We start from the raw sequence: 140,387 nt of genomic DNA, 5'->3' as shown, positions 1-140,387 counted from the left end.
ACAACAGCTTTTGAACCCAAATGCTGCTCCAGAAAGGAGCTCCAGGTGACCATTTGGCTCTCTAATTTTGCTGAAATAAGGGCATTGTATAAGGGAAGTTTTAGTTTCCTAGCTTAAAGCAAGCAGCGTTTCAATGACCCTGGATAAACCCAGGGCTCACACTTAAACCTTTCAGCCTTTTCATCAGCTGTTCCCGAGGATTCCGAATGATTTGGAGCAGGTAAAGAAGCGTTCCCGGAACCCCCGGTGCCCTTTGATGGACGGGTTTGCATCGCAGGAGCAGCAGCAATAAAGGACAAGTGCTCAAAGAAAAACCTTTCCAGGGAATTTCCGACACACAGATGCATCATTTCCCCCACCTCAAACCATCAGGCCAGGCAAAACCCCCCTAAAATGCTCTTTAAATCTCTTTTAGCAGAGTGGGGAAACAATGAACCATCGATTGCTGGAGCTCCAGAAGCCGCCTTCTCCCGAGGAGATTTTCAGTTTTTGCTCTGCTGTGGGTGGCAGTCCCCCCCCCCCACTTTTTTTTAGCAAATACTCATTTTTAACTAATCTTTGTTAAATCAGCCTATCTAGAAGTGTATCTCGATATAGCCAGGCTATCTAGAGGTGCAAAATGCTCTCTAACAACTCTCATCCACCCACCAAAACCACAGCTCTCTTTACTCATCCTCCACAGAACGCGACTGCAAACGGCCTCAGACAAGGACAAAACTCCCAATTTTAGCAAACCCAGCCCGGTTCCAGGGCAGGACGTGGCGCTTCGCTCCGTAATTAGGGACACCGCCCAAGTTTCCCTGATAAGACCCCAAAAAATGAGGAGCTAATGGAGATCTCCGGCACAGGCAAGGTCAGAGAGCATCGGGTGTAAAAGGGCAGGACACAGGACTCGGGGACAGTACCGGGAACGGGAGCTGGGGAAAACCTCGGGAATGCTTCTGGCTACACAGAGCGACTCAGGTGCTCATGGAAAATACCAGAACTCCTGTTTTTTACGTTTTACACCCAACAAAAGCCACCGATTTCTTCCCTGCCCTTCCCCACGACAGCCTGGCTGCTTCCCACAGCTCCCAAAAAAAGCTGCTGAGCCACGCTCTGGGACACCCTCAGTGCCCTGCAGCCGTCTGACCTTCCCGAGGAGCACAGGGACAGGCTGCAAATGCCAAATCAACAGATGGGCACTGCTGGATGGATTTTAGCAGCTCCCCTCGATGCTCCTTAGGCCTCCTGTGGCTCAGCCTGGGTAAAATTAACTCATCCACCGCTGACAAATCCAGGGAGGGCTGCACAGACTCAGAGTTTTCCCTAATTTTCTTTGTCCTTTCCTCAACACAGCCCCTAAACACACTGAAAGCATTTAAAAAAACCCCTCAATAAACAGCCCGAGAGAGAGAAAAGCGCTGTGTCGACATTTCTGGGCCGAGAGGAGGAGGCAGCAGAGCTGGAAATGAATTACGGAGCAGCTGCTGTCTCACTGACAGATATCCCTGCTCTTTAAAACACACTCATCTCCCCCAGAGAGGTTCTCCCTCCTTCCCCTGGCACTCCAGGCTGGAGGGAGGTGCACAAAAAGCAGCAACAGAAAGTTTTCCTACCTTATTCTGCAGCTCTAAGGGCGAGGAAGGCAGAGCAGATGGGAAAATCACCCGGCCCCTACAGCCCCAGCAAGAGGCAGCCACAAACTGAAAACGTACCCCAAAAAACACCACAAACAAACAAAAAAACCAACAGAAAGCTCCAGCTTAAGCAGAACATGCCAAAAGCTGAACAGGGGCTCGAGCTGCTCAATAAATCTCCTGCAGAGGTGGTGCCCCAGGTGATGGGGATTTGGGGACGTTTGGCTTTAGTGGAAACACCTGGGGAAAGAATTGCTGACACCTGGGGAAAGAACGCCCAAAACATGGTGTGGTTACAGCCAAAACCACCTGCTCCAATGCCAAGCAAGGTCTAGAGGGTTGGTAGCAGCTGCAGGTGATTTTTAATGGATTGAATGAATTTATATTGAGGATGGGAGAAAACATCTTGCCAAGGAAAAGTCTGAGGAGAAAACTTCAAACTTAATTGTCCCAGTTGATGGGATCAGCTGCATGGCCAAGGACTGCCCACATTGCTTTCACCTGGAGCTCCCTGAACCAATCCTGCTGCCTGTGATCCTCCAGAATTCCCAAATCCCTGCCCAGTTCCCTCTGACAGCACACCAGTGATGTTCTGACGGGTTTCTGTGTTTAGGGCTGGCAGAAGTTGCTGTTTCCCAGCGCATTTAGGTTTGCAAAGTGGATAAAGTTTCCTTGCTTGGATGAGCAGAGAAGATCCCTCTTTGCCAAGCTGATTCCCACACATCCCTGGGGATCGGCCACAATTATTATTGAAATTGCACTGTGATGCAAACACTCAAGCACTTGAAATTTCCCATCTGTTAATACTCATTAAAAAGACTTGAAATTCCTTGATTCCAACCAAAAATACCTGGGAAGATATGGGCTCGGGTAAAAGAAGTGAGTTGGGCTGGCTGAAATCCTGAATTACAGCTTCAAAACTGGCCCCTAGACCTGAGCCTCAGCTGAGCTTCAGCCCTTGCCCAGCTTTTGATCAGGAGAGAGGGAGAGAAGAGCCTCAAGGTCTAAAAACCAGTGGTGGGGGAATCAAGGGAAAAGCTTTATGCTGATCACATGGAAAATAACATCAAAGCCCAAACAATAAAGTGAATTTATTAAATTGGGCTCCCAAAAAAAGACGTTTATTTGAAAATCAATCGGTATTGAACCTCCATAACAAAGAAATCATAAACTGCTGGCAGAGTAATGAACTTGGGCTGACCTCAGCTGCTCCTCCAGAGAGATTGGAGCCACCAGGCAGCACAGACAGCCCCTCACCTGCTCAATTCATAACACAGGCTCTGTAATTGAGCCCAGAATCTCCCCAGCCCAGCAGCAAACTTCCCTCCAAGCCATCAAATTCAGGAATCACCATGCCAGGCCATTTTCCATCAGCAGCACATCACTGGTTGAGGACACGGTGCCTGTTTGAAAGCACTAAATGGCATAAATCTGAAATTCTCTTGCAGATAGAGGATGCCACGCTCCCAATTTGTGGAGTCCACCAGCTTTGGAGACTCTTTCCAGGCTGGAGTTTGCACATTGGGATCTACACTGGATCCAAAATAAAACACAGCCCACAATGGAGCAGTCTGGAAGAGCACTTTTCCTCTTTTTTAATTGTTATTTTAACTTCCCCTTCGCTGAATCCTCAGAATTTTCTCCAGGAACAGCAAATTTACTTCTACTGATGATGAGTTTGTTTTCCCCAAACACCCAGAAATGCTCAGTTAAGCTCCAGGGGTTTGTGGATGCTGGGAGGTGTCACCAAATTCCAGCAGAAAAAAATAAATACTGGAGACAAAAAAAGTGATTTTCTGAGACTTGTGGGAACATGAGACCTCAGGGAATTCTCTCCCTCTGTGAGGAAGGGGGACAATAAAGTGATTAGAGGAGCACAGCAGACCCACACAGAGCAGGCTGAACACACCTTGCTCCTCTCAAAAGCCAAGCTGAGCTTCTCTAAAAAATCCAACCAGCAGCAAAATTCTCCCTTTGAGCCCTGTCTTTATTTGTAATTAGGAGAACATTTTGTGTCCTGGTAGGCCCAGCACATCTGGAGACGAGCAGGGGCAGCTCAGCTCCTGTTTTTTATTATTTGTTTGCCAGGGAAGGCGCTGGGGAGAGAGGGAGGCCATGGCACAGCTCAGGCCGCGGCGCTGGCATCTCTGTGGGCTGTGGAAGGACGGAGGGCAGCAGCGGGCACAAGAAAAACCCTCATTCCATTTACACTTCCACCACCAGGCTTCAAAATCCTGCTGGAGCACGAGGGCTCCTCTGCAGCACACAAAGAGCAGGATGATTAAAGCTCGCAGGAGCAGCGATTGAGAGGCAGCAGCCAGGCCGCTCTCCCCTCCTGATGGAGCCGTGTTTATCCTGCCAAGCTTTACACCTGCTCCTCGAATAAAGAGATTTTGGGGCTCGCTGCGTTTGTATGGAAACCACGTCGTGTGTGGCAGGGCCTCCGAGGCCGAGCAGGGAAGGTGCAGCCTCATGTCCGGGTTAATAAATGACCCCGCGGCGGGAGACGGATGCTGGATTTGGGAAGGGAAAGTTCCCGTGGGTGTTCACAGGGGAACACTGAGCTGAGGGGGAAAGGCCAAAGGACCGTGGTGGTGAGACCCAGCACTGCCCAGAGGTGCTGCAAGGACTCGTTCCAGCTGGAGATGGAATCCTCTGGCTGGTGGGCACCAGGGAAACCCGCAGGGCTCTGCCAGCGCTGGTCAGCAGGGCAGAGCGCCCAGTGCTGCTGTGCCCTCGGAGCCCCCAGCTGTACTGAATCAGGGGGATGGGGAGCAGGAGAATTAGTTTGTCAGGAACAATGCATCCAGCTTGGCCAGCATACCAGGGCAGGAAGAAAAGATAAGAGACCTCTGATAAAATCAGGGGGAGTCTCAGACAGATATCCTGCGAACTAGCTCAAACCAGTCTCGAAGGCCAGGGGTACAAAAGAGCATGCCCAGGGGAGAAAGGTGAAAAGTTCAGGATGAGGAAGACTTCCCGACTTCATCAAAAAGACCCTCGGAAGACCCCTACCAAAACCCACCAAACAACACTGCGCAAGCGCAACGCGGATGTAAATGACTTTTGGGTTCATTATAATATGAAGCGAGGCTGGGCGGGGCTAGGTGATGAATATGTATAGGCGTATTATGAATATGGAACTTGTAACCCCATAAATACCGAGCTGAATGCAGCTGTCGGCACGCACGGTTTTGGAGGAGCGATCCCCCGTGCGTCCCAGCTGGAATTAAACGTACCTACTTTACTACTTATTTAGTAGTGGAGTCCTTTCCGCTCTGCAGCAGTACCAGGCATGGAAGGACATTCCTGCTGCTCCTCCCTCACCTGCCCGCCCCTCTGAGCACCCCGCGCACCCCTGGGTGCCTGCGCAGCGCCTGAACGCGCGGCACACGGGTTCGAATGTAGATAAACCCCCCCAATATTATCTGTACAAAGCAGCCGCGCTCTGAGCTACCCCCACCACACTGCTACAGCCACCAAAACATCCCCAGAGTGTCCAAAACCCCACAGAGGACACCTGAATGTCAGCTGAAGAGGGTGTCACCCAAAGGCACAGACTCTCTCTGGCTCCTTCAGCACCCAGAGGAAGCAGCGCCTCACTAAAACTTAATCAGTCTTATCAGAGAAATGGATCAGAACTTGGATAATGGCTCTCCCCAGACTCAGGAGCGAGATATTTTACAGAACTGATTTGGAAATGGCCCTAATGATATAATTAAGGGATCAAGAACAAGTTAAGCTGGACTTAAATAGCTCTGGAGCACTATCAGATGCATTAAGGCACAAAATAATTCTGCATTGCGGCATCGTTGGGAGGTTCTGGCACACAGGGCTGGGTTCTGCCTTGTCTGTGTTTTAAAACAGGGTTGAAATTCCCCCAGCCAGGGAGTTCCCTGTTGTTTTACACCCTGCCAGGACCTCCACAAGTCACTGCCACCGTGGTTTTAGTGCCTACAAAGCTTTCACCTCCATTTGCAGGCCCCACAAATCCACCAGCACAAGCGTGGAGCCAGTGTGGTAAATTAAAGCCTGATATTAGTGATCGTTGCTTTTCTTAATCCCTCTCCAAGACCCTTTAAAAGGACCTCAGGCACGAAATTCTGGGTTTAAACCCATCCTGGAATTTTTCATCCTGCACCAAGCAGAACAAGAGTTAAATCACCTCATAAGGATAAAATATTTCGTGTGGGGAACTTGGCAAAACTGTTCAAAACAGATGAGCAGTATCAGCTGCCTTCACCTGTGGGGTGCTGGAATTTAAGAAAACTGGGATTAAACCTCCACATTTGAGGCATTCCAAATTCTTCATCCCACTTTGCTCATCCCCAAAGCTGCTCCCTCCAACAGCAGTTGAAGACCCAGCATTTGAAGACCTGAGTGATTTAGACATCGCCCCAATTTTTTATCTTTCTGATTCCTGAGCATAACTCACATCCTGATTGAGGAGCGGATCAGATCTCACATTATTTGTATTTTTTTCCCTGATTGAGGGCACGTTTGTGGTGAAAGGAGCACTGTGTATTTTATTTACAATGCCATGCCTGGCTTTAAGATTGCCCAAACCCGGTGATAAATTCCTGCTTTGTTCTCCTCACAGCATTTTCCTGCCTCTTTAGTGGGAGCTTTATGACTTTTTTTGCTGCAATATGAATTCACCAGCCTATATATATGTATTCTTTTAATAATAAATACAATGTTTACAAGAATAAAACCTCTATTCCAGACAGAAATATGTGCCTGCATGCGCATGGCAGTGCCAGAGGCTCTGAGCTCTTCCCAGGAGTGAGAACCAGCAGCTCCAGGAGGGCTGCAGGAATAAAAGCTGCCCTTTGGAGCTCACCTGGGAGCAGGTTTTGCTCTTAAAACACTGCCCAGGAGGAGCAGCGGGGCACAGACAGGTCTCAAACACAAGGCTGGATGCATTAAAGCTTTCCTTGAGCTCTGAACTAAGAGTTTCCTTCCCAGTTTTGGTGCAGTTGAGAGGAGGTTTTTTCCCAATTTTGGTGTCAGATAAAATTCCAGTGGAAAGGGGGTTTAAGGTGCTGTGTTTTCACCATAAAGGACACAACCTGCTCAGGAATTTTGGTGCTCAGGTGACCCAGAAGCAGAAAACTGTGGGGTTTAATACCCTTGTGACTGCTAAGCTCAGTTCTAACCCAGCTACCAGGAGTTTAATCACCAACCCCACACTGCAGATGGACAATTTTGCTGCACATCTCCTTAAAGAAATGTGGATTTTGTCTTTGGAACAGCAGAGACAAATCTGTGACACTCTGGGAAATGACACCAGAGAGGCTCTGGAGGGGCTGTAGCCAACGCTCAGAACGAATGGATCACTGTTTAATGATAACACTCAGCTCTTGGAGAGGTCTGAGGCTTCAGAGAGCTGTGCAAGCAGCAGCTCATTAATCCAGCCCAAATCCCAGGCTGGTATTACGGAGTTGTCCCCCTCCTTACCCCTGCTCAGGAGAGTACAGCCACTAATTGTCCCCACGGTCACAGTGAGGGGGTGCAGAGGGTGCTGAAAGAGGAAGAAGCACATTCACACCGATGTGAGAGCCACGATGCACTAAAAGAGAAGTTTAGACCTCTGGGATCATTATTGGAGCTAATGATTCATCCCCTTCCAGCGATCCAAGGGGTTAGTATGATTATTTCCCTGATTTTCACAGGAAAAGGAAGACGAAGAGCCTGGGGAGGGGTTTTGTAGAGGAGCAAACAGACCCCAGGGGTCATTCCTGTGCTGGTGAGCAGCAGGACAGCACTGGGAGGGCAGCTGGAGTTGTTCCCTGAGGTTTGGATGGGGACAGGACTGTGCAGGATTCCCTGCCCTTGCAAATATTTAACCAGGCTGGGTGTGGAACCGCAGCTGTCCAGGTGATAACGGAGCTAAATCCTCCTCAAACACCCCTCTGGAAAGGCCTCTTGTCTGATCCGGGCATGCAGGTTAACCCGGAGCAGCGGACACAGAGCCAGGCGAGGCTGCCGGGTGCTCAGGAGCTGGGATCCACCTGGGAACAGCATCCCCGGCACTGCTGAGCCCTGTCTGGAGCAGTGAAGCAGAGCAGGAGCACAAACCCCCATCCCCAGGGGCCGGGAGAGGCACAGCCCCCGCGGCTGCTGGCACTGGGGCACAGCTGCCGTCCCTGCAGGGCACACACCTGGCCCAGGGCCAGGGCAGGAATGGGGTCCCTGCTCCAGCCTGGCCGTGGCAGAGCCACTGGAAGCACCAGGGAGGAAGAAACAAAAGTGTTTTCACTCGCTTGGTGTGGCTGGCTTGTGGGCCAGTGGCCAGGCAGTTTGTGTCCGTTCTGCCACTGGCACCATTTTCACCATTTTTCCACCATTTTCCACTGTTCTCCTCTGGTTGGTGGTTTTGTATAAGCTCTGGAAGGTCACAGGTGTCCCCTGGAGGGCTGTGGGAGGCACCTGCACCGGGGTTTGTCACTGGTGGGCTCACGTGGCTCCCTTCTGCTGGCACAGGTGGTTTGGGGTCACCCTGGGGGACAGAGGGACCTGTGCCTGCCAGGTACAGAGCTCAGGGGGCTGTTCCCTGTGCTGAAACCCAGCCAGGCTGCAGCTGCGACCTCCAGAGCACACAAAACCTCAAATACTTCTGTCACAGAGGGATTTCCAGCTCGTCCCTTCCCTGGACCAGCCCAAAGCATTTCCATCCTCAGCCAGGAAATGCCAGGCTGGGCACATCTGAGCTCTCCTGAGTCATCATGGATTTCTGAAGATCCCTCACCATGCAGTTCTACAGATCAAAAACCCCAAAGCCTCTTCTTTTTACCATGTGGTTTGTGATTATTCCATTGGGGGTCACAGTAAATCTAATTAATCCTCCGCTCCCAGGGCATTTTGCCATCAGGAACTCAGCACAGGGGAGGGGAGAAAAATTATTCCTTTTCTTTGTACCTGGTCCTGCCAGAAATATCACAGCACTGAACGGGATCAATGGGAATGTGCTGCTACACTTCCTTAATGCTTTATTACAGGCACCAGGGTCCTGCTAAACAGCATAATAAAATATCAATAAAGACTGTTTGCTGTAAAGGCTCCTTCTGCTGCTGCAGCTTCCCCACCTCAAGCAGGATTTCTGCAGCTTGGGATGGCTCGGCGTAGCCAGGGGCTGCTCTGGGACGCAGGGAAGGATGGGAATGGGGAGATGAGTGAATGGACGGATGAATGGATGGACTCACAGGCACAGGGGTGTGGATTTTCAGAGGCTGGAGAGAAAAAATCTCATCACCAGAGGAACACTGATGGCCACAAAAATTGCTCTGCTTTCAGCCTCCAGCAGAAAGCGAAACCCCAAAGGGTTCATTGAAAGCAAGACGGATCCCCTCACTCAACAACATCCCAGAGAAAGAGAAACACAGCAACACTTTCAATCTAAGTCTGAAGCTCGGGTTTTGGGGACTGTAGGTACAAAGGGAAGGGTGGTGAATACATGTTCAGGAGTAGGAAAAAATATTAAAAGGCCCACATGAATCATTGTGATTAAGCCTGGATAAAAATGGGTTTTGATGATTGATGAAAAGCCACAGGATTTTCATTTTGGGGAAAAAAAGGGCTCTTCCCTCAAGAGCAGGAAACCCTCTCTCCATGCTGCTCTCCTACCCGCTCCAGTTCTGATACCATCTTTTCTTTAGTGCCTCTGATGAGAATACCTGAGCAAGGCTGCTCAGCTGAGAGCCAGCTGGGCGTGTGATGCTGCAGGTACAACACAGACCTCCTTGCTCATGAGCAGCCAGCGCTCTGCCCCAGCCGTTGGCTGAGCCAGGGCTCCCTGCAGCCGGAATCTCAGCCAGCCTGTGCCTGAAAAATCTCTGCTGACCACGCTCTGCCCTCCAGCTTCCCCTGGGGCTTTGGCAGAGCACCTGATAGAGATGTCTCGGCGTGTCTGACACGGAGCTATTATGCTGTTTACAAGAGATCTGTCACAGACAAGTGCCTTCTGCACAGGAGCCATTTCCTCCCCAGGCAGGGAGCAGAGGACGTCCCAAATTAGCTCCTGAGGATGGAGTCATTCCAACAGCCCCAGCCACAAACTCAGCCATGGAGCTGCGTCCTGTAGCGAGTTTGGCTTGTGACCTGTAAAGTGCCTCTCCTTTCTGCTCCCCTTCCTCCTTTGTTTGGCTTCTGTGTCTTGCAGTTTATCCAATAATCCAGCTGGAGAGAGGGCGAAATTTGGAGGGGAGGGGCAGGGGATGGCGAGGCTGAGAAATACCTGCTGGGAATGCTTTGGAAATCTCCCAGAAGTGGGAATACATCATTATGGAGAGGACTGTTAACATGGAACGAGCAGACAGGAGCCTGATGGAGCGGCTGCAGTGCCAGCTTGTGGGTCTGTGGGCAGAGCCCGGTAACTTTGGATGCCCAGATCCCCACAGAACCCTTTCCCTGATCCCTTCATTCCAGAGGAGCAGCTATCCTCTGGGAATGAGGGTCTTCCATGGGGACTCTCTGCCAGAGTGCTGCAGAGCAGAGCGAGGTGCACACAGAAGGGGCTGGGGGAGGCACGAAGCGGCGAAGGGTTCATTTCTCTAATCATAAATCCAGCCTCCCGTAAATTCAATTCGGTGATGCTGCGCCTGTGACGTCAGTAAATCACAGCCATAAAGAAGGGGAGGCAGGAGCAGCGTGCGCAGGGAATGTCAATGCCTCGGGGAGGCAGGGCCATCGCTCACCCCGGGTGCCTGCTGCGCTCAGCAGGACGGGCAGCGCCGGGGGCTGCGGGGATGCTCCTGCATCCCACCAGCTTCACCCAAGGAAGCATCTCCTTGGAACTCAGCTGAACAGGTTTGCTGGAGGACACCTTGCATCTCCAGCAGGTCTCTCTCTCTTTCTCTCCATAGAAGCTGATGTTCCTCTTGTCTTCCTGGCCAGGTTTTCCCCTGAGGAAGAGCACTGGACACTGCTGTGCCTGGGGGTGTAGCTGTACAGATGCTGCTGGGCTGTCCCTGTTCCTAACAGGGCATTTCCTGACACTCCCACTGAAGGTGCTCCTGCTCCATACGTTCCAAAGTCCCTCCAGATCCCTCCAGGTGGGAAAGGACTGCAGGGTCATTGAGGCCTGACATCTGTGAGATTCCCACAGACAGCGGGAGCTCTGCCTCTCAGGGCACGGAACACTCCCTGCTCTGTTCCCAGGGCTGAGCTCACCCTGCCCGGCTCTGCCCACACCATTGCTCCTCCAAAAGCAGATCCCAGCCAGCTTCCCCACCCAGGTGACCTTCTCCAGGGCCACCTCCCCGTGGCCAGGGCGCTGCCTGGCCATCACATGTGTGGCTCTTGGCAGCACAACGTGACGCTGACCTGAGCTCGCCTCCCGCGCCGGCTGCTCTGCGGGGCTGAGGCCAAGCCAGCAGCGCCTTGTGACAGCCCTGCAGGGAATCCTGACAGCAGGGAGAGCCTGCCCTGCCCTCTGTGCCCACAGCACCCCCTCTCTGAGTGCCCACTTTGGGGAGTGGCCCTTGTGTGTGGCCGTGCTGCTCCCCTGTGCCCTCCTTTGCGGTCCCCTGCGCTGTCACGGCGCCTGGGCCCCGCAGAAAGTGAAGCTAATGCTGTGTGACATCGCACTCCCAGCACATCACACACCCCAGACAGCACCAGCTGAGGCTGCTCCCTGCTTCCCAGCCTGGAAACTTCCAGCACCAGACACCTTTGTCTCCCTGCAAAGAGCTTTCCCAGCGGTGCAGGGGTTTCATGAGGCAGCTGAAATCAGCCTGTCACAGCTATTGCCGCCTGCTCTTTCCCCCCAGAGCAGGGTGACTAACACAGCTGCAGGTCGGGTCACAGGCTGATGCCTGCTCTGATCCAACCAAACCAGGAGTGGCAATGTTAGAGGAGATTCAGGACTGCCAGGAGCACACGGTCTCCACTGCTTCCCCCTTGGCTGTGCGTGACAAAAGCCATCAATGAGGTCTATGAGCAAGGGAGCCAGGTAAAAGATTCTGCCCTGCCCTCCTGCTTCCATAGAAAAACTCATTTCGGCCCTGCAGGCTTCCTGTAGCTGTCTCCATCCCTCCTCTGTGCACAGAAATACGGAGTCACAGCCAGGCGGGGGCCGTTTCTATTTGCAGCCAGCCCTGCGCTCCAGCCACTCGCTGATAAAATGCCCCTCACCCAGAAACAATAGAGCAGCTCCTAAAAAAAACCCTGCCCGCCCTCCACCTCCAAACCAGGCTTCCTGGCTGATTGACAGCTTGGGAAAGTTCCTAATTATGTCCCCTGGACACTTCGGAGCTGACCCACCCCAGAGCGTGATTTGATGGCTCAGCGGCTGGATGGCCTCGTTTGTACTGATTTATATTACACAGCCAGCTCCAGCCTCATCAGCCTGGCCTGACCTAGATTTTCTTCTTGCATAGGTCAATAAAAACACAGCAAACAGAGCTAATCAGACACTGAGGATGCACAGTTAATCCAGGCTGGCCTGAACTTAACAGGAGCACTGCAAACTCTGCTGTCAGAGAAAGGAGAGGACGAATCTTTCCCTAAACAGTCAAAGGGAATGGTAAAAAGAACACACTGTTTCCAGGACAGATAATGCATGAGGGGTTTTTTTCTCTCTCTCAGCTTGCTTCCCTCTTGGTCCATCTGCCTCTGGTGGATGCTGCATGAGCCTCCTTCCCCTGGAAGCAGCGAGCGTTGGTCCCTTCTCCGCGCCGAGTTTATAAGCAATCACCAAAAGGGCATGAAGTCAGACAAAAAGCAAATGAAAAAAATGTGTGCAGCTGGCTCGGGAGTGTCCAAATAAACCCTGGGTAAATGCCAGGCTGCCTTAGTCACTGCGTGGAGCGGGACGGGGCTCCTTTCAACTGTGCAGTGAGCGGAGCTGCGGCCACATCCACAGGCTGGACGTGCCATGACCGTGGGCAGGGCCCAGGCAGGGCTGGGCTGGCACAGGGACACCCAGTGCCTCCGAGGGCACACACGTGTCCCCCACTGTCACCCCCACATTGGGGCCGTTGGGGCCAGCGCTGAGTTTTGAGTGAGTCAGGCGTGCCGTGTCCGGGCTCTGCGGTGACACACGGCTGCGAGGGTGACACAGAGCTGGCAGTGACACAGCCACTCCTCCTCAGAGGTGACGTCTGTGCTCAGACAGCCCCGTCACCACACTTGTCACCCGCATTGTGGGGTGTGCAAGGGGCCAGCAGGGACCCCAGGCTGTGCTTGAACGTTGTGTCCCTCTCTGATCCCTCTGGGCAATGTTCTCTGTGCGGATGGGTTTCCCTGGATTGTCACAGTCCGGCAACCCTCACAGCTGGCCTGGGCACTCCTCTTCTGGAAATAACAGGGATGTGTTATCCAGACCATGCAGACCATGGGAATAACAGGGATGTGTTATCAGACCACGTAACACAACTAAAATGCGCCCGGCACACCCCTGTACAATAACACGCAGTCTACAACCTCCTGAAAGGCTCTCCCTGAACATTTCCAGCACCTTTCCCCCCCCAAAGCAGCCAAAATCTACCACTACCAACAGACCACACCTGTCAGAGTGCTCCAGCCTTTCCCCTCCGGGGTTTAAATGCCAGCCTTGCTCTTATCCCTCTTTTTTCCCCGGCTCTTTTTCATGCCGGGAGTGAAGGAGCCCAGCCTTGAGTGACAACCTAACGAGGTCATCTCACATCAATGTGCTGATGTCACCTCTGCCTGCTGATGATCACCACTGACAGTGGAACCTCACAGAGCTCAGGGCTGGCTCTGCTTAGGGCTGAGGTCAAGTGCACATTTCCCTGGGAAAATTAGTATTTGCTTTCTCCTTGCAAAGTGGGCAGGAGCTGGTGCCTTTCCCAGGGAACGTCCCCTCCCAGGGAGAGCCCAGCTTCCCTCCTGCAGCCACGGCTGCCATCCCCACCCAGGCGCTGCGGCTGCAGTGCTGCAGGCACTTGGAAGCAGCCTCAGAAGGGCAGGCAACGGGGCCAAGGTCACCCCGACCCACGCTGGCACTCGAGTGAGAGCAGTCAGTGGCACTCGCAGGAGAATCAAAGCTGGCACCGACATGCCAGCGGTGATGAGGTCTCCACTTCTGGACAGGGCTGTGATGCTCAAACTGACCTCAAACCACCCTGGGAGAGAACATTGATCCCTGCAGGCAGCTGAGCCCCGAAAAGGGAACTGCATGAGGGAAGAAACGGGGGGAAGAGCAGGGCTGGTGTGGGGTGGGCAGAGGCTGAGCTGGCCCATGAGGGGCTGTGGGGCAGCATGGCTGGCTTTGAGTGAGTCACAGGGCAGAGCAGAGAGGGGTGGAAGGGCTCAGCTGCACGTTCCCCTGAGCCTGGACTCGTGGGGACAGAACCATTCGCCGTGGGGACAGCCCTCACCTGCCACCAGACCTTCACGGGACGAGCAGCAGCTCTGCCTGCCCGTGCAGCGGCTGCTCCCTCCGGAGATGCTCCCGTGTTGGAGGAGGGGGAACGGCAGCTGCCCAAAGCTGTTCCAGGGCAATCAGCCCCGAGAGAAGGCCGGGATGGCTGCGCTGCATCCCCGCCTCACGGTGCCCTTGCCAGGCCAGGGGAAGGAGCAGGAGATGAATGCACAGAAATGCAGTGTGTGTGTGCAGGAGCTCCCACCACGCAGGATCCAGGGAAACTGCAGCTCTGAGGCCTGCCCTTGGCTTCTTTGGGAAGAGCTGGGCACTCTCAGAGTCCCTGACCCCAGGGAGGGAGTTGTGCAATCCCAGCTGCGTGCAGGGACACAGCTTTCTCCAAAGAACCGTTTATTCAAAAGATTACAGCGTTTAATCTCGGCTTGGTAAAGCGAGGTTTATCAGCCAGGCTGTGCTCCTAAGGCAGGTGATGCACAGGTGGGATATGCCTATGCAGAAAAGCCACAGTGGAGCAGAGTTTAAGGTCACCGGCGATACCTGCAGTTCATTTTCCCCCATGGGAAAGCAGAGCAGGGCCAGGCACGGTGGCTCCCAGCGCCGAGTGACACCGCCAGGCCATGCCAGCACTCAGAGAGACCTGCCCTCCTCTCCTGCCCCGGGAAAACCCTGCTCGGGGCGGGCTCCAGCGAGGAATCAGCGTTTGCAGAGCCAACTCCTCCTGCTGCCTGCTGGCCCTCCCCGCATCCCCGCTCCGCAGCGCCGTCCCCGCGTCTCGGGTGCCGGAGCATCAGCGTAATGTGATGTGACACCTTCCCCCACACTTTGTTATAAATATCGTGTTTCACTGTAACTGTGTCTGACACCCCCTTGGAGGCATTTTCTCATGCTCCCAGCCGCGGTGCGGGCACGTGCGGAGCGGCCCCGCGGCGGGGATGCGGCGCCCACCATCCCCTGCCCAGGCCCACCATCCCCTGCCCAGGCCCACCATCCTCTGCCCAGGCCCACCATCCTCTGCCCTTGCCCACCATCCCCTGCCCAGGCCCACCATCACCTGCCCGTGCCCACCATCCCCTGCCCTTGCCCACCATCCCCTGCCCTTGCCCACCATCCTCTGCCCAGGCCCACCATCCCCTGCCTGCGCCCACCATCCCCTCCCCGTGCTCACCATCCCCTGCCCAGGCCCACCATCCCCTGCCCGTGCCCACCATCCCCTCCCCGCGCCCACCATCCCATCCCCTCCCCTTGCCCACCATCCCCTGCCCAGGCCCACCATCCCCTGCCTGCGCCCACCATCCCCTCCCCTTGCCCACCATCCCCTCCCCTTGCCCACCATCCCCTGCCCTTGCCCACCATCCCCTCCCCTTGCCCACCATCCCCTGCCCTTGCCCACCATCCTCTGCCCAGGCCCACCATCCCCTGCCTGTGCCCACCATCCCCTCCCCTTGCCCACCATCCCCTCCCCTTGCCCACCATCCCCTCTCCTTGCCCACCATCCCCTCCCCTTGCCCACCATCCCCTGCCCGTGCCCACCATCCCCTCTCCTTGCCCACCATCCCCTCTCCTTGCCCACCATCCCCTGCCCGCGCCCGGCACCAGCCGCCGGTATCGGTGGCACCGGGACGGGGTGTTCCGGGTTCGCCTGCAGCGATCCAGCCCGGCTCTCCAAGAAGCAATGCTGCTGGAGCACGGATCTCTCCCTTTCCTCCTGCCAGAGCAGAGGATGAGGGTTTAGGGCTCCCCAGGCCGGGGGCTGATGTTTGCTGCTGTGTTACCCCGGTGCCCCCCAGTTCCCGGGCACCCGTGCCAGCCACGCGCGCCTGTAGTTATCGGAAATGCCACTAGATGTCTGTCAGGGGCCTGAGCATCGGCTGCTGGGGACGGCCTGGCCAGCGGGGGGACAGGCATGGGCTACGAGCTGTGCCCGTGTCGCTGTCAGTGTCCCCGTCAGGATTTCTGACATCTTTTGGACCCGTGGGACAAACCTTGATTTGCCATTTCATCGACTCAAGGAACGGGTTGGGTGGGGTTGGGTTGGAAGAGAGCTTCAAGATGGTTTTGTTCCACCCCCTGCCATGGGCAGCGACACCTTCCACTATCCCAGGTTGCTCCAAGCTCTGTCCAGCCTGGATTTGAGCACCTCCGGGGCATTCAGAACTTCTCTGGGCATTCATAAGAGGACAGCACGCAAACACGAACCTATTCATTCCCTGGCTGGGTTCTCTTTCCTGCAAGGCACAGCAATCCCATTGGGATCCCGTGGCTCTGCTCCTGGAATTGCCCACGGCTCTGGGAGCAGAGGCCAAGCCTTGGATCTGCTGCCCAAAACCCATCACTGAGGCTCCTTCCAGGCAAAGGGCAGCTGCAGCTTTACAGCTTCACCCCTTGGGTATCTCTCTGCAGCAGATGCAGGGAAATCACCGGCGCTGCTGCAAGGCAATTACTGCTCGAGCTGCTTGAGAAATGCCAGTTCTTTTTTCAGAGGAAATTTGGGATGGAAATCATCTCTTTTTGTGTTTTGGGGAATTTGAGTTTCTTTGGTGCTCAAAAGAAAAGGATGGCAAACGTGCTTTTCTTAATACTGTTGATGTAAAAACACATTAAATAAGCACAAGGATAAAAAGAGGAGAATATATTTTTGAGCATAAAAGAGAGTATTTTACATATTTTACAATATTTGTTAAAATCTACGACCAATTTTTTTTTTATTTCTTCTATTATAAAGGTATTTATCTTGCTCTGCAATAGAGTTTGAAAAAAATAACACTAACCAGCTTTAGGTCCAGGTCTCTCCTGCAGAGGTCAGGATAGCACAGGAGCCTCTGCCTTCAGGGCTGTCCCTCCCCATGGCTGCACAGCGCAACTCCAGACCAAAGGAATCGTGACAGTAATGGAGCAGAAAAGCAAATTTCTTTCCCTTTTGCTTCACAGCTGACGGCCCAGCATGGGACCAAAGAGGAAATCCTGCTAAAACCTCCCAGAGAGGAGCTGGCTGAGGGCTGGCTGGGAGAAAAAGGCAAAAGGCAGTCAAAAAGTAATGGAGAGGACAGAAGGGAGAGACAGAGAGAGATTGGGGATGTGGGGATGTGAGGAGCACAAAGCGTTTGGAAAGGCTCAGAAGTTGTGTCTGAAAAGCTCCCCTGGCTGATGTGTCGAGGAGCTTCCAATCGCCTTTCAAAAGCTCCCCTTCCCCGCGCCGCCTTTGTAATGTGTGGCTGTTTCTAATTATCTGTAAATGTTAAATGTTCTCTAATTCAATCAGAACAACTTGTTCACAGATGGCAAACCCTTCATCTGCTTTCGGCGGAGTCTCTGCCTCAAGAGCCATTGATCTCTCTTCCTTCCCGGAGAGGCTGGCTGGAGAGGGAAGGAGAGGGAAGGAGAGTTCAGGGTACAGGGATGACTCCGGGTCTCTCCCTTCTCCCTGGCAGCTCTCGCACCATCCTCTGCTCCCGTGTGACCCCTTCTCTCTTCTGGGCAGGGCACTGCAACCACGAGGCTGGCAGAGGAATGGCATGAGGGATGAGGGATGAGGGATGAGGGATGAGGGATGAGGGATGGAGGATGGAGGATGAGGGATTCCTCCTCTCCCCGCTGCCGTGATGCTCCCGGTCTCATTCCCATCCTGCCACAGGTGCCCGGGGTGTTATCCTGGATCCCGACGCAGTTCTGTCACAGGCTGGCACCTCACCTTCCCCTGCCTGCCCACCGCTGTCACCACCACGCCAGCTCCTGTCACACCCGTGCCCCGCTGACGCTGATCCCCCCGGGCTCCGCGTTTCTCCCCTCGTTGTCTGCCGGTGAGTGGCACATGCCAACACTCTGTCCCTCCTCATTCCCTGCTCCTGGCACGTCCATCCCCCTCAGCCACAGTGCCTGTCCCCTTGCTGCTGTCCAGGTTTGATGGCTGGGGCAGCAAAGTCCTGCCCAGCGCCCAGGAGTGGCTGTGACAGCGATCCTAAATCAGGTGTCCCCACTCATGACGCTAAATTCTGTGATTTACGCCAGGGGCACGGGGACAAAGGAGGGGGTGGCGAGGTTTTCTCCTCAGACCCAAGGGAAGCTCTTTGCTGCTGATTCCTAATGATTTATTGAAGCATCCACTCTTCCTCCCAGACCCAGAAAAGGGTCTCGCCTTTGATCAACCAGTGACTCACCATCTGCAGCCGAGGTGATTTACGACAAGCGAGAGCTATTTCTGTGCATGGAAGGGGAGAAAAATAGGCCTCCTCATCACCGGGAGGGTGGGAAGGGTGGAAAACAAGCCACCCACGGGATGTGAGGCTGGCTGGGCTGCTCTGCTCCCCACGGCAAAGGCGCTGCTGGAAGGGGCGGTGAGGGGGAGACGCTGACGTCTCACACAGATGGCTCCACGCCAGGATGGGAATAGAACAGCTCCTGTGATGCTCTGCATGTCGGATCCAGGGCTGGGAGAGGGGCTCTGTCACCCGTGGGGAGAGAGAGGGGTGCAGGCCCAGCATCGACAGATCCTGAGCATCATTCCAGGCCTGAACCTGCTCTTTTCCATGCCCATCTTTCCCTCCCTCACGGCAAAGCCACAGTCTAATCGTTTCCAGATCAGGGAAAAACTGCATTTTTTGGATGAGTTTTGCTTTTGAAGACACAAAATTGAAATCCTTTAAGATCCTTGTACTTTTTCCGTGACATGCCTAAAAGCTGAAGCATCACCTCAGGTTGTTCCCAACTCCCTGACTCAAATTTCCTTTTTTTTTTAGCTGAAAGACCACCCCTTTCCAGGGAAGGAAGATGTCTGGTTGCTCAGGATGTCAGCAGATTCACAGCTAACATTCAGCCACTGTGCAGAGCTGCTGCTCCATGTCCTCCAACAACTGGCTGAGGAGAAGCAGAGTCATTAAAGTGTGTGTTATATTGGCTGGAAAAATCCTCGGGAAGGAGCTCCACGCAGAGCCCCAGTGGGCAGAGTGCTCGGCTGCTCAGGAGCAGTGATTAGGGAGAGTTTGTTAATGAAGCAGATTTCAGTGACTGAAGGCAAGTGGAGAGAGAGGAGAGAGAGCAGAATGTTCATCAAATGCTCCCCTGTGGGCCTGCTGCAGCTGATCTTCCGTGCCCATAAATCAGCTCTGTTCTCACAGCTTTTATCAGCTGAGGATGTGGCCCAGGGGATGTGGGAATCCCTGGAGGCCACAGCACCGTCCCATCCCCATAAAACGCTCAGCTCTGCCCACTGCAGCTCCCAAAGCCCTTTGCAGACCTCCAAAGCTGCTTCAGAGCCAGAAAGGCTTTGCTGACTTTTCCAAATCTGCCTTTTCTTCCTACAATCCCTTTAAATGAGGGGGATCCCCTGAGGCAGAGCAGAGGGACCCTGAGCAAAGCCCAGCCAACCCTGCTGTTCTGATCTCGCTGGGCCCTGCTGCTCTGTAATGAAAATCAGCATCATCCCGTGGAAAGTGGTGCAACACGACCAATTTACTCTGTCTGGGGCTCTGTTCCCAGCTCCCTGGGCCGTGTTTTGCCCTGTGGGAGAGATGAAAGGCTGGATCAGTGCTCTTAAAAGACCCAACACGGATTTTGCCAGTGTTTATAGGAGGATTGCACCCAATACGCACCAAAATATCTTTTCTGTTCCCTTTTCCCTTTTCTAACCTGTCATCCTCCCCCCCACCTCATTCCTTTCCCTTTGTGCAGTGGGTTTGCACAGCCACACGGGGAATTCCCATTTCCTGCAGCAGATTCCCAAATTTCCAGGTGTGATTTTCTCCCCTGTTTCCCTCAGTGATGGGCAACAGGAAGAAGAGTTATGGGGAGTTTATTAGCCCAAAAGCAAGACCAGGACAAGCCCTTCCCCCAAAATAACTCCCGTCAGGTGATGAGAGACATTCCAGAGCGCTTCAGAGCACTCCCCAGGGGATCCAGGCCCCCAGAGCACAGCTTTCCATGGCTTTCTGGAACTGCCAGCCTTTGTCTCCTGCCTTATCCATATCTAATCTCCGTGCCCGTGCTGAATCAGCTGAAGGACAAGAGGAAATCGGATTTGCTGGGTGTTGCTGTGACCCAGGTTTGGGAGAGGCATCTCTCCTTCACAGAGGGGAAACTGGGACATCCAGTTTCTGGCAAAGCTGGGAGAGGAGACCCCCGGTGCCAGGCGGTGCACAGGCACAGCAGAGAGATTGCAATCACATCCTAACCAGCCCTTCCTTCCTCGTGTCCTTCAGGCACCAGTTCCTCAGTCTGGCAGGTCCTCCTAAATCCTTGCAGTGAGCAGGGAAAATGAGGCGTTTTCCCAGCCCTTCATCAATCACTGCCCACCCATCCCTGCTCATCCCCAGGATAAAGCCCATTTAGCCAAGCCCCTTCCCATCCAGCCCTTCATCACCAGGGATCGATATCCTATATTGACTAAGCGGGGCCTGGCCATTAACGAGTTCATTTTCCATCACTTAGATGCAGATGGATTCCCTCAGGAGCCCCAGGGTCACCAAAGTTTCATTAACAGAGGCTGTAAAAGTATTTAAATACATTTGAAAGAATCACTTGACAAATGGAGTGAGCCCACAGCCCTGCTCCTCTCAGGTTATCTGGAAAGAGAAAAGAGACTTTTGCTGCCCACAGAAGGACAAAAAGCCCTTAACAGCTTGTCTCTGCCATTATCCATCTCCCACACTTCACCTCCACACAGGTCCAATTTCCCCATAATGCTCCAGATGGAAACCAGTTACTCATTTATCCCAGCTCTGGGTTAAATGACTGAAGGGGTTTTGGCCGCCAAACTTCCCATGTTTGGTGGTAAACTGAGGCAGGAGATGGTGAAGGCTCAGCCCCAAATCTGGAGAGCTAGAAGAGATGTCACAGAGGCATTGGGAGATCTGAATTCTTGTCCCAGTTGTTCGTATCAGGGTAAAATAAAATGTAACCGAGCCCAACCTGGCCTTGAACGCAGAAAATTCCATGGGAAAAAAGGTGTCAAAAAAATACAGGCTGAACTCAGGGGTCTCTTCCTGCTGCTAAAAGTTTCCTCTTTGCCACAAACCTGTAGAAAACATTGAATTTTACCACCACCAAACTCTGTGTAGATGCTGGCTTACCTGACCCCCATGAAAAAGGGGTTTGGGACCCAGAAACGTCACCAAATCCCCCCAAAACCTCATGGAAAGCGTAGCCCTGCAGTTTCCACTGTGAGCTCAGTTTGTGTCAGAGAGCCAGAGCCACACATTTGAAAAATTTGCAAGCAGAAATTTAATGTGACATTTTTTGTCCCCACTCACCAAGAGATGACTCATTAAAGTCACTTTACAGCTCTTCGTGGGTGCCTGGGGTGGCAGGGGCTCGTGGCACATGGAAACAGAGTCACACTTAGGAGGGAGGGCAAATAAAATTGGCTCCCCAAAATCCAAAGCCTGCATGAATTCCTTCTGCTCACGGGAAGGCTCTAAAGTCCCATTGATCCACTGGTTTTTTTCCAGTATTTTTTCCCATCACAAACCAACCCAAACAGCAAAGAGGAATTAGGAGCAGAGCCTGTTTCTTTGGCTGGCTGAAAGTATGGGGAGTCTTGCCATGAGGACGAGTGCTCATCCTCACTGCCACGCCAGCAGCTCTCCCAGGGAGACGGGCAAAGCCTTTGGAAAGGTCTCCTGAGTTCCTAGGTGACCTCCTCCCTCCAGCATCTGCAGAAGAAGGCAGAAACTCATGGATGGAGGAGAACAATTGTCCCACAATGAGCCAGGAGGAGGGAACCGGCCCATGAGGAGAGAGTTTGTCCTCTGGGACAGAGCAGTCACCTCCTCCCGCTGCCCCTCTGCAGCCACTCCAGGCTGACAGAAACATTCCCCTTGGAGCCCCTCCAAATTCCCATTGCTAGCTCCTCAGACTGCAGCAAAATCCCTCTGAATAGACATCAGGCAGGCCCAGTTGGCATTTACAAAACAGGCTGGGAGGGGGATTACTCTGGGCTCGCCCTGCATTGTTCGGAGTAAAACCCCTTCCCGTCCTGGGCTGGTGGAGGAACGTGCACAGCAAACCTCCACAGGAAATGCAGGGATGCAGACAAGGTAAACTCAGCCTTTAGCATTCACGTCTCTGTTTATCAAGCATTAAAGCTGACAGCCTTGGGGATGATCAATCAGCATCTCTGGGAGGTGCTGATTCCTGTGTCCCGCTCGGATGCTGCCCACCTGGCCTGGCAGATGGGGGCAGAGGGTCCTGGTTTTTACGGGACAGCCAGAAATTATTGACATGGCTGGAAGCAGGAGAGATAAGAGATAGTCTTTGCTGAGGCAGGAACAATGGCAAATTCCTGTGCCTGGGGCTGCTCCGTGTTCACAGCAGTGAGTGTGCTCAAGCCCTTCCAGGACTACACCAAAAATTCCTGGCTCTGGCATTGGAGTTGCTGCAGAATTACACTTTGACATGGATCTGGTCCAGCTTCAAGGACTCCAGAGGGTGACAGTGGCTTCACCCTGCTGATGGCAACGTGCCCCTCACATTTGGGATGGCTGCAGGAGCACAGCTCCCAGTTCACAGCAGCTCTGCTGCCACAGCAACAAATTCACCCTCTCGTGCCACCACCGTGACAGCCTGCAAATGAGACAGGCCCTCAAACCTCCCCTGTGACCCAGAGATCAGGCCCCAAAGAGCTTATGCAGGAAGAGAAGCCTGTTTGTCCAACCACTAAAAGCAAAGGGCTTATTTCCACTTGTAAACTTGCAGCAAGCCCTGATCCCAATTCAAATCCGAAGCAGAGCGTGTCAGTGAATTTCCAGGGCAGGAGAAATCCTCTCTGCGACTTCTCCCTCATGGATGGCTACACAGCAGCTCCTAACGCCCTCCGTCAGGAGGCTGCTCCGAGAGCTGGTTTGGGACTCTGTGTCCTGCCTTCCTTGCCACGCATGGGCACTGCCAAAGCCCTGGGGATGGCAGGGCACAGTGCTGTTCAATAATAAATGCCATTTTCTAATACAGGAACTGCTGGCTCTGAACGAGCTGTGCCCATGCCTCGGTTCAGATCTCGGAGCTGAGAGAGAATTCCCCTTGCCGGACCTCATCAGCAATGCCCTTTGAAGTGTTTCTGCTGATTTCATTCTTTATTTCTCCTCTGTTTTCCCTTTCCCTGTGCCACAGGGTCCCTGTGGATGCTGTGCCTCATCTCCTGCCTGGCTCTGGCCCTCTGTGGACACGCACACACCGTCCCCAGTCCCCAGTGCTCTGTGTGCATGTAAGAGAGGCCATTTAATCCCTTCTTCCATATCAGCTCCTTCAGGGAAGACAACAGCTCCTTCTCTGAGGCATTTCACGGCTTTGATGAAGGAATTATCCTCTGCTGATGGGAACAGGCTGACACAGAGCCCACACAAAGCAGTGGAGTGCCCAGCACTGCTGGCCAAACCTCGGGGCAGTGTTCTGAGCAGGACATAGTTGCTGTTTGCATCACTCTTATCCGTACAAGACCCCAAATTCCAGCCCAAATTCCTCCCCCAGCATGTGGCTGGCTGGATTGAAAGCCGCTCACTCCAGCCCTTGTAGGGCATTTCCAAACCCTGGGTCCTCCCAAGCCCACCAGCCTTGCCATTCCAGCCGCTTTCCACTGGAAATCCGTAGCAAACTCATCCTGCTTCCTGCGAGGCTGGGATTCCTAATCTCCCCGGGCTTCTTTTCTCCATGTATAACGAGGATTACGGTTTAATTCCTGCCTCACAAGGGGGTGCTGTGGGGATTGCCAGGGTTAAGGCACTCAGACAGCACCGCAGCGAGGCTCTTACAAACCCTTCCGCAGAGGGGCTCAGAAAACCCCCACTGCTGCTCGCAGCTCGCATCAGCTCCCATTAACTGGGAGGCAATTTTCTCCTCTAGCTTAAAACTTAAATTCCTCCTCCAGCTGCTGGCGCTATCCAGAGAACAGCAGGGCAGGAGCGGCTCTCAGTGCTGAATTGCCTTTTAAAATAGGGTGGTGCACGGAGGTCTGAGGGAGCGTGAGCTGTCTGCGCAGTGCATATGTGGTGTGTATGTGTGGCTTCATGTGGGAGGCTGGACCAGGAGGGCTCAGAAGTGAAGCCAAGCACGGAATCAGCTCAGGAAGCCCTTTGCACCCCTGATCCCCCATTGTTGGCCGCGCCGCAGACGCATCGTGTGTGTTTACAGATGAAAAAGCAAAAATAAAACTGATGCCGGCTTTAAAATTCCGTTGAGCACAGCCTTCTGCACTGATTCCAAATGTTTATAAACACAGGAGTTAATGTAATCAGCACTGCAGCAAATACACACCAGGTACACAGCGGAGACGGGAGTGTCAAACGCGCTCCATGCTCGGAGTGACAGCTCTCTGCTGTGGGCTCTGCAGCAAACAAAAGCAGCTGAAAAACCCCACCGAGGAATGCTTTCAAGAGCAATCCCTTCCCCCCTCCTCCTCCCCTCCTTCCAAGACTTTCTGGTAGTCATAACTGTAAAAAACTCCTAAAGGTGTCCATTCCCACTGAGCCTTTCAAGTGGCAGGGAGCCACTGGGAAGAGGCCACTGCTTGGGAGGACACTGGGGGAATTCCTGGCTCCCCTGAGGGCCATCCATCAGCCCAGCCCTGTTCTTGTGCTCATTCCACAGCAGACAGGAGCTGCTTTAGAAAGATTTGGACAAGCCTGACTCCAGGAACTGTTCCACCCTGGGGAAGGATGTGCATCAGCTCGCCGGGAAAGATCCCATCCAGAGGAGTTGTGCCAGTGCAGAACCCTCAGCAACCCCATCCCAACTCCTGCCCGCTGCCAAAAGACCACGTTTTCCAGTGGGAAGGGTTTGGGGAGGTCCCACTCCAGCAGGTTGCTGAGGAGACGTTACCTCACACAGCAGCATCAGCAGAAAACCCCGGAGCCGGCGGAACAGCCGAAATGCTGGGCGGACAAAACACTGCAAGCCTGTTGGTTTTTCTTTTTTCTTTTTTTTTTTCCCCAGCCAAATGTTGTTTCATGCTCTAATGGCAATTTTCAGGAACGATATTGGCGTGACAACTTATGTAAGTGTCAGCCAAGTTCCTGCACCGCTTCCAGTGTCTGTGCCTAAACCAGATTTCACAGGGGTGCATAGGAAGGGCTTTGGATCTCTGTTTTGGTGGCTATTTGCCACCTAAAATGAGACTTTTACCAGCCCTAAAACCCAAGAGAGGGTAGATATTGCAGTATTACAAATTATTTTCGTGGGAGAGTGGAACCTTGAAATCCCCTGCCCCAATACTGCAGGCACCACAGTCAGGGCTCCTCCTCCACATCCCTGGCTGGGATGAGCTTCAGGAACACATTGCTGCGAGGGGTGGAACAGGGAAGTAAAAAATGGGCTAAACCAGCCGATCTAGCAAAGCAGAAGGCAGCTCCTGCCGCCCCTCAGAGGACATGCACACAGCGACCTCCCCAAATTTACAAAAAAAAAAAAAAAAAAAAAAGTATGATGCAATTAAATATGTTACATATTATGCTCGTCCTCCCCTAGAAATAACAAAAAACTGCCAAACCAAAGCATTCTGCTCCTGCCTCTCCTGCTCATGCACAAGCTCCCTTGGGCTTCACGGAAATTTTGGACTCACAAAACGCTGCAGAACAGGGGCCCCATGGCACCGTGTAATAAATCTTAGAAGTTAACAGCCAGAACTGTGCCAAATGTGATGGGTTTTGCTTTGTGCAGGATCATGAAAATAATACATTCTGGCTCACTAAGTCAGGCCTGATGCACCAGGGCTAATGGTCCACTGCTGCTGCTGCTGCTGCTGCTGCTAAATGGATTTACATTTTTGTCTCACATGGTTGAGGTCTGTGATTTGGGAGGCCAAGGCCCCGAGGCTCTATCAAATCTCCCCAGGTTCTTGAAGGGAAATGCGAATTTCCCCCCAGGCTGAAATGTCACCTGAAATGCAGGAAGCTTGAAGGAGGAGTGTTGAGGTGTGGCTGCCCCACAGATCTCAGGGACATCAAGAAACAGGAGAAGGGGGAATGTAACACTGGCAATAACGTAAGCTGAAACTTGTTCATGTGGGGAACTCCATGGTAACTCCGAGACACCTGCCCAGGGGAGCAGTGTCTCATCGGACGTATCTCTTTAATGGAGTTGGGAAAGGAAATAATGAGATTTTATGGATTAAAACTGAAATTAGACAGATAAACATTCCACGGGCAGGAAAACCAACCAGCAACAAGGATGCTGGGAACTCCCCATAGCCTGCCTGTCCACAAAGACAGGGGTTGCACTCCTAAGATCAGGTCTGCAGCTTCACAGAGGAGGCAGGAGGCAGAAATCATCAGTTCAGCAGCCTCAGCTCCACAGGCAGGATGTCCAAAGGAGTCCCAGCGGCCTCACAATCTGCGAATCTATTAACAAAACCTCATTACTACGCAATAACTTTTGTTATTTCGGAACAAACCTTGTATCTGGCTAATCCGCTTTGTTACAGAGCTGCCCATCCTTCCCTTGAACAGGAATTAACTTCTAAAGGAATTAAAAGGAGGAGGAGACTGCTATAGGGGTCCTTAGGGGTATCTTTTTATAGCTGCCTGCTGCCCCCCCCTTTCCCTTTCCCACTATGTGTGGTATCCTTCCCCACTGATTCCGTCCTTTTCTGCCTGCCAGGCATTGATTTGTTCCTGTGTTGTTCTAATGGAGCTTGAATTCAACATGACTTTGTTGTTGGTTGTTGTCACTGTTGTTCACATCTTTGTTCGGGGTTCAGCATCCTTGCCGAGGCCAGGGCAGCTCAGGAGCCGGCATTAGCAGGCTGAACACCTCCTTGGCGAGAGATCCACAAAGACTGTGTCTGTGTCCACATAAGAAAGGCTGCCACAAAGCGCAGCGAAGCCGCTGCCCCCTCCTCCAGCACATCAGCTCTTGTGCCGGTTCTGAATCCCCTCGCTTATCAGCGCGCACAGAGGGTGGCCAGGACAAGCTCCTTCTTTCAGCAGGCCCCAGGAAAACGCTGCGCTATCCACGTCCCAGGCGTTTAGGATTGTCAGTTTAGATTCCACGTATTTCACATCGTACAGGGTAAAAAATATGTTCTGTCTGGGAGGTGAGTGTCGGGCAGCGCCAGAGCCGCGGCCCGGGCGCTCCGGCGTCCGAAAGGAATTCGGGAACAACCTCAAGTCCACAAGCCCCGGGTGCCGAGGCAGGAGCACCTCCGCCAACCCACAGCGAGGCGCCCTGGGCCGCGCGGCGAGCCGGACACCGCGAACAAAGCCCAGCTGCCGCCAGCTGCCAACATCCGGAGGGGCGGGCGGCGAGCCCGGCCACCCGTCCCGCCCTCGGCGCGCATCCCCGCCGAGCCGCCGGGCGAAGGGTTAACGCTGCGCCCTCCTTCCGGCCGAGCGCTGACATCACGGGGCAGGCCCCGCCCGCGAGTGTGTGCGTGAGTGCGAGCGCGGCCGCCGAGCCCCGCACCGGGCACCCGCACCCGGGCACCGCACCCGGGCACCCCCGCCCCGCGCCGGCCCGGCCCCGCGCCCCCCGCCCGGCCATGGAGCGCCGCGCCCGGCCCCGCACCGGCACCGCCTGAGCGCCGCCGGGGCCCCAGCGCAGGGCGGGCAGCGGGCGGGGGCTGCCGAGCCCCGCCGCCGGAGCCACGGCACCGCCGCAGCCCGCGGAGGGCTCTGCCTCGCTGCTCTTTATTTGTTTTGCCTACCCTCTGTCTTTTTTGTCTGGGGTTTCTTTTGGTTGATTTTTTCAATTTTTTTTTTTTTTTTTTTAAATCGCATTTTCCCCCCCCCCCCCTTCCCTCGCCACTCGCCCGGGCTCTGCGGAAGGAAGCGCCCGCGCTGCCCCGCGGCCGGAGCGCCCCGCGCCCGCCCAGAGGGGCCCCGCGCCCCGCGGATGTGCGGAGCTCCCCCCGGATCCCTCCCGTCCTCCCGCCGGCTCTTTGTCCTCACGCACCTACGACCTTTTTTTTTTTTTTTTTTTTTTTTTGAATATTTTTTTTTTCAAGCAGACTTGATCATCACCGGGGGCTGGGAGGGTGGGGGGCCCGCGGCGCTGCCAGACCGACCCCTGCCCATCGCTCCTAAGGAACTCTCATGGCTTCACGGCTGCAGACAAGTTGCCGTGCATCGTGCTGGACTATCGGAGTTTGCATCCTGGCAGCCGCGCTCCTACCAGGTGAGCCGGTCCCCGGAGGGCGCTGGGCTCCGCCGGGGCGCTGCGGGGCTGGAGCCGACCCCCGAGGGGGTTTGCGGGGTGCCCGTGGGGGAAAAGGGGTGCGCGGAGTGCTGCGGAGCGGCGGGGAAGGGTGGGATCGGCGTTTTGGGGTGCGCGCCCGGGTCTGGAGCAGGTGTGGGAGCATCTGTGCGAGGGTGGGAGAGATTCGGGGCCGGTTTCAGCTTCAGCTCGGCTCGGAACAACACGCTCGTTTGTTTTGGAAGCAGCTGCAGGCAGCGGGCTCCGGAGCCCTGCGAGCTGAGGCCGTTTGTTTGCTTTTTGGATCGAGCAGCGTCTAGCGAGGCGCAGCAGCCAGGCTTCCCCGGAAAGGCAGCAGCCACGAGGCTGGGCACGGAGCGCAGATGTTTCGGGAGGAGAGATCGAGGGTTTAGGCTCTCCAGCATCCCCAAAATCCCCGCTCCCCTCCACACACACTTCCCACGGGCTCTTTTGCGGAGGGGCTGGACCGCTCCCAGGTTTCAGAGCTTCCTTTCACTGCCTGTGAGCTTGGCTGCCTGATGGCATCTTATTCATCCCTTTGGTTCCGATCCATCCCTTGGGTTCTGATCCATCCCTGGAAAGGAGGACATGGGCAAAGATGCGGATCGACTGCTCCCCAGCTCGGTGGAGCCAGCCGGGCGGTGGCAGAGCAGTCCGTGTGTCCCTTCCCGGGGCTCCGTCCTGCCCCGGGCTCCAGCACAGCGCTGGGAAGCGGGAGAGTGACCCACTTTGGCGAGTGCCCTGCGGGGACTCATTTGTTCTGCTCCAGTGCAGAACGGGTTAATGCCATCCTGGAGGGCTTTCCGGGAGTCGGAGCCATGGAAAGGGGATCGGCAGTCTGCGTTTACAGCTTGTGAATGAACTGAGAGATGCAAACAGAGCCGATGTTTTTTGCCTTTTTGGGGCTCGGCTGCTGGTGGCTGGGGCTGGAGGGCTGGCAGCGGGCACATGTGTGGATCCAGCCTTGAGCAGGGCTGGGAGGCAGCCTGTGCCCGCAGCAGCACCGGGATCTGCAGCTGGACACAAGTTGCGGTGGAGGCAGCGTGGAATTGCTCCACTCCTCCGATATTGGGGCTGGGGCAGCGTCCCAGAGGAGCAGCCAGGCTGGCTGGGCTGTGACTCTGAGATGTGACCGCAGTGAGCGAGCTCTGGGCCATCGGAGCAATGCCAGGGCCCAGAGTTCCCTGGCGCTGGGAGGTGATAACATCAGGACATGGGAGATCAACAGATCACAGCGACAGGATGGTCTGGTTAAAATGGATGAGGGCAGAGATGAAATGGGAGGGGGTGGTGATCCAGAAACCGGGGAGGCTGTGAGAGGGGAAAGGTTAACAGGGCGATGAGAAAGCAGGGCTGGGTGTACCTCGGTATTCCCAGGACAAAGGGATCTGCTGTGCATTGCAAAAAGAGGTGACGGAAGGGACAGCCTCGGGCTCCCTGCGCTCCTCTGTGCTTGCAGGCAGGTGCCTGGCGGAGCTCCGGCTCCTTGCAAGGACTCTCAGAACTTTCCATGCCGTTCTTCAGCCGGCCTTCCCTCTTTCTCGTCCTTCCACCCAGCAGCCCCGTGCTTCCTCCCCACAGCTCCAGGAAAGGCACTGGAGGTGCAGTAATGCTGTGGTGACTGTGCTGGGGAAACCAAAAGGACTTTATGCTCCCCTGGGAATTGCTTTCACCAAGGAGACACGCAGTGATCCTGACACAGCCTGGCATCTCACCTTGTCCTGCCAAGACTTTTCGTCCCGCACGTCTCCTATTTTTGGCTGGTCTCAGGGCTGTGCTGCCAGCAGTGAGGCAGGCTCGTCTGTGCCACTGCAGTAGCGTGGCAGTTTGTCTTGCACTGTCCCACTGACAGCTCTGCCAGGGTAAGCCAGTGGTGCATCTCGTGGTGCCTTGCCAAGGCCGGGGTACAGCCAGCTCCGCAGTGTTCCAGGAGGATAATCCTTCCCAAACCCGGGCCCTGAGCACCGGTGCCCTGCAGCCTGCGTGGGCGAGACTCTCGACCCGACCAGTTTAGTGGTGGATGCACCACAGCTGCAGGAGTGTCTGATCCTGTATATTATTTATTCATTCCTTTATTTCATTTGTTTGGGTGCTTGTGTGGGCTGTGGATGGACCCAGAGCTGCAGGGAAGGACCAGCACGGTGCTGCACAAAGCAGAGTCTTTACCAGACCCCAGCTCTGGATGCCTTCCTGAGGCACGCAGTTCCTCAAGTTCACACTGCGTCGTGCCAAAATCGTGTCTATACACATACATAAAGCTGTGTTTAAGCTTTGAATACAGACAAGCTTAACAGGGAGAGGAAACTCAGGATCCTCTAAGTGAATTAGTAGCTGTGGACTTGTTGAAAAATGTGCTTTCATACCCAACACTCCAGAAAGATCAGAGCACTGCCTGCTCTTTGGAAAACCTTTCATGTCCAGCTGATCAATGCCATTTCATTCTGTTCCCCTTCAGATAATGTTAGCTTTTTTTTTTTTTCTGATAAGGAAATAAAAGTTCCACCGCTGTAAAAGCTGTAAGGAGTCTCGTATAAAAATCTGCTTTACAAATTATCTTTAATGTGAGCAGTTCAATCGTCCAGAACGGATTCAATTCATGGTTCCTGCAGCCTTCCATGCCCATCCATTTGGAACCAGGTATCAACTCACGCTCCATTCACGATACTGATATCAACAGGGGTTACTGGAAAGCCGTGGGGGAAGGGGAGGAGAGATCCCAGGCAGCTGATCTGCAGAGGTTAAGAACACTTGCAGTTAAATTTATGCCTTACAAGTCTTAACAATCTGTCTGTTTATCCCCGCCGTGGCGTTCCTGCAGCTTGAGACGCAGCCACAGAGAGCAGAGGCATCATCTGTGCCTGGTCCTGCCTGTGCACATCTGGGCCTATGTTCCCAAATGCTGTCTGCAGACAAATTCCTCTCTGCTATTGCTGGGCTACCTCCTGATCTCCCAGAGGGGCCTGGGAACACTTTGCAAAGTGCTTTGAGATGCTCCACAGGGGAGAGCTGCAGAGGTGGCTGGAGCTGCTTTGACATGGGGCTTTTCCATCACGGCGCTTGAAAGGAGCATTGACTGAGCCGTGGTGACCTGCAGGGCTGAGGTCAAACTTGGCTGCAGCTGGAGGGAGGGTTCATTTTGGGGAGGTACAACAGCTCTCTGGAGTGCTGGGAATAGCCAAAGCGTGTCACTGCAGGATCTGCTCCATCTTGTACTTTCTAGAGCTGCTTTAATATCCCAAAGTAGCTTCCAAAATGCAAAAAAAGTTGCCAGACTCTTGTTCAGCCTTTGGGTTGAGCTCTTGGTTGTTATTTTTTCTTCCCCCGCCACCTGCTTCCTCCAAAATCTCTGAAACAGCAGCATCAGGCTATTTCAGGAAGCAAAAGCATGTCTTTGGCTGGTTTTTTTCTCATTAAACCTCACTTAAACCGACCGGTCGGGTTTTACCCTGGCGTGAATTGAGGAGCTCCATAGTGTGTCAGCGTGGGTGAGGCGCCAGGCTGGGGGAGAGGCAGCTCAGCCCACGAGCAGGAGGGTGTCTGCCCCATGGCACAGCCAGGGAGGGCCCTGGTTGATGTTTGCTCCCTGAACCCGCAGCGTTAATCAAGCAGGAGCTCCCAGCCCAGCGCACACGGAGCCATCAGCAGGGAGATTCCAGGGGCAGGGGCACTTCCAGCAGCACATCCAGTGCTTGGGATGAGCTGGTGGCTGAGGAGATGCTGGCAGAGCCTGGCATATCTCTCCTTGCATCACCCCTCCTCTGGGCCGCAGCTGGACCAGCCACAAAGCCAAGTTTAAAGGGAGGCACACAGGGCTCCTTTGAGCAGCTCTCACACCTCGGCTGAATCACGGAGGGAACCAGCAGAGCCGGTTGGTGTGACCTGCTTCCCAGGCCTGGCTGCCACTGGCATCTCGTGCCCTCTGCTAGTGCCACTCAGGCTGGGGACAGCCTGGGGGGACAGCAGCAAGTGGCCACCCCGAGGCTCTGTCCCACCTCCAGCGCCCTGGGGAGTTACACAGCACTGCCAGCAGACAGGGATGGGGGCAAGCACTGCAGGAAAAAGGGGTTTTAATCACAGAATCCAGAATGGTTTGGGTTGGAAGACACCTTAAAGATCATCTCGTTCCAACCCCCTGCCTTGGGCAGGGCCACCTTCCACCAGACCGGTTTGCTCCAAGCCAGACATTTTTGGAAGCAGCAGGAGTCAGGCTGCATGTGAGAGCTGCAGGGGTGAGTTGGCCAGTGCTCCCGGAGGATGGCCACAGTCCTCAGGGCTGCTGAGAAAGGGTTTGAGTCTTGCAACATCCTTGCCCGAGGTGCTGATGGCTCTTGCTCAGTCCCTTTCACAGGCCAGCCAGGCTTATCAGTGCAAAAAAGCAGAAACAAATGAGGGAGGGACAAAGAAAGGTACTCAATCTCACAGCCCCTGGAGATCTTGCTTTTTCAAATAACGTCAGATTAAATCAGGGCAGCTCTGCTGAAGGGTGAGCTGGTGCTGCCAGCCACTGGAGCAGGGACCCAGTTTGCACTGGAGACACCTCTTTGTGTTAATTACCGGAGCTCAGCCATCCCAGCACGGAGAATTCCGAGCTCTGCAGCGAGGGCTCCCGAACCCACAGCAGCGTTCCAGGTGAAGATTTATTTAACTAAGGAACGAGATGTCTCATGACACGTTTCCTCCTGGCTGCTGTTAAGCCATGGATGTTCTCCCAGGTGCAGTTTCCTTGGCTTCTTCCAGGGAAGGATTAGTCTGGGCTGGATCGAGGCGCATCCCGGCACACGCACAGGGTTTTCAAGGGGAACCTTTCGGCTCTGTAGCAGAAGAAAAACCCTCACCAAGCTGCTCAAATGCTGAAGCACCACTCATGGGAGGAAGGAGAGTTTCTCCTCTGCCACCACACTGGGTTTAAAGTCCCTTCTCTGTCACATGGAGAAACGGGAAGGGAAATTTGCTGCCCTTTGCAGCACTGTGTTCCTTTCTGTGCTGCGTCCCGGCCTCCACGGGCACCTGGGGACACGTGGGGAGCTCAGCTCCTGCTGCCCATTGAGTGTTTGTCCCGTCTGGGGCTGATTGCTGCAGTCCCAGGGCAGGCAAACTGCAGCTCCTGGCCATGAGAAGAGGAGGCAGCTTCAGTCCCCAGCCTGGGGGGACAGGAAGGCCCAGGATAGGGAGGCACAGAGGGCCTGGCCAGCGGTCTCGACACGTCAGCAGCTCTGTGGGGTGCTGGGGATGGGTGGGAGGAACTGACCCAACCTGATGAACCATCTCTTCTCCATTCCCCCACCTCAAAGCAGTCCCTGCAGGAGGTTTATAATCCTCCCTTGACATTATTGGGTGTGATGCAAGAGGGAAGCATTTCTCAGCATTATCCACCCAACTCTGCCTTGCTCTCTGCTGCAGGCCTGCCCTCCCTGGCTCTGAGCCAGACCAGCTGGGACTGGTGGACATCACTTCAGCCTCCAGGTGTGCAGGGAGAGGAGCTTAGGATCAGTGTGATTCTCCTTCCTGGGAGTTAAGACAAAATGAAGGGGTTTTCTGTCCTCCATCCCAGCCTATTTGCCTTTCTAGCTGCGGGAAACAGCAAAGTGCTTCCATCTGCTCCCGACCACGCAGGGATGCTCCAGATGCGGTCCAGGACCTGCAAATCACATCCCTGCCTTGGAGCAGCGGCAGGCACCAGATGGACCACCTGGCTGAGAGACAGCAGGTACTCCCAAGCCTGGTTAGGCAAGAGGGCTCAGCCTCCATCTCTCTTTGCAGCAGTTCTCTTCCTCCCTGGGAAACCCTGTAATCAGGCTGATTTTGAGGCTATTTTGCTTCTCTCCTGGAAGAGCCATGCCTCCCTCTCCCTGTGCTGGAGAGAGGCATCCAGAGGCATGGCCAGGAGTGACAGAGGGTCCGTGCAGCTCGCAGCCAGGGCTGACATCCAGCCTTTCCAGAGCCATTCCCAGCACCAAGGCCTGTCTGTGAGGGACAGGAGGGGGCTGGAATGAGGTGCTGTGTGGCCACCTGAGAGCAGAACCAGCCTTGTGCTCTGTGAGGCTCCAGGCAGCGAGGCTGCTGCAGTGCAGGCTCTGTAGCTGTGTCTGTGGCTGGATTTCACCTCGTGTCTGCTCCTTGCACTGAGGTTCTCACATGTGGCAAAACCAGGTTTCATTTCTTATCCCCTGGCAGGACACCCTCTGGATCGAGGGAGATGCTGCTTGAGCAGCTTTCCACTGACCATTTTCACAGCCCAAGGGCAGAGTCTGGGGGCAGAGTTCTGGCTGGGGACTCAGGGTCTGGTGCTGATGTGTACAAGAGGCTGGTGTGATTCAAGAGCAGAGGGCTATAATTAGAGGTTGTTATGTGCTGAGTGTCCTGGCAAAACCAAGGGTTACAAATGGTCCGTGATGGGCAGAAGTCACAGACCCAGGGGAAGAGTTTAATAGGAGAAGTAGGGGAGGAAAAAGGTGAGGGTTTCTGCCACTGTTCCTGATTCCTGTGCAGAGCAGCTTGACACGGGATGGTTTCGCTGTCCTGTGTGAGGAACTGTGGCACTCAGGGCAGGGAGAGCAGCCAGGGAGGGATAAATCCTGCCCTGTCCTTGAGCAGCCCAACGTGAGCCAGCTCAGCTCGAGCCTGGTGCCAGATGAGTTATCAGTGATGACTTATCAGTTCTGTGGAGTCATAACTCACCCTTCACCCAAAGCCATGGCCCTGATGGAGGTTCTCCTTGCCTTGAAACGTCTCCTAGAATTAACACCACACAAAGCCTGCAGCCAGGAGGACACTTTTCACTGGAGAATTAGCTGCATCAAGCTCTGGCTACCTTTTTCTTAGGAAGAGGCATCCAATGGGCTTTACTCTGACTTTTCTTGGGCTACACAGTTAGCAGAGACCCCTTGAAGGCAAACCCAGAGTCATGTTCCCACCAGCGCTGATGGCTATCCTAACCTGGGGGTGCCAAAACTAGAGGAAATGTTAAGGATGGATAACCCAGGTCAGAACACACAAGGAGATGATCTCCCCCACTCTGGAGGGGTTGTATTTCCTTGCTCTTGCCTGTCCCCTCACTTAGCCAAGGCAGTGTGAGCAGCAGTGTTGTTTTAAGGGCTGGAACAGGAGGCAGCAGCAGATTTGGTGGTGCACAGCTGCACAAGCTGCTCATTCCTCGGCCTCTTTGGGCTCTTCCCCTGGTCAGCTGCACCAACAGAGTGTCTGGGGACCATGCTGGAGGGAGGGGCATCTCTGGATACGGGCGAGAACCAAGGCTGTGCCCATTTATGGCCGCTGAGGATCAGGGATGTGTTGCATAGCAGCATCCCCACCATGCTGTAATTCATATCAGCTGCCAGTTTCCATTGGATACAGGACCCTCTTGGCTCTGCTAGGCTCGATGGAGTGCTGGATATTTTACTTGGGAATGGTGAGTTTATTTTCGTGTGCAAGGTGCTGAGGGAAAGGGCAGCCTTGGATCTCTTTACTCCAGTTCAGCCCCCCAATATCTGGGTGCTGCCGTGGGAGCAGGAGAGGCCAGGAGCTGTGTGTGTGTGAGTTTTATAGAGAAACTTTTCCCAGCGATGGGGCTGAGCTTTGCCAAATTTACCTCGTGCTCGGGTTCAGCAAGTGGGGGGGGAGGGCTCGTTGGGATCTCCTCGCACAGGGAGTGATTACAGCGTGCTCTGATCTTCGCAGGAGGCTTGTTTGGGGATTTTCTGGATGCTGTGATGCCTGATGGGTGTGCTCATGTATCCCTTTGATAGGAGGGATCCTTTGGGAGGATGGCAGCAGCCCTGGGGAGGAGTGGGAGGGAGGGAGAAAGGCTTGAACAGAGCGGAGCTTGTAAAAGAGGGAATGTTCTCCGTGCCTGAGGAGGGAACGAGGAGCAGGGCTGAGGAACAGGGAGGCTGCAGTGGGTGCAGGGAAAGGCAGTGCCCTGGCAGTTCTTAGTTGGGGTTCTCCAGGAGAGCCAGGCTGGGAGCTCTCACATCCTGTCACCTGCAGCCTCATTCAGCCCGAGATCAGTCAGCTCCTGACGATGGATGTTCACCCAAAACCCAGCCCGTGTGCAGGGCAGGCAGCACTGACCAGCCGGAGCACAGCAAAGGATCGGGAAGGAAAACTGCCCTGGTGATCCCGCCCATGCCGATCCATGGATTCCCTGCTCCAGAGCTCAGGTGGCCTCATCTTGGCTGGGACAGTCCCCTGGGACATCATCCCAGACACGGAGCCAGCAGGGACAGGGCAGGAGTCACCGGATTCCAAGGATTTGCATTTGCTGCTGATTCAGTTGGGAGCTGGAGTAGCAATTTGCCAGTGAAAGAACCTTTATCCCCTGACTCCCCCAGTCCTTCTGGGAGTTTGATTTCTCAGCTCACAACAGAATGATGGTGGTAGCAGCAAATTCTCTGGGGCTAATATTGCCAGCTAGCACACTATAGAAAGAAAATTCTTTATTTGTTGGCGTGGCAGGAACAGACTTTGGAAAATGTACCCTGATTTTTAAATACCCATTTTGCCTGTGGTGTAAATACTAAAATGTGTTTTTTCTCTCCCCCCTCTCTCTCTCTCTCTCGGAGTTTAAAAATATCGCCAGCCTGGGGAGGTGCATCTTTCACTGAGATTTATAATGGCTGCTCTCAAGTGATCTGGAAAATGAGCCTCCCTCTGCCCCATCCAGCCTGGCACCTTCCAAGAATTTATTTCCTTTATTTGTGCGAGCCTAAGAATACTTAGCGGCTGCATCTCCGCCCAAGCACTCTAATTATTTAAGTTTTGTTTATGGCCACTCTCGGGGGAGCTGGGTACGTCCAGGCTGCTGCTCCTTCCCTCTGGGTAATCCAGCCCTGCACTAGTGCTGTTTAATAATGACCAACGAATCACAGATGCTGCTCCATTTGCCCAGGTTGGATCACCCTGGGTCCGTAAATTGGCCAAGCCCTCGGAGCAGGGGGGAGCGAGACATGCCCGGGCTCCTGTGCGAGCACAGAGCTTTGCTCTGAGTGCTGCCCAGTGCCCCGTGCCCGTGCCAGGCTGCCTCATGCCTTTTCCAGTGATCCCCAGCTCACTTCTAGCTCTGGTAGAAGTGGGAGCAGGTGGGAACCTGTGCCTGAGGGGAGGCAGGAGCCTGGGATGGCAGGAGGCAGCGAGGAAGAGGAGGGAGGCTCCTTGCTGGGCTCTGCGCACCTCCACAACCAACCTGTGGCTGCCTCTGCTCTCACCCCGGTGCTGCACCCCCTGCCCACAGCACCCCACGTCCCCATCTCTCTCCCGTTATCCTGCTCATCCCAAAGCTGGAGTTTTGGCAGTGAGGGGTTCTTTTCCCAGCCCTGTGGCAAAGCTCCCCAGCCCCAGTGAGCTCTGAAGGAATCTGTAGTCTCGTGGCCGCCTCTGCTCCCGTCACGCTCGGTGATAAAGAGAGAGAGATTTTGATTACATTATGACAAGCGACAGGGAGATGGAGTGAAAGCTGCAGTCTGCCTGTTGTAATTCCAATTAGCAGGGGTAATGTGGCCAGAGCCTGACAGCTGTATTGATCCCAGCTTTGGATGGGGACAGCCTTTCCAGGGGTCCCTGGGGCATGGGGCCGAGCACAGGGACGGCTGTGGGGCAGGGGAGGGGAAGAAAAGCCTGTTTATCATGGAGCACTTGAGCAGGCAACTGCATCTCACCTTCCAAAATGCCACAGCCAGCCTGGTACTTAAGCTCCCTTCCGGATTTACCTCAAAATCTGTGCTGCAAAACACCAGTGGGATTTCTCTCCACATGCAGGATGAAGCAGGCTTCTCCTTGGTGTGCACGTGGAGTGAGTTTATCAAGACTTGGGTTCTTCCCTAGACGGAATGTACCCAAGTTGAATAAATCAACAGCCGGGGAACAAAAGCCCAGGGCTGCAAGGGAAGGGGGAGTTTCCCTCTCCCACTTGAAGGCAACTCCTCAAGGTCAGAGCTGAGGCAGGCTGGCAGGGGCTGTGGGCAGGCTGTTGGTGCAGATGCTGTCTCAGCTGTACCCTCTCTGTGGCAAAGGGGAGGACTCCAATTTGCAGTTCTGCTGGTATTGATCTGAGACCTTTCACTGCCTCTAAACTCACTTTGGAAATAAAAGGCTCAAATCATTCTCTTTAAGTACATATTTTTTTTGTATTCTTGACATTTCAAATGCTGCCGTGCCCGTGGAGTACCTTACAGTACCTCACTGGAAATGGGAATATCTGCTGCCTCACACCGACTCCTACCAGGCGTGAATCAGCTTTTACTTACAGGGAAAGAATGGCCTGGAGGTGATGGCAAAGGCAGGCTGAGCTCAGAAGGGCTGGCAGCATTTCCTGGCTTTGCCACAAGCTCCCTGGAATATCCTTGGCCAGCTCACTTCACCTCTGTGTGCCTTTCCTTGTCAGGAGCTGCCGGAGCTGTCCCTCTCTGCTCTGTGTCTGCAGGGTGCCTTGCGCACCTGATCCTCCCTGATCCAAGCAGGAGCACAGGGAAAGGTGACTCCCCTTTATTTGACCTCTTTTCAGAGGCAGGCAGATCCTTGCCCAGGGAGTTTAGAAGGCAGGGAATGCTTTTGTATGGATCTGTGTACAAATATTCTGTCAGTGCAAACACTGGGCCCAGTTTCTGCCTGCTCTGGGTGTGGGATGTTCATGGAATCGGGGGAACATGGCCCATTGGCTTCCCTGCTCGCTTGAATTCAAAGGTCTCTTGATTTCTCAGTCTGCTGGTTTTGCATTTGGGTCACCTCTGGTTTCCAGAAGAGGGGTTCCACATGGGTGAGAGGCGTGGGCTGGACATCTCTGCACAGCCCTGCTGCCTTCCCACCCACACCCAGCCTCTTTGCTGGACAATGCACCAGGGATGACTGTGACAGGGGTTCACGTCGTGTCCTGTCCTTGGGTCTGCCGTGGGTGCTGAGGCAGGAAGGATGTCCTGCCATGACAGCAGTGGGAGTCTCCCGACACCTGCAACGTGTTTTGATTTCCCAGAAGCTCCCTACATGGCTGTGAACAGGATTCCTGACACTTGAGTTGCCCCGTGGCAGGATGCAGATAACAGAAGCACCCTTTATTGCATGAGCGAGCACTTCCAAACCTCTGTGGTCCTTCCACCAGGTCGTGATGGAACCCAGGCCCTCTGAGCCACCCAACTTGTCCCAGTGTGAGCCTCACATGGCACCGATTGTGGCTGCTCAGACAGCAGATGGGTTTAAACAAGTGTCTGTGTGCTAGAAAAGCTCTCCAGTCTCTCTCCTGGGTAGATGACGATTTCAGCCATATGCAAGAGTCTATGGCATTCCAAGGCTGGGAGAAACTTCCCTGGGAAGAACCACAAAGAGCCACTTCATTCTGTGGCCAAAGGAGCTGCAGGATTCATTGGAGGAAGGAAGGGAGGTTCACATCCAAGCTCAGTGGAGAAGCAGGGAAGCGGCAGAGTCAGCAGCTGCGTCCTGCCTGCCCACGGAGTCTGTCTGCATCCTCCTCCTCCTCCTCACCCTGCAGCCCCAGTGCACCCCAGCACCCCAGGCTGGGAGTGTTCCAGACTGGGGGAGTTATTACAAAATCCTGGTCAGGACACAGAGAGAGAGATGGAGGGTTTAAAGTTCGATAATTGTTAATTATTACCCAAGCTTCCCAGGAGACTTTCTGGGAAAAAGATGTGGCTCTCTTTTGCAAAGGTGTTTCATGGAACATTAGTCTCTGTCCTGGCCACACTAAGCCCTTTCACTCTGCTTCTTTCTGCCTCCTGTGGGATTCATAAAGTGCTGCTGGAGAGCTTCTTATCTCAGAGCTGAATAATGTTTGCAATACAGGGAGGGGAGGCAGCTTTGATCCGGGAAAGGGAGCAGAGGGAAGGAAGGAGGTGGGCTCTCGGGGCAGGGGGAGGGTGTGGGGCAGGCTGGGCTGTACTGGCGCGTGGGACGCGGGCACGGCTGCTCCTGCACCCAGCCTGTTCTGCAGAGAAAAGCCCTGGGATTCCAGACACCAGCAGGAAAAAAGATCCCCCTGTGAAGGAGAGGAAGCCCCACAAAGGGGTGCTGGTGCTGCCATCCACCCCGGGAGGCTTTGCCCTCCCTGGCAGAGCTGCCCTTCCCTCTCCAGCAGCGGCGGCCGCATCCAAGCTGGCAGAGGAGCCCTCTCCGGGCGGGAGCCCGCGGGCCAAGGGCCACACCTGAGAGGCAGGACGGGCTCCCGAGCTTCCCACGGGTGTGGGCTGGGAGCCGGTTGGGCCAGGCTGGGCCCCCAGGCCAGCACCCAGCACCCCTGAGAGCGTGCCAGGGCCACGGGCAGGGAGCAGCCTGGCAGGGAAGGGAGGGGAAGGGAAGGGAAAGCGAGGCAGGAGGGGTTCGGCTCCCCACTCCCTGCAGCCTCCCAGCGCCATCATCTCCCACCCTGCTGCCTGTCCTCAGCCCCCTCTGGCTCCTGAGCCCTGAGAAACGCTGCTTCCCAGTCCCAGAATCTCCTGGGGACTCCTTGGGCAAGGAAAGCAGCTGTCTGGCCCCTGTGGGAATGGGGACAGGGCTGCAGAACTCAGCCACGATCCACAGGGATTTGTGTGGAGAGAAGGATGTTGGAATAATGGTGGTAACAGCTCCAAAACTGGCTCTGGAGAGCAAGTGTTGCTTTGGGTTTTTTAGGAGAAAATGGGCACAAGCAGCTGAGACAGCCTGTGCTGAAGTTCCTAAAGGAACAGCCATGTCTTTTTATTTTTCCTTTTCTTGCAGCAGAGTTTCTCGATGCCTTCAGCCTGTGTTTCCCCACAGAGAGCCCTTCACCTGTGCAGGCCCAGACAGCTTTGGAGGCTTTGAAGTGTAGCTTCACACTTGCTGCTTTCCCCGAAAAAGGGAACCAGTTCTGGGGCTGAGCACAACAAGCTGCATCAGGTTTGCAGCTCCCTCTGCAAACACGGTGAGGAAAGAGGAGGTGAAAGATGAGGTGAAAGAAAGATGAGGTGAAAGAACACTCTGTTCTCTCTGGGTGCCCAGGACAGGCCTGGCTGCTCCTCTCAGATATTCCAGAGGAGCTGTGGGATCTCCAGGAGGGCTCAGCTGTTGTTTGCCTGCTCCAAAGCCCCACACCACGGCCCCACGTGGATGGTTAATCCACAGGGAGATTAGTGGCTGAGTTTTATCTTCACCCACCCCGTTCCTCATCCCAGTCTGGTCGGATGAATCCATCTGGGAAAGACAGTGAGGCTGGGGCAGCTGAGCCCCATGCCCACTCACTGCAGGGATGGGAATTCTGTCCCCTGTGCCCGTCCTGTTGTGCAATGCCCTGGTTTAGGGGTGAGGTTTGCTGGAGGCGGGCAGAGAGATGCTCCAGATGTCTGAGAAAATGTGGATTTTCCCACATCCAGGCGAGCCCAGGTGGATCTCAGACGGTTCAGGCCCCTTGGGAGGGGAGCCATGTCCCTTCTTCCTGCAAGGACACCCCGAGGAGCCACCGAGGCCTCGCCACGGCGGGAGGACGAGGGAAGGGGTGCCAGGGGGGTGACCTCGCTGTCCCCAAGGCGTGTGGCCCTGAGCATTTGCCTCGAAGGGGGATTTGGCTGCCAGGCCCATCTGTTCCTTCGGCCCGTTGCCATGGCAATGGGGGTGGCTTGAGATGGGCCGGGGACGCCGGGAAAAAACATCCAGGCAGGAAAAGTGTTCCTTTTTTTTTTTATCCGCGGCGGAAATGAAGGGGAGAGGGAGGGGACCCTTCTGGCTCCTCCCTGTGTCCCCCTCAGGGCTCTGCTGTCCCCAGGCTCCTCCTGCTCTCCGCCTTTCCCAGGCTGGGTCTCTCATCCACGTGTGTGGCAGCAGCCAGGTGAGGGTTTGGGGCTGTGCAGGTGAGGTCTGAAACTGTTCAGGTGAGGTCTGGAGCTGTTCAGGTGAGGGTTTGGGCTGTGCAGGTGAGGGTTTGGGCTGTGCAGGTGAGGTCTGGAGCTGTTCAGGGCTCTCCTGCCCCTCTGGCATGGCCACAGGCAGTGAGGATGCTCTGACAGGGGGCTCTGCCTCTCCCCCAGCCCTGGAGCCATTCCCATGGAATCCCAGACTGGTTTGGGCTGCAAGGACCTTATAAAGATCATCTCTGCCCAGCCCAGATGCCCTCACCTTGCCCAGGTGTGCAGCCAAGAGGAGCCTGGCAGCTTGGTTTTAATGCAAAGAGTCACTTGTCAGAGTGAGTTACTCCCAGTCTTTCCAGTAAAAAAAGCCTGGAATAGAGTGAAAATGGTGCCCTGCTATTTGTGTGCGTATGGCTCTGCCTGCCTGGGTGTATCTCCAGTGGAAATGGCCTGGAAAAAAAATCAAACAAAAGAGGAAACAACAAATAAATATCTGCTTGTTGACAGTGAGATCTGTGGTAACGTTTGACAGACGAGAATGAAGCGAACGCGAAGTGACAGATTGACAGAGAGACAGACATGTTTTTGTGCTGGTTTAGCATCCTGGTAGGAACAGAAGATAATTCAGGTTGCAGGGGACCTTGAGGGGTCACCTACCTGCCTGTTGAGGTGGGTGGGTGTGCTAAACACCTGCTGGCGAGAGCTCAACACCCCTGGTCCCCCTTCCCCTGGCACCACAAGGCTGCTCTCAGTGGCAGGGCTGGCAGGAGCTGGTTCCAAGCTGGTGGTACTGGGGCTGGGAGCAGCGTGAGCCTGGGAGAGGCAGGGGGGCAACAGGAGCAGGCTGGGGGAAGCTCTGTGGTTTAGTGATAAGGGGGTCTTGGTGCAAAGATTGGACTCAACGATCGTGAAGGTCTCTTCCAACCCTAGTGATCCTGTGACCCTAAACCCAGGGGCCATTCTGGGTAGGACACAGGCTGCAAAGGCAGGCTAGGGATTTTTGATGATGAGGCTTTTTGTTTGTTCCTCCTAAATCTGGGGAAGCGGGATCGATGGGGTGGGTTCTCTCTGTGCATTTTTGTGGTGGAGTCTGGCTGTGCTGGCTGCAGTCCCAGCCGGAGATTTTCCCATCTCCGGTTTTCCCCCTGCCCTGGACACATCTCTGGACATGTCTGCTCCCAGGGCATGAGGCATTTCAGATTGGATAGGGCTTGGAACAACCTGGAAGTTGTCCCTGTCCATGGCAGGGGAGTGGGAAGTTGATCTCTAAGTTCCCTTCCAACCCATTCCATGATTTTAGGCTTTGGGGCCAGGAGCAGGCCTTGTTTTCCCAGCATCAGACCTGAGGCTTGTGCTGGGAGCTGAGAGGAGGAACCAGGTGCTGCCATGGCCCTTGTGAGTGCAGAGCTGGCTTAAAGTCACCTTGGTGTTCCCCTTTATCCCAGCTCTGAGTGCAGCAGGGCTGAATGTCACCTGTTCCCTTGTGACCAGCGATTTACAAGCGCTCATCCTGCTTCTTGCTTGCAGAGCGAATGCCCTTTTCCTGTTGGCTCTGCCCTCCCTGCAGTGGGGAATCAGCAGATTCTGGGCTTGAAGCTTCTCCCAGATTTATGAGCTTGCTCTTCACCTTGAGAGTAAGGCTCCCTTGCCCTGAGAAAGCTTTGAAACCCAAAACACCAATTGCTGACTTCAGCAAACACCATTGATCCTCCTGCAAATAAAATTTCTTTCTGGTTCCTTTTTAGGACATGGCTTGTGGGGATTTTGTTGTTGTCCTCTCTGTGTTTCACTTTTTCCTCTGGAGACACAAGTCCCAAATGGTTCTGAGCAAAATCAATGCGATCTGAAAAGAACTCATCGATAGCGCTTATGGGGGGTATTTCCTACCTGCCAGACACCAACAAAAACCCCACATAAACCTCTCCTCTCAGCTTCCTCTCCCCTTGAAAAGCAAGGTTCTTTAATTGGCTTTTAATCCTGGGAAGAGCAGAGCTGTTTGCATGGAATTGGTAATAGGGGATAATATCTTGCCCTGAGTGATGGGTTATTTGATCCTGTGCATCAGAAACCTGAGGCCGTGCCTGGAAATCAGGTGGGGAGGGGGATCCCAGCCTGGCTCAGTGCCCAAACACAGGCACAGCTGCTTCCTTCTTTCCAGTCATGATTAGGAGTAAGGTGGGGAACAATCCCCTTTTGTCCTGTCGCTCCAGGGGGTTGAGTGATACTGGGAAAAAGCCTTCCTGGATGCGTGGGGGGTAAAAAGGGGGGTCACACTGGGGAATTTGGGCACGGGGACGTTGTTTTGACCTTGGTTCCAGCGGTGTCCCACACTTGGACCTGCACAGGGACCAACACTGACCATTGGCTGCTGGTGGGCTCAGTGCCTCCTGCACACCCTCATCTCATCTCTGTGTCCCTAAGTGCCACTGCCAGGCCTCTGCCAGCCCCAAACTGGGCTTGGAAATGGGGATGAAAGGGTGATAAATCCAGCCAGGCACCAGTTCACCCTCCCCCAGCTCTTCAGGCATCACAGGGGTTTTGCAGTGAGATCCAAAGTGAGGACCACTGACGTCACCAGCCCGTGGAGCACTCCACAAAGGGGTGCTGGGAGGCATTGGGGCTGGGAGAGCTCTGACAGCACCAGGTCCCCGAGCTCTGAGCCCAGTGAATCGTGCTTGAAATGCTTGAAATGCCCCCTGGCTCCGAGCTGACTCAAGCATACAAGGGAAACTTGTTGATGTGGATGACACCGTTTGTTCCTGGCTGGTTTTTGTTTGTTTTGTTCTGTGTTTCTTGCTGCAGCTGCCTTTGGAGCAATAAATAGCTGTGGAGCTTGCTTGTGGTCTGTGCAAAGTTGTTAATATTTAATCAGAGGTCTGAAGCTGGATTTGTTTGGTTGGCAAAAGATAAAAATGGCTTTTTCGGGGTTTAGAGCTAGGGACAGACCTTCAAAAAAAAAAAAGCTCAGGGTCAGCTTTTAATTAATGAGTTGTTTCAAGATTGAAGCACACTGGTCAGTGACAGGTTTTCTGAGCACCTCAGCTCCCAGCAAACCTAATAAATGCCAGAGCACCTGAACTGACTGGCACTCAGCATGGCCCTGGTGTGAAATATTATTTACAGAGGAAGCCCTGCTGACATGTGCCAGCAAAGTGTTACCTGCATCCACTGCCCCTCCTCCTGCTCCTTCTTGGGGTTTGGATTCTGCCCTCCAAGGAAGACAAGGAGAGAGGGATATCCTTCCTACACCAGGATCTAGCTTCCCTCTGGCTCTGTTGGGATTATGGATCCAGGCCCTGGGTAACTGCTCCTGTAGAAACCCTGTTGCAAACTCCTCAGGGAGGGAGGCTGAGCTTTTATTCCCCCATTAGCAATTCTTGCCACGTACAGAAACCTCTCCAGCACGCACCTGCAGCTGGACTCCATGGCCAGGCTACCTGCAAAAACACTGGCACACACCCCTAGGAACTGGCTGTTCCCCCTCTTTGCAGGGAGTGAATTCTGAGTGTCCTCAGAGCCAGCCAGTCCCCGGAGCTCAATCCCCGCTGGAGGGACCCTGTCCCAGCTCCCCGGCTGCATCCCAGGTGCTCCCATGTGCAGCATTTCCATGTTGACTCTGGCTTGGTGCAGGGATTTGGCAATCCCCAGGGTTGTCCGGTGGATTCTGTGGTGCCAGGTCTCTGGATTATTATCCCTTGGGACTAAGCAGCGGGATGGCCACGGCGTGGCCAGCTGGTGTTTGCCTTGTGGAGGAGGGCACGGCTTATTTGTGAGCAGGACCAAGCCCCAGCTTGTCAGCTCTGGTGCCTGATCCCAACATCCTGCCTGCTAAATCCCAGCCTTGGGATGAGCTCCTGGAGTCCAGCTGTCCACTCCAGGGGGCAGAACCTTGCCAGGGCTTGTTTCTGAGGTGCTGGGGTTTGTGTGCTGGTCAGTTGGTCAGACCTTGGTGCTGACCCTGTTGATTAAAGCACTCCCTGCCTGGGGGACAGCTTTTCCAGCTCACCTTGCACTGCACGTTGTCACCATGCTGGTGACACTCGGGGCAGGATCCAGGGAGAGATAATAACCCAGAGACCTTGGCACTGCAGGATGGGGATGTGAACGATACAGGCTGGGGGTGCAGGTTTTGAAGGATGAGGATGGAAGGGATGCAAGATGGAGGTGCAGGAGTTGCAGGATGGGGATGCAGGGATTGAAGGGTGGGGATGTGAAGGGTGCAGGATGAGGATGTGAGGAGCAAAGGGTGGGGATGTGAGGAATGCAAGATGGGAGCACAGGGATGCAGGATGGGGTGCAGATTTTGCAAAATGGGGATATGAGAGACGCAGGATGGGGTGTGAGGGGTGCAGGATGGGGAGGTGAGGGATGGAGGATTGGGATGCAGGGGCTGCAGTTTGGGGATATAGGGGTAGCAGGATGAGGATATAATGGGGTACAGGGTGGGGATGTGAGGGTTACAGGATGAGGATGTCAGGAGTGCAGGATGGGGATATGCAGGATGAGAATGCAGGGGTTTCAGGGCGGAATGTGAGGGTTTCGGAATGGAATGTGAGGGTTTCAGGGTGGAATGTGAGGGTTTCAGTGTGGAATGTGAGAGTTGCAAGGATGGGGATTCGGAGGTTTCAGGATGGGGTTAATGCTCTGCGCCGAGGCATCCTTTGTTCTGGGCAGGCTGCTGAGGTTTGGAAATGGAGCGCTGAGGAGCGAACACCGCAAAATAGAAACGTCCGCACTTTCTGCTGCTGATTTTCAGTTTCAACAGCTGCTCCATTTGGAACGGATGAAAATGCACTCCGGCTTAGTAGGAGTCAATTAAAAATAAACCGAGGGAGAGGATTGGTGTTGGAGCCCAGCGACGCTCATCGGACATAAAAGTTGCATCCTCTCAAGCCCGGATTTTCGCTCCAATTTGCCACGGGCGGCAGGATGGAACCGGGAGCGCTCATTAGCATGGAAATGCTGTTGGTTGCGCTGAATTCCCGGCCCCGGCGCTTTGTTCCTGCTCCCGGCGGAGCGGGGATGAGCCACCCCCGGCCCCGCTGACCCCCGCTTTGTGCGGGGCGCTGGGGAGGGGACAGGGCTGTCCCCCCGCGGGGTGACCCTGCTGCCTGGCTGCCCGAGCGGATTAGGCAGCAGCCCGCGGACATCTGCAGGGAGGGGGCAGGGAGCCGCTGCTGCCTTTTGTTCTGGCTTTTTTTTTTTTTTTACCTTCTGTGCCCGGAATATGGCCGTGGGTTGCGGCCATCCTTGGGGGATTTTCCTTCTGCTTCCCCGAAATAACAAGGAAAAGCGCTGCCTTAGCCCTGCACCCGCACAGGTGAGCGTCCTGCTGTCTGGGATGCACAGGAGAGGAATGCTTTGAGCAGGAGAGGTTGGTTCTGTTGGCTTCTCTGATGTCCCTGCTCTTATTCCTGCTCTCACCACCTATTTTTTTGGCAAGAAGCCGCTCATCCTCCTACCTGCGTGCTTGCCAGCAAGAAATTGCAAGCGAGGCAGGGAATCCAGGGTCATCCAGGGATGTGTGACTGGGAAAGGAATGGAGAAGACCTGATGGCCCACAGTAGGATCCTAATTTTCCTCCCCTTCCTATCATTTCTACATGGATGCTCCGCTTGAGCTCCGCTGAGCTGGGAAACAGGGGCAGGTCCTTGCAGCGCCTCCTCCCCTGCAACAAACCCAGCTGGGCTTCCACTGCCTCTGCCTCAGACTGGTCCAGGAGGGCTGGAGGGGGTGGGACCAAGCGTCATTTTACAAAGGCTGGACTGAGCACTGGGCCAAAATGCATCATCTTTAAGTGATGAGTCCGAAATCTGATCGGCAGCCGGTGTCACTTGTCACAGAGGGGGAGTTTGCAAAGGGAGAAGGGGAAAGACAGATGCTCTGCTCCGAAATTTGGGCAAGAACCAGTGGTGGCAAGGAGGAGGAGGCAGGTTCTGCTGATGTTCCCCTTGTGGCTGGCCTGGTTAAGACCCTCTAAGGAGAGCAGCATTTCAGAAGTCATTTCTGAGGAGAAAAGGCTCTCCTGAAATGGGTTCTCCAGCTCAGCAGCTCCTTGAGAAGACAGAGGCTGAGGTCTCCTGAACATGAGATTTTAGCAGTGGTTGGGGAAGCCTCTGGATGAGCAGAGCTCTCCCTCTTGTCCAGGTCAGTGAGAAAGGCTCAGTTTCTCTGAGACAGTTCCCTGCAAGGCCCTGCTTTGACACCGAAGGGGAATACAGAGCCAATCATCCAGACTCCCTCATGTCCAAGGAAATAAATGGGCACTTCCAGGCTCGGGTTTATCCAGCCCGAAGTGGATTTCTTATGCACGGTGCCTGAATTAGGAATTTCTCTTCATTGACTCTGCAGTGAGTGCAGACAGAGAGCCAAGATGAAGATGTCTGCACCGAGCTGGGTTTTTCCATCAAGGGGGGTGCTCGTTGTGCAGACAGAGTTTCTCCTGCTCCTCTCACCTTTCTGCAACTTTAGGAGCCGTTTCAGTGGCTTGAAGATGCTAAACAGCTTCACAGTGGGGAAGGTGGGCCTTTCTTGGAGCCTTCTCCCCTTTCCTGCTCCTCTTGTGCATTCCCACATTTTTTCGTGGTGTGTTTGTGTGAGAGGAAGAGAAAACGCAAGGATTGGAAATTAAATCTGGAGAATAAATGGGAGATTTATTAATTTATTAATCTGACAGAAGTAATTACTGTCTCTCCAAGATTCATCTCCGTGCCTGGGTTCCCGCACGGTCCCACGAGCCACAGAACTGTGACGGCAAGGCTGGGAAGAGCTTCCTGAGGGGAATGAGGAGCAGAACACACAGGCAGGATGGACAGGGCTGGGGATGAGACAGGGCAGGGATGACTGGGCTGAAGCTGAACCATCATCTCCTGTGCTCACTGCGGGCGATTCCCAGCCTGGAGCTTCTTCTGGGACAGCAGCTGTGGTGTTGCAGAGGACAATCCAAGCCAAACAACCTGGCTGGGAGCTGCTGCCTGCACTGCAGGAGTTGCTCTCCACAGGTGGACTCTGAGAGCTGAATTCTGGCAGCAGCCTCTGTGGTTCTTTGAGCTGCTGTGAGTCCTTGCACTCCTCTTGCACTCCTGTTTCTGTTAAAGTGTCACCTAACACAAGCATGGGCAGAATCCTGCAGTCCTGAGAGGTGCCAAAACATGCTGATGAATCCCCTGGCTGCAGCTCCTGGCATTATCAATGAAAAAGCCATTTATCCTCAATGTGTGCATTGAAAAGCTCTCGGTTCATTATATTCTTCATCACCCTCAGCATAGGAAGGCCTGAGACTCCATTTAAAATCTATTTGAGCAGTGGTTCAGAGGTTTCTCAGTGACTTGGCAAGGTTTCATAGGCTGTGGATTCAGCCAGTGACTTCTCTGCCTCCCTCAAGGTCTTCTGCTCTGTTTCTACCTCTGTAAAAAAACAAAGGCCGTGGATCAAGAGGAGTTTTCAAACAAGCTTTGTGCATGCTTCAGCCTGATCCTTCTTCATCTGGAAGTGCCAGGCAAGGACAGTGGGGGCTTTTTGCTGTTTTGTGGCTAAAAACTCCTGTTGTGGTGCTTCCAGTTGCCGGATGTCTTTACATTCGTGTTTGTGAAGTGCAGAGCTTTCGAGGCAGGGGTGACAGGGAAGTGTTTCTGCAGTGTGACAGGGCCAAGTGAGCCCCCCCAGCCCTCCCCTTCCCACACCCCCGGCTCCCTGTACGCTGAGTTTCGCTGCTGTGGATTTGTCAGGCTGCTCCTCCTGGCACAGCAGAGCGATGCTGTTGTGTGCAGAGGTGCCAGAAAGGCAGAGCCAGAGGTGGTGTGGAGGGTGGGAGACAAGGAGAAGACATAGGAACTGTGAGTCAGGTGTCTCTGTGCTGTCTCTGAGCCTGCCACTCTGCCTGTTCCCCTTCCTCCTGGGAAGGCAGAGCTGAGACACACAAGGGGAGCCAGTGCTTTGCTGGCTGCCCTTGACACGTGAGAGGGGAATCACCCTCGGCAAGCAGCTCCAGCACAGCCTGCCTCCCTCTCACGCCAGCCCCCGGGAGCTGGCACCACAGCCAGGCTGAGCAGCTCCAGGGACAACCCCGAGCCCCCCTTGGGGCAGCCCTGGCCGGGGGGGAGCTCCCCAAAACAGCTGGAGGGGAGCTGGGGCTCTGAGCACCGAGCTGTGGCACAGGGCGAGGTTAGCAAAGAGGGGAGCCCAGCCCCTGCTCCTCCCCTGCTCCTCAGGATGGCCCAGCATCTCCTCCACCTCAGGACACGGTGGCCTGGTGACAGTGGGACAGTTTTCAGTGCCTCTGTGAGATCCCAGCTGTGGCTGCTCACCAAGTCACGCTGCACAGCAGTCATGGAGTCACAGAATATCCAGAGCTGGAAGGGATCCCCAGGAATAATGGAGTCCAGCAGCCCGCACCCCCACAGGAGGGTGTGAGCACTTGGAAGTTGCTCCCTGGTGGGATATAACACAATCTCTGCAAGCAGGCAGCAGGATTTGAGCCCCACTGCTGCAGATTTTGGCTTTGGACCTCGGGCCTGCCTTTCAGCCCAGGGAAAGTGCTTGGTAGTGGCAGCAGGGAAGAATGGACAGTAGGGAACATGCCTGGAAGGGGCAGCTCCTCCCTGATGTGGCAAGCCAGGATCAGCTGCTGCCCTGAAGCACAAGGGCTGGCTGTGTTCTCCTCCAGAGCTGTGGGTGTTTTTGGAGGGTCCTGTGGGGCGGGATGGACCCCCCAGGGGTCTCTGCCAGCCGGGCACTGGGTTGCAGATGACGTTGCTGTGCCTCCAGCCCAAGGCAGCTCCAGCACAAGTGAGGTCAGGCCAGGGAGCCTCATCCCTGCTCTGCTCCTCCTGCCTGGCCCAGCTGCGTCTCCAGGAAAGTTTCTCGTTTCTGGGCTGGGTTTCTCCTTCAGCTGCTCTGTTTACGGGGGAATAAATGACACAATCAGGCGGCCTGATCTGGTGTGCTGGGAAGGAGGAGAGGCTCGATGCAGATCTCCGGGGCTGTTGCAATCAGCTTAGCCATTCCCAGGATCAGGGGCTGTGGGGATCAGCCTTGGGAGGGAGGCTGGACCCTGCTCTGCCAGCGGGAGGGTTTTCTGGGAGCACGACCAAACCCAGCATCTGTAGCTGGGCTTTCCCAATTTCCAGCCCTTTTATTCCTCACTGCAGTGCCCCTTTTCCCCTGTGGACAGGCCTGTGACTTCCTCCCCTCCTGGTCCCTCTGTGCTGGCTCGCTCTGTGTCCCCCGATTTTGGGTGTCACTGCTTCCTCTGCAGCTCCTGGCGCTCTGCCTCTCCCAGCATCTCCCATCTCGCGTTCCCGGTTGCGCTGTGGCTGGAGGGATGAAGCCCAGGGAGCAGGGACACCACCTGAATGCCAGCACCTGGAGGCACCAGCTGCCACAGGAGCCACGGCCGGACGTGGGATGGGGAAGGTGGATGCGGAGGGAGCGTGGGAGAAAGAAGGGCCTGTGCATGAAATATTCCAAGTGGGGAAAATTGGCAGGGTTGCTAATGCTCTAAAGGAGGAGGCAGCCCTTTCTCAAGGCCTGGGGCAGATAGGGAGGCAATAAAGGCGAAAAAACCACGAGAAATGAGATCCACCAAGCTGACGGCCCAAGCAAGCTGAAACCTGCCTGGGAAGGCAGCTTGTTCCAGAGTGGGAAGGGGCAGATTCCCAGTCAGGACTGGCTCTGCACAGTGCCTTTCCCATGGTAACAGAGCCCCAGATTTCCAGGAAAAACTGGGCTTTCAGTATCTGGAGGGGAACTCTGCCCCCAACCCTTAACCCTGACTCCAGGCTGCCCCAAGCTCAAGGAGCTCAGTTTATGGGCAGCTGGAAATGCCAGCCCAACCCAACAACTCCTCTGTGCAAGTCCCAACTCACAGAGCTTATCTGGGTCCAATCTGGAGCCACGCTGGGGCTCATTTACAGCGACAGAATAAAAGCAGGCTCATTGCAGCACCACGCCAGGGCCTTTCACTCGTGCTTAAGCACAGAGAGCCCGCCAGAATAGGAATGAGAAGGGTGGACCTGCTGTGGCAGCTGGATTTTTCCTTTGGGGAGGATTTGTGCAGTCCCAAATATCACCCCACTACCAGGCCGCACTGCTTCACATGCAATTTGTGCAACTGTCCTGTGCTCAGCCTTGCTGGGGCTGGAGGAGGGGAGGGCAGTGCTTTTCCTGCACTACACCAACCCTTGTCACTGGGGCTGGGAGCCAGGGGACATTCCTCAACAAGCCAGCACAGCCCTCTCCAGCTCCCTGCTCGCACATCCCTGCGCTCAGGACAGCTCTGGTACGTCCCAAGCAACAAGGACCGATTCCACATCCCTGCTGCTTTGCCTGTGACATTTCTCACTAAATCTGCCTTTCTGGGGCAAGTCGGAGCAGGCAGCCCCGTTTCTGGTTGGACAGGCTTTGTTTGTGCTCTGGGAGAAGCGGAGGGGTTGGCAGCAGCGATGGGAGGTGCACAGTTTGTGGCCTGGGAGAGAGGGGACGTGCTGGGACTTGCTGCCCATCACTCCCCCTCTCCCGTGTTCCTGCTCAAGGTTTTGAACTTTGGGAATGTTCTTCCTGAGAAAAAAAAGGGGTGTGAAACGGTGCCAGAGGGAAGCAAGGAGTGGAAAAGGGGAACAGCAGGAGCAGGTGGTTGTCTCGTGGGGGTTGTCTGAGCACTGAGTGCTGGTCAAGGCTGTCCAGTTTGGGGACACAGGGAACACCATCCCCCCTGGGCCAGCATTCCGGGCTCTGGAATGAAATGGCTCCTGTCTGTGAGGAGAAGGAATGGCATTGTCTCCCTTTCCCTGCTTCCCTCTCTTCTACTCAGCTCCTGTTCCATTTTAAATGTGCTTTTTCCCCCCCCAATCCCTTCTCTTCCCACCGCTCTCCTCTCTCTTCCATCCTTTTGTCTCGCTCTGTGTGAACCCCTCTCCTGCATGCCTGCAGAATTCCTGTGCCCAGACACAACAGATGCTGAAGGGCAGGACTGGAACTACTCTAGATGCAATCTCCATCTTGCTTAAGGATCATTAATTACCTCGATGATTAAATACAATTAAAGATCTGTAAGACCTTTCTGATATCAAGGCCTTTAGCAAGGGCAGCTTTTAGGAACCTGCACTAGCAGTAAAACAAAAGGAGGAGATAGACCAGTAAATCGGGGAATCCCAATTAAAATCCGTGCTTAGCTCATTAACCTAATTACACATTGTGTCTTGCTGGCCTCAGCTGGGCTGAGGGGGAGGCAAGGCAGCGGTGGGGGCAGGCTGGGTATCCATGTGCTGATCCTACAGGATTGTTTATGTCAGGTCTTCATTGTCCCCTTGGCTGAGAACATGGCCTTGGTGGGGGATTTGGAGCCGGAAATCCAGGAGCATTTTGTTCCGAGCTCTGGAAGCAGCCATGTGCACTTGGAATAAAGCACGTGTTTCCTCTTCCCCGAAGTGTTCCCTGTGCACACACCCTGCTCTGGGCCCTGCTGCTCAGGTGGCTCAGCTCACCCTCAGCCCTCCTTGGAGAGCACTGAGGGGAGGAGAGCGGATGAATGGGATGAAAATGGGTTTGAGGGGGAGAGGGGCTCTCTGGGAAAGGGGAAGTGGGTCAGCGCTGAGCAGGGAGAATCCCCCAAGCAGGCAGATTCCTTTGCTGAGGCTGCAGAACACCAGACCTCCCTGACCTGGGGCTTGCCCTGCAGGGAGTCATCTGCTCTGGTTATCTGCTGTGGCACCAGGAATCCCTGTCCCTTGCCCCTTTCCCCCTTCTCACAGCAGGCTGCACAAAGGCCTGCCCTTCTCCCACCCTGAGGTCCAAGATCCTGCTCCCAAACCCGGCACAGAACTTATTGGGAAGGGAGTCCTGTTGTCCTGGGCCTGTCTGTCCCACCGGGAGAGGGAACAGGAGCCTTCCCAGGCTGGAGCCAGGTGACTCACGGGTTTGTGGCTGCTCCACACGAAAGTCTGCGGGCTGGGTCTGCGGGTGCAGCTGCCTACGTGGCCACCTTCAAAGGCTCGGCGGGGAGGTGGCAGGTCCCAGCATGTCCTGCCCAAAACCGGCCCAATTTGGGAAAGCAAGTCGGAGCTGGAAGAGGTCAGGGTGTGGCTTCCCGTGCGCCAGGGCAAGGGAAATGGAAGGAAAGGGGACCCTGAGCCCCGTGGGACCAAGCTGTGGCTTTCCCAGTACCTGCAGGCACGGGAGGAGAAGGGATGGAGGCAGGGAAACAAGAAGGTCTGTGCAGCAGAGGGGACAGGATTCCCTGGGTCACCTTGAAGTGCCCTGTGGAGTGCTTGGGAAGGAGGCAGAGGGGAGTTAGGCATGTGCAGCAGTTTGTGACAGCACAGTTTGGCACATTCCTGGTGGGAAGGAGCCCTGGCGTAGCCTCAATGCCTTCACACAAAGCCAGGGTGACCCAAATGGCCGTCCCTGTGTGGGGAAGAGCTGCTCAGCCCTGACTCCCGTCGGAGTCCCTCGGGAAAGATCTGTTCCTTCCCTTCCCTCTGCCCACATATAAACACACCCAAACGCCACCTTCCTTCCCGTGGGTTTGCTGTGGGCACCTGAGGAACATGAAGGGGTATGAGGGGACCAGGGGGAGCTGCTGGGAGTTGGGAAGGGCTTGGTAGGATGGGGACGGATAGAGACCAGGGATCTGCCTCTCTGCAGTGTTAGGAATGGAAAAGCATCACCTTCAAACCCTGCTGAAGTTCCTTGGACTTTGCAGTGCTGCTGTCCAGGCAGGAGGTTTGCAGTTGTGCTGCTCTGGGATCACAGGCATTGCCCCAACCCGATCGTGGGTGCAGGGAAGTTATCCCTGCTGCCATAAAACTGTAGGGCAGCTCTCACCGAAGAATTTAATCTAACAGAGGATCAGCAGGAGCCTGGTGAGACATCCCAGCCCCGCTGGGACAGCAGGGCTTGCTTTACACATCAGCCATTCCTTGGCTGGTGCTCTGCTTGCAGGTAATTAAAACGGCTTAACCCTGCAGCCCCAACTGCTGCCTGCAGATCGTTTGTCTTCATGCCCAAGGGACCCTCCCCTCATTGCCTCCTCCAGAGAAACCCCTCTCTGCAGGGCAGGTTGGAGGATAAAAAGATTTCATTACACAGGCAAGGAGTGAAGGCAGAAACTCAAATGCCTTTTTCTAAAATCGGGGCAATGGAAAGAAAGAAGGCAAGGGAGAAGAGAAAAAACAAATCCTAGGGATGTGAGAGAACAGGGGGTTTGTAGATCCTACAGTGAGAGAATTCTGTTATGCCAAGTGTATCTGGAGTATTCCCAGAGCAAACAGTGCAATTACTTTGGATTCACACTTTGCCACTGAGTTGTCAGGCCCGAGGTTCCAACTCCCAAAGGGCGCTGTGCAGACTTGCAGATGAGTTGTTGTGCTTTCCCAGGGGATGTGGAAGCTCTGAGAGGAAAGGTCACGCTGACTTTTCTGAGGACAGCTGTAAACTTCCTCTTGGGCTTTGTGTTGCTTCCCTGTCTGAGGCCTTCGCTTGGGGACATCCACAGCAAAGTCTCCCAGTCCTTTTCGCGGTGTTTGTTGAGCCTGGATAGCCGTGGGGATCACACTGGGCTCCCTCTCAGCTCGCCCTGAGAAGAGCCTGTTATTTTCCTTTTCAGGGCTCTTGTTTCTCTCTGATGGGATCTCTCCTGAGGAAGGTGTGTCCCTCCCCGAAATGAAGGCTCTTCCTTTCCCTTTGGGGCACATCCTTCTCATCCTCTGTGCTCTGTTTGCTCCATCGCTGTGTTTCGCCGGGGCAGGGCACGGGGAGTCCTCAGATGCAGAACCCACCCTGGCACTCCTGGACTGATCTGCTCCCCATTCTGTGGATCTGCTGAGAGTTCCCTGTGAGTGTCACGGCCCAGGTGTTGTGACAGCATCAGAAACAGGAGGTTCTCAAGCCTGGAAGAAACTTTTGCTTTATTTAACTGCCTCCTCTCAGAGTTTTTACAAACAAGGCAGACACAGCCCATGAGACCTCTGCCCTTCACTGCAGGTGGAGCCTTTGAACTCTCTAAGCCCTGCACTAACAGGGGTTAATGACATTTATCTACATACTTATCTTTCTTCTCCACTGCTACCTGTCACTCTGAAGGTACCTCCAGTAACTGTTTGTGGCACCCAGGTGACATTAACTCTTTTTCCAGGATGGGACAGTTACTGTTCAAACAAGTTCAGAAGCTCCTTTTAATCTCTTTTCCCTGTCTTCTCTTTTCCTTTAATTCATTTTCCATTCATTTAATACCCACGTGGTTATTTCTGGAAGTCTTCCTCCACTACTATTCTGGTCAGTTTTTTTACCAGATTGGAAATGGGACTTTTTGTCCTCTTTTCCCTTGCCACTAGCTATTTATATCCTCCCATGCATCTCCTTAGGTAGCCAAGCACCCAGCTGTGTTCTATCTGTCACTCTGGTCCCTAAGCAACAAGTAAAGGTGGTTCTGAGCAGCTCTTAGCTCAAGCAGAGATGACAAACAAGTGACACTGTGCAGCCTGTGAGCAACCCAAGCCCAGCTGCCACGTCCAGAGGTGGTGGAGCACCAAGGGGAGCCACAGCCAGGCTGGTCCCACCCTTCTGTGGGAGTTCTTGTCTGCCAGGGATTCTTTCTGCCTCCTCACCTGGGTGATGGTCCTGGCGTGGAAGGTGAAGGCATCGAATCGCAGCATGGTTTGGCTTGGAAGGGACCTTAAATTCCACACCCTGCCACAGGCAGGGACACCTTCCCCTAAGTCCCACCCAACCTGGCCTTGGACCCTTCCAGGGATGGAGAGTCCACAACCTCTCTGGGCAAAGCCCATCCCATTTCCCCTCCAGGCCTCCCTGCTTCTGCCTCCAGCATTTTGTCTCCAGAGCCATTTCTCCTATCCTGGGCACTCCCCTGGTGGAGGACAGGGCTGCTCCTGTGGGAAATGTGCTATTTGGGAGCATCCCTCCTTGCTCCAGCCCTTGGGGGAGGCAGCAGGCCAGCAGGGTGCTGTACTGGGGGAGGTGCTCAGGAGTTTCCAGCTTTTCCAAGATAAAAGTTCTGCTGGGACCCTGGAGGACCCTTTCATTCCTTCATTCTTCCTCCCACCAGGGGAGCTGGCTGACATTTTTGGGGTAAAGTTTTTCTTAAAATATGCACAATGTTCTGCAGGAACTGTGTCCATATTGTCATGTCTGCTAAAAAATGTAAGAGTCTGGTTTGTGTTCTCTCTCTCTCCCTCTTTTTTGCCCCCAAAAAGAAAGGAACAGGAGTTCTCTCAGCCAGCCTCCCCTGGAGTTGTTAGAGAGTGGAAAGGCACAAGCAGCAGACGGAGGAGGAGGAGGTGGGCACGCCAGGCAGGTGCAGGGTGGGAGCAAATCCGTCTGTCAGGAAGGAGGAATAGACAGGGAATCCAGAGGGAGAGGTGCTGGAGCGGGGCTGTGGGTCCCACACAGCTTGGAGGGCTGGCTCAAGCCCCCAGAAAACTCCTAACCCAGGCACTGGGTGGGATGAGACCCAGAGAAGGATGAATCCAGATGGATCAGAGCCCAGAAAATGTGGAAAGTGAAGGTGGGGAGAGTCTCAGGGAGGTGATTTGTGTTTGGGGGTGAGAGCTGTTGGAAAGGTCAGCTGTGGGGATGACTAACGCAGGATGGGCTGGCAGAGTGGGGATTTGGGCGTTTCAGAGGGAGTTCTCCTTCTGCTTTGAGGCTGTCAGTTGAAATCTTCCACAGAAAGGAAATTTCAAAAGAAAACTTTGGCCTGGCATCATCCAAAATGTCCCCATTCCATGGCAACCAAAGCATCCATCCTGGCTGCAGTCCCGGTCGGTGTTTTACCATAAATCCATCTAAAAGAAATGAGACTCCACAAGGAAAAACCATTTCAAACTTATCAAAAGGGCTTTTTTTTTTTTTTTTTTTTTTTAACAAATCGAATTTTGACAAAATCAGCACGTTCCAATGGATGGTTTTGGCTTGGACTAAGTGACACTTTCCATCAGGAAAATATGCTGTGCTGGAAAATTTTCCACCATCTCCGGTTATTTTTTCATCGCATGCTTTCCATTTTTGTGGCAGCCCCCAGTCTGAGCTGGGGAAAAGCACACAGGAGTCCCCTGAGAGCAGTTGACCTCCTGGTCTTTGGAAGACCAGGGTGACTCACTGGAGCTCTCCCCAGTGGCACAGGAAAATCCATCCGGCATCCACATCCTTCAGCACGTGGCTTGTTGCTCCCTGAGAAGGAAACAGGGAGCCTGGTGCTGATGTAGTTGAACAAAAGTCAATGGAATCACAATGAAAGTCGATAAAATCTGTCAATTAAGGCCAGCTGAGCTGTTTAACCCTCAGGATCCAGGCCTGGTTTCTCCAGCATGAGGCTGGGAGTGGGGTGCTGGCTCTTGGCTTGCTTCATCCTGCTGCCTGTTCACGGATCTCCACGGGGAGCTGATTTTGGTCCTGGCTTGTCTCTCATGAACCAAGTCTTGGGGAGCAGTAGGGGATTCCAGCCTGCCACAGGGATTCAGGCCTGTCAGAGCTGTTGCGATCCCAACCTTCCTGCTCAGGCAGATTTGGGATAAAAGTGAAACACCCTGAGAGAGGCCCCCCAAAGCAGCCCAGTGTCAATGGTTGTGTTTGAAGGAACACCTTTGTCCCCGGGCACTGAGGCACTCAGCACTGGTGTCACTCAGCACTGGTGTCACTCAGCACTGGTGTCATTCCCTCCTGAGGGACATTTGTCATCGAATTCCCCCGAGTGTTGTAGCACAACCCAGCTCCTCCCTGGGGCTACCTGGAAGCACAAAGCCACCTTGTTGGAGAATGGGATAATCAGACATGGAGAAACCTTTAATTTCTCTTCCTGGAAGTTCACTTGTGTCCCTCGTTGAATTACAATCACTAAGGAGACACAGCTTTCCAGTCTGAGTCCCCAGTTAACTCGGCAGGAGTAATGCTCCCACTGAGAGGTGTCCAAAGGGAAATGGGTGTTTGTGAACTCCTCTCTGCAGGACAAATCATCTTTTTTTTCTGCAGAATTCCCTGCTTCTCCTGCCTTGCCGTCTGCTCTGGGCTGAAGCTGTGTGTCTCTCTGAGCCCTTGCTGACAGCCCTCACCCTTCTGGGCAGGGAAGAGTGGCTGTGCCTGTGTTGGTCTCCCAGGAGAGCAGAGCCCAGGCAACCCAGAGGATGGGGCAGGGAGTGTGACCCGTGGTGGGAGGTCTCCCTGCTGGGCTCTGACCCTCCCTCCCTGCCTTCCTCCCCCCTTCCCATGCTCAGGCTGCCTTTAATGGGTGGTCTTGTCACTTGTTTACAGTCCTGGCTCTCGCAGGCCCCTCTGAGCTCGGCAATCATTGCCAGACAGCCTGGGTGGAGGCTGGGACCTTAATGGATCTGAGAGCTCATCTCCACCCAGCATGGGGGTCACAGAATGGGTTGAGCTGAAAGGGTCTCAAAGCTCATCCCATTTTACCCCCTGCCATGCACGGGGACACCTTCCGCTATCCCAGGCTGCTCCAAGCCCTGTCCAACGTGTCCTTGGTCACTTCCAGGGATGGGGTAGCCACAGCTTCTCTGGGCACCCTGTGCCAGTGTTTTACCACCCTCACAGTAGAGAAATTCTTCCTAAAATCTAATCTAACCCCACTCTTTTTCAGTATGTGGAATATTTCAGAAATGTGGGGCTGGCTTTGCTCAGAGGGTGAATGGGACACTCACCCCCAGCCTCAAAGCCTCTCCTAATTTCTGGCGTGTTCTTAACATAAAATCTCAGCGATTTGGTTGCAAGCAGTTCGCTCATGGCTGGGAAGAACGTGAGCCACATTTTGGGAACCTTTAGTGGAGCTCTTGACTGGGCAATGTTTAGGTTTCCAGGCTCTGGATTAAATGGATTTTCCACTTCATCCCCCTGGGTTTCCTCAGCCATGGAAATAAGGTGACTTTGCCATTTGCATGGGTGGTGGGTGGGGCTGTGGGGCCTCCCCACAGATGCCTCCATCCCTGCTTCCTCAGGTGAGAATTGCCACCATCCCATGCAGAACCCCACCTCTAACCAGTGAGTGAGATTGCCAGTGCATGCCTGGGTGGCCTTGGGCACATCTCTTTGTCATTCAGCACCTCTGATTTCCCCACCCCTGAAAGCAGAGGTAATAAGGCTTTCCTGCCTCTCGGGGTGTTGGAGGATTAATTAGTTGCTGTTTGAAAAGCCTTTTGAAGATGCAAAGCTTTTGCCATAAATATGCAGAGTGATTCCTGCAGATGGGGCCCAGGTAGGACTGGAGCTGTGTCTGCCTCTGTTCTGTGGAGATCATAAACCCGGGAAGAGGTGAAATTTGTAGAAATTCCTTGCACAGGGGCTTGATGATAAGAGAGCTGAGCAGCAGCAGGCTGGAAATCAGGCAGGACACTGAATTTGGGGTTATTTGTACTCACTGTTCTTTCTGGGCTGTTGTTCATGGGCAGGAATCCTTAAACAACCCAGAGAGAGTTGGGAGGTCTGAGCCTTCCCCGTTCCTCAGCAGAGATATCTCTAGGGCAAGATAAAAACACATTAAAAGAGAAATCACAGGCAGGGAGCCAGCGAAGGGTGTCTGTCCATTGCATCTGTTGGTGCCATGTTTGCATTTGTCTTGTTTGCAAAGCTTTTTCTTACTTGTCAGCCACCAGAACTTGTATCACACTTTCCTGGTTACAAAAAAACTTGCTCGTTTCTATCTTTTGAAACAAGTTACAGAAGAACAGAGTGTGGCATTCCCGCTTGCCAGAGGAGGAAACATTTCTTTTTAACTTCGGGACATAGTGAGATACCAGCAGTATGTTATCCTGAGAGATAATGGGAGGAAAGCAAAACCACAGGCAGAAAGCTGTGACTGTTAAACGTGCATTTCAGCCGTAGGAAAGCAGGAGTTTTGATCTTCTCCATGACAATTACGGGGCTGGCCAGCACCAGCATGGTTTGGCAGGGATGCATTTTTCACCATGTTTTGGACAGAGGAGCAGCGTTTGGATCTTTGATAATTTCCTGTGATCGGGCATCTAGCCTGATGAAAGAGGCTTGGTTTGAGTGGGGACAGAGGGAACTGGCTGGTGGGGGCAGCCAGAGGAGGCTGCCAGGTATTAACCCAGGCGCTGAAGTCACGCCTGAGTCAGCAGAGTTTCGGCTTTGTCCCGTTCCCATTGTGGAGGCGAGTGAGTCATTCCCTGCTCCAGCCCTGAGAGCTCCCCCATTTCCTGCTCCAGCTCCGAGCCCACAGACCAGCGAGGGAAGGAAGGATCTGATGGTCTCTCATTTTTTCTGTGCTATCAAGTTTATTTTTGTTTTTATTGAAACTCTTCAGTCTCAAGTTCCCTCATTTCGGAAAGGATGCTCTCCATGGGTGACTATCTTGATCCCCTCTTCACAGCTCCTGATTAAATCCCTCCTCCTTAGCACCTGGAGAGCTCTAATAGCGAGGAGATTTAGCACTGGACCAGAACTCTTTGAACGACATCCAAGGCATCAAGGAAGCCCAAGAAAGAGGCAGTGAGAAAAAACACTTGTGTGCATTTGGGGACTCAGCCCATCAAGATAAGGTCTCAGGACAGTCTCAGCTTAATTAGCTTCCCTCTTCTCAAAGCTCCAGCTTCTTTCCCTTCCTCCACACTTGATTTTCCAGCTTTTCTTCCCCACCCAACCACCAAATAAGCATTGGCTCTGCTTGTGGTCCCCTTTCTTTTGCTTACAGGTTAGAATTGGTAAGCAAAAAGACCTTGGTTTTTTCCTTGCTGGCAGGCAATGAGATGATTCCAGAGAGGAGAGTCTTGGATTTTTGGTTCTTTGTATTTGCCTGGCCAGCTGCCTGCTTTTCCTAGTGCAGAATTGTGATCCTGGACATACTTGCTGGTGGAATAGTGGCTGGGGATGGGAAGAGGCGAGTGAGGGGGCTGGGGTGTGGTGCAGATGGTGTAGAGGCACAAGAGGGGTGGGAAGATTGTTAAGGCTACAATGGAAGAAGGGCAAATCAAAGAAAGGCACAAGCATTGACCAGCTGGAGAGGAAGTCCTGGAGACAGGCAGTGGGGGCAGAAGGAGACGTGACGTGGAAATTGCAGGAGAAAAGAGATGGAAGTTGTGAAGCCGGGCACTGGACAGGTGTGAGCAAGAGCCCACAGTGGGAAAAGAGCTGAGGAATGAGATGGAGTCACGTCCAGCCAAAAGGAGAGGGGAAAATGGGCCAAGTGCCCAGCACTGGGGCACGTCAGGCAGGGCACAGGGCAGCCTGGTGTGTGCTCAGGTGTGTGGGAACTGGCAGCTGGATCCCAGGATTAGCTGACGTGCGGCTGGGGAGGGCCGGGCGCTGCGCGGCGGGGACGGGGAGCTTTGTGCTTTGTTGCTGAGCATGGGCTTTCCAAGCTTTATTGCAGGAAGGCCTTTCCCAGTGCTGTGTCAGCTCTTTCTGCAGGAGCCCTGCTCTGCCAGCCTCCCTGCTTTTGCCATGGGGCATGTTCCCCTCCCCGTGACTTGGGGGGTGAAGCAAAGCAGCTGTGAGAAAGCCAGGGCAGGAACGGCAGGGAGGGAGAGCTGGGAGCAGAGGCAGGCTGCTGTTCCCATCCCACTCCTCTGGTCTGCAGCCCTTTTCCTGGCTGGATGCAGCTGGGGATGTTTGCAAAGTTGGAAAACTCGTGGTCTAGTCTGGTGGTCATCTCTGTCTCTTCCATTTGCGGCCCATCCCACCCTGGCCTCTGCTTCTTTTGTTTCCCCTCTTTCTACGAGGAACTCTGGGACCAGCATGGCCTTGCTCTTGCTCAGGGCCCGTGTGTGAATCCCAGCGGTGGCTCAGTGACCAGACTTCCCAAAGGGTAACAGAGAGCAAGTGGAGCATCGATGGATCAGGCCCTGTGGGGAAGAGCTTTCACTCAAGGGGCTCCTGAGGCTGCTTTGTGCTCCATTTATCCAAAGAGGAAATGCTGCACAGGCAGGAGAAGGCTTTATCCCAAGGCAGCCAATGAAGGGCTGGCTGGAGACCTCACTCGATACCAGCCATTGACTGGTCCTGGGGTAAAATCATCTCTGCTCTGCTGCCTGGGCTGGATCTGGGTCTGAACCAGTGACCTCGAGGACAGGCCCCTGTGTTTCCCATTTGCAAGCCAAAGCCAAGCCCAGTCCTTTCTTGTTTGAGAGGGATTTATTTGGCTGAGGGCCAGGCGGGCCATTGTGCAGCGCTGCCATTTCCCGACAGCTCCCATAAATCTCTCCCAGCTCCCGCTGGGAAGGGGGAAGGAATGCCTGGGCGTGTAGTTTCTCTCTTGGGGTGCCCCCACCCCATCCCAGTGTTATCTCAGGCCTTTCATGTGCAGCCATGTCACCTGGAGCTATAATCTTGCCACATCTCTCTCATCTTCCTTCTAAGGCTCCCCCTCCCCTTGTGTTGGAAACTCAAGTTTTACAATCCCTGTGGTGCTCAAGCTCTGCAGGAGTGAATCAGTGATGACAGAGAGACCTCCAGTGAAAGTCTTTTGCCACAGGAAGGGCCTGGAGGTGACTCACTGGGGCCCACTGACTCACTGGAGACCACTCCTCCATTGCAGCGGGCTCCCAGCAGGGTGAGGCAGGCCCTGTGCTCTTGGAAGAGCAGCAGAATCCTGATTTAAATGCCTGGCAATCAATGCAAAGCCTCCCTGGCAGGAGCAGAAGTACTAACCCCAACCTCTTGGCCAAGCGCCACCTCACACCTTTGCTTCTTGCCACCTGAAATTCCCCTGCTGGGATTTAGGATCTTCTTTCCTGTGTTTCCCACCCTGCCTGACACACCTGGGATGTCCCCTTGGGCTGTTGGAGGCCACCTGTGCTCTGCCCCACAGGAGTTGCGTTTCAGACCTTGTTTTCCACTGTAAAGATGAGTTCAGAAACACCAGGAGAGAAATTTTTAGGTGCCACTTTGGAAAGTTTTCGGCTCCTGTTCCATCCCACTTTTCCTTCATGGAAAATGTTCAGGGTCTGTGAGACCCATGGGACCATGGATGGGACATCATTGCCCGTGGCCACGGTGCTGTCACAAAATCAGGTGCTTTTTGTGGGAGTTTTTGCGGGTTGAAGTGTGATGCATTGATCTGTCCTTCTGTAAGATCCTGGCTGCTGTGACTAAGGCTATCAGGAGCAATCCCTGTGACATCTGCATCAGTCATGATATTGCCACACCGAAGGGTGGCTCATCACACTCGTGCCAAGGGCTGTTTCAGTGCCCTTGGGGGGAGATGAGTATCAGGGAACAGGAGGGAGAGAAATCGGTGAGAGGCTCAGCAGAGGCAAGGTTGTGCAAAGCAGAGTGGAGTTCACAGGGCTGTTAACAAAGAGGCATTGAGGGAGGTTGTGACAGAGCTCACCCAGAGCCTGCAGATCATTCCCAGAGCTTTCTATATGGGGGAGCCAGAACCTGATTTGCAAGTGTGGGAGCCTCACTGGAACAGCACCTCCTGGGCTTTTAGGAGAAAGGGTTTTCAGGTCCAAGAGCCACCAGCTGCCACTTCTGCTCCGTCCCCCATGCCCCTGGCACCCAGGGAGTGCAGACCTTCCTCCCCAGCCCCTGTGCCTCAGGGCACCCCGAGCTCTGCACAGTGCCCCCGAGGCCTCGCGGGATATCTGGAGTTGGGATCGTGGGGAAAGGCATCAACACAAACCACTTCAGAGGCCAAGGTGGAGGAGTAGGATCTCCAAGGCCTCCACTAATGAGGCCTTGGCACCAACATGTCTTTGGCACACGGCTGGGCCCTTTTGGTCCCTCACAAAAAATAACACCACAAAACTAATGAATAAAATGCAAGTGGGCAAGCTGCAACCTATCCAGCTAATCCTTGCTCGGGTGCTGGCTGCCCGTGGGGGGTGTCAGCATGGATTGGTGGGCACTGGGAGATCTGGCACAGGGTGTGAAAACAGCAGGATTCATCCCAAGCCTTTTCCCTGCCCTACCAACCACACGGATCGTTCAGCAAAGCAGAAACACGGCGGATCCCAGCACTTCACACACACACACATCCAGTTGAATATGTTCAAACCTCTCCAGAGGCTGATTAGTGATTTTATTTTCTCCTCCTCTGCCGGCCGTGCATGCTCATTGCCATCAATTATCTATGCATTTGCCCTGATGAATTATTGAGTGTGTAACGGGGCGAGGGAAGGCCCGCCAGCCCAGCTCAGTCACCTTGCAAACAAGTGCTCCCCAGAGCGTGGCAGCAGCCAAGTTTGCCCTCTGGCTTCTGATTTAGGATGGGAGGCTGATCTAGCAACTTCCCAAACCCCTTTCCTCCATCTGTCTCCCTTCCTCATCACTGCATTGAGTGTGGGTGCTCCTGGAGCAGAACGGGTGCGTTACTCTCCTGATTTAAGGCTTGGATGAGTGGAACAGAAAGAGTTTTTCCTGTCTTGCAAAAGAGTTGTTCAGTCACCTGGAAAGGAAACGCGATTTCCACGCAGTGTTTGGGGTTTTTCAGGGTATTTTTTTGTTTGTTTTGTTTTGTTATTTCTTCTGCCCGGTGCTTTTTATTTTTTTTTTCTTTCCCCCTTTTTCCCCAGAGCCTCGAGAAGGTTTGGAATGTGTTTTTGTTAAAGCTGCTGCATGTAAGGGCCTGAATCCCAGCTTTGGCAGCATTTGGTTGTTGGCAAGCAGTCCTCACTCAACTGGCACCAGCTTTTTCCCTGGCCAAAAGCCTGGCTTGTTACACCTGGGCACAGGAGGGTTCTGCAGGACCATTCTGGGTTCAGGATCAGGCTTATCAGCTCCAAAATCCACTTTTTCTCCAGTTTATATCCAAGTCCAGTCTGCATTGATGCGTGGATCCCATGGCAGGGGGAGGGTAGGACTGGGAATTGTTGCTGCTGCTCAAGGTTAAGATAAATAACTCGTTTTTTAAAAAGATCTGTTCATTAATTTGCAGGGCAATCACAGCGTAAAGGAAGGGCACAGTAATGATGGATGGAGTGAGGGGTCCGATTGACCTCCCCTGGGCTATCCATCACATTCCCTGCTGGAATGGCTGTAGGCTGATTGACTTTATCTTCCTTTGAGGGGCACATCTTGGTTGCCCATCAGTGGAGGCCTTCGGCCTGGCAGTGCTCATCCAGATGCCCCCCGAGGGACTGCCAGCCCTGCAGGGGTGACCCTGAGGAGAAGCTGGTGGCTTCCACCCCCTCCCCTCTGCAGTTTGGCCCCTCTTCTGCTCCCCTGGCACCACGAGGAGATGCTGGGCCGTGACTTCCTGCGGTGGCGGACAGGGCCTCTTTGTTGGGGTGTGGAAATGCCGGTTCAAAGGGCCCCGCTGGGCCCGTGGGGGGTCAGGCAGCTTGTGGGGAGCAGAGCCGGCTGTGCCAGCGCCCCAGCCCCGGGAGGCCCCGCTGGGGGCACGAGCCCACGGTGGAAGAGGCGCTGATGACTCCGCGCTCCCCCGGCCCTGGAGAAGGAGGGCGTGCTGAGCACACCCACAGCCGGGCTGGGCCGTTCCCGAGGCCCTGGCTACGTGATGGAAGTGCTCTCCAGCAAGCCCCCACACGCTCTGGGAGGCTCTGGAGCCTTCTGAGCCAGACTGCTTGGCAAAGCCGTTCCTCACCTTGGGTGTGGGCAATGCTCGCTCCCCTCCGGGGTGGAAGGAGCAGCATATGCTGCAAAGCATGGTGGAGACATCTCCCCCCTCCCTATCCACCCGTTCTGCCCTCAGATCCCAGCATGGCCTCATCTAAACCCAGCCTGTGCCCTCGTTTCATCAGGGAGGATGTTGTGGGCACTGGTGGCAGAAAAGTCCTTCATTATGTCCTGCTGTTGGGACGTTCTTCTCCAGAGGGGAAACACCATCCAGATGTGACTTTCTCAGAGCGGGAACATCCCTACCCTCTGCTTTGTGGAGGGAAAACCATGGGGAAAATGGCCCTGGCTGTGCTGGGAGGGGAAAGGTGCACCCTGCCAGCCCCAGAGGACGTGGTGGCTTCGTGTGTGCAGGCTCATGAGGGCACCAGCGCTTTGCTGTGGCTGTAAGAAGCTCTGGAGAACATTCCTGAGCACCCAGCTGCAGTGCTGGGGTGTGGGGCTTGGCTCGGGGAACAGGGGGCAAGTTCACACAAAGCTCTGGAGGCCAAGTTTCGGTCGGAACTGCTGATGGCTGTGGTCAGCTGGTGGCGTCTCGTGGCCGGCCTGGGTTGTTGGGGCTTGTCCTCAGGGTCACAGGAAGGAGAAGGGAGACAGAAGAGGCGTGGATGAGATGTGGGGATTAGGATAAGGCTGGGAACAGCAGGCAGGGAGTGAGGGGGCAACATGGAGTATGTACGGGTAGGTGGAGAAGAGTTTTGTCTGCCTGCACTTGTGTGTGTGTGAAACTGCAGGAAGGAGACTCTTGGAGAAATCCCAGGGCACATCTGCCAGGGGGAGCAGCACTGAGGAGTTCATTTTGGCCTTGGACAGGGAGCCATTCATCCCTGGAAGAACAGAGTAGGTTTAGGAGGTGCTGTCTAGTTTCTCTTGCTATGCATTTTTCTTTCCCCAGCCCCTCTCTCTCCCATTACTCTTTCATGTTCCTCACTCTCTGTGCATGTTTCTTTTTTTTATTATCCCTTTCTTTCCTTTCCTCCCAGGCTCCCAGAATCCATCCAATTGCAGATTCTCCCAGAAGCAGGGAGCAAAACCCGCTTTTCTTGTTCTCACCACCTTGCCTCTCTATTGTATTTATCATACAAATACTGGCTGCATAATTACCAGAGCATTATCTCTAAATACGCAGATTAGGAAAAGACACAGTGGCAGCAAAGATGAATTTCAGGGTCAGACTGGTGGGAGATGTTTTTCTCCATCTGTCAGGGGAGGAATCAACTGAGACACAACAGCTGTCATGAACTGCAGCTCCCACTTTTCACGAGCACCTTCCACAGAATCAAGGTGGAAGGTTCCTAAATTCAGCCACTTCTGGGGTTATAAGAAGGCCACAGAAACGATCTGGGTGATACAGGGAGATCGTGCAAGGTGTAGAGGCAGTGCCTTAAAGCCGATCTTGGATGGGAATTATTGCTGCCCTGAAATGAGGGCTGAGCCTTTGCAGCTCCTTTAATTACTGCTGCAGCTCCAGTGGGATTAAATGGAAGTCTGAGTGTGTGTTAGCATGTGCTGGGATGTGCGGTGCTGATAAACATCAGGGCTTTCACATGCCTGCAGACACACATGCCCTGCCTATTTACCATGATTCAGTGTCACCTGGAGCTGGAGACAAAAGGGAGGGAGGTGTTATTGATCCAGCCTTGTGCCTTTGGGTGGTGATGAGCCCTAGGCTGGACTGCTCATAGCGGGAAGAAGGTGTTTATGACCGGGTGGATGCAGAAGGTGCCTGTAGCCACAAACCGCTCTTGTATCAGCCATGCCAAGAAGAAGCAAGTGGAATAAATAGAGGGATTGATGAGCCTGATGCTCCTGGGGAGCACACGAATGTTCACGTGTCCCCGTTTCGTTGCAGGGCTGCAAGCTCAGACTGTCTTGGTCAATGACACCGTCTCGGGGTTCATCGGCACGGACGTGGTGCTGCACTGCAGCTTCACCAACCCGCTGCCCATCGTGAAGATCACGCAGGTGACGTGGCAGAAGGCCACCAACGGCACCAAGCAGAATGTGGCCATCTACAACCCCGCCATGGGCGTGTCCATCCTGTCCCCCTACAAGGAGCGGGTGACTTTCCGGAACCCTTCCTTCAAGGATGGCACCATCCAGCTGTCCCGGCTGGAGCTGGAGGATGAGGGGGTTTACATCTGTGAGTTTGCCACTTTCCCAACCGGCAACCGGGAAGGGCAGCTGAACCTCACCGTGCTGGGTAAGGCTCTGTAGGGTGAACCTCTGGTCCAACAGATCTGAGATTCACATCCTGGGAGCTCAGGGCAAAGGTGAATTTTGGGTGTACATTGTACCTGTGATGGATTTTTAAATTGACTGGGAAGAGGTGAAGAGCAGGGAACCCAGGGCAGGTGATTCTGAGACAGCTGAGCTGTCACACCTCTCCTTCTTTCCAGCTCTCAGTTCCCCTTTTCCCTCCACCTACACTCCTAATGCAGGTGCAGGAGCAGTGACCAGTTCCCTGTGGGAGTGGTGAATTTTAAAGAGCTGGGGGCTGTCAAGAGGAAAAAGACAGCAGAGGTTGTCCCTGGTGCTCAGGGTTGTGAGTGAACAGACCCCACCCAAGGTCTACATGAGTCATTTTCTCTCCAGTTTCAGTTCCTTTCTAACACAGGGATGAAAACCTCTGGGAGGAAGGGGTTGACTTTCCATGTATCTGTGCATTTAGGGCACCTCCACCATTGTTTCCCCATAAATGATGCAGGTAGATGGTGCAAGGTGCATAGGCACTGCCATAAAGCACTTATTGCATGGGAATTATTGCTGGCAATTAGCACAGCTCTGGACTCACCACAAGCTCTGTCACAGCCTCAGTGGTGTTAGGTGGTTCTTGGGAGGTAGCGAACAGAGCAGCGCTGCTTTTCTAACCATCCCTTTGCACCCTTTTCTCCTCCTCCTCCTCCCTGCACTCCCCTGCAGCCAAGCCCACGAACTGGATGGAGGGCACCAAGAGGCCGCTTATTGCCAAGTCTGGCAGGACAGAAAAGATCCTGGTAGCCACCTGCACCTCCTCCAACGGGAAACCCCCCAGCACCGTCACCTGGGACACGAAGCTGAAAGGGGAAGCGGAGTTCCAGGAGATCCGGAACAGCAACGGCACCATCACGGTGATCAGCCGGTACCGGCTGGTGCCGAGCCGCGAGGCGCACCGGCAGCAGCTCATGTGCGTGGTCAACTACCAGCTGGAGAGGTTCACCGACAGCATCACCCTCAACGTGCAGTGTAAGGGGGCCTGGGCACGGCTGGGAGGGCTCCCTGCTCGGGGCAGGGTGGGGGATGCGCTCTGGGAGAAGAGGGGTTTGTGAGGGGAGATGTCGGGCTGCTGAGGGACTGCTGTCTTGTTTTTGAGAGTGGAAATGGAAGGGATCCTCTGGAATAATCGTGGGTTTTCTCTTTTTCTTACCTTCTCTGCCTCTGCCATGTCCCTTTTTGCCCCCTTCTCTCTCATTGCCCTCTGCCCTCCCTCACATTCCTTGTCCTGTCATCTTTCCCTCCTTGCAATTGCTTTCCTTTTTTCACCCCTGCCCCCTCATCTCTTCCCACTTAATTTTCTCCCCTTTCCTTTCCCACACCCCTTTCCCCTCCTTTTCCCCTCCTGCTCTCCTCCCTTTTCCCCCCCACCCCTGCAGATGAGCCAGAAGTCACCATCGAGGGCTTCGATGGCAACTGGTTCCTGAACCGCAAGGATGTGAAGCTGATCTGCAAATCTGATGCCAACCCCCCAGCTCACACCTATGAGTGGAAGCTGTAAGTGTCCCCAGAGCCCCGCTGCCAGCAGCACATGTCACCTCCCAACAGGGACAAGAAGGCTCGGCAGACACCTCGCTCACCCTCTGGTCACTTAGGGCCCAGTCCCATTAGTGTCAGCAGTGTCACTCCAAGGCACAGCCTGTGCCTGTGCTGAAGGTGGCTGCCAGCACAGTGCAGCCTCAATATCCAGGGAAAACTTCCCATTCTCACCTCACTGGGATAATATTCTGCCCTGGTGATGTGAGGCAGCTGAGATATGACAAGGTGATTAATGTGCCCAGCACCACCAGCTGCCTCAGGAGCAGAGCTGGAAAAGAACCCAGGATTTCCCTGCTTTGAAGGGGCACAAATAGCACAAAATTTGTCTGTGTGTGAACAACTTTTCCCTGGAAATCAGCTCCAGCAGCCCCCCACATGACTGACATTAAACAGCAACAATTCCTTGTCCTCCAGGTTTCCAGCTTTTGGCTGAACACACTAAAGGGACTTGAAAAGTGAGTGAGGGGTGTCTGGGGAGCCAGGTGGGGAATTGATGCAACCTGATGTGGTTCTCTCTGCTGCTCTTTCTTCTCTGTAAGCACTCGTGTAGCTTTAAAAGAGGAAGATCAAATGGATCCTTTCTTCTTTTCAGCCGGCATTTGTCATCAGGAGAGAGGCTCTCAACATGGCTTTGCAAGGAGTACATTCTCTCTCATTCCACTTCCCAGATCAAAATGTTCACAGTGAAAGTCTGAAGAGGATTGTTTTTCTTGCCTTTTTTCCTAGTTCTCCATCCCCAGCTCTCTCCATATGTTGGTTCTGCCAGTCTGACTCAAACTCTGAGGGGCTCTCTGGGCTCCTCACATTTCCAGGAAAGCAAAGATTCACCCAATGCAGAAGAGAGGCCACTTGAGGCTATTTCTGTACCTCCTCCCCTTCCTGGGGGCTGCTGATGTTTTGCTCCTGCCTGGAATGTAAAACCCAGCTGTGCTTTTCCTCTCCTCCCATTTGGATGGAGATGAGCAGCAGTTGGGGGAGCTGTCAGAGGAGGCAGCAGCCTCCTGGAGCATCCCACACCACCCTTTTGAGATGTGCCCTAGTCTCTGTAGGTTCAGGGCTCTGTAGGACCAGGTTAAGGTGTTTTTCCATCAGCTCTGGGATCATTGGCTTGATGCAGCTGGAAAAGCTGTGTTTTCTGTACATATGTGTGTATGTAGACATGCAAAATACGTGCATTTAGGCACTTCTTTACAGTCCTAATTATACCCCCGTTATTCCCTTTTGTTTCTTACAAATTGCTGACAATATGTGCACATTTGGGTTGGGAGGAGGGGAAGGAATTACTTGAGTAATTTTTAATTGCCTAAGAGAAGTAATTACTTTGCTTTGCTTCAGTAATTAAGAATAACCAGGCCATGTGTGTCTTTTCCTAACACACAGGGGCTTTTTTTTTTTATTTTTTCATCTGCCTTTGTTCATTTATTTTCTGTATCTCCGGGTTCAGGTTTGCATTATTCCAGTTTCGCACTTACCTGACTGTTCTGACATGGGCAGGGCTCTAAATCAACACTGCTCTCCACGAGTTCGAGTTGGAATTAACACTGGCTGGTCAGGAGAGTTAAATGGGCAGGAAATTGGGGTGAAACAGGGTCAGGTTGTGTCCCTTTCCTGCTTGCATTAATGGAAATTTTCCAGCTTCTGGACCTTGCCCAAGGGCAAGCACAGACCCAGCACGCTGGTGTCACCTCTGCAACACTTGTTGACCTGCTGGGTGTCACCTCTGGGGTCAACCATGGTCTTTGTCCCCCCCAGGCCAAACGGGACCCTGCCAGGGAGTGTGGAAATCCAGAACAACACCATCTACTTCAAAGGGCCCGTGTCCTACAGCGTGGCTGGCACCTACGTCTGCGAGGCCACCAACGCCATCGGGACACGCTCGGGCTTGGTGGAAGTCAATGTCACAGGTAGGACAGCCCCTGGCTGCTCTGGAACGTGGAAAAGGAGGTGGGGAGGGAGAGGAGGGTGTGAGCAGTTTACAGCTACCACTCAATTCCATCTCCTCAATCACCAGTGTCTCCTCTCAGGGGTGGGAATCTCGTGGTGCAAAGGGGGCAGTGGAGTTCTTGGCTTTGTACTGGTGTTGCACTGGTTTGCCCTGGGTTCTTTTTCTCCTTTCCTCTTGTGGTCTTTTCCTTTCTTACACCAATTCTATTTGTTCCCCCCTCGTCTTCTGCTTTGGATTCAGAGAGATCGTTGCTGTATTAACAGCAAAGACACGGCAGGGAGATATTGTTTGATCAGGGTGAGGGGTGGGATGAGGATGTGGACTGCCAGAAAGGCAGGAGATGGATGAGTCCCTTGCTCAGGATGGTGTTTGGTGTTTCTGGTGCTGGGCATTCTCATGATTCTTCACTTGAGCTCCTTCCAGTGTTGGTCTGTGGACTCGCTCACCTGCCTGCCACGGATTCCTGTGAGCATTTGAGGAGCTTTGTCTGGGCTCCAGGAAGGAATAACATCCCGGGATGCAGGCAGTGGGAAGGGGTGCTGTGATGTCTGATGGCCTGCAAAGCAGTGTGGCCACAGGAGAGAGGGAAAGACGTGTGGGTAAGCTGAGGTAGTGCCAGGGAGAGAAAGTCATGTCAAGAAATAGCTTAAAGAGGAGAAATAACAAATGGCAATAGCCTGATTTCTGAAAGTCAGAGTGACATTGTGAGGCATCACCAAGAAGGAAAAGTGGCTGTGGGTGCTTTGAGAGGAGGAAAGGGACATTTATCCCATTTCTTTGGGGTAAAAGGAGCAATCTGGGTTATCTGGCAGTGACTTGTGGGTCTCAGGAGGGCTGGAAGTGCCTCTTGGAGCAGTGAGGTGGAGCACTGCCACACTGCAGCGAGCTCTGGGCTGCAAACACCCCGGACAGGATGGGCAGTGAGGCGAATGAGGTGCACTGGGGGCTTCCAAGGCGTGGGGGATACAGAACAGGCTCCCAGGGCTGTTACCTCTCCCTGCTGTCCAGCCCAAGGCGATCAGAGCCTCTCCTGCCACCCTGCTCCATGGGGAGTTGTCTGATCTGAGAGTGATGAAACTCCAGCCCCCTGCACCAGCTTTCTCTGGTGGTAAATGCTGAGCAAGCGTAGAGCCGAGTCTGGGGCAGCTAAATTAGCAATAACTCTGTGTTTGGCACCCTCAGCACCTCAGCTCCCCTCTCTGTACCGTGGGTAAACCAGGCCAATCTTCCTCTATCCAAGTGCTTGGAGGTCAATGGATGGGATGTGCTAATTAGATGCTAATTACCCGGTATTTATTTATGATCATTATCACTGTAGCAGGCCTTTAATTCACACCTCCTGTCCTGGATCCCTGCCTGCTGAGTTGTTCCTGGTACAGGCTTTTCTCTGGGGGCTGTTTCTTTTGCCAGCCAAAGGCACTGGAAGAACAAAGCTCTTTGTGCCCAGCCCTGCCCAACCACCCAAAATCAGGGCAAGGTCATGGCCAAAATCAGCTGCTGGCCATTCCAGGGGAGTTGTCACCTCAGTGTCCCTGGGGCAGTGCCCGGTACAAACTGAGCTGACTCCCTTTAGCAGTAGAAATCCGTCCCATGCAGTGTCCAGGATGCTGGGGCGTGTTGGAAGCAGTGAGCAGAGCTTAAAAACCTCTAAGCTCAGCCCCCAGTTGCAGAGAAGGAGGTGGAATAGGGATTGAAGGAGACTTTGGGAGTAACAGGCTTTCACTTCCCATTCCTGCATAGCCTCTGTGTCCCTTCCTTGCTGTCATTCTGCCTGTCCAACCACCCCATATCATTTGTGGTGTCAGGACACCAGGCACAGCCCTCTCTTCACATTTCCTGCCCGTTTTTGGTGTGTCTCAGCAGCACAGTGGCACTGCAGGTGGCTGCACCAGCTCACCTGCACAGGCACAGGCTCCTCTAGGGACGAGGGGCTGGGGGTTCCCCCTCTGGGATTTGGAATTGTCTCTTTTCCTGGTGGTCTTTCAGAGGGTGGGTAGAGCATGGTTCTCACGTTCCATCAGGGCAGGGCTGGCCAAGGAGGTGGGGGCTGGCAGGAGTTCTGGGGTTGGGCTGGGTTGGTGTCTGCCTGCCTGTAATCTCAGCTGATTCCCAAAGGTCCCGGTTGTGGGGCTGAGGTTAAATAAGGGGGAATGAAGGGCACACCCACAGCTGCCCTGCTAGGAGGGATTAACAGCCAACCCCACAGGCCAGGCCTGCACCACATAAAAAAGAAGAAATCCTTTAATAATTCATGGGATCTGAATATGTTTATCCAGCTCTCCCTAAGGAGCGATTAGGCCGGTGCTGGGGAGGGCTCAGCCCTCCTTGCTCAGCTATTACAGGTACATTTGTTTGGGTCTTGCAGGCAATTTAGGGATTGTCAGTGGACCACGAAACCTCTTTCAAGAGCTGCATGCAATAAATGGAGTTCAATCTAGTGAGCAGCCAGCCTTGGGAGGAAAAAAAACAACATGGAAGGCTGATGCAGAGAAAACCCTGCAGCAGCTTTTCCCCTTTCTGTCTCCCTGTTCTCCCTCTTTTTGCCACCCAAAATCTTCCCTCCAGCCCCCAGAGAGGAAGAGAGCAGGGCTGGTTCAGCCCCCTGATGGGGAGGGCAATTTGTTCAGAGGGAGAAGGCTGAATGCTTCTATGAGAGTTATGGCGCATTAAAGAGATTGATAAGTGGAAATTTAATATTTTATTCCAGCAATCTGTTCCCATAATAGCTTCTCCTGCCTTGCAGGACCTTTGTCAGTCGCAGGCAAGCCATGTAGTGTGACATGTAACTATTTATTACAGGCGGGTGCGTGACAGAATAAAAGGCTGTGCTTATGGACAGCACATGTGGGGTGGTCCTGCACAGAGAGCTGCCCATGGACATTCACATGTGTGATTCCATTTGTATCCTGCCCATGGACATTCACATGTGTGATTCCATTTGTATCCTGCCCATGGACATTCATATGTGTGATCCCATTTGTATCCTACCCATGGACATTGATATGGCTGATCCCATTTGTATCCTACCCATGGACATTCACATGTGTGATCCCATTTGTATCCCAGCCATGGACATTCATATGGCATATCCCATTTGTGTCCTGCCCATGGACATTCATATGGCTGATCCCATTTGTGTCCTGCCCATGGACATTCACATGGCATATCCCATTTGTATCCCAGCCATGGACATTCACACGTGTGATCCCATTTGTGTCCTGCCCATGGATATTCACATGGCTGATCCCATTTGTATCCTACCCATGGACATTCACATGTGTGATCCCATTTGTATCCCGGCCATGGACATTCATATGGCTGATCCCATTTGTATCCTGCCCATGGACATTCACACGTGTGATCCTATTTAAATCCTGCCCATGGACATTCACATGTGTGTGATCCCAATGGATATTCACACCTGTGACTCCCGGTTTTCATCCTGGCCGTGGAAATGGTTTTCCCAAACCTGCATGCACAGGGATGCCCTGCATGCCCAGCCACGTGTCCATGCAGCAATAAAGCATTTGCATGTGGGAATGTGCATGGATTGAGGAACATGTGCTTTTCTGGGTGCAGCAGAGCATGGCCGTGCCCTGGCCCTGTGTAGGAGACGTTCCCCCACTTGTGCACTGGCTCCACCCAGAAGAAGCACAAGGAGAAAGGGGAAAAAAATGGAAAATGGACCTTTGAAGGAGACTGACAGAGCTGGGGGAGCAGGGAGAGCCTGTGCCTGCAGCTCTGCAGCCCTGGCCTTGGATGTGCTACAGGCTGGGGGGGAGGAGAAGCTGGCAGGGGTTGCTGACCCCCCCGCTTGCTTCGCTTCCAGCAGGGAGTTATTTACACACCAGCAGCGCTCTCGTCCCAGCAAGGTCACTGCAAACAGCCCGTGGGGCTCTCTGGAGCCGCTGCCACGCAGCACCGGGCTCGGGAAAGCTCTTTCCGGGAAGTCTTAAATCCCAAGCCCTGCAGCAGGTGCTCCCAAAGCTGGGCAGATCGAGGTGGGAGGATGTAGACCCAGGGGGGCCAAAGAGGAGCAAGCTCAGAGAGGGGGTCTGGCTGCTGCTGGTCTTCCAGAGTGGCTGTGCATCCTGTCTGGTGGCATCTGTGCCAGCGGCCCCCGCGGGTGCAGGGCTTGATTGACAGGGGATAGGTGACCTGAGAGAGAGATTAAAACCTAAGACACGTTTGGCATCTGGCCTGGAAGCCGTCACACTCTGAAACGCCAGCGGCAGCTGCTGAACTTCTGGATTAGCTGCCAGTGGTTTTTCCATCCCCGGCTGCACTTCAGGAAGCCCTGGGAGGGAGAGGAAAGCAGGATCCCTTGGAAAGCTGGAGATGGATGTGCAGAGGTACAAGGGGGAGGGAGGAGGTCAGCAGTGCTCTGGGATTCTCAAACTGCAGCTTTGTTCCGAGGTTTCTCCTTATCTCCCCTCGTGTACACAACTTTACACGGGGGCAAAGTCCTGGGACAATTTGGCGTGGGCTGTTCCGGCAGGGAAAGTTTGCCATCAGCAATCTGGCTCCTAAACAAACCCCACAGGGTCACTGCTGTGTTTGCTGAGGCCATCTGGGAGCTGGGAAGCCCCATGAATACGTTGGAATTCAGGTTCCTGTTCCTCCCTGGAGCTGCTGCTCACATTGCAGTGGGTGTTTGGTTTTCCAAGGTAGAAGGAAATCCAGAGCCTTCCTGGAAGAGGCTGGGCTGCCACATGTCCAACAGGTAATTCCTGATGGGGTTTGACATTTTCCTCAGTGCCCATGGCTACAGGGAGAATTTGGGCTGGTGCTGGGTTTTCCTTGGTCCTTAGGACTGAGGGGAAAAGGATGGTAATGGGCCTTAAAGGAAAAACATGTCCACAGGAAGTCTTTTAAAATATCCCAGCAGATGAGCAGAAGGGCTTTTGGAAGCTGGTTTCCTGTGGATCTGCATATCACAGAGGAATTACTGGGTGTCTAAAAATACTCTTTTTCTGATCAGGGCCCTTCCTGCCCCTGGGAGCAGCCTCCTGTCCCTCAGGGTTCTCTGATGTCTAATGAGGTTTAGCTCCCACCTCTACCAAGGATCCCACTCCAGCCTTCTCCAGGAGCTTCCTGATAGGGATAATGTCAGCTTATTCTGTCAGGTAGCACTAAAATGGGCCAGCAGGTTCAAAAAGCAGCAGATCAAGGATTGATGGGCAGCTGGGATGATTTGCATGCGCCTCATTTTTACTGGAAAACAGCCATTAAGAGAAAGATGGGATTTTTTTAAAACCTGTACTTTTAAAGCCACTCCTGTGATGGGGAAGGTTTGGGGATGTTTGTTGAGCCCTGGGGTGCTGCAGGGAGATGTCAGGAGATGCCCAGAGCCTTGCAAAGGGATCAAAGAGAACCTGTGGGCTGGGCCAGGTGCCAGGCCGAGCCCGGGGTAACCTCCTGTCTCCCTGCTCTCCCAGCTGCCGTCCCCGAGGTCCAGCTGCTGGCACGGGGACAGGAAGCTGGGCTGAATGCAACAGCTGGCAGAGGCGGGCACGGGCAGATAGTGTTGCTGCTTTAATTCCTATTCATACAGCACTCCCTCTTTTTATAAGGGCTGGGGGGTGGCAGGCGGGGGGAGGCTTTTCATGCTGGCATTAAAGCCTGGCTTGTTCCCCCTCCCTCGGCTCCGCTGTCTCCTGTTTCTCCAGGCCGCTTTTCACAGCGGCTTTAATTCTCTCCAGACTCTTCCTAATGGATTTTTCACGTGGGGCCCCTGAGCACGCTCAGGCATCGCACCGGTTCCCAGAAATTTCACGCCCCCCTTGGACACAAAAAAAAGGGGATCCTTTTCCCACACTTCCCCCTCTCTCTCCCTGGGGCTGCTCCGTTTGCACCCCGCACGTGAAACAGGGTGGGCAGAGGGGTGGATCCCAATTTGTGGGGCTGGCAGATGTGCTGGTGGTTAATGGACCTGGATGTGGGGACAGGTGACACGCTGGTCCCCGCTCACCACCCGCCAGTGCCGAGGCACCTTGGCACAAGGCCGGGAACACCACTCACACCCCGGCGCATCCCGAGGGTCGCAGCAGTGCCCACCCTGCTCCGGAGCCAGCGCCGGTCTGTGCCGCCATCCAGTGGCAGTGCCGGGCTCTGGAGTGGCCGGACCCTCTCCTCCCCGGACACTGACCACCCCCCCGGGGGGGTCACCCACCTTCCCCAAAGCCCCCCCTGTCCCGGCTCTGGAGGAAGGATGAGGAGGGAGGAAGCTCTGTGGGTGAGGAGGGGGTGATTTGGGGCTGCTGGCGGGCGATCTTCCCCGTCTTTCTTCTGCCTCCCTTCCCACAGTCTGGGTTTGTTTTCTCTGGCATGGGAACAGGGCCACGGCGAGGAGGATGGGGATGGGATGCGGGGAGAAAACAGTTCCTTGCCTGAGCGACGTGTGAAATGCACCAGGGACGGATGGATGGATGGATGGATGGATGGATGGATGGATGGATGTGCTCCTGCTCGTGTCCGCGGCATTGGCAGTGCCAGGGGGTGGCACGGGGGTGGCGAGTGCTACAGCAAGGGTGGGCAGCACGAAGGGCAGGGAAAAAATAAATTATCTCCTGAGAAAGGTAGGAAAACATCCCCCTTTCACTTCAGGCGTCCAACCTGGACTGTTAATGAGGCTTTTAGCAGGAAAGTGGGCCAAGCTCCTTCAGAAATCAGGCACAGCCCTCCCCTGTCAGATGTGCTCTCCAGAGCTGGGATGCAGAGGGACCAGTGTGGTTTGAGGGATCTGCACACCCCGTCTGGCTCTTTGCAGGGTGGGTTTGGGGACCTGTGGGGCCAAGCACAGAGTCAGCCCTGCTGTAGGGAACAGCAGGGTGTGAGGAGGCTTCAGAGCTCTGGGAGAATGAAAAACTGAGCCCCTGGGGCCTGAGCCAGCTTGCTGGGCTTCCCCTGCTCCCTCTCAGCCTCCAGGTGCTCCCCTGCTTTGGGAACTGGGCACCACAGAGGCTGCAACAGCGAGGAGCGGCCCCGGGGAGGTGGCTTAGGCAGGGGTAGAGGGAACAATGTGGATGTTGTGTGGCTGAAGCTGAGCTCTCAGCAGGCAGGACTACGAGGGGATGGACGTGACTGTCCCTGGTGTCCCTGCAGAGAGGTTCTGCATGAACCAGCTGGCTGGGACAGCCTTCTCTTGATGCAACATGTGGCTTTGGCTTTCCACAACCCAGCCTCAGCTCCCCAAGCTGCAAGACATGCCCTTGCTGCTTCTCTAAGGCTGTCTTTGGGAATAAAATGCTGTCTCCTGCCTGCACAGCATCTTGCTCCTCATTCTGGCTCCAGCAGGGCCCCTCCATCTGTCCCCCAGCCCACTCTGCCCAGTGGGCTGCTCTCTGTGTGGGTTCAGCCTCAGGAGGCTTCGCTCCAGGCAAGTCAGCACTGCAGAAACCAAGACGCTGTTGTTGGGTTGATGTTTCACGAAAGGCAGGAATTAATCATCTTTCAGGCACAAAAAAACCCAGAACATTTATGGCTCAGGCCAGCAATTGCTCGAATTCAGCGCCCTTGTCCAAAACCTGCAGCTGTTTCAGTGCCTTCACTTGGGGGAAGCTCTTTTCTCTCCTCTCCCTCAGCGTCTGGGCTAAGCTGTGCTGCAGGAACCCCACTCCTGCCAGCAGGGACATGGAAGGGCGTGGGCAGCAGCCATGCCTCACATCCCTTTGGAATCTGCTGCCTTCGAGCCCCCCTTTCCCCATCACCCCACCCTGGCTGCACTCTACTGCTGGGTCTGCACCTCTCCTTGGCTGCTGGGGGGAAAAGTGAAGGCCAGGAAGCTCCAGGGCTGGCAGCCAGGCCTTGGAGGTGGGAGGAGCACTGGGAGAGGTCTCACGTGCAAAGACAAGGCTGCCACCGGGCATTGACCAGGTGCCTGCTGCCTGAACTGGGAGGCAGGTGAAGGGCTCAGATAACCATGTGGTGTTGATACCTGCTGGACACGGGTGTTCAACAGGCTCTGAGCTTGGCCAGGGGCTGTAACTGTGCCCAGCAAGGTTGATTGAAGTCCTGCCTCAAACTTTATCTGTGCCAAAGTGTAGGTGTTGAACTGCATGAAAGAGGAGAGAGCTGCTTTCTCATCTCTTTTCTCTGCCTCTTTTTGAGTTATTTATTTATTTTTTTAAATAGGTCAGGGTAACTATAGGAGCAAGATTAGCAGGAGGAGTGGCACTGTGCTGGCCAGGGAAGGGAAAGGAGCAGTGGGAGGGCTGTGTCCTTGTGCTGCAGGGTCAGCACACGGGGTCAGGAGCCAGCAGGGCTCTGAGCAGCCACAGGGCACCTGTGGGTGGAGGATCACAAGGTGCTGCTGCCTTCTGGCCCCAACTGGTTCTCATCTGGGCTGGGATGTGAGGAGAGGGATGCAGAGCTGGTGGGTCCAGCGTGGCATCTCTGTGAGCAGCTCAGTGCCCACCCTCGGCCGGGGTTTGGGGTCTTGCTCCTCACCAGGAGCACTCTCTGGGAAACTGGAACTGGAATTTTGTCACCCGGTAACACGGAGCGCGTCTGGACTCAAGACACGGGGCTGGTGGGATCTGAGCACGCCTGGAGACACCCGGAGGGCTGGGGAGGGGAGATCACTGCTTCCAGCCTGCTGGGCTCCTGCATGAGGCTTGGCCAGCTTGGCACGGCACCTCCCCCTTGCTGAGGCAGAGCTGACCCCTGTGAGGACGCCCCTCTTGCCCTTTCCCCAGTTTTTCCCTTCCCTGTTCCTTACCCTCATCTTCCCACCCCCTCACTCCCCCCAAACTGGCAATGAAAGCATGGAGGGAGGGCGCGTTTCCGCATGGTTTGACACTGTTCCCCCTTCCATCTGTCTTTTCCTACCCAGAATTTCCCTACACCCCGTCTCCAATCGATGATCACAAATCCATGGTGCAGCCGAACATCCCCACACCGGTGATTGGGGGCATAGTGGGAGGCGTCTCGCTGGTCCTGGTGGTGGCCGTGGTGCTCTTTGTGGTACTCCGGCGCCGGCGTCACACCTTCAAGGGTGACTACAGCACAAAGAAGCACGTGTACGGCAACGGCTACAGCAAGGCTGGCATCCCACAGCACCACCCCCCCATGGCCCAGAACCTCCAGTACCCCGACGACTCGGACGACGAGAAGAAGCCGGGCCCCTTGGGCAGCAGCACCTACGAGGACGAGGACGAGGACGCGGGAGGCGAGCGCAAGCTGGGCGTCCCCAAAGCCTACGAGGAGGATGCCAAGAGGCCTTACTTCACCGTCGACGAGGGCAAGGCCCACCCCGAACCTTACGACGAGAGGACACTCGGCTTCCAGTACGACCCCGAGCAGCTCGACCTGGCCGAGAACATGGTGTCGCAGAACGACGGGTCTTTTATTTCCAAAAAGGAGTGGTACGTGTAGCTCCACGCCCCTGCGCTACACTCACACTCACTCACGCTCACGCTCACAAAAAACACGCTCGCGAGCGGTGCCCTCCCTCCCCCGCGGCCCTCCCGGCACACCCACGCACGCCCCGGCCGGCCCCGCACAGACTTTTCGGATGCTCCCAGCAGGATCGGGCGGGGCTGGGGGGTGAGCGGGGAGGGAGGGCGGCTGGCTTTGCTTACGGATCATTTTTTTGGGGTGGGGCTCGTGCGGGAGGGCGGGAGGTCGGGTAATTATTTTCTCTCGGTTTTTGGTTTGGCTTTTTAATTTCTCTCTTCGACGACTTTCGTCCCCTTCTGTGGTGTTTGTATTGGTCGGTGGCTTAGGTGTTACTCTTTGCTTTAACGACTGTTGCCCAGCCTGTATATTACACTCTGTTTGTGTCTTCATGTCTCAGAGTGCCCTTCCCTCCCCGAGGCTCCCTCCTCCCACTCCCACCCCCCTGAAACACTGGAAATTTGTTTGTATGTTGTCTTCTCTGTTTGTTTTTTAACCTTGGGAGGGGGGCAGGTGGGCTGTCCGTAGGACAGGGGCCAGGAGAGTTTATGGCAATGGAAACATAGGTGCCATTATCAGGTGAATGGATTTTGGGGGTTTTTTTCCCCTAATTACTTTTTTTTTCCGGTGGGGTCTGGGTGACACTCCCATTGCCTGCTGCACACCTGGAGAGATTCACACCCAGTTTTTAATGACTCAATGAAAGGAAAATGAGGAGAAAGGGGGGAAAAATAGCCCTAGACCAAACCCCAGGTGCAGGGGCTGATAGCAGAGCAGGGAAACAAAACTGCCATTTTCCTCCTACAATTTATTATCACCTGGCTTTTCATTTTTCTGTCTTTGTTTGAGTGTGCTTTTAAAAGAAAGAAAAGGAGTATTTATTGCTGACATTTTTCCCCCTGTGATGGCTCAGAGAAAGGCTGGCTCTTTTTGTTCTTGTTGCTGTTGTTGTCGCTGGTACCAGCCACAGAGCAGTTCACCAGGGCACATCCACTGGGGAAGGGACCAACTGAGGACACTTTGCTTCCACACATTCACTGCCTTCAGCTCTGCTCTGCACACCCTGCCAGGGCAGGACCAGCCCCCGAGGTTTATTTTATTATACCACTAAGACTTAGTTGTCATGTGTTTACACTTTGTTTTTTATTCTGGTCAGAGCACGGGGGTGCTTCTCTCTCCCTCTTTCTCTCTCTCTCTCTCTCCCCTAGCAACAACCCCAGCCCGTGGCTGCACCACATAGCTGGCATTGATTGCCACTTTTCCAATATCACATCCCTCTCCTGAGCACGGGCTTGGCAGACAGGGTAGGAGGGACTGAGCTTGGGGTATTGATCTCGCCCTCCTTGCCTTGAGCCACAGCGTTGTGCTGGGGAGGTTTGGATTGCTGCTATCTCTGCTCTGTGGATAAATGGGATTCCAGACTTCAGGGCCCTCTGTCTCACACCGACCATCTCCAAATTAGATTCACTGGGTTGGGGCTTATTTTTCTTCTTGTGGGTTATATTTTTTTTTTTTTAATTTGATGTATAAATAAATCTTTTGTTTGAAAAGAAATCCCCAGTTTTTTTGTATTATCATGCACATCTAAAAATAGCAGGACTAATTCTCCTCCTGCCTTACCCGCTGGGTTTTGTTCCACAGCGGCGATCCTGCTGCAGAAGGGAGGAGGGTGCAGAGGGAGACCCACACGGATGAGTCAAGGTCAGATCTCTGATCCAGGCAGCCTCCAAAGCTTTCCTTCCCCATGAGGTGCTCAGTGCAGACCTTGGGGAGCTCAGCCTGAGCCATGCCCAGTTTGCTGTGATTGCATTAGTGGGGTAGGGCAGTGGGCAATCCAATTGTAGGGCTGTAATCTCTCCGCGGTTCCTGCCAGCCCCTCAGGCTTCCTGGCTTCTGGCACAACAGCCACATGCCACAGGAAGGCTGCTCTGTGTCCTCTCAGAGCCAGGGCAGGCAGAGATTCCCTCAGGATCCCTTAGGCTGAACCGTCCCAGGTCTGTCCGCTGCCACCGGGAGCACCCTGCTAGCAAGAACCCCCCCAGTAAAGGAAATAAAACCTCTTAACATCTCTCCAAATCTCTGATTACTGATGATTAGGGGTGGGAATGACTTCCCTGCAGTGCCTTGGGAGAGCAGCACACAAAGGGCTTTGATTCCCCAGAGGGAGAGCCTGTAATCTGGATCAGGGCAGAGCCTGCACAGTGTGTGGTGCAGGGAGAATTCCCAACAAAGTCCATCTCTGAAGTGAATAATCCTTCAGATCTGGATCCCACAACCAGGCTCTGAGCAGGACGGTGACAGTGCCTGCAGCGCCAAACTCTGGGTGGTCATCAGCAGGCACAGAGTGAGATCAGTGGCACAGACCCTCCCCTGCAGATTTCCCCCAGCACCCTGGGAGGAGGTGGCTTTGGAAGAAAACAACCTTTTATAAAACCTGCAGGGTCCGGCAGGGATTCTTCACGTTCAGGCAGAGGCCACTGCTCAGGTCTGGCAGATTCCCACCACACTGACCCCACAGCTCTGTGTCCTGAAGAGCAAAGGTGCAAAGCCAACGGGGCAGAAGGCCTGGGAGAGTTCAGGATGGTGTGGCTGTCCCCAAGTTCAGGGATGACTGAAGAAACCCTAAGAAATCTGCTTTGGGAGTTATTACTTTGCCTTTGAAGGTGTCATTTTTTGAGCTGTAGCTTCCTTGGCTTATTTATTGCCCGTTCACACACTGCCCACTTCGTGGGGGCTCAAAAAGCCAGTGGGATCCAGGGAAAGGAAAGGAGAGAGTGGAGCAATGTGGAATTTCCAAGCTAAAGCCTATGCACGGTTCCCTTCCTGCTGCAGCACTTCTTCCTGCCCAGTACTGCACCAGCCCAAAATCAGGACTTAGCTCAGCCACTTACCTCCTCAGAGTGGTTCCGAAAAGGGGTCAAATGATCATTTTTCATCCAGAGCTTGGAGTGGAAGGTCCTTAGACAGCGTTGCCTGGCACAGCAGCGAGGCACCCTGCGAGTTCAAGGTTCAGTGCTGCATTTCTCTCATCCTTGAGCTCTCCAGCATTGCTCCCCTGGTGCAATTATCGCCACAGCCACGGAGAAATGCCACCTCTGCTCCGTCATTTGCTTCTTGCTGTCCCTTGCAAGGTCAGCTAGATGGCCAAGAGACTCTTGGGGTGGTAATTAGCTGAGTGATTAGCCATTAATCCATAGCAAGGTGGAAGAAAAAAGAAGTGTGGGGGAAGAAAATCAGATTGATGCTTCATCTGAGGGCTCTTTGGGTCCAGTAATAGCATCGCTGCCTTCTCTGGGTTGAATTGCTCTGAGGGGGCCCTTGAAGGGAATTAGATGAGATTTTCCACCATCATCCAGCAGAAAGTGAGATCTGTCCCTCCCTGCATGCAGGGCTGAGCTCAGGAGAGAGGCCGAAGTGAAGAATCACCTGCATCCTGCTCCCAGGAGCTTCTGCAGGAGGGGAATGTGCTGGGACCGTGCAGGGCCCACCAGCAGGGCCAGCCCGGGCTGTTCTGTGCTCTGGTGATGGTGTCACTTGTCCCTTTGTGCCCCAGTGTCCCTCAGTGGGCAGATTCTGTCAGGCTGGAATGCCACACATGAGCTCACAGGCCGGGCCACCTCTCTGGGACCCTCAGGCTGCCTCGAGTGAAAAATCCCCTGCTTCTCCACCCCCCCCCGGCATCAGAGGTGCTAAGGAGGTGGAAAATGCCCCTGTGGGACCTGGCAAAGGAGTGGGAGCTTCCAGTTGGGAGAGGGAAGCTGTCCAGGGGCCTCCTCCCCTCCACCTCGGTGCTAGGGAGCAGCTGCTCCCCAGGAAATGTCCCATCTCACACCAGTCCCAAACTGGTTTGCCCCACTGGCTGTGACTGGGCTGCTTCTCTGCCTTCACATGGCTCAGGGCTGGGTGTCAGTGCCTCATCTCCTCCCTCCGAGGGATCATTGTCCAGGAGGGATCCCTGCGCTGGATTTTGCCAGGGAGCAGAGACATCAGCATGGTGCTTTTCCTTTTCCCAGCCCTCATCCTGGATGGCAAAGCTTGTGGTACCTCAGGGTGGGTGGGGAAGCTGAGCAGGCAGTGAGAGAGAGGTCAGCGACCCGAAATTCAGGTGAATTTGGGCCAAGCCCCCATGTCCTTCCCGGTGTGAATTCAGGGAGCTGTGCAAGCAAACATATCCGTGTCACAACCCACAACGAGCCCGTGCTTTATGTACAAAGACACCACAGCTATTTCCCTGCTGGGGCTTAACTCCAGGATTATTCATTGCAATTCACCCTAGTGATGTTATTTTCCCTTATTTAATTACCAGGTTTGTTGTTTTTTCTCCCCCTGTTAAATCATTTTCATTCAAGCAGGGGGGGAGAAAATAAATTAAGGAAAAAACAACCTGAAGATTTCCACGTGAAATAAATCAACTAAACTGAGATGGTTGCACCAAATTGATTGCAAAGACTTGAGGGACAAAGGGAGCCATTTTCCTGATGTTGAGTGAAAAAGAAACACAACAACAGTTCAGCAAAAATCACGGCGGGTCAGGGAGAGAGAGATTCCAAAGATTGATCTCGAGGCAATTAGAGAAGGGAGCGAGATTGGAACGGGGGCTGCTGCTCTGCTTGGCCGTTCCCCTTTGCCACGCACACGCACGCACACGCAGATTTTTGGGGGTTTGGGTACCCGATGAGGTGGGGGGGAAAACCCCCTTGCCCTTGTGGGGGTCAGATGTGTCATTCCTGCAGGCTCTGAGGCTTCCCAGTGTGGAAACAGGGGGATCCCGGGTTGCCAGCAGGTTCAAATCCACTTTTAAGTTTGCCTCCACCTCTGCTGTTGCAGCCCTGAAGTTTTGGGTCTGTGGGGACAGGGGGCACTGCCAGCAGCGTGTGGCTGCTGCCTGTCCCTTTTTTCTGAGGTGTGAAGCAGCACCTCACCCTCCCCACCCTGCACTCACTGCCCTCCTCCCATCCCCTTCACACCCAAGGAAATCTGCTGTGGGTTTGAGCTTTTCCTTGGGAGAAGCAGGGCAGTCCTTGGGACAGGGGAGGCTGTGAAGGTCTCGGGTCCCTCCCCATCACCCCCAAACTCACCCCAGGGGTGGGGGACCAAGGGCAGAGGGGCTGGGGGAGAGCAGGGGGGGCTCAGCCCATCAGCAAGGGAAGGAAAGCCAAGCCTTAGAGAGGAGGCTGAGCTTGGATTTGGGACCAGGGAGATTTTCCCCATGTGATTCCCCGGGGGTGAATGTAAGGAGCACACGGAGGCAGATCCTCCGCTAGCAGACGCTGGTGTTGGTGGAGGGACTCTCGCTGAGGATCTGGATTTTCTTTTCTTTGGCCTTTCTCTTTTTTTAAAACATGATTCCTCAGCTCCAATGATTTTCTCTCTTTTTCTTCGTCCTCTGGCTGTAATGATCATTGTGGAATTAAAACTGCAGACAGACAAACAAACAACCCCAACCCCACTTCTTTTCTTTTTTTTCTCTTTTTTTTTTTTTTTTTTGGTAATCTGTGTTGTAAGTGCTTTTGTAAAAAACAAAAATTAAAAATAATAATAATAATTATGTAATGGACTTTTATGATTTTGGTTTGGTTTTTTTTTGTTTGTTTGGTTTTTTTTTTTTTTTTGGTTGTTGTTTTCCATCCTTTGTAATTTGTTCATTTGGAGTCCTGGGGTGGGGGGGGGCGGTATTTTCATGGTTATAATTTGTGTGGGTAGGGTGTTGCATCACCCTTCCTTTTACTTGTACAAAAAACAAATAGTGGCTCAGCTGTGGAAAAAAAAAATGTACTTTTTTATAAATAAAGAATTTTAAAAAAAGAGACCTTCTCCTTTTTGGTGCATCCGTGGCTGCGTCGTCGTGCACTCAGTGACTGAGAGCTGTGAGGGGAGTCACAGCAGCAGGAATGGCACCTGCTCTCCAATGGTTTGGGTTGGAAATATCCCAGGATACGCTGTATTTTTTGGAAATTCCAAGTATTTGTATTTGTATTTTGGAACGGGAGTTGCTTGCAGGTGAAGGCTGAAGGTTAAGGGTTGAGAGATTTCCAGAACAGCAATGAGCTGGAGAAGGTGGACTGGGAACGACTTGGTTTGCCACTGGCGTGGTGGTTTCGTGTGGAATTCTTGGACGGCAGATTCAGGATAGGCTAAAGGAGGCTGGAAGCTCTTCCTTTTGTTGATGTAAACAGTGAAATTGCTTGGCTGAGGCCCAAAGCTAACCTGAGCTAAGAAAAATAAATGGTTAGAAAAACAGGGCAGAAAAATCCATCCAAAAATCTGTGAAGAGTGAGGCCGAGTGTCTGTGGCTGAGGAAGTTCTCACTGCTGGCTGCAGCAGATGGGACAGGCTATTGGGAAAATGTCAATATTTCCCTAGAAATGTGGAATTAGCTGGTGTCAGGGACACAGGAAGGACACAGGAGGATGTTTTCCAGTGCCACACGTGCCTGCCATGGCAATGGTGCTTCCAAACCCTCTGCAGGCTCAGGGGGGCTCAGGGTGAGCGGAGCCACGGCACATCCCCGCGTCCCTGTCACTGCTCCCTGCCCTGGGAAGGACACTTTGCCTTTCCTTTCCCCAGCTCCCTGCCTGTGCACGGATGCTACAAAGGAATCCTTGTTCCCAGAGATCAAGGCCGGGCTTTTGTCAGGGAGGGAGGGACAAGGCAGGTGGGAGATCAGAGGGAGCGCTCGTGCTGTCCCTGCACTGAGCCCAGCAGACCCTCTGCCATTGCCCTGGGGAAGCAGGAGACTCCCTGGGAAGGGGGTTTTGCACCCAACTGGAGCACGTGGGTGATGTGCTGGAGGCCTGAACCTAAATCTGACCCAAACCCCAGTGTTCCCCATCACGGAGGGAGAGGGATGCTGACCCAAATTCGGACTTGAGCTGATCTCCATGAGCTGGAGGGAGTGGGAAGTGTTCAGAATTAGGCTGGGAAGGAGTGGTTTGGTCCCTGGGGCTTGTGCCAGAGCAGCAGGAGGCCGGGACCAGGGTGGTGATCAGTGCCCTGTGTGCAGCCTGGCAGGAGAATCCTCCAGCCCCTGTGCTGCTCACGGAGCCAGGTCTCAGTCATTCTGCTTTGGGAGGCATTGGAGAGAGCCCTGGGAATCCTTTCCTTGTGAAAGAGGAGGAAAAGCCAGGCTTTAAGGTGACCAGGGGAGTTGTGAGCACTCTCTGGGCTGTGTCCATCTCTCCTCCTATTTTCCCCCTCTCATTTCCCCGTTAGCCATGGCGAGTGCTGGAAGTGCAGCTTTCCTTCAGGAGTGACCACGGCTCCTACAGAACCAGCTCCCAGCAGCTGCCTCAGCCACTGCAGCCAAGTTTGGGGGCGGGGAGGGACAAAAGCAGCACTGGGGAGCTGGGGCTAAGATGGGAAGAAGGACAGGAGGGGCTGTCTTGGCTGGGAGGAGCCCCTGGGAAATGCTGCTCCGCTTTCCCAGGCCAGGCCTTAAGAGTTCAGCGATGATGGATAAAACCCATGGCCTGGGGCCTCTTCTCAGCAGCTCAGGTTGCAGGGGGCTGAAGGCAGCAGGAGCAGCCCCCCAGGCAGTGCCCCCAAGGATTGGGTTTCTCTGGAACCAAACAGAAACACGTTGGGGGTGTGGGAGTGCCAGAGGTGCCTGCAGCCCATGGAAACATGGCAGCATGGCTTGGATCCCTTCTCCAAGCCACAGCCCCGCAGGAGAGCCCTGCTGGCCCCAAAAGGGGCTGCAGAGCCCTGAGCAGCGGCAGAGGGGCGAGGCAGGAGCGGGATCAGGGCAGGAGGAGATGAGGCAGAGGTTTGTGGCTGGTGTACGCTCAGTGCTGAGCGTGGGCCAGAGCAGAGTGGGGTTCAGCTCCCTGGAACTGGGAGATGAATTCAGGGCTGGAATGTCCCTGGTGGAGGTGCAGAGCCCGTGTCCCGTCCTGGGCACGCCATCAGCTCTCCTGGCTGCAATGGGGTTTTACTTCTGCCCGTACAAAGGAGTTGGAGAATGATTTGTGGTGAGGGAGAGACTGCCCAGGGTAGTCAGGGAATTTCCAGGGAACCTGCCCGATATTCCCAGCACAGACCTGGGATTAACACCTTGCACAACACCCAAAACCGGGGGGATCTCCCAGGGATCCACAGGATCAGAACTGGAAGTGCAGGAGCCAGAGGGCTCCAGCAGACTGAGGGAAAGGCAGGGACTGGGAGATGTTAAACCAGGGAAGGGGCACTGGAAACAGGTCAGGTCACTGAAATACGTGACCCTCAATCCCAAATTCCTTGTGAGGTGAGAGGCAAGTCCTGCTCCAGTTCAGCTCAGAGCACTCAAGGTCACACACAGCCCATTAAATCTCCTCCAGCTACTGCTGGATAAATGGAACCAAGAGAAACTCCCGGTGCAGGCTGAATTGCTTGTAGCAACAAATATGTTTGATTAGGGTTGGTGGTTTTTTTATTTTTTCATTTTCAAATTATTTGCAATCTCCAGTTTGATTTGTATGAACATATTTGTTGGAGGAAATTGCTTTATGCAAATGGATTCCAGCTGAGGGACCTGTGACACCAGAAGTGCTGTTGAGCCTCAGATGCCCTCAGTGGTGCCTGGCAGAAGGCAAGGGGGGCTGGTTCTCTCCTCCTCCTCCTCCTCTTCCTCCTCCTCCTCTTCCTCCTCTTCCTCCTCCTCCTCTTCCTCCTCCTCCTCCAAACAAGGCATTTCACAGCCTTCCCAAGACATGTTTAGATGCAGCCTGGCTTTAGAGAGCATTCACAGAACAAGGCTCAGCCTGTAAAAAAAGAATAAAAAATGGATGCGTGTTGCACTGCTGGAATTTCACATCCTAGCGAGCAGAAATCAGAGAGCCAGGCTGATATTTCCACCTGAAATGTAGGTTAAAAATGTTGTATCACCCTCCAGGGGCTGAATTATTGAAAGGCAGTGATTTATGGATACCTGCCATCCGAGCTGCTCCCTTCACCTCGGCAGCCGAGGTGCATGTGGCCTGATGTGACTAAGCCCGGCTCAAGGTGAGTTAGGGATGCTCCCTCCTCCACAGATTTCACAACTGCTGGACCAGACCCAGGTCCTGGTAGGAAGCAGGCAGAGGGTTTTGTCTGAATGGTTTGGAATTTGGGGAGGAAAATGGCTTGAATGTGAGCAGTAAATGGTGTTTGTCTGCTTCTGTGCAGAAGACACTGTCCTGTGGTTTGCTGGGGAGCTCAGCGCTGGCTAAATCCAGGGAGGTGATCAGGGATCAAATCCTAATGGATCAAAGGGAGCTGTGAGAGGAGGGGGATTCACTTTTTCCTGGTTTTCAAAGGTGCACCTTCCCTCCCTCTGCCCAGCCCGAGCCACTGCTCACCCCATGGAGGGAGGGTGAGGGAATGTTTCCATCTCTCCCTTTTCCCCCTGTCCCTGCCAAACTCCTGCCAGCCTGATTTCCTCACGGTTTGGAAAAGAAATTTGCCAGCTTCACACCTGTCAGGTTTAACTGATTGCACGTGGCGTGGAGGGAGGGAGGGAGGGGAGGAGGGAGTCCATCCGTATGGCTCCGCTCGCCGGGGGAAATTCCTCCACTCCTCGAGGAATCAATGCCTCATTTCCAGCCTCATCCCACTGTCCTGCTGCAGCTCCCAGTCCTTCCAGTGACCATGTCCCCATAACAATGGACAGTGGCTCTCTGCTGGCACACAGCTCTGTCCACCCAGGGAGCTGATCCCACCCCGAAACGCCCGTCCCAAGGTCCATAATTGCCCCAGTGTGCCCAGCCCAGCTGCTGCCAGCTGTGCTCTGAATGCTGCAGCTGTCTGGGGTTATGAATGGAATGGGGATGGGGTGGGAATGCCAAATCGGAATGGCTCGAGTAAACACTGCCCAGGAATAATGGCATGGGGGGCTTTGCAACGGGGAGGAATCGTAATTAAATAGAAATTAGTTACTTAAATGGTCACTTCCTGGGGTTTCGCTGACGTCCGATTAACTGAACTTTTAATTTGCATAAGCAATAAATGTTTAATTATGTTATTAATATATTTGAGTTGAGGCGCTTATGGGGTTTTATAATTGGCATTTAACTAGATAGTTCCAGCACATTAACGGGTGTTTTATAGCTCCATGTGAGCTTCCCCAATTATAGCTGACCTAAAAATTTGCTTGGAGGACCTACCTTAAAAGTGTTACCTGAGCAACAGAACGGGGGGAGGCGAAGAGGAGGGTGTTGGAGCCTGTCCCCAAAAGGAGGGATGTGCACAGGCAGCTCTGCACCCTCCACAGAGGCCCTGAGACCCCGGTCCCATCCCCAGGATGTCCTTTCCTCAAGGGCCTGTGTCGCAGAGGGGTCACCTCCCCTCTCCTGGCACCCAGCTGAGCCCAGAGGCTGCCACCCAGCAGGGGATTGGGGTGGGGAGAAGGAGATTTAGAGATGGGGAGGGCTTGTTCTGGGTTGGGGAGTGACCTTTTGACTGAGCAGCTCTGGCAGCCTCTGTGTTCCACTCCCAAATCCTGTCAGTCATTCTAAATCTATTTTCCATCCCATCTCTACGCTCGCTTTGATGACTTGACTGGTTTAGTAGGCAAAAAGTGACATGGTGTTTGACTGACAAGGCCCATTTCCCATGAACCTTTAGACTGGCATTGATTATATTCCTGCCTTTTAATTCTTTATTAACTGGAGCCTGTGTTTGCATTTTCTGTGGTGCCAGGACATCACCCCATAGGATTCAAGTCATTCTCTGTGCCCTCCTCCATTCTGCCGGAATTTAACCTTCTCAAATTTAACTATTTTAACAAATAGTAAAAAACCAACAGCAGTGAGTTAGGAATCTCCTCAGCTGAGTCTTCCAGCCCCTCTGTTTGCTCGTAATAAGTGGAGTATCCAAGGAGATGGTGTCCAGCGAGCTCCTCAGCCTTGTCATCCTCAAACACAGGGAAATTGTTTTGTCGTCTCAGAAGCCACGAACAAATGTGTGCCGGTCTCCAGAGACAGATCATGAGCAGTTATTCAAATCTTCTGCCTTTTCTGAATCATTGCAGCCCTCTTGACCGTGTCCACCTGCTGGAGTGCCTATGAACGGTGCAGGGATGTTGTTTATTCCTGCTGTATCCCCAGGGTAAGCCTGGCTTTTGTATCCAGGGCCTGTCCGTCAGCTTCTCTGTCCTGCTGACTGATTGCTCCCTTTCCTGCTTTTCCATTCGATCCATTCTGGAGAAGGGGAAAGCTCCCTGTGTCCGAGCTGACAAACACCCCCCTGAGTGAGGCTCATTAGGTGAGGGGAGGTGGGGAGGTGCGTGAGGCGTCTTCCAATGCCCTTAACGGGAGGGAGAAATCAGGAAAAGGGTCGGGAATGTGAAGTCTGAGTTGTTTTCTGCATCAGGTCGCTCTCCTGGAGCAGGATTGGGTGGGGACAGCTGGGGGCACCAGGGCAGGGGCAGTGAGAGTCCTGGAAGGTGTGGGGGGTGCAGGAGGGGAGGCAGCAGGTCAGAGCCACAGGAGCATCCAGCAGCTCCATCCTCTCACACCTGGCAGCTCCCTCCCTGCTCCAGGAGGCTGCAGAGTCTGGATTGCCGCAGCTCTCAGGGGATTTGGGGAGAAGAGAGAAGGAAGGGGGTGTGAGGAGCAGCCTGGAGCCCTCCCTGCTGCTGCAGCTGCCAGGGGACAGCAGGAGGACTGTCCCCTGTCCCTGCGCTTCTGGCCAGGTGGCAGGGAAGCAGAGCAGCTCCTCCTCACCCTGCCCTGCATCCCCTGGGTGCCTCCGCCCGGATGCGAACGGGAGGTGAGCTCATCCTTTGGAGACATCCAGGACACAGCTGCCCGGTGCTGTAAACACCCCGACGGCAACGGGAGACAAACACGGCCCGGGGCACACGGCCAGGCAGAGTGAGACGTTCCCAGGAGTGCTGCTGGCGATTGTTGAGCAAATTAACTCTATTAACACAAATGATGAGAGTCTGAGCTGCAGTTCCTGGGCCTTCTATCTGACAGAATTCATCTGGTGGCTGCTTGTAACAGCGTGACCTTAATGGACTCATCAAGGGAGCCGGGCTGGATCTGTGGCTGAACACGGGTTTGGGAGCACGATGTGCTCTGGGCAGGCTGCTGAGAGCAGGACAGGCACGCTCTGGTGTAATGGGCTGCAGGATCCGGCCCCTCCATCCTTCCAGGAGAGGCAATTTCAAGTGTCATCACCTCCTCGAAACTGTGCGGCAGAAGAAATAAATTACTAAAGGGATTTGATTGTTCATTACTCTGCCAAGCTGCAAGGAAATGAAGCAGAACTAAAATTAAGGGCTGTGAGGAAGAGGAAACGCCAGAGAACATTTCCCTTCTTCTCCAGGGCTCATCTTCTCCCCCAGAACAGGCTGGGGTGCTCCCCATCCTGCAAGGCCCTGGCTGTGGGAGGCAGGGGGGTCTGTGGGGTTGGCCAAGCGAGGTGGGGAGAGGGCAGGGGGGTTTGGGGTGGATTAGTGGCAGCAAGGTCCTGTTTGCCCCCTCTTTGCTACAGTGGCACAGAGAAGAAAAACCAGGCCAGGCAGAGGAATCTCTGTTGGAGCTCCCACAAGAATTCTGCAGAATCCTCATCCCTGCTGGATCCCATGGGGTTAACACCCTGCTCCCACTGCTGCAGCCAAACCCCATCCTTGTCAGTGGCCACTGGCAGCACAAAAAGGGAGGTCACCAGGGGCTAGGGCCACATTCCAGACATGTTTTTGCAGCCAGCAGCTCTTTAACCAGATGTTATTTGACCAAGGATGGTGCTTCCTGCAGGGGAGGAGAGGAGAGGGACAAACTGGTCACAACTGGACAGAGCCTTGCATGGCAAAGCCATTCCCTGGCTGGAATGTGTGTGAAATCCCCGCTAAAGCCAAGCACATCCCAGTGTCCACTTCAAAGCAGGCACCCCAGGGAGGGCTGGATCCGCTCGCCACGCTTCCAGGCTCTCCCAAAACCTCATCAGAGGCTGGAGAGTGGCTTGAAAAGCCTCAAAGTGCCAGTTGGGCTGGCAAAAATGACAGAGGGAAGGAAAGTGGTCAGGGATCTTCAAGGGATGCTGTGATCAGTACCCAGACGGGGAGGGTGGCCGTGCTGGGAACGAGCTGAGGGCCCAGGGGATACCCAGATTCCTGGGCTTCAGTGGAGGGGAATTAGAGAGGGGATAGAGGCATCCCTGCTTGTGGGAGGGAGAGAAAGGACAATGCACAGGGCTCAGGGGAATTATTTTAACCACCCTTGGGGACACTGTTTTTTGTCCCCATCACACACAGTAAAACCAGGACACTCCCAGCACCCCTTTGCAGGGACCAGCAGCACCATGTGGGAGGTGAGCAGCACATTTTGGGGGCCCAGCCTGTGCAGAGGGGGATTTCCAGGGACATGAGGCATTTTCAGGATCGCAGCCATGCCTTGGCACTCGCCTGTGTGGTGGCTGATTGTGTAAGTGAGAGTTACATCAACAAACACCCCAATGGGAGAGGCTGTGATGGCTCTGAAAATTCCATCTGACTTATATCAGGGCATGGAGGCAGAAGAAGCAGCTCTGCCTTCATTTTGGTGTTTAACCTTTAGCTGGCTGCGCTGCAAAATGTGGAATAGGTCAAGATTATCTCGAGTCAGGATGTTCCTTGCTGTCAGATCTTTGTAGGCTTTCAAGCCTAATCAGGAAGAAAGGAGACCTAATCAGGGGAACAGGCAGCATCCCCCAGCCAAGGACATCCTGGAAATAACAAGTTTTAAGGATGTGGTAAATGAAGATGTTGTTGTCTATCAGTGGAACAGACAGCAGATAGCATTCCTTTCTCCAGGACCTCCTGGAAGTTACAAGCCTTAAGGATGTGTTAAATCAAGATGTTGATGGATGTCTGTGTGTACATTGCTAATTTGGCAAATTATTCGAGGTCTGTGCATCCCATAGCTGAGCTTTCTTAATTATAAATCTGAAAATCACATCAAAAAGACCCTGCCCAGGTGAAAACCTTCCCCCTGAGCATGAGTAGAAGTCTGCTGGGGTCGCATAATTCGCATGGGAATCACTAACATGATGCTTTTCTCTCCAGGTGAAGCCCAGACACTCCTCCTGCTCAGAAAACCCTGCCAGCCACCTTTGCTAACCAAATAATTCACCTTCCCTGAGCTGAGGTCCAGCTGCCCCTGTGCCTCTCCCCAGATGAGCAGCACTCGGTGGCAGAGCTGGGTCTGGATCCGGAGGGGGGGAAGTGCTGCTGCAAACCCCGTGGAGTGTGGGTTTGTGCTTGCACAGGGCAGAATCTCCCTGTCAAGTGCAGCCTGCTCACCTCCCTGCAGTGAGGGAAGGTCTGAGCTGGAGCAGGGTCTGAGGGGGCCTGGGTAGGAGCAGAATGAGCTGCTCTGTTCCCGTTTTCCTCCTCGCTTTAAACCAGGACCAAAGCAAGGGCTGTGAGGATTTTGGACCCAGGGAATGCTGCTGCTGAAGGGCTGAAGGCTCTTCAGCCTCACACACTCATGGTCCAGTGCCACTGGAGCAGCTTTCCCAGCAGAGTCTTGCCCTCCTTAATCCCTTTTATCCTCTGGCTGCTTGGCTGTCCCTGGAAGGGATTCACTGAACATGCACAGCCCAGAGAGCGGCCCCCAGAGAAACCCACCCCACCTCTCCTCCCTCAGACTTCAGATCCCTTTAAAACCCCCAGTGCCTTGCCAGCCCTGCTGTTTATCCTCCCTTTTGGCCTATCAGCTCCACCAGCTCGGCTCGGGCTCTCCTGGGAGCCGCTTTCCATTAACCCTTTGCAAACAAAAGGCATCACAGCACGGCTGGGGACCAGCTTGTACCTGGGGGTGTGTGTTCTACTGGAGCGTGTCTCAAATTAGCCAATCCTGCTCCTGCCTTCAGAACCAAACCGGGGAAGTATTTGTTCTGCCAAGCTTTTCAACTCGGTTTAATTTAGCTCTGTGAACTTGTCTCAGGCTCCCTGGAATGTGTCAGGTGGGGTGTATTATAAATATGCATCATCTGAGCTCATTGTCTCGCTCAAAGGAGCAGCAGGCGGAAAGAGTCCGGCAAAGACTCCTTCCAGCAGGTCAGGGTGACAATCCAGGTTGGGGATGGGCTTAATTTGGGCTGTCACTGCACGGGGACAGGGTGCTTTGCTGTAAATGCTGTGAGCAGGGATGGATGGAGCACCGAGGTTACACTAAATCCAGCAAGGCTGGCTGCTCCAGGAGCTTCGGAGCTGCCAGCACAGAAGAGAAGGATCACAATCCCTTCCCGTGGCTCTGCAACGTGGCTGTGAGCAAGGCAGGCCCTTGCTGAGTGCCTCAGCCAGCCATAAAATAGATGGGGATTTGCTCGGTGTGGGGAGGTGATAAATGGGAAGGGAACCTTGCTTTGGAATTGGCTATGGGTGCAGGCAGATCTTTATCAGAGGTGGTGTGTGCTGTGCGGTGGTTTGCTGGGAAGCAGAGAGGGATCAGGTTGGATTTAGGAGGGGGCAAAGACAGGACAAGGGTGTGCAGCTCTCTTGGAGCAAAGTAGCTCCACTCACAGCTGCTGTAAATCAGCCCTGAGACTGGCCCAGCTTCCAGATTCACCTGGGGGATGCTGCTCAGCGCCTCAGCAATGAGAGAGAGCTCAGGCTCTCCTTGGGGCTGCTGAATTCATGGCAGACACTCAGAACAGAGAAAATGTCAGAGCGCCAGTCCTCTCCCCCAGATGAAGCCTTCCTGCCTGCCCAGACCCCATCCCACGGCTCTGCTCCTCCCCACCTGCTCAGGATGTCACTGTGGGTGCACTAAGTGCAGAATGAGCTGTCTGAGCCCAGCTTTACAAAACCAATCCTAGACAGGCCCAGACCCTTGGTGGGGATGTAGCATATCCCATTCCCAAGTTCTGATCCCAGGAACAGCCAGGCTGCTTCACGACCCCAATGTCCCAGCAAATGTCCCAGTAAACGTCCCAGTAAACGTCCCAGCCACTCCAGCAGCTCTGAGGGAAGAGACCTCATTTCCAAAACTGTGACGCCCATCTCTCCTTTCCTTTCACAAATTCCTCCACACCAAGAGCCAGTGAGTCATTCCCGCTGTGCCATACCCTTCCCTGGATGCTTTCCAGTGGATCCATCTCTGCCTGGCTGCACTCTGCCTTGGGGAACATCTCTCTGGCTCTCCCGCAAGCTGCCTGTCCCTCTGTGCCTCGGTGATTACTGACGGCTGCTCCCCGCAGCTGCACCGTGTCACCGCGTGGGGATGGCTCTGTCCCTTTGTCTCTCCGCCGGGAAACGCTGCCCTGGCTCTTGGCAGCGAGTCACAGCCACAGCCACCAGCCCCGGGGCTGTTTGGGCTGTGGGGACAAAGGGTTTGTCATCGCCTTTAGCTCTGTGCCGTGACCGCATCCCGCCGGGACACACATCCGTGTCCAGCGGGCATCCCTCATTCTCTGGGAGCTGGGAGCAACTGGCAGCCTTGGAATGTGGCTTAACTGAGCTCTGGGGCTGGTGAATCGCGGTATCAGCACCTCGCAGAACGTTTTAGTGGGGCTGGTTGGTGCAAAGATCTTCCTCTGCTGGCGGCTCCTTTTGGAGAGGCACGCACACGCCATCAGGTGACTGGGAATGATGCATCGTGGAGAGATAACCACTTCCCTCCCTTCCCTGGGTCTGCCTCCATCTCCAGAAGAGCCGTGGGAGAACAAAGTAATGAACAAAACAGCTCTGAAAGAGACTGGGGGTGGGACGCCCTTCTTTTCTCCTTAATTGTAATACTGTGAATTAATTCAGCTTCCAGCAGGAACGAGGAGTTTCCCAGCAGCCCTCAGACATCCAGATAAGACTGAGCTGTTTGCTGAGCCCCTCTGGGTTCTCTGGTACCTGCCTCACTGCCAACTGCTTCACACAAAGTTGTGGGGTTTGGGGTTTTTTGGAGAGTTTTAAATTATTCAAGCGTGACACAGAGCACGGGGGTTTGCATTCTTAATTGGCAAAGCCTTTTCCCACTCCTGTCTGGAGGCCCCTGAGCTGTCCTGCCAATTTATTCTGATCCTGATTCACGAGCCTTGCAAACATCTTCCCAGGGCTGCCCAAAAGCCCTGTCAGTGGAACTGAATCCTCAGCTGGCACTTGTGGGCATCTCCTGAGGCCTTCCTGGTGTTCTCCTCTTTCACTTGAAACGCCCCTTCTTGCAGCCACCCTGACTTCCAGAAAAGCCCTGGTGGTGCCCTCCAAACTACCAACCACAGCTCTTCCCCAGGAGGAAATAAACAGAGGATATAGATGAAAAAATAGGTTAAAAAGGGGAAAAAAAAAATAAAAGAAAGAGGGAAGAGCAAGCATAAAAGAAGGTTTCTCTCTACTCCTCATTTTCTTCTAATCTTTGCATTTTCTTGCTCTCTCGGGACTTTCTTCTCTCATTTATCTTCCCCATCTCCTGGGGTTTCCTCTTCTTGCCCTGTCACCTCTCACATCTCCCTGCCTGGACCCCTGCAACGCTTTCGGGCGGCTCAGACTGTCCTCAGCGAGGAGAGCCGCACCTGCAGGGGCACGGTTTGTTGTCTCAGGGTTTGGTCCTTGCCCCTACAAGGCCACACAGCCCTGGGATGGGCTCTGACACCGGGATGTTCACGCAGAGAGACTGAAAAGGAGGAGGGGCTCTCACAGCAGCCCGAAGCACCTGCAGTTCTCCTTGTGCTCCTTCATTCCTTACTCTCCTCCTCCCCTCACTGTCTTCACCCACTGCCCCATATTTACCTCTCCCTCTTCTGCCATATTTCCCCCCCTCTGCATTTTCTCAGCCCCTTCCCGCTATCACTCAGCCTCACCTGAGCTCCTGGAGATCCATTTTATTTAATTCCTTTCCCTCTTTCTCCTCTCACTCCCCTGCACACACCTGATTTACAGTGGCAGCAGGAGGCTGATGTTCTCTGCTCCTTCTCTGCTCGGTCCCTGCCATCCCCAGAGCCATTAGGGGCCAATCCATCACAGAAATGCCCCAGCCACTGTGACTGGGACATTCTTTACAGCCACAACCCCGAACGCTGGGCCGGGGGGTTTGGATGGCTGCGTGTCAGCTCTGAGGGAGCTGTCTGGAGGCACCAATATTATTTACAAGGTGTTGTGGCTTATGGAGGAGGGAAGAGGAAGAAAAGTGGCTGCCACCGTGAGTTCTGATGACTCCAGCACGCTGCCACCAAAGACACACAGCTCGGAGCTCTTCATTAAGGACCGGGCAAGGGCGGGGAGGGGGTGGGATGCTGAGCGATGGGTGCTCCGGGGTGGCACAGTTTGGCACGAGAAAAGCAGCACGGTGTGGGAAAAGGGATGGGGCGTCGGGGTCAGAGCAATTCCTGGGGAGAATTCCTCAGCAGCAGCGCTGGGAGCTGCGGTGCTTTGTGCCCACACAGCCACCGCGGCAGAGCTCCGCGCTGCGGCTCCGGATCGACCAGAGCAGGGGGCGGTTCCCAGGGAGAGGTTTGCACACCTCAGTTCACTCCTGGATGACAGCAGCAAATCTGAGAGCTGGGGAAGGCTGGCTGGGAGGGGAGATCTGGGAATACTCTCTTGGAAATGATCCAGCACAGCCCTTTTGCCATTGCACCCGGCACAGGGCGAGAAGCGAGTGCTGGATCCGTGGAGGGGAAGTGGGAGTAAAAGGCAGGTTTTTCACCCTGAAAAGTCCTGTATTCGTTGTCCTGTGTGGTTTGGGAATGTGTGCAGATGTTTTATAGCCACACTCATTTTGTTTTATCACTTTGCACAGGAAAGTGGGCCTAATTCCGAGGCCTTGGGGATGGGTAGTTTAGGGGAGATGCTGGCTCTCACTGTGGTAGCCAAAGCCATAATTGTTGCAGAATAAGGTCCATGAGCCCAATCTGGTCTCCAAGAGCAGCCAGTAGCCAGGGCATTAAGAAAAGTACAAAAATTAGATGTGACAGACGAGTTCTACAAAGCCCCTTGTTCCCTCATCCCTGTCTTGCCCCCCTCCCCTGAATATCTTTTCGTCCTCCTCCTTCTTCTTCCTCCATCCCAATTATCTCCTCCTTTCATCACTGCCGGAGTTGTAAGTACAAAGTACCAATTAGCTAGTTTTCAAGTTTAATTAGGTTGGAAGGTAGAGCAAATTAAATCCTTTTATCGCAGGTTTCAAAGCACTTTCCCATCAGGCCCACGGGATGGCTTTCCTTTGGATGAGGCCGGTGTTTGTCACCAAGGAACTGGCCCAGGTCACAGAGCAGGGCATGAAATGCAAGATTGGGTCTATCTCCCTCCTGCCCCTAAATCCTGCACTCAGGACATCATTTTTGGAATGAGTTGGGGTGTGCAAACCCTTGCTCCACGTCAATAAATTGAGCATTGCTCCTTAGCTCATTTTAAGAACATTCCAGCAGCACCAGGAGTTCAGTGAGGACGCTGTGACAAAGCCCAGCAGAAGGCTTTCAAAATACTTCAACAGTATCAAGCAGCAGGTCCACATGAATGCTTGGAAGCACCTTTATTCCCTAAACCCTTCTTCCTTTGAGGCCTGAACAAAGGCAGAAAAGCGGATCCAGGAATAAACACCTGAAGATGAAATTGCAGAGCCGAGTGAGGAAGTGTTTAACTCTTGGAGACACAATTGTAGCCACAATTTCTGTTCCTCTTGAGCTCTGAGCTCTGTGTTTCAACAGGATCTGGCTCCCTCCATGGAGCTGCCAGGCAGGGACACTCGGGAAAACTTCGGAATTCATCCTCACCTCTGCTCCTGGAATCCCTGGTGGTACCAGCTGGATTTCCTGGTGCTCTAACCCTCTCCCCTGTGCTTCCCGTGTGTTGCAGACAAGCCACTACCTCAGAGTGCCCCCGGAGGCATCATTGGGATCGTGGGAGGCGTCATCGCCGCCGTCTTCATCATCGGCGTGGCCGTCACCGTCATCATCGTCTACAGGCGGCAGCAGAAGAACCGCTCCGGGACTGACAACGACCTGTGAGTAGCAGAATCCCTGCCCACCGAGGTGGTGGTGCTGTGGGGCTGGGGGACAGCACCTCTGGCCCTTCCTCTACCTGCACAAGGGGAATACCTGGCAGCAAAACGTTTTCCTGCTGTTTCTGTCTCGTTCCTCTGATCCGCTTCCCTTCCTTGGGGCTTCCTGGTGCTTCCTATCCTGCTCTCTCCATCACAGGGATGCCCCCCAGGTGCTGGGTTTGCTGTGGCACGTCCTTGGGGCAGAGGCTCAGTGCCACTGTCCCTTCCATGCGTAAAGAGAATCCTGTTCCTCCTTTCTCAATGCCTTCAGGCTCCTGAGTGAGACTGAATCACATCCTGCCATCAGAAAGGGGTCTCTGATAGACCCTGAGCTCCTCTGAATGCACCCCAAAGAGTCTGGAATGGGTTCACATCCACCAGCATTGCAGATTTGGACCTATGGGTGACACAAACTCAGGCCATGGCAGGGACAGAGGCCACCACAGGGGCTCCTCTTGGGCAGGACTTGCTTTGCTCTGCCCAGCACAGGGCAGCAGAGATCCCAGCAGGGAACTGAGTGGTGTGGATGTCACTTTATGCAGCAGGAACCTCTTCAGCAGCATTCACCCTGGGCTCTGCTGAACAGCTCTGTCTTGTCACCAGTTCCTCACCCCCTCCCTCCCTTCCCACCTCACAGGGGAGGCACGGAAAGCCCAGCGCCCAGAGGTTGCTTTTATGTTCCCCACCCCCCACCTCATTGTTGTTACACCTTGGGCACATTTTGTGCTCCATTTAATCCCATTTGAGAGAGGGCACTGGAGGATAGCGGGAGAGGCTGGGGAGAGGAGCAGGGGAGCGGCAGGAGATGCAGAAAGGCACACAAACAAACAAAAAAAAAAATAGTACCACAAGGTGAAATTGCATCAACAGCAGCGGGCCTGTGATGGAGATGCATTCTGACAATCCACTTCCCACAATGGCCCTCCACCAGGCTCGGGGAAGAGCCACTTCAGCTGAGAATAGAAACACAGCCGTGCCCTGCTCTGCAGAGGTGCTGCCTCTATTGTGGAGGCTGATCCCGAAGGTAATAGCATTTCTTTTCTGTAGAGCCATGAAGTCAATGTTCTACAGAGCCCCGAGGACCTGCTCTGCCCTCCCTGCCACCAGCACATTCCGGTCCCACGCTGGAATCCAAGGGAAGGCGCCCATCCCCGTCAGAGTCTGCACGGAGAGGAGGGAGGGGGGCAGCCAGCTAATTAGTGGATCAGAGTTTTAATAAGTTTTGTAAAAGGATTAGACGCATCTGTGCATGTGAACAGAATGTGCAGAGACAGTCTCTAGGCTGGGATTATCGTGGCTGCCAATCCCTATGCTCTGGGGTAAAAGCCGATCCTTGGCGAGGGTCAGGGATGGATGTCCCTGCCTGGCAGAGCATGCCCATGAGGAGGATTCAGATTCCTACTGGGAAGCCCATGGCAGGGCTACCATCCCAGATAAACTGCCAGATTGGGGCTGGCATTGCCTCGTTACCACTTTCTGGCACCTCCCAGCCACAGCACAAACCACGTGCCATGGGATGATGTGGAGCCATTCCCAAGCAGGTATCCCAGCTGCACCCTCGGGATCTGCAGCCTGGCATGGGGATCTGCCTGGAATAGGCACAGAATGCTAGGAGGGAGTTTATTTCCATTAACAATTCTAACTGGGGTGAGACAAAGGGCACGGGGGGCTGCCTGAGGATAATCTATGTGATTGTCTTGGCACTTTGGTGACAAACACCATCAGACCCTTGGGCACATCAAAGCAGCAGAACCTTTTCTCCTGCTTTCTGCTCAGCAGCCTCTTCTTTCCCTGCAGGATTGACCTGCCTCCGTCCCACAAACCTGCCCCTCCACCAAAGAGGAAACAGGACATGAAAAGCCACCTGACTCCAGAAGACATCCAGGTAAAAACCCGCAAATTCCTTCCTCTGGCATGGAAATCTGATTCCAAGCAGTGTCCACAGTGCCTGGATTTTGGGAAATGGGGGTTGCAAGAGCAAAGAAGTCCCTGGCGTGAGTTTGAGGGGCAGAAAGTACGGATTTTTCAAGGCCAGGTTGGATGGGGCTCTGAGCAACTTGGTCTAGTGGGAGGTTGGGACTAAATTGTCTTTAAGGTCCCTTCCAACCCAAACTGTTCTATGGTTCAGTGACTCTGTGACTTGTCCCCCCAGAATTCCCAGAGTCTGGCACTAATTGAAAGCTGTAACTTGGATTCTGCTGCACCCCTTCTGTGGATATTGAATTCTGAAGGGGTTGGCGTTCAGCTGTGGTGGCACCTGAAGCCGAGGCTGCCCCAAGCTGTGCCAGAAGATAACCCTGGCTCTTCTCATCCCTCTTCTCTCCCCTCCAGGTTGTTCACTTGGACAACATGAAACACGAGGAGGAGATCCAGAAGTTCCCTCTGCAGACTCCCTACTATGACATGGCAGCCCCCGAGCCCTCTCCCTACAGTGACAAAGTGGTAAGGACCGAGGGTGGCAGTGGTGCTGCTGGCACCTCACCCCAGCCCCACCTGGCTCACAGGACCTCTCACCCTAAAAGACAAAGATCCCCACCATCCACAGCCCAGGACTGCCCTGTCCTGGAGGAAAGCAGCCTCCACGCTCTGATCTCAGCTGTCCATAGGTCCCAGAGCTGTGCCTTTACAGCTCATCCCTCAGTAAAACGCCCTGCCCACCCCAAATTCTCTACCTGAGAGCCGCCTACCCCACCCTGGCCACTCCTCACCTCCTGCAAGGAGCCCCTGTTAGAGTTTGCAGCTGCGGGAAGCAGCAGTGAGAGCTTCACAAAGCAATTATCTGCAGGGCAGAGTGTGCCAGCGTTTGACTCTCACTTGACAACAAGTTCTTTAAACCCTTTTTTTTTTGTTTTTCTGGTGTGTGGATTTGTTCAGCCTCAGATGGGGAGATGTTAATGTGAGGCAGCAGCAGCAGGGAGAGATTAAGGGTCAGGAGGAGATGCTGGCAGTCACATGGGAAAGGCTGGTTTGCAAGGAGTGAGGAAATGTGAGATGCAAAGGCACAGGGAACAGAAAACAAGTAAGATCTGAGTGGTTTTTTGATGAGAAACCAGAAAACCATCCTCCTCCCAGGCCTCGGACAATATCCTTTCCCTCCCTCACCCTGTGGCATGGGGATGCTCTGTCTTTTTATCCATAGGAGACAAGATATCCCAGTGAAAATCCTTCAGGTCTCTCCCAAACTCCTCCTCACAAGGAGTTCAGAGCACTGCACGCCCAGCCTGGTGCTTCAGCAGCGTCAACTCCCTGGCTGGAGAAAGGTGTATAAACATCAGCCCAGACCGGAGTGATTTTTTATGAACACCACTAATTACAACCCAGTTCACCCCGGTGTGACCCTGCCAGGTGTGTTCCTGTGCAGATAATGGAAGGACAGGGCCCAGTGCCCTTCAGCTGGCACGAGTCTGCAGCGAGGCAGGTGCCGAGGGCATTGGAAATCAAAAGCCCCAGCTCTGTGCTGAGCCGGGTGGATGTGATCCTATTTACCTCATCCCTAAGGGAAAACTCCCCCTTGGAGCCCTCCCTCAGTCCTGGGGCTGGTCCCCAGCTCTTTCTAATCCTTGCTGAGTTTTAAATGAAACGCAGGATGTTGGAGCAAGACAACTGCTTGGAAAGCCTCTGGAAGCTGAATTTCAGGCAAGCAGGGGGATGGAGGAGCTCATTTTGGGAAATAACAAGCAGTCAGTTAATTAAGTGGCAGAGTTAGTGATGTGAGATGGGGCCTGATGGGTTGCTGCTCCGTAACCATGGGAACAGAGTTTGCTGCTCCCAGTCCTGGCCGGAGAAGATGCATTTCCATGTCCCACGCCTGGCACCGGCTGCTCCTCACCCGTGGATTCAGCCAGGAGGTGATGGACTGTGGAGCTCTCGTTTCATTTGGCCCACGAAGAACTGGCTCTGCAGTGAGGACGTGGTGTCTGGGGCACTCCAGCTGCTGCCACAGCTCTTGGCACGGGCCTGGCACAGCTGTGGATGAGCCCTGTCCCTGGTCAGCTTGGCCAGGAGCGTGTCAGGCTCACCCATCACGTACCTGCGCCGTGCTCTGGCTCTCTGCCCCAGCAGCAGGATGAAGCTTGCTCCCATTCCTTGCTAAACCACTGCATCCTTTGGGCAGGCAGCTGGCTGTTCCAGTTTGGGACTCGCAAGGGAGAGAAGGGTGTCCTTGGCTGCCAAGGAGTGCTGATTTGGCTGGATTCTTCCCAGATCACACAGGCAGGACGCGCTGCCACAGCCAGGCCAGGGGTGGGTGGTGTTGTCCGGCCACGCTTTGCAAAGGAACAAGCTTTGCTTTCCTCCCTGCAAGGAAAAAAGTGACCTGCATCACTTTTTTCACCCCTTTTTCACTGCAGAAGCCTCCATGGAGTCGGAGGAGTGGGAACCTCCAGGGAACAGCAGTAGGGATGGTGGTGGTTACCAAACCAGCACCACGGGATGGAGCGAGAGCTGCCCAATCCTTCACCCGAGGGCTGGGTCAGCTGGAGGATGAGGAGGGAAGCACATCCCTGATCTCTGCCAGGCTCACTTTGGCACAGCCCTGCTCCCACCGTGCCCAAAATGCAGATGCAGGCAGCTGCTCTGGGGTATCCGTGGTTCTGGGATCCTTGAGAGGGAAAGGCACAGCAGAAAGGCAGGATATTCTTGTTCTGCCTGTACTTCATCCGGAGATTCGGCTTGGGAGGGGAGTGAAGAAGATGAGAGTGGAAGGGAGCGGATTCTGCAGGAAAACGGGGAGGGTGCACTCAGCTTTAAATGAATTGTGCAAAACCTCGTAATTTGGGATAAACCAGATTTATCACGAGGCGGCATGAAAGGCACTGCCTGGGGTTGGCGATTTCACAGCACTAGAACGGGAGTCAGGGAGTGATTAGAGATGGAAAAGAGCGAGGGAGGGGGGAATGGGAGAGGTGCCAGGAGAAAATAAAAGAGGCAGGTGGAGGAGGAACCTCCAGAGAGGGTGTGCAGGGACGCGTGTGTGGACGTGTGCTGGCAGGGGACCAGGACAAAGGGAGAGGCTGGGGCACGTCAGCAGGGTCAGGATACCTGCAGGAGGGAGCAGAACTGGGAATGAATATGTATTTTCAGGTGTTGCAGGCTGTGGGAAAGCCAGCACAGAGCTGACAGCCCCGAAACGCCCGAGGACAGCGGCGTGGACACTGAGGCTGCAGGAGTGCGTGTAGGGGTGGCAGGGCTGCCTACAGTGATTTCTCGGAGCAATTTTGGGGTAACAGCGAGGATATCAGAGCAGGAAGGGGATGGAGAGTGTGTTTGAGGTGTGTGGGTGCAGGCAGGTGTGCTCTGCCTGTGCTTTTGTGTCAGGTGGATGCTCCGGGCGTGTGTGAGAGGCAGCAGGAGCCAGAGAGAGGTGGAGGCAGGAGTGAGTGGAGGAGCAGAGCTGTGATGAGTGTCCGTGTCAGCAGGGCCCATTTGCACAGGTAGAAGGGGAAGTTTCATTGCTGCAGACAGCAAAATAATTCCTCTGGGTTTGCAGGGCAATTACCGGGGTGCCGATGGCGCTGATTTACACCGAGCGCTTGCGTGAGGCAGTGCCGGGCCTTGTATACAAGGCACATTATTGATATTGTAATAAATTCTGCTCTCAACAGGCAGCAAGGAGCAGGAGGGAGCCCAAGAGTGGGAGAAAGGGAGAGAAATCCATGGAGAAAACACCTCCTGTGGGGAGGAAGCGGGAGAGGAGTGAGGCAGAGTAGACAGGATAGGAGTGAGGAGGTGAGACTTAGTCTGCCTTTCTCCAGGAGTAGGGGAGGTACTGAGACACAAAATTCAGGGGAAAGAGCTCTGCAGGGCCTAGGTTTAGGTCTGGGACTGGAGCTGGCATTGCTATTCCTATTACCCAGGCCAAGCTCTGGGTCCAGACACGAGGCAGAGGCTCCATAGGACGCGCAGCTTTCATGCCAGCAACGCGCCACTGCCATCTGGCCACCAAGGGCAGGGCAGAGGTGACCTCCAGCCCTCTGCTCCTCCAGCCTCCAGCTTTGCTGAGCACTGGGAATGCTGCTGCAGCCCCGTTCCCCATCATTCCCCTCATCCCCGTGGCTGAGGGGCAGGATCAGAGAGCCGAGCCCTGGCACAGGCCAGCGCAGCAGGCAGGGATAATCACTGACTGAACAACCCCTTCCAGCAGCAGGCACTCAACCAGCTCATCACAGGGCTATAAACTTGTGAAAACGGCTCAGCCACAGCTGGTGGGTGGCTGAGGACACTTCCAAACAAAGAGGAGAAAAACATTTTCAAATTAAACGCCTTTTGCATCATTGCCATGCGGTGCAGCCATTTTGGAAAGGGGAGAGAGAGCCTGGAAAGCTGTTTTGTTTGGATGAGACAACTCTCTCCTCTCAGAGAGGCTCAGCAGATGCCTGGCTAATGCTGGCACCGAAACCAGCCCTAAAAGTGAGGATTAAAGAAACTCCACGGGGCAAGAAGCCAGGATCCCCCTCACACCGTGGGTGTGTGGCACCGAGGCTCCTCCTGGTGATCCGTATTCCCCACGGAGCCACGAGCTCTCTGGGCCATCCTGCCTTCCAGGCTTCTCCCGTTAGTATTTGCATGAAGGATGCCCGGCTAGGAATGATCAGACAAATTGGATAATACTCCATTCATGCAGTTCTTGCTGATAAGCCTGCTTAGGGAAGGAACACCCAGAAATATTTCCATGCCAAAGGAGGATGCTTTCAGCATCTCTTAGGCCGTGTTACAATGACAAAACCGTGCTGCAGAGTTAATCTGCAGTGCCAAGCTGTGCAGCCAAGCCTCGTGTTAAAAGAGGCGCTTCAGAACTCCACAGTCCCCACACCGGGGCGAAACAGCCGTGGTGGCCAAGCAGTGTCATTGCCCTGTGGCCGTGCCTTTGGAGTTCTGGCTTTAAAGCCATTCCCTCCTGGTATCTCCTTCCCAAACCCCAAAACTCAAACCAATGATTTTCACTCATGTCCCCAAACCTGAGTTTGCAATGAATCCCAAATTCTTGGGTCAAAACAGAGAGCTCAGGTGCGTGATAAGGTCTGAATTCACTGATCCAGCCCCAGCTAAGGAGAATGCTGATCCCAGAGGGGTTCAGTGGAAGACGAGAGCAGCGAGATGCTGCTGGGAGCAGCCCCAGGGAAGGGGCAGTGGCTGGGAGTGCTGCCAGCCGGGGCTGGGTCACTCAGCTCTGCATTTGGGGGAGCAGTGCCTTCGGGACTTTTGCTTTGATTTGGGATTTTACCTGACTGATTATTCATTACCTCCCTACCTCCCTCTTTTTAACTGTTTTTTCTTCCTCCTCCTCTCCCTCCTCACCCTTTTCTTCTTTCTTCCCCTTCACCCCCCGTGTCCTGTCTCACCCCTCACCATCTGCACGGACCCTCTGTCCTCACTCCCCACCTCCCCCCGACTCCTCCCTCGTGTCCCCCCACCGCCTTGCTGCTCTCTTCTCTCCAGAACCCTGGCAACAAGGACTGTGATGTCCAGTATGCAGAGCTGGACACGTCCGCTCTGGCCGCGTCACCCAGCCCTCGGACCTCCATCCATGCTGGCGGAGACCTAGTCGAGTATGCAACCATCCAGCCCAACTTACGCTAGCGCATGTCACTCTAGGCCCTTTCCCCTCAGTTCTGGCCTCAAGGTACACATGGCACTCTGCCTTCCTCACTGCACCCCTCAAAGTCACCGCTGCCCTCTCCCTGGATTCCTCCCTCCCTGTGGAGCGCTCCCTCTGCATCCCGTCTGTCCCTCCCTGCCTGCTCTGTCTCTCTCTCCACTGCCCTGGTGTTTGGGGGTGCTGCCAGGAATGCCTTTGCCTTGCCTTGCCTCTCTGCATGCTCTTTTCTCTGTGTTTCCCTTCGCTTCCTGCAGCCAGGCATGTGTGAGAGGGGCAGAGGGTTCATGGCTTCGTGTCAGAGCAGGGGTTTGCCCCCGGCTCCAGGTGGGTTGGAAGTTCCTGCTCTGGTTTGGGGAATTTCTGCAGCACCTGTGAGGAATCAGGAGTCAGAGATGCTAAGAGGGCTTTTCCAGGCCAGGACAAGGAGGGGAGGGAAAGGAAAAGGGGGCTGGTGGAAAGGGAAATTAAAAAAAAAAGAGCTTGTGTGCACGTGGAAGTAACTGTAGAGAAGACGGAGCATATGTGCATGTGTGAAAGAACAAGGTGGGAGAGGATGTGAGAGAATATAGGAACACCTAAAGGTTCCTGCAGCTGAGAGACTCCGTGGATAAGAGGCAGGCAGAGAGCGACTGCATGCGACAGTAACAGGGCTGGCGTGGCGTGGCCTTGGTGCAGGTGGCAAGTTTGGGTGCTTGGGAGAGAGATTGTTTCCCTTGGTGTTCTCCTTCTCAAAACTAGACCCAGACTGAGCCCTGTTCTCCTGATCAAGTGTGACCAAACTTTTTCAAGCTCAGGTCCTGTGGCAGGGAGTGATTAGGGCTCAGTTGGTTTTTCTGGACCATCTCCAGTGACCCTTTGAATGCTGGTTTTTTAGTCGAAAGGGGTGACTTCAGCTCTTCCTACATTCCCTTGCCCCATAATCACCGCTTTTTCTCAGTTGTTAAAGCCACCGGGTCCCTGAAAGGGAGACATCTCTCCTTTCCCACCTTTGCTGGATGATGAGAAGAGTTTTTGGCCAAGGAAATGCCACTGGTACCCCTCTCCTTGGCTCCAGCTCTCCGTCACTCCCGCGTATTCCCGAAGCTGTGGTGACTCCAGGTTCTGCCTTGCTCCTTCCCCTTTATTTTGCTGCCTTTCCAGCAGCAGGAAGGGGCTGTGGGTGTAAAGGGAAAGAGAAAAGGCAGACGGCAAATGTAGAGGTGCTTTGCAGGTCCCTGAATCCCTCCTGGTCACCCCAGGTAGACCAAAGGAGGCTCAAGAGAAGCGGCAGCTTGGGGCTGGAAAGGGACAGCTTGGAGAAGATAAAGGGAAGGAAGGAAACGAGGATAAGCAGGAGGAAAATGGCATTTCTACAAAGCCCCCTGGACAATCCTGTTGCTGAGGGTCTCCCTGAGATGAGGAACTCTGTGGGTGAGGGTGCAGCACACACACACCCGGGTGCCACGTGTGCAGGGGGCTGCTCCGGTTTGCCTCTATCCCTGTTTCCCTGGTTTTCCCATGCTGGAAGCAGCCCTGTAGTTCCCCTGCCGTAGCTGAAGCCCTCCTAGGTGAGTGTCTGCAGCAGCCCCGGCCGGAGCAGATCCGTAACCTCTCTCTCTTGCGGTGTCTCACCCACTCCTGCTCCCAGAATGAGGATCAAGGTCTTCGTAGACGTAACGAGCGAGAGTGGACAGTAAGTTTTGGACTGGTTTGGTTTTTCCTTCTCTCCATTTGCGTGTGGGGGGCTGTTTGTCACTGGACAGAGGGGCTGGGCAGCTCCCAGGCACTTCCAGCCTCCTGCATCCTGTCTCAGATGAGAATTCCAGCCCTGAGGAAGGGGTGGTTGAACCAGCCACTGTCCCTCGTGTCCTCACCTCCCGTTCCCAACAGATTCTTGGGCTGCTCCCACTGCTCCAAACAAGGCAAGAGCTCCCTAATCCATCTTGGGAGGTCTCGCCTCGTCCTCCCCAGGGAGGGGAATTTTATTGTCAGCAAAAGGACAGTAATCCTCCAAATCCAAATTTGGAAATCCTCCCAGTCTCTCTGAAGTAAAAATAAAGCCAGTCATATGGCGCTTTGAAGGTGTAATCTCCCTGCTAAGACACACCACAGATCAGGGCAATTTCAATTTTTTTGATGCTTTTTTAATTATTTCCTCCCCCTTCACCTCCCCACACTCCGGCTCTCGGTTTTGCTTGGGAATTTCTTGTCCCTGTTGCAGCAAGAATAGCTGGAAACCATCAGACTTGGATCAGGAGCACAACAAATCAGTGACCAGGGTTCAGGTTCCCATTTCCAAATTGCAGAAGTAAAGCAAAGAGGTGGCTCCTTATTAGTTTCCCATTTTTAAATGAGGATATCAGCCCTGCCTTCACTCCAAAAGGGTGGAGAGGAGGATTTGGGAGAGAAACAGCGAGGAGGGAAATGTTTGGGGTGATTGATGGTGTGAGGTGCTGTAGGAACACAGACCAGGTACGTACCAGAGGCAGCAGGGGAAGAGAGAAGCATGCTGTGAGAAGGAATGCAACGTTCTGAGCAAGTTTTCTGCATAATTAATACTTGCATGTGTCTGAATGCACCCTTCTTCATAGGTTCTTGCTCTGTATTTTGGGAATTTCAGCTCCATCTTTTTATTTCCTGAACCCAGGGGCGAGTCCCTCTGTCCCACCTGCCCTCAGTTTTGTCCTCACAGAAGCCCAAGCTCAGGACCACTGGTTCCTGCTCATCCCTGACACATCAGTGTTTGTTCTTCACTCAGGATGGGGATTATCCAAGAACTCCCTCACAGATAAAGCATCAAACAGAGCAGGAACATGCCCAGGGATACCTAAAGTCATGGCCATACTTGGAAGTGGAAAACCAGCTTGAATGCCCCGAGTGGGGAGTTCAGACCCAGGGGAGGAGAGGATGTGAGGCTCCCAACACCATGAGGAAATGCTGCTTTTTTGGGTTCCCAGTGTATTTTCTGTCCCCCAACACCTACAGCCCCTGCACTGGCTGCTCCACAGTGGGACAGCAGCTTTGTGTGGCTGTCACTCAACAGAGCTGCTTCTTCCTGGCCATCAGCCTGTGCTGCATCCCAAAATTCAAAACCAGCAGATGAGGAGGGTCACGGTAGTAGCAGCCCAAAATTTCAGGGGTTTTGAGCAGCAGGGCCTTTTCCCAGCCAGGAAAACACAGGTGAGCACATTCCATGAGTGCAAAAATGTGTTTGCCTTCAGCTTGGCCAAGCAGAGAAAAAACCATTACCCATCCAACTCTCACCTGTAAAATCTTCAGATTTCCCAAAAAACACAGCAGAGAAATGCTCGGGTCGCTGAGAAGGAGTTTTTCACTTTCAGACCAGTAAGAACTCATTATTCTGAGATGATTAAAAGTACGGGACATGGTCAGCTGCTGCACACCTCCTGTTACCCAAAGAGCTGTTCTGCAAACAGGAGAAAAGATGGAATTGGGTGTGGAGGGATGGAGAAGGGTTGAGAGTAAGTCATGGCAGAAATGAAAGCTCCCTAATTCAATCAAATAAAGCCTGTTTAAAGGTAATCTGCCAGGCTGTCTGAAATGGATAGATTGCTGACATCCCCTTTAATCAAGCTCTTGGAAATAAAACTGAGAGGGGAGGGTGTAACCCAGATAATGAAGAATTGCATGGAGTCATGCTGGAGACGAAGGCAATTGGGAGAAGTCAGGTGGGGGAAGGTGGTAGAATCGTGTGCCAGTTCAATTTAATTAGTTCATTATCCCTAATTTAATTTCAAACTTCGTTAAAGATAAATTAGATTGGGGAAAAGTCACAGTGGGACTGGGGAAGGAAGTCAAAGGGCACCGGCTGCTAAATATGTTAAAAAACACCAGGCTGGTTTTGTTCTCCTCCCTTTTGCCACTTAGAAATGAGTTCAGGGAACAAAGCAGGAGCAGAGCAGCTCCTGGTTCAGGTGCTGAGGAAAGGTAAAAGGAGACAGGGAATTCCCTTCCTTTGGCCCTGACATTCTCCAGCTGCCCCCACCTGTGAGGAGTGAGCACAAAACAGGGGCCAGCAAGAAAAGAAGGATTTGTTTGCCCTCACCTGTGCAAACAGAAGGGCTGACAGAACTGCACTTGGTGTCTTTGGCAATGCTTCACGGGCTCCTGTCTCGTGGCCACATGAACTGGGAGATCAGCAGGAAGAAAAACTCTCTCCTGACCCAGCATATTGTCACAGCCAGCCCATAAAGAGCGTCTGACAACCCCTCTTGCTGCCCCCTGATCACACCCAGGGGTCTCTCTCCTAGGAGACCTTTCTGTCCATGAGACCTGCACACAGCACTATCACATCCTCGGCTTTTCTCTGGCACGCTCAAAAAGCACATAAACCTCCCCTCCCACTTAATTGGTAACAAATTACAAGAAACCCCCTTCGCCTGCTTTGTCTCACTAAATTTCTGTAATTAAGACAACTTCCCTTTCAGCTTAGCTTAACCCAGAAAATTAATGATCTCTATAAAGCAGGAGGAGAGCAAGGCTAAATACAGTTTTTTCCCCCTCGCAGGTGTGGAAAAGGGTTTTGTTGAGTGTGAGAGTTTTTGAGAGTAGATTGTACAGGGAGAGGGCTTTGCACCTCCCATTCTCCCTGTCTGTGAGCCCTTTTTTATCTCTTTTTATCAGCTGGGGCCATCAGAAGAACAGCAAACATTTATTTAAGGTTGAGGTAGAGTTAGTGGGGCTTTTTCATGGCCCCTGCCTTGGGTTCCTCCAGTTACAGAGCTCTAATGCTGCACTTGTCCACATTTTCACTTGGCAATTAAAAGGCTGAAGTGGACAAAGCTGTGGGAATGGCCCTCCCAAATTTAGGAGACCAGCACAGCAACTCCACTACTGACTTTTAAAAGCTCATTCTGTAGGATAAACAGTTTTGCCAGTGGAAGGGAAATGAAAATGAGGTTGACCTCAGCGCTGCTGCTGTTTCCCTGGGGCTTAGGCAAAATTTCCCTCACTGGGCTCAGCCAAGCTGTTCCCAAAATTGCCTTCATTCCTCTCCCAGCGGCCTGAGCCATCAATAAATTATTCTCAACACCTTGTTTTCTATAGGGTTTTTTTTTTTCCAAGCATCCTGGTGAAATATTCATCCAGGAGCTGGCAGCAGATGACCCGAGTGGGCTGTTCTGTTCCTTCCGGCTTTTCCTCCTGAGGGCCAGACCCTTGTCCTTTCCACTAAAATGACTGTTCCTGGGATTTTGAAAGGCAACAAGGAAGGACTCAAGGGCAAGTTGCTTGCTTCAAACAGCCCCCGCTCAAAACACAGGCATCCAAGTGTTTTCCAGCGCTGTTTGCTCCCTTTTGGAGAAGAAATTATCTCCGGCTGAGCGCCCCTGAGCGCAGGTTGGCTTTAAAAACAGCCTCGCTAAATGTCTGTCCTGCTTGGGTCATCCCGCAGGGTTTCCAAAGCAGGAAAGGGTCTGGGAGCAGGGAGGAATCGTTCCCATCTGCTGCCACCCTCTGGGGAGCCGCAGCCCTGGGCTGTGGGAGTGATGCTCCCTCCACCCCAGGAGAGCGAAGCACCCACACACACCCCGGCAAAATCACGGGCCCGACAGAGCAGCCTCGGGTTTGAAAGTGGTTTTATGTTCTCTGCAGTTGATTTGACTCACAAAACCGGCCCCGAGGCTTCTCGGGGAGCTGTTCACACACGTAAAGCCGAGCACTCCTGTCTCCCATGTAAACATCAGACACAGTAACCTTATTTTGCATCCCAAGTCCCCGGTAGGACACAGGTGCCCTTTAAATGGAAAAGCAGGGGGCTGGCTGAGATTAATGACACCTTCAAGCACTGCTTTTCCAAAACTCAGGTGTGGAAAGAGTTAGAAAGTGTGAAAATAAACTGCCCTTCCTTGGCTGGCTGCTTGTTTTGTCCAGAGAGCAGAGTATTTACAGACAAGGGACAAACCGTGCCCTGTCCATCCATATTCATCAACAATCCGGATATTTCAGGGAGTCAGACCAAAACTTTGCAGTGTGAGGATTTATCACCTGGGTTTCCATTTTCCTGAAGCAGCGAGCTCGGTGATCTGTTTAATATTCCACCCTGCTTGCTCTCTGTGTGTCTCAGCAAGGAACTGAAGAGCTGTGTGTGTTTTCTGGCCGGTGATCCCGGAGTTTTCACCCGTTGACTTTTGTCTCTACTTGCAGAACTTTGGAAAGTGTCACTCAGAGATATCGAATGCGAGTGATTACCTGACCCGCTGTTACTCACATGAAGATCGATATCTGGAGAAGATCCCTCATGTCTATGCCCCCTTGTCAGACCTCCCACAAGATCTTTATCCTCACCATTCCGACATCTCCTTCTGCTGCCCACCTCCCGGCTCCCGGGCTCCTTACATCTGTCCTAAGGAACAGTATGTGTAAAGTGTCAACACAGCAAAAAAAAAGGAAGAAACTCATGATTTTCACCTCTCCTGTCGCTCAACAACCAAGGCCTTCCAGCCACCCTCCCTTTGCCATTGCTCATTTTATCGATTGATTTTAAATCCGGGTGCAATTGCCATGATTAGTTCAAAGCGTCTGCCTGGCTTGCTAATGCTCAAGGGAACACTCTGCCTTCTCCCATGTCTCCTCCAGTACCTGCATCTTTCTTTTCTCCTCCTGGCTCTGTGTGTGCATGTGTCTGTGGGTGACAGCTGCCCCGTGGTGGATGGGATGTGCCCAACCCGCTCCAGTGTCCGTAGGTTTTTCCCCTGTGTCCATCCCCGCCCTCTTTGCACCGGAGTAGCCGGGTGCGGGTTCTTCACAGCCCTCGCTCCAGCTTGTGTGAGGTTTTACAGCACAGCCAGCGCTCACATCTGAGCCTGTGGCTTTTTCTTTCTTTTCTTTTTTTTTTAACCCCTGGCTCCTTTTCCCCCTCGGAAGTGGGGATAGCAAATCCCCGTTGTGAAGAGCTAAAAAGCCAAGATTGCTGAACCAAATCATAAGATGCTTATAATGAAAGATGCTCAAAACCAACCCCAAAATAGAGATCAGGACTTGGTTTAGGTGGTTTGTTTTGTTTCTTTTCCCTTCCTGCTCCCACTCCCAATCTCTTGGATTGACTCTTTTAAAGGGGACATATTTTGGAGTCAACACATTTGGAGAAAGCATCCTTTAAATAACAGGTCTGATAACCTGAAACCCAAAGGAGAAAATAATTATAAAGGAAAACATTTGCTCTAATTTTCCTTTCAAAGCCTAACGTGGCTCCCCACAAGCTTTTTCCCCCCTCTCTTCCTTGCATCTGTTGATTGGAATTTTAAAATTAACTCAGGCAGAATATGAAGAATAAATCAGGATTTCAGGTAATCTCCTTGCTCTTAATGAAGGATAAAAGCCAACAGAGGAATCTGGCCTTTTAACTTTTATAAAAGCATCTTAGTTTTGGGACTACACCTTTTTTTGATATTGGAATGTGTGTGGGTGTGTAAATCCAAACGTGTACATTCCTGTGACCACAAAGTGTTTTAGAGAAGGGAATTTATCTCCACATCACATTTGTGTTCACTTGTATTAGAGGAAAACAAAAAATAAATATTGATGTCCACTTCAATGTGTATAAAAACAAAGAAGAGGAAGAGGAGGACAAGGAATGAACATCCTGCCTAAGAGCTTGGCTTCAGGGATAACTTCCATCCGTTCCACCCATGGCATGGAAGAGGTGACGGCTGGAATGGTTCTGAACAAGGGGATAAAGCTTTGTGGCCAGAGGACATTTCCTTTCCTTTGGCTCAGGCTGGGAGTTTGGCATTCTGCAGACATTAAAATCCCTCTGCAAAACGTGAGGATGCCCGAGCTAAGGGCATGTGGGAGGGAGAGGTGGGCACCACGCCGTTATCCCGCTGCCCAGGCACCAAAACCTGTCAGTGCTGCTCATGCACGTGAGAAATGAAACTCCCAGCAGGTGACAGCCCCCTGCCAGGGGAGGTGTGACCACACAGATGTCCCAGCCCAGCTCCTGCCCTGCCACCCAGACTGAGGCACCCGTTTATTTCTGCGTATCTGGATCTCAGCAGCTCTGGTTGTTCTCTGCCCTTTCTGTGTCCCCATCGCCTCCAGCCTCACCCTGCCTGTCCCTCCTCCTCCTCCCCACAGCAGCACATCTGTGTTGCTCTACCTCGTGGATTCCCAGCAGGCTGACAAACACATCTGGACGAGGGAGAGGAGTTTCTGCTCTGGTTACTCGTGCAGCACAGCCCTGTGGGGGATGACACCTCATGCATGGATCCCCTGGCCCCTGAATGGCAAAAAACACCCCCAGCCCTTCCCACCCCTTCCCCAGTGCACGCTGCCACTTTGCGCTCGAGACAGGACGGTGGCTGGTCACAAGGACAAGGTTTGTGGGGGAATTGCTGCACCTGGAGAGGTGTTCTCCTGCTGGGAGGTGACCTCCCACGAAATGACAGGTGGGTGCATCAGCTGAGCAGCCTGGGGGTGCTTGTCTGGCTGAGGAGTGGATGAAGGGGCATTTTCGATGCATTTTTTGGCCAAGCTGAAATGGGCAGCAGCAGCTTTGCCACGTGCCGGTGCACAGAGCACACTCATTCCCAAAGGATCAGGGGAGTGTCATCAGGACACAGCCTTAGAGCACTCCACATGACTTTTCAATCCCATCCTGTCAGTCCTGACTGATGCAACCCTTTCTGGAACCATTTGGATTCACATTTCCTCTGCCAGTCTCCGCAGGACTCAGCCGGTCGTTCCCTCACACCAAAGGACTCCAGTGCTCCATGTCTCTATTCAGACAATGCATTTTTCCCTCTAGTTTTCTCCCCAACACACCTTGGGTACTTTCTGGTTACCACAGAGATGGAAACTGGGCGTGCTCTGAACTGAAGGCACAGCCATCACACTCACCCCACGCTGAAGTCTGCCAAATCTGCCTTTGCTCCCTCTCTTTGGAAATGTGGGGAGGTGCTGGAAAACCCACAGGTCTCTGACATCCTGGGATCAACCCAGCACCACTGACCATGAGGAAAAAGCAAGGAAGAATCCATTCCAAACTTCCCTACCTGCATGCCTGGAATAGCAGAGTGCTGCCTGTGCTGTGGTCTGATTTGGAGCCTTCACCTGATGCAGTTTCAGACAGATCCAGGAATTTAAATGACAAGTGGAATATGTTCAGGTCTTCAGATACAAGAGGAAAGAAGCCAGACAAAATGGTTGCTTGCCAGAGGAGGCAGAGAACACGTTGCAGGTGGTTTTCTCTGCTGCCCATGTCTGGGACGACGATCCTTTGACGAGGAAGGGGAAGGCAGGGATACAAACTGCAGCATTATAGAGAAACTCTGCTTGCCTTGAGCAGCTTTGAATCTGAGCTGCCCACAGAAGTCTGCCACAAAGGGTTTTACTGGGATTGCAGCAAAGCAAAAGGATTTCAATCCTCCTTAAAAAGGTAAAAGGCAGGAGAAGCCTCAGCTCAAAGCAGCAGTTTGACTTGTGCCAGCACGTGTATTTAGTCTAGGAATGGCTTGGTTCTCTTTGCCTCCCCTGAAGAGCTGGGTTGATCTCAAAAAAATGGCAAGAGGGACTGGCCACATGCCACCAAGTTCCTTTGCACCCTAGGAAAAAGGGGAAAACCCTGCAGGAAAACCCTGAAGTAAGAAATAGTGAGTCCACTGTTTTGGTTTTACAAATCTGTGCTTGGAAATGGTTCTGATTCAGGGCTCTTATTCCTCGCTCCCTTTCCCTACGGTCGCACAGCGTTTGCCCAATGGCTCCTTCCAAACTTCCCTGCTCCTGCTGCCACGGGCTTGATCCTCACTTTGCTCCAGGATAAGGCTGCCCATGCCCAGGGGGAGCTCCAGGTGCTGAAATCAGGGCCAAGGGGAGGTGTTCTTCTGCTGCCACGGCACCAATTGACTTTAAAAGGTCCCTGCTCTGGAGGCTGAGCCATCCAGCTCATTGCTGAACAAGTCCAACTGGAAACTGCTGGAGTGGGATCCAGTGGGCTGGCAGTGCATGGGAGGAACTGGTATTGTAGGTTAGAGAGGCGTTTAGGTTGAAAAGACCTCTAAGATGAAGCTGTTCTTCCTGTTACCAGGGTGAAATGTCACGGTTTCTGTTCCAAGTGTTGGTGGCACTGACACCAGAGCTCTTGCAGATGGAAAAGACTGATCACAGAACTTAAATAAAAGTGAGCTGAAGAGTTACAGCAACTCCTGTCCTGCCTGTGGGACCTGTGGGGGGTGTTTGATGTCTGCCTTGCTCCCAGGGCTGGCTTCTTGCTGAGTTGTCCCCCACATCCCTCATCCCTTGCACTTCACCCCCCAAAATGTACCCACACCCCCCAAAATGTACTCCTGCCTTCTCCCAGGGGTTGCTGCCTGTTCCAGAGGCTCCTCAGGACTGGAATATCCCACTTTTCCTGTTGCATCCCTCCCTGCCTGCAGCACAGGGGACACAGGACTCACAGGTAAGCAGAGGAGCAGGGTTCAGCGACCTCCAAGGCGATTTCTGCTGCACTTTCCTGCCCTGGCTTTGCCCCCAGAGCAATTAGGATGCTCAAGAGATGCCAATCGCCCTTCATTTTGTTTGGGAATCCTCCTCCCAGCCTCCCCCTGCACGTGGGTGGGACAGAATCAGTCACAAACAGCCGGTCCTCGGGGCCAGCAGCTATTCAGGGAAAGAAAAGGGGGGTTCCTCCTCCTCTCCAGCCCACTTCTGATGCCAGTGGCCTGATTTCCTTGTGCAGGCACTCAGCCCTGGTTCCAGAGGCAGGGGGACACTGAACCTGCACTGCGGGGGGAATGGTCCCTGAGTACATCAGAACCTCCTCGGGAGGTTCCCTATCAGACACAATTGATCAATAAACCGTTTATTGATGGAATTTTTAGCATTAACTCTGAGAGCGAAAAAGCCCCAGGATATTTCTTAACAACAAAGCTGCACTGCACAAGGATGGAGCCTCTGCCTCTGGATAAAGGCCTTTTGGAACAATTTAGCCACGGATTTGGGGTAGCAAATGGCAGAGGGACGGGGTGGGGGTTCATGGAGGGAGGGTGAAAGGGTCTGAGTGCAGCCTGCACCAGCAGTGGCCAAAGCTGGTCATTACTGGGAAGGGTTTATTGGGATGTGGGAGAGAAGCTGACACAATTCTGCTGAGAACTCCGGTGTTTCTCTGGGCTGTTTCTCAGAAATATCAAGGAGAGACACAATTCTCCTCAGGGCCAGGATATCCCACAGGATGGTGGGAGCAGAGTGCTGGCAATGCTCCCCTCAGTCTGCACAAAGACCAGTTCATCCTGTATTTCTGGAACCTGGCATCTCCCCCCAGGACTGTGCTTCCTTCCCAGAAAGGGGAAAAGAGTCTGGATTTACCTCCTGCATGGCAGTTTTTAACACATTTGCCCACAGACTGCCACCAATGCCCATCTAAACGTGGTACATCTGAGCTGAAAAGCCACCCAAAGCCCCAGTGTGGCATCAGAAACACCTTGCACAGGTGAAAGGTGCCCACTCCAACAGGGGCGCCGGGAAACACATCCATTCTGGCTCCTTTTTTATTTCCTCATGGCTGTCAGGGTCAGCGCTGAGTTTTGTGGTCCCTTTCTGCAGTGCTAGATGTCTGATCAGTGCCACATTCAGAACAGAAAACTTCCTGCTGGGTCATTTTAGGGTTGTACAGGAATTTATGCATCTATTCATATGTGTAAAACTAAAGTACAGCTCTTGGACTGCACTAAGTATATCAAACCTATCAAAACACTTACACAGGATAAGTAAATTGGTACTTATGTAGTGTAAGGTGAAGAGCTGCTGTTTTACCACCTAATCACCTTCATAAAGATATTTTCCTCCTAGAACTAAAATAGAGGCCCCATGGAGGGTGGAGGATGTTCAGAGTGGGGCGGGGGAGCTGCAGATTCAAAGCCAGCACAGGAAAGGGCTGCACTGAAGATTTCACATCCCAGCTGCAAACAGGGCAGGCTGAGCTCTTTATTTTCTTTTTTTTCCCCTCTACTGTCATGCTCTATTTTCTTCCACTTTATGGCAGATGGGAGGTGAGGTTTTAAAGGCTGCCAAGAATGCATCCAGCCCTGCTCCTCTGGGGGAACAGCACCATAGACGGAATGAACTTTCTCCAAGCTGCCTCCCACCCCCAGCCTCCCCTCTCCCTCATAATCCAGGCTCAAGTGCCATCATTTTCATATCACTACTAATTACATTAATTATTCTCCTCAGCATAAAACTCATTAAGCTGGAATTTACGGTTCATTAAGTCAGAGCCAGGGTTCTTCCTCAGTGCAGTGTTGTGGGGTCAGGATTATTTCTGTCCTGGCTGGGGGCAGGTTCTAATCCGTGTCTGCCTTGGCCACGCTCAGCAGCACCTGCTGAAGTGCGACCAAAGTCGTGTGTGCCACCTCAGGGGTGTCACAGCAGGCAGGGGGGTGCCTCTGAACCCCAGGAGCACTGGAAAGGTCAGCGCTGCTGGTGTGAAATGTGGTTTGTTACAGCTCAGGGGACACCAGGTGTGATGAGCAGAGCGGGAGCAGCCGAGGGAGTGCTTGAGGCAGGGTGATCCAAGGTGCAGCGGGATGTGGGGAAGGGTTGGTAGCTCAGGAGATCCAGCTCCATGTCTGGTGCAGAGCTGCCCTGAGCCTCTGGAAGTCACTCCCAGCACAGGACACAGAGGATTTTCTGCCTGAGCTAAGGCAACGCACTCAGGAGGCTGAAATAGGAGTGAGATGTTCTCCAGAGCGACCTCACACCTACTTCAGGGGTGTCCAACCACTCCCTCCGAGTGCCATGGGCTGGAAAGGCCATCCTGGCCATGCCTTTGGGGTGACAGCAGTGGCAAGTGCCAGTCCACCACGTGCCTTTTGCCAGCTGGAGTGTTTATCCCACCTGCACTCCCTGAAACCCGGAGGTGATGAGCACTTCCACTCTCTGGGTGATGGTGTCACCTCCTCCCCTCGCAGGGACACCTCTCTACTTAACCAGCACCTGCCCTACTCCTCAAGAGCAGCCAGGAGTGATGTTCCACCACTTTTGGAGAGTGAAAACCGAGCTGGGAATGGCAGGGAAGGAGGAACAAGGAGAAGCTGCACATGCCCTGCCTCGGGCTCCTCAGCAGACAGGGTTCCCCAGTCCCAGACTGAGCCCAGGAGCTGGAAGGAATAGGCAGGATCGCTTCCTAATGGACCTGACCGACAGGGAATCCGTGTCCTGAGTGCAGTCCCTCCTTCTCACACTGCACAGGTTCCTACCACGCTCCCTAATTACTGTAATTAAGTAGTCACACTGAGTGATGTTAGACATGGGGTTCAGAGTCGTTACAGCCCTGCAGGAGATTAAACCAGCCCCATCTCCAGGGTCTGAGCTCTTCTCTGTCGTGGTGATGATGGGTTAGAGCAGGAGACAGAGCTCTGAGCTCTGAGACACGGGGCCATGTCATTTGTCACGGCTCTGGGGTCACAGCATCCTGTCATTGCCTGCGACCTCCACATCCCTGCAGCTCCCAGAGGTGCAGGACTGTCTGGAACAGTAGATTTGAAGCCCTGGGAGGGTGAGCTCCTTGTGACTGGCACAGAGATGATGCCTGCTTGTCTATTTTGCCATCTGTCAAGCACAAGGGTGTAAATGTACAGCTGGATTTGTGCAAGTCCTGCAGAGCAGAGAGAGGCCCATTCTCATTTTATTCACTCAGTAGCCACCATTTTCTCTCTCTTCTGGTCCCCTTTAGGTAGGAATTCTGAGATTAGACAGCAACCAGGTTTGATCATGGAGTTTAAATCCATTTCCTCATGGTTTTACATCAGCCTGATTAGCTGGGAAATGGCCTTTCCTGAGGCACTGGCTGACAGTAGCAGGGGACTACACTGGAGAGAACCTTTTCAATCCCACATCTGCACTCCCTCCCTCCCTCCCTCCCTCCCCAACCTTTCCTTTCCTCGGGGGCACCCAGTGTTTTGCAGTTCTGTTCTCACAGTACAGGAGACAGGGGCTCAGTTCATACACAATTGGCATCTAATTCATTTCTCTGTGAATGTGAAAATCAATAGTGTTTATAGAACCCACAAAGGCCCTCCCATCGGTCACTGTCCTTGTTAGGCTCCTTTCTGGCTGCCAAAAGATCCTTTCAGGAGGTGATTCTACGAGCTGAAGAAGGAAAATAATGATCCCCACATCTTTAATGAAGCCTGAGAAGTCTCCAGGCTTCCGCTCTTGCCCAGAGCAGAGGGAAGGAGTTTCTTGGTAATTTTATGGGATGGACTGGCTTTTCTCAGAATTTTGCCCGGATAGTCAAATTCTGGTGCTTGGTTTAGCTCCAATTAGGCTCCAAGTGCCTTCTCACACATGCAAGGACATGCATTTCTTCAGCAGATGTTCCATGATTTCAGCTCTACTTGTGCTTGCAGATTTTGTGGGCACAACACTGAAAGCCAAGTTCGGGCTGCCCTAGAGCACCAGAGCTCCACATCTTTTTTTTTTTTATTATTATTATTAATAATAATTTATATTTTTAATCTTTTTCTTCTGTTTCCTGTGCCTCTAATTTTATCTCTAGGAGGTATCCTCAAGCCAGTGTTGGATGTCTGTGTCCTGCCTGTGCTAGGAACAATTCCAGCCCCGTGGTCAGCTGCTCCATCTGGGGATGTTCCAGGGGTTTGTACAGCTGTCGACTGCTCCCCTTTTCCATCTGTTTGTCTCCTCCCTGACTCATCCGTCCATTCCACCATTCCCAGCATGGCAGCACCACCTGGAGCTGTTGGAGAAGGGAGTTTAGCAGAGCAGGGAGCCCAGGCTGAGCTCTCCCATTTGCAACTGCTCTTTTTTTTCCCTTTTTTCCAGTGTTTGCCTTCCAAATCCCACGGAATTGTTACTAATATTCCATCCCTGCTTATTGATGGGAAACCAGCTGGAGTGTGATTGCCTGTTATATCTCAGGGCCTGCTGATAAATGTTGCTGCTGAGCTGGCCATTTCCCAGCTGCCCAGGCCTCAGATCCAGAAAACTTCATTTTTCTTTTCCCTAAAACACCCAAACTGATGGGCAGCGCATTCCTCTGGATTTACACCCATCCCGAGTTGGCTCCGGTTCTGGAAGGGCTTTTAGGCACACACAAAGGGCTCAGCTGCACCTTGCTGGCTGCTCCAGGGCTTTTTCCAAGTATTTTCAGCTCTTCCACAGCTCCATCCCTCTCCTGGAGGGCAGCAGCATCCTGGGTTGGGATGGGCCTGAGGCAAGGAGCCCGAAAATGGCTTCACATGCCCTGAAAAGAGGGAGCTGATCCTCCCCTGAGCTGGTTTAAAGACGTGACTTGGCTTTTCATCACCAGCAGCCTCAGAGCCCCAGGACCATCCACTTTTCCACCTGCTGGTCCTCAGGGAAAAGCAGGGATCAGCAGGAGATGAGAGCAATGCTCCCAGTCAAGCCCAAGGGTAGGAGAAGCCCGCAGGAATCGGGCTCTGCGCCGTTCTCACTCATGGGGAGCAATTTAGAGAGACAGCAAAAAAAAACCTTCAGAGCTCAAATTCATTCTTTTTCTTTGGTTTTTTTTTTTTTTCTCCTTTTTGGAATTTTTTTCCCCCCAACATGATACAAATACAGTCACAGAGCTCCTCAGAATATTTAGATTTTTTTTGTTTGAGCACCAGATTCCTCTGTTCCCATTCGCTCAGCTAATTACCCTTTTAGCTTGCTTTTGCTCTATTTTCACAGATCTCCTGGTTTATTTATATCCACCTATCTATAATGATTTCAGAGCCATTACTCACAGCAGCACCAGGAAACATTGCATTTCCCAATTTACAATTGCAATTATGATATCCGTCAGAAACAAATGCAGCTGCCTTTAATTTTAAGCAATATTTTGATCATTGTAATTAAAAAAAGAACTTATGGCACTGCACGCATTAGAGAAATTAATGTAATTTCCTGGCTGCCTTAAAAGGCATGCAAATAGTGGTCGCTGGATGAGAGATTTAGGGGGAGAATTAACCCTTTTTGGTTGCTTTTACCACTCTTCAAGGCACGTTGAAAGCCTTAATGATACGGTTTTTAAGACTTAACTTCAGTGTAGAATTTAATATATGAGTTCTTTGTCCTTCAACTTCTTTTTTCTCCTACTTTCTCTTTCTGAAATTGCTAGTTATTAAAGGATTTATGTGCAAACAAGACCATTTTCCTGTCACTGCTCATTTCAGCTCGCCTGTTTCGATGTGTGGGGACAGATGAAATCCAGTTGCTGATATTATAATCATTGCCACAATTGCACATTACAAACTCAGTAACAAACTCTGGCAGATCCTGGGTCTGCATCTCACTGTGCTTTACAACAAGGAGAATTTACAGCCTGAATTTGGATTAATGACACAAAAAAAGCATCTCTGAGGGAAGCAAGGATCCAGATGAACAGACACAGAACATCCTTTTCATGGACATTGAGCCTCATTCAATTAATTTTAATGTGCTGCTTTAGCCATGAAAGGTGGAAGTTTGACTTGTTGTTGTCTGAGCAGCAGGGGATTCATCAGTGCATGGCTTTTCTTGTTGTGTTATTTGCTTGCTCCTTTATCCAGATCCTTTGGCCACTGGATGCCTTTCCCAGCTTGGGGCTTGTTCTGCAGCAGTGAAATGTTAATAACAGGCACATGGGAATTGGCAAATGTGGGCAAACACAGGATTCTCCCAACTTTCTGTCCTTTCTGAGACTCTAAAATAAATTAGGAGGAGAGGTGGCCACAGCTCTTGTAGTGGACAGGATTTAGTTGTTGTTCTTATCACTGTTTGTGCTGTGATTATCCCTGGCTGGTGCTGCACCAGTGGGAAATGTCCCTGTTTTGAAACAATGACAAAAATGTTGGGAAAAGGGACATTCTGTGGGATCAGCAAACACACACACACAGCCTGAGAAAGTGTGGGTGGTCAAGGATCACGTTGGATGAGCTGGGGGAGAGCAAAATGACACCAAACTAAATGATCTCATCATAATCCCCTCTGCTCTGCCTCCTATTTCTGCAATCTGGTAACGGGTCTGATCACAGCTTTCCATCAGGTCCAAGATGATCTTGAGATAATTTGATGTCTGCCAGTAATAGGTAAAGACAAAAAGCCTTTTTTTTTCCCCTTTAAGCACCCAGAGCTACAGAAAAGAGACAACCCTATTGCAAACAGAAAATTTAAGTGCGAGAGAGGAAGGATTGGCTCCTTTTAGGAATTTTCCTTCAGGACGGCACCTCATCAGGGTGATCACATTCTTAATTTCAGCCTGCAAAGATCAATCCAGTTCAAGGAAATCAAGCTGCAGTCAGTTGTCTGCACATCAGTGCTCGGAGCATGGAGCAATAATCAGTCTCTGATCAGAACTGGCTTTGCCATTATCTGCCTGGTGCTGGGCTATGATATATGAAGCAATTTTGGCTGCGACAGTTTCTGTTCTGTGTGCAAGCAGCTCCTGACTGGTAAAAACTATACAGAATTGTTTGGGTTGTTTTTTTTTTCCCTTTGTGCTTTCTTTTTTTCCTTACAAAGGAGCAATATTTTAAACTAAAAGGAGTTTTCAAACCACAGTCACCATCATTCATCTTTACAGTCCCGGGGTAGGAACAATCTCTTCATTAGACACTGAATTTTTCTCCATTACTGCATTATCTGAATGCATTTATTCGGTCATTTATTAGAAGTCACTTGATGGGGTGCAGGGAAGGAGAGGACTAAATTAAAGCAAAAGGGCTGTGTGTGTAAACACGCCTGTATATTCTAAGTGGAGAAGTCTATAAAAATATTCCAACTTAATAACAGCCATAACTCTGGAACTCGCAGTGAAAACACCTCACTTGCTGCAGTGATAAGGAGGGGGTGAAGGGAAAAAAGGGGTTTGGCCCAAGCCCCATCTGCCAGAGGATTTTTATCCAGCTGGGGCTGAGGAAAAGTGATTTCTCTTTGAATGTTGCATCAGCATCCAACTCTGTGCTCAGGGGCAGCCTCGTCTGTCTCAGGCCACGATTGTCTTGTTGGCTGCACTTTGTTTTGGGAGATCTGCAGGCAGCCAGGATTGAAGTGTAGCAGGGTTTGATCATGCCAGGTTTTTGCTTTTAGGATTCCCCAGGCCTGGCCTGTGCTTTGTGTTCCAGGAGCGCCTCAGGGCCAGCTGATCAGAGGCTGGGGGTGGAAATGCAGCTCTCACCGGGATCAGATGCAGATGGAATGGGCACCACCTCATCAGCACTGCAGGGCAAACCCCTCCTGAACCCAAGGCAGCAGAAGGGGCTCACTAATGGAAGAGAATAAACCACAGGAGATCCTGAATGGAAATGCGAGGCACCAACAAATTAATGCTGGGAATTTCAGACTTTATGGACAGGTCTTGCTGTTTTCTTTCTGTTCAGAAGCCGGGTGAGCTCACTGTAGAAACCAGAATGCTCTGAAGATGGAGAACCTTGTTCTCCCACAGCAAAAGCCTCCCTTCTGCTCCCTGCTCATCTCCTCCAAGCCTGGGTTTTCGCTCACACTCCCCCTCCCACCCCTTTTGCTCCTTACATTTCTTCTCTTGGCTCAAGCTCTGTGCCAACAATGCCCATTTCCCCCAAACAGCACGAGCTCCTTCAGGGCAGTGCTGCAGGTTGTTCTCCGAGGAGATCACACCTTTGATGGAGTCAGAACATTGCTTTTCCACCCAACATCGTGCCTGGAGCTTGGCTGAGGAGACCAAAAAGCCTCTCCCCCATTTCTGTGCATGTCACACCATCATTCCCAAGTTAGTTCTCCTAGGATGCTTGTGAGGCTGCTAATTTTAGAAGATCTATCACTGTTTCCGGGTTTATTTTGATTCCCCTTCTCACTTTTATTAAAACAGACAAGTCTTCCCTGCATATTCCAGAAGGCTGCCATGGTTTCTCCAAGGAGATTTATAAAAACTAAACCAAAAAAGGGGACCATTTCCATCCAAATACTCTTAAAAATTTAACAAAACCACACAACAGCTCATAGCTCAACAGGAGCATTTCATCTTTTATGCTTAATTTCCACTGTGAATCTCTCCCTCAGAAGTGTGCTCATGTAGCCAATTGCACAGTGAAAATGCCAGACTGAAAAACAAATGCAGCGCAGGCATTTGGCCTCTCCAAAAGATAGCAGGACATAAAGCAGGATTATGATCCCAGAATGCAATAAAAAGAGATAAAAAAATTCTTAAGAGATCAAAGTAATTTCGGAAGCAAATGAAACGCTTACATGGGAATCAGACCTTTTAAATGGGAAGAGAACAAATGGCATCAGCCTGGATTCGTGTCAAGGGGGTCTAAGGGCAGATGTGTCTCAGAAACTTACTTAGGTGTTAGGTGCATCCTCAGAGTGAAATCAGGGCCAGGAGGAGGAGGAAAACTGAGCTGCGGAGGTCACCTGAGGTCCCCATGGAATGAGGAGTGGGCTGTGAGAGGGTGGAGAGCTGGGAAAGGTCAGGTTTGTGGCAACAGCAGGTGTTTGCAGTCACTTGTTTGTAGATGAACAGCCATGAGAAGAGAAGGCCCTTTGCAGCCTAGAACTTGACAGACACCCAGAGCAGGGAGATTCTGAGCTCTTCCTGGCTGGAAATCCTCTGTGCAAACCCCATCCTGATTAGGGAATTACCCAGCAGATAAAGCAACACTTCCCTGCTATCACTCACACCGGAGAGGGGACCCCCAGCCTGGACTGGGAGAAAACACCGGGATTTCGTGGTGTAAATTAAGGAAACAGCTGTTCAAATGACACCGGTGAGCAAAGCCGAGCAGTTGGAGATGAAAATATTATATTATAGCCATCTTTCAGCCTTTCCTTTAGGAACCCCAAGCAGATGGAAGGGTCAGCATTCCCCATTTTAGAGGTGGCAGAGTAATGCACAGAGGGAAAGAAATAGCTCGATCCTGACCCAATAGCAAAGGGGAAGGAGGAACGGGGAGTCTGTGTGGAAAGAGGGAACGACAGCGAAATGAACACCAAGGAGAGAAAGCAGGCAAAAAAGCGAGAGGAAATCCAAGTCTTTGGAGGCAGAAGCTCTGTCTGAGGGGGCGGCTGGTCCAGCAGAAGGGCTGGGGGTGCAGCAGCTCCTCAGCCATTGCTCACTATCTGTGCATAGATAGGGCTGCTCAGCATTGATGGATGCCGGTGCTGGCAGGGGAGCCGAGCCTCTGAAACAAAGCCCTTTGACAAAGTTGTTAATTAGATCCAGCGCCTTATCACCAGCACGGGCTTTCCATCTATTTCCCCTCATGAATTGGGATCATTCCCAGAAGAGACACAAAGGGAAGGGGACAAGCTGGCCCCCAAACCCAGCTGTGATCAATTCCAATTTGCCTGGGACGCGTTACACTTTTTTGTCTCACCTGACACGGGCTCGGAGTAGCAATTTTTGAATGTCACAGCTCACGACCTTCACCTCTGCTGCCTTCTTTCAGGATTCATCCCCGCTCAGGCTGGGGAATGAGGAAGGTGCAGCAGCCCTTGGGAGACGGTTTCAGTTTTATGCCCGGCATGTTCAGCTTTGGATCTTCCATTGAAATCAGGGAATTTGTTAAGCTGATGAGGGAAGGCTGCAGTAGAGAAACACAATAGCAGAGTGGGATTAGGCCTGGAGTAAGTGTCTGTACTTTGGAGGATTAATGAGAAAACTGCAATGGATTTTACATGGTGAAAAGGATTTGCTGAATGCTTTAGGTGAAATGAAATTAGTCCCACTCATGCTCTCTGAGCCTCCAAGCAGGAGAGGAGACTGGCACCCTCCCATCACGTGTAATAACCAGATCCCCTCCAGCTGCTCTTCTTTATGGAAAATTCCAGTGCAACACTGCTGGCTATTTATTTCCATTTAGGATGGCAACCCAGGCTCCATCTCTGGGCAGAGAGAAATCCTAATGAAGCCAGCTCTGTGTCCAGGGACTCCGAGGTTCCCCGAGGTTGAAAGTGAGGAGAAACACTTGCCTCAAACAGTCCAGCTGCTCAAAATCCTCACAGGAGAAAAGGCTCAGAAAGACAGGCCCTGAAATGGAGAGGGGAGAAGGAACAAGGGTTCTTTAACACGTTGATTTTTCAGGGGAAAGGTAGATGGAGTAAATAAACATGCGGATGGATGAAATCGTCCCGGCGTCACGCTGGCATATGAGGGGTACCAGGGAAAGGCTTCCCAGATCCCTGATGGAGGGGACAGATGGGAAAAAGGGACTTGCTGATGCTGGAGCAGTTACACTGCCCAGGGCTGCTGCTCCTGGAAACAGAAGAGGCCACTGAGAGCAGCTTGGGCTGGCTCGTGCCTCCTGTGTGTTGCCTTCCAGTCCATCATTCTTTCTAATTAGGCACCTCTGACACACAATTAATCCTATTTGCCTGCCGGCTTTTTTATCTTTCCTTCTGCTTTTATCAGACAGGGAATTAGACTCTACTCGCATGTAAAGTGCACTGCACGGACCTGGCTTTTCGAGGGGATTTGGAGACTTTTCAGAAGGCAGTGCCTAACCCATGATCTTAAAAGTTTGTTAGGAGTAATTAATTTCTTTCTCTTCTCTTCTTTTTCTAATCACTAAGTGCTGATTTCACCTTTGCTCAGACAAGCAGAAAGGCACAGATGTGAGGGTGGGTCAGTGCTCAATTCAACTCAATTCAGTAAATCCCAGTTTTCGGCCTCCTCTGCTCATTTTATCCACTGTCCCCATCCCAGGCTTCACCTGCAAATTCCACGGACCTCCACAGCTGCATTTGCAGGCCACAACTTCTCTTACCAGGAAAGGAGGTGAGGACTGAGACTTTCAGGTCCCTTTTTCACTTCCTGAAAGGATTGGTCTCACCAACCTCCAAGAAAGAGAAGGAAAAAAGACATTAAAATTCTTGAACTCACAGCATGAGCACTTGGGCAATGTGGCAGGTTAAATCTCACTCCTTCCTGGGATTTCCCCATGAAGTGCCTTCCCCTTAACTGGGAAAGAAGGAAAATCTTTCTGCACTCAGGCAAGGTGAGGATGGGTGGCAGATAAGGTCTAGTGACCACTGAATCCAATACTTCTTCCCGTGCCCAGGTCAGAGAACAAAGCTTCCACACAGCCCAGCACCCTTCTCCTGGGAATAGGGAATAGAAAATAGGGATCCATTCCCTTTTCAGAGGTATTAAGCTCCCTCCCAAGCAAATTCACCCTTCCAGGCCCCTCCCTCTACCAGCTTCATATACCTCCAAATGCATTTACAGCTTCACCCTCAGCCATGTTTTTGTTCTTGTTGGGAGTGGGGACGAGAAAATTGTAATAATAGGAGGCGTACACTTGTTTAGGAAATGAAGAGGCAGGAAAAGGTCAGGCTGCTCCCCCTCCCTGTTACCTGTTCAGCAAGAGCTGTCTTCCCCCATCAGCCCTAATTCCAGCCCTCCTCACAGCCACCCTGGGGATCAGCCTGTTAGTCCCTCCTTGTTCCAGCGGTGCTTTTGATTCCTGTAAAACAATTACTAACAAGACACTTCTGACTGAGCAGGTACTGCGGAGAGCTGCACTTTCCCCACCAGCTTCCTCTGCTGCCTTTTATATATCACACTGAAATGTAATTATCTTCACGGTGCAGGGTGTAAATCAGGGTGTGTGTCAAGACGATTTCCCTCAGGGTTTTATTTTATTGCGTAATAATATTTGACACAGGGCTTAGAGGTGCTGTTACCTGCCTAATCGTGTGAAACAATTTCATGTGCAAACAGCTGGTAAGTGTGAAAACTACCATAAACCAGCTCCAGGAAACGCTCTGCTTCCCTTATCTATTCTTGGAAAATACCCCCTGGCACTGGTGTTTCCCCATCAGGCTGGGAGGAGCAGCTCTGCCCTCACACAGGGAGAATCCAGCTCCATCCTCCTCCCAGCTCCTTGGTGTCTGGGGTTGGGGGAGCAGGGATTCAGGCTCTCCATCTGTGTTAAGCCCCTCAGGCCAGAAGGAATAAAATTAATTTGGAATAGGGGCTGGCTGGGTGTGTTATCTAAGAGAGAAAACCCTCCATAACAGGGACGTTGCCCCAGCCTAATCACTCACAAATAATCTGGGAGGGAGGGGTTTGGCTGTCACCCTGCTCAGGTACAGAATTTTACATTCAGTTTCCCTCAACATCCATCTTTTGGGGTTGGTGTTCCACTACACTTTGTCCTAAAAGGGGACATAAAGGTCCCGAGGGCTGCAGGGACACATCAGGCACAGGAGGGCACATGGAAACCCTCTGGGAGTCCAGCTGGGAAGCCAAAGTGCAGCTGAGGCTCTCAGTCCTTATTTACAAACCCTGCTCAGGCACGTGTTCTCCTAAATGGTAAAACCCTCCTTCACTTGGGAGTGTTCAGGAACACGGAGATGAACCCAATCCAGGTGTGACATCAATATGGAAAAATCAAAGGGGCCAATTCACGCAGAAGGGAAGTGAAGATACCCAAACCTGAGCCCTGCCTTTCACTTTGGGAGCAGGAGGTGGGCACAGCTCTGTGCCTGTGCTGCAGCAAAGCCGCGAGTACAGGGAGGAAAGCTCAGAGCAGAGAGGGGAGATGCAGCCCTGCCCTGCTTCTCCTCAGCACAAATGGGAGCCTCCGACTCTGCCTCGGGGAGAGGGCGACAACGGAGAGGCAGAGATGGCAATCTCGGGACAATGGTGGTTGTTTATAAGGCTTTCTTTGTGCGTTGGAGATCATAGCCAAAAGGCATCTGCCTGAGGTCTGAATTAGTCAGAGTGGGGTTGGGAGGGGAGGTGGGCAGCTGCTTGAAATCACCAGCCTCCAAGTCACTATTTTTTTTCACCTCAGGATGGCTGGCATTGTCGATGATGGTTTAACCTACTTACGGTAATAATCCCTGTAATAAAGGCATTTAAAAAAAAATCTCTTAGCCCGAACGGCTGCGTGGAAAGGAATGGGAGCTGCTGTGCAGGGAGGTTCTGTGTGTGGCTTGCCAGGGAAGAGTGGTGAGCCAGCTACGTTCTGTCATTTTTCAATGCACTCCCAGACCACCACCCCCTGCCAGGCAAGAGAATTCCTTTCCAGGAAGGGATTTGGCAGGAACTGTCCCTCCCCCCCAAAAAAAGACCTCCTCCCTGTGGATTAAGGCATTTCACATCTGGAGCAATATTAGATCATCGAGGTTTCTGATGCATCCTGAAAAACCCCTAATCCTGGCCACCATCTGGCCCAAACCCCCTCTCCAGCTGGTGGGTCCCCTTTTGCACACCCAGCGATCTCGGTGCCAAAATGCGTGACCTGGTGGCACCAACAACAGCCTGTCCTGCTGCTCCGGGTGCCAAGGCAGGCAGCTGTGGTGCCAGGGGTGTTGCAATGGGCACAGGGAGCCCTGGGGCCAGTTAATCTCAGCTCAGCTGCCTGATCCCGAGGCGGGCAGAGTTCCTGGATAAACCATTCTGATACTGGGACTGGCCCTCTGGGACGGCTCCATGGCTTTGGGACCAAGGTCTCCCAGCTGTCTCAATTTCACAGAGATCTTTCGAGGCCATGGACAGAACTGGCCTTGCCATTTATCTGAGTTTTGTTGCTGCTCCTCAACACAAAGCCCTTCTCCCTCTGCTCCAGAGACTTTTCCTTCTGCAGACCACGGCTGTCCAGCAGCACCATCACACCTCCTAACTCCATTCAATGAGGTGCAGACCTCACTGCTTCCCTGACTCCAGCTTTGATAAGGTCATGGACAAACCCTTCCCTGCTCACCCACTCGAGAACCTGAGCTGCTGAAGGCAGCTGGGTGCGGTGGCCAGGAGAGGACATGTCGGAAGGAGTGTTCCCTCCCAGAGCTTTTTCCCCAGGCTCAGGGTAACACGGGCAGACAGAGGATTTTTGTGTATTTACCAGATATCTTGGTAGTGAGTCACTGGGAACAGCACGAGCTGTGCTGGACGTGTTGGGAACAGCGGGAGAGCGGCAGGGCTGGCAGAGAAACATCTCAGGGCTGTGCCTGGCTGTGGGCAGGCAGCAAACGTAGGGACTGGGGGCTGTGTTATCCCCTCCTCTGCAGCCTGCCATGCGCCTGGACTCTTGTGACAGACACCCTTCATCCTTGTGTGCTGGGTGAAGCTTTTCCATCCAAATCCATGGTGAGGGTGACAGGGACACCCGAGGGATGAGGTGCCCCCAGCCAAGAGACACCAGTGGCAGCCCAGGGGCTGTGCCTGCTGCCCTGCCCAGGCAGATCACTTCCATACCAAGCACTGGTATTCATGAGGGTGCCCGGGGCCCCGGGGGTGCTCAGAGACTTTTATGGAGCTGCAAATCCCAGCTGCTCCAACCAGGGAAGAAACAGCTGTGAGCCAGGGAGAGATTGAGCAGTGCTGGAGCAGCAGTGTGCTGGGCTGCCATGGGATTAATGCAGGCAAGGTGACAGCAGCTGCATGGATGAGTCCTAGGAGGGAAGGAGAGCCTGCCCTTAGCATCCTGGAGCTTGTCATGGTTATTTATCCTTCCATCAGAAAGGAGGGCTGAGGTGCAGGCTGGAAAATCCTCAGAGGGATAAATGATGATTTGGAGCTCTTGCCCTCACTGGAGGGACCCTGTAGCACCTGGCACATGGAACCTGGGTGTGTGGCACCCCCGTGGGATGGAGCACAGGAGAGCAGGAGCCTTCATCTCCATCACTGGAGCAACAAAACAATTGTTTTCTCACTTTGGAGGGCCACTGAGGAAGAGGATGGGGGTGGGAAACGGCAGCCCTGGGCCAGTCCTGCTAACGGTGTCACTCCTGTGAGCAGGGGACAGAAGGCAGGGCACGGTGTGTGTGACAAGCAGTGGCTTTGAGAGCATTCTGGAGCCTGCTCAGGCTAATGCAGGGCTTTATTCTAAACCACCCATGAAACACAGCTCGAAAATTGCACTTGCTATTGCTACCTCAGCCACTACAATAAAAGCCGAGGAAATGTGCAGCTCAGAGAGCTCTGAGAAACAGCCTAAAAACAAAATAGAGAAAAGGCAGGTCAAAAGGGAAATGGAGGGAGAGCAGAGCTCAGCAGCAGTGGCTGCTTTGATTGCCCTGATGCCAGGGATGGGCACTGGGGCTCCCCAGGTCTGAGGGCTGTGGAATGCTGATCCCCTCTCTGCTGCAGCATCTCAGAGTCAAAGGAAAAGACAGGTAAAATCAATAATGAAATAAGAGGCAAGAGCAAATCTGCCCCTTTTTGCACAGTGAGGGAACAATTTTGGGGGTCCTGTTAACCCTGTGTGGGTCATATTAACACCAACAAAATACTTGGTGTTCCCTGTAAAAATGACAGCATTTATTAAGTGATGCAGTACAAGCAGCTGGATCTCATCATTGTCCTTTTGCCTGGGATTTTGGAAGGGAAAGGAGCAGTGTTTGCTTTGAATGCTACTGTCAAAAATGAACATTTGAACATTACTTCACAGGGACATGATTGTGACAAAAGAAGGTGGGATGTGGTGACCCCGGAAATGTCTGGAACAGTAACAGGGTCTTCCCCATGCTGTTGTCACCTGAATCCCTTGGAGCCAGGAGGTTTTACACCCAGTCTGTGCTCTCGGCTTTGCCATGTGCTCACACCTTTGCCTCCCAGATCCGGGGCTGTGGGAAGGGCCAGGGAAAAGGAACAGCCTGAGGGGACAAAGTCTCTGTCCCTGCAGCAGCAGGGAGAGCTGTCAGGCTCAGATCTGAAGCCAGCTGCTGGAGACAGCTGCAGGATGGATTACTCCCAGCTCTGCCCTCAGTCTGGAGGCAGAGATAACAGACTGGTTTGATGTCACAGACCACAAGCCCTGCCTTTTCCATCCTCTGCATCCCCACATTCCTCTGATTTGTACAACCTCCCCGGCTGCCAGGCAGATCTGGGGTATTAAAAAGAGGATCCTAAAGAAATCTGGCAAAGACTTTGCTATCTCAGCCTCACAGCAGAACAAGATACAGAGCTGAGGGAGCATCTGTCAGAGCACGCAGCACCCAAAGCATCCCCCCAAAGAGCAGCAGCCACCCTCTCCCGAGACTCATCTGAGGGGAACTAAAACAGCTGTGGCAAAGGAAGAATGTTGTGTCTTTCCCTCACTTTCCACGTGCTGGGATGGCCCAAGTGACAGCACAGAGCCACGAGGACTTGTGAAAAACACAGCTGAGCAGCTGTGGTGGTCATTTACCCCAGCACCTATGGGGTATGGGCGTGATGGATGCTGCTGATCATCCTCCGCGACATCGAATTGCCTTTCTAGATGGGAGTTATCAATTTTGCTGCCATAGCAACCCCAAAAGTCACCTAGAGGGCTGCCTGTCTGGGAGAGCAGGGATGGTTTCTGTATGAGATCAGGGGGAAGCGGGGATTTCTGAGATTCTGGGCCCAGCTGGAGGGTGTGAGAGCCCAGGGACCAAAGCAGGGCAGTGGGGGACAGAAAAGAGGAACCAGCCCTGAAAATGGGTGCTGGTGTTTCCTGTCACAACCCAGCAGCTTCCCCAATGGCTGAAGTCCCTCTGCTGTAGAGTTTAATGATACTGAGACCCCCTGTCCCTTTGTCACAGCTGAACAAAATGTCTCAGAGGGTTCAGGAGTTGTAGGAGGGGAGAGAAAAGCCTTTTCTCACGGATGCCATATGTGGTGTGATCCGATAACTCCATTTCCTTGGAATACCAGGCAAGAACTGCCATGATCCAACCATTTCAGTGCTTTTCTGTGAATGTTTTCAATTCCAGAAGTTTAGCAAAACTGCCCTTTTCATTGCAAATAGCTTCAATTTAGCTAAATAGTGATTTTCCAACCAAAGACTTCACAGAAAAATTCCCAGACAGCTGTACCGAGCAGCTCAGAGAAACCAGGGTTTCTTTCCTTCATTCTGACATTCATACATTGCACATTTTAAACATGTTCCTGTCTGTCTGCGAGCTGATGTGGGGTTTTTATTCCTACCAAGCGTTTGAAGTGTATTAATTTTATTGAAAGACCTTGTCAAAGCTGTCTCTGTGTCCCCATCTCGGATGCTGGCTCTGCAAAGCCATTTTATTTTCAGTCTGACCCACTGAGCACTGATTGCAAACAACGATTTCTTCTGCTTTCACATCCTCTGCGTGCTGCCCTCCTTTTTGTTTGGAGTTTATGGTCACTGGCTCTGGGTTGTGTCATTATTTGTCTTTGTTCCGTGTTTTAACCTTTGTTAGAGACTCGGCCATTGTGCAATCCCTGTTCAGTGACCTATAATATCCTAATTTAGTTGGCATTTTGATCTGGGTGAACAATCCACTGAATGCAAGGCTTCTTTTCTGTTTTCCATTCCTTTAGAAAGGTCTCCTCTGTATTTCCTCATCCTCTTCACACCCACTCGGTGTTTCCTTAGGTTGTCTTTCATCCTTTCTCTCTTTTTTTGTTCCAGATCAGCCTCAGCTCTCACCCCTGCTCCTCTCCCAGCCCCTGCTCTGTGCCACGGCACCAGGAGGTCCTGCAGCCCAGGCACCTGCTCGTCCTCCCAGGATCAGCCTGATAAGGAAACTGCTCCTCTGCTGTGGCTGAACATTTTGTCAGTTGTTGGTGGATGAAATAATGACCCTAAAAACCTCTGGGGAGTAAAGCCCACCCATGTGTGAGGACCAGCAGCGAGTGCCTGTGGTGTTCACCCATCACAAGAGGGAGTTGCTACTGCTCGGTTTTGTTACGGGAGACTGAGATAAAGGAGAGGGAGGCACGGGGCTCTGGACAGCTCCTGGAACCGGAGCCCTTCCCTGGATTGCCACTGGATAGCAGCAAAGGGAGGAACCTGAGTCACGTCTTTGCAGCCGCGTTTCAAGATCCTCTCCCAGCAGTGAGCTGTGCTCGGCCAGTGCTTTGTCACCGAGGGCCCCTGAGGACAAGCAGCTGGAGCTCTTTGTTCCTCTCCTGCCTCTCCTGGGAATCCTCTCCAGGATTCCAGTGGCTGAGACCCACTGGGCTGCTCCACAGCAGGGCTGTTTTAGAGCCTGAGTGCTCAGGGAAAAATTTCTCCCAGTGCTCCTCCTCCTGTCCCCACTGGCTTTGAGTTTCACGCTGATGGATTCCTCTGCCAGAAGACCCCAGCTGGGAGCTGCTCCCAGGGGGATGTGCTCACATTTCCCCTGGCCGAGGGGACATGAATGTTGCAGGGCCTGGGAGCCAGCAGTGAACTGGGGGGGCTGTCCCTGATAATTCCCCTCTAACACAGCATCCAACACCTTGTCACCAGCACAGACAGGCACAAGGTGCTGGTCTTGGTGGAAACACCTCAACCACACGGCAGCAACTGGGCAAGGTGGGGAGATGGGTGGAAACTCAGTGCCTGGTTCTCTCAGTCTTGCCAAAGCAAGAGGGACCAGCATTGTTCATCTTCTGCTGAACATCTCAACATGGCTGAGATCTGCCTGAGATAATCACTTTAGGGAGGCGGTAAAATGGGTGAATAATTTAGAAATGGGTGGAGTCCCCTAATTACGCTAGCTTGTCTTCGTTAGGGCCATGTTTAGGGATCCTAAAGGAACAGCATACCTGTACCTGGCAGGTGTCAGCCAGTTGGAAGCCCCGTGCCAGTGCAGCCCTCTCCTTCCTCCCCTCCTCAGATCCAGCTGAGATAACAACTCACACTCAGCTCTGGAGCGAGCCTGGGGATGCTCCAGTGCACACACTCAGGGAGAAGGGCACACACAGGAAAACACCCTTCTGGCAGCTCCTAAATCTCTGCTGTCCCATCAGCACGGTGGCATCGTAATGAGGACATGAAAGAGGGAGATAACGCTGAAAGGGAGGAAAACAAGGCCTGCTCTTCTGTCTCTCTGCTGTTTGGAAGGAAAGGCAGAGCGTGGCATGCAGGACTATCAGATCTGTCAGCACGACAAGTGGCGAGGGGAGGGAAGGGAAGTGCTATTGTACACAGCATGCAGGGCTGGCTGGGGGAAGGAGAGGGAAAACAGAGGGAAAACAAGACTCTGGTGTTCGACAGGGAGCCAGCACATTTGTTATCAAAATGGAAATGCGGCCCTTTGTTGATGGAGGTGTATCTGCTTCCCATTGTCTCCCGTGCCAGCCCAGTGAAAGGCTCCTTTGATGGCTCCGTGTTTGTGCACCGGCTATGAAATTGCTTTGGAAGACAAAGGGAGTTGGTGCTCGTGGGTAATGAAAAGGAGGTGAGGGCTCCGCTCCTCGTGCCCCGGCAGCGCAATTTCCCCTGGAGCAGCTGTCAGAGGCTCGCCGAGAAAATTGGAAGGCTGAGACTGGATGGGAGGCCTGTGATGAGCGGGGAGAGCGAGAGGCTGCTCTTTTGCAGGGCTAATGTGGCCATCTGCTCTGATTTAACTGGTCTGCTCTAGCCCAAGTGTTCCCAAGCCCCGCGGCCGCTCATTCCCTGCTCCCCGGTGCGCTGTTCCCATTAGCAGTGAGCACAGGGCCAGGAGCTGTCTGCCACACAGTGCCACGTTAGACACTGCCAGGAGCTGGGATGGGACCTTCCGTGGCTGGGAAAGGAGAGGAATCCATAGCTGGAAGAGCCTGAGGGCTGCACATCTCTCCCCTTTCTCCTCATCCTACTGATCACCAGTGAGTGCACCAGGGGTAGAGTTGCATGTAAAGCAGCATCAAAATGAGGGAGAGCAGGTTTAGATGAGATACTGGGGAAAATTTCTTTATTGTGAGTGTGGCCAGGCATTGCCCCATCCCTGGAAGTGTCCAAGGCCAGGTTGGATGGGGCTTGGAGCAACCTGGTCTAGTGGAAGCTGTCCCAGGGGGTGGAAGGAGATGGGCTTCAAGGTCCCTTCCAATCCAATCCCATCCTATGCCACAATTCTGTGATCAAAACTGTGGGGCTAACATGCTCAGGAAGCACACCAGACACTGGGAAACCACCCAGCAAAGCTGAAAAAATCTTAGTACCCAAAGCACAGCCCAGCTCATGGGGATGCTCCAGCAGGCAGCAGCAGCAGCACTGCCTGGCCCAGTCCCCAGCTCCTCACAAACTCCCCTGGAATGTGCTTTGCACCTGGATTTCTCCCTATTTAGCTGCTCCTCACGCTCAGTCCCTTGCACACCTCTCCAAGGGGTCACACAGTGTCCCCACCACCCCTCCTGCCCTTCCCCCCGCATCCTGCTCCCCCCACACAGAACCTGGGCCCAGGTGTGTGTGTGAGAACCCGCTCTGATCACACACACACACACACTTCCTCATTAACTAATGGTGTTCCTAATGGCAGTGGGTGTCTTTCTTCACCCCTCCTGCTCGGCTGGAGAGTTTAATGGCTCAGTCATGCTCAGCCGGCCTCGCTCCTTTATCTGCTCAATAAAGAAATGGTTTATGGCACATCCACGCCTCAGCCCGAGCTGGCAATTTCACACAGGCCTTATCAGCACTCACACACGCTGTAAGGCCGCTGGAAATTAGACGTGGGATTCGCATGTCTAACAA

At 53.3% G+C, this 140,387-nt stretch overlaps 1 protein-coding gene and 1 long non-coding RNA gene across 8 annotated transcripts; one reads left to right on the top strand and one right to left on the bottom strand.

The window, feature by feature from the left end:
* The first annotated feature begins 27,668 nt into the window (after positions 1 to 27,668).
* Positions 27,669 to 119,227, top strand: NECTIN1 (nectin cell adhesion molecule 1). Of its 7 annotated transcripts, XM_039565029.1 has the most exons (11): positions 27,669 to 28,056; positions 68,305 to 68,655; positions 69,375 to 69,677; positions 70,085 to 70,202; positions 71,997 to 72,148; positions 101,309 to 101,456; positions 103,293 to 103,380; positions 103,827 to 103,937; positions 108,933 to 109,042; positions 110,720 to 110,764; positions 115,237 to 115,376. In XM_039565029.1, exons 1-11 carry the CDS (start codon positions 27,975 to 27,977, stop codon positions 115,283 to 115,285), a joined length of 1,557 nt encoding a protein of 518 aa, XP_039420963.1. In that variant the 5' UTR covers positions 27,669 to 27,974; the 3' UTR covers positions 115,286 to 115,376. The 7 variants fall into 7 exon arrangements, with proteins under 7 accessions (XP_039420963.1, XP_039420961.1, XP_039420965.1 ...); XM_039565027.1 differs by lacking the exon at positions 108,933 to 109,042 and having other exon boundaries at positions 115,237 to 119,227; XM_039565031.1 differs by lacking the exon at positions 110,720 to 110,764.
* A 10,748-nt stretch (positions 119,228 to 129,975) lies between these two features.
* Positions 129,976 to 131,512, bottom strand: LOC109145222. The gene is made up of 3 exons (XR_002046501.1): positions 131,359 to 131,512; positions 130,716 to 130,839; positions 129,976 to 130,033 (listed from the first exon to the last, which is right to left on the bottom strand). It is a non-coding gene; the product is annotated as an uncharacterized LOC109145222 (long non-coding RNA).
* Positions 131,513 to 140,387: the final 8,875 nt, after the last annotated feature.

The sequence above is a fragment of the Corvus cornix genome, chromosome 24 (genome assembly GCF_000738735.6).
Source record: "Corvus cornix cornix isolate S_Up_H32 chromosome 24, ASM73873v5, whole genome shotgun sequence".
Lineage (NCBI taxonomy): Eukaryota > Metazoa > Chordata > Aves > Passeriformes > Corvidae > Corvus > Corvus cornix.
Note: the sequence above shows the minus strand (reverse complement) of the source record. Positions and strands in the feature narration are given on the sequence as shown.

Excerpts from the sequence above, each read along its gene's own strand:
- NECTIN1 (XM_039565027.1), top strand. The coding sequence starts at position 27,975 with ATGGCTTCACGGCTGCAGACAAGTTGCCGTGCATCGTGCTGGACTATC. Across the intron at positions 69,678-70,084 it reads CATCACCCTCAACGTGCAGT|ATGAGCCAGAAGTCACCATC; the intron begins GTAAGGGGGCCT and ends CCACCCCTGCAG. Across the intron at positions 70,203-71,996 it reads CACACCTATGAGTGGAAGCT|GCCAAACGGGACCCTGCCAG; the intron begins GTAAGTGTCCCC and ends TGTCCCCCCCAG.